Source organism: Hydra vulgaris, chromosome 01 (genome assembly GCF_038396675.1).
Source record: "Hydra vulgaris chromosome 01, alternate assembly HydraT2T_AEP".
In the NCBI taxonomy this organism is placed as follows: Eukaryota; Metazoa; Cnidaria; class Hydrozoa; order Anthoathecata; family Hydridae; genus Hydra; species Hydra vulgaris.
This window is the reverse complement of record NC_088920.1, coordinates 15,070,818-15,214,996: the sequence shown is the minus strand read 5'-3', so window position 1 is coordinate 15,214,996 and position 144,179 is coordinate 15,070,818.

Genomic DNA, 144,179 nt, shown 5'->3' with positions numbered 1-144,179 from the left:
TATACATGTTTTAAATATCCAGAGATTAAAATACAACAAATTAGGCCAATTAATTACAGTAGGCCAAAAAACATAAGGCAAACGAACTGTTTTTGAGTCAATCAAAGCCGCCGAGAGCTTTTATGACGCTTGGGACATGACGACAATTAGGCGCTCTTATAAATACGCATAATTTTAAACTAAAAGCATGTACAATTATACAAGTTAATTATGATTGAATGTTAATGATTGAGTTCTTATTTCTAATAATGTTACTTTACATCCGGGTTTTCAAGAAAAATGGCATGCCTGGTTCATTGCAACTTTTCTATCATCAGTCGCTTTGCAAAAAAGTCATCTGCTCATCATGAGTTGATATTTTGGTTGAAGCTAAAGCTATGGCTATAAAGCAGCAGTATATTTCTGTGGTTGTTTTGCAACTTGTTTTATAGCGGCAATATGAGCTGAACGTCTGGTGTCCAAAAACTTGTAAAATAAAATATTTCATCTAGCGGGACTGCAACTGAAAACAATAAGGTCTTCTTTTTTTATTTATTTACAACGATAATAAAACTTATACATAAAAAGTTTAATACTGATAAAGGAAAGCAACACCTGGCTTTCATAAACTGACAATTGAGATTACTGCAGCCAAATTAATAAAAATTCTTTTAAAAAGTTTACTGTAGGTACATCAGCTCTATTCTGTGCCTCCAAACCTTACACGGCTTGCAACACAGTTTTTAAAAAACGCGTTATTGGGTAAGAGTAGTTTCTGGTTTGAGAAATCAGGCTTGCGCACACAAATATAGGTGTGTACAACTGTACTGTTTTTTCCAAAACTGAAAAGCCTAAATTTAAAATGTCTTCTTGAGACAATCAAGCATTTATATGCCAACCCGGCCATTAATGTCAGTCATGGTTTTATTAATTAGTTTTTTCCGATAACCAACTTGCATAACTTTACACTTCTCAAAGTTGAAATTCACAAAACAGTTGTGTGACTAATTTACAGCGCTGTCGATGTCCGATTGCAGTTTTTTGTAATTCGAGGAAATTCGATTGACATTAATAACTCATATAATCTTTGCTATCATCGGCCTATAATTTGATACAGTTTTAAATGCAGTCTCGTTAGTCATAAGTTAGTAGATAGCCAGTGATCCCGTTAAGTTGTTGTGTGACAATGTGTTGAATGCTTTGGTAAAGTTAGTAAAAGAATTGTTAACTAGTTGTCCACTGTAAACTGCTTTAATTAGATTGTAACGGGTTGAATCCCGTAACAGATTTGTAAGGCAGCTTTTATTATGTACAAATCCATGTTGAGACTTTGATTTTAGATTATGCGCAATGTTTTATAATCCTATTTATAATAATTTTCTTTGTCACCATTGAAACTGTATATGTGAGACACATATGCTTAAAGTTATAAATCCTGACTTTGTTTCCTTTAAGGAAGGCGTGAAATTTAACTTGCGTTGAGACTTTAACACTCTATAGAGCGCTAAAGTCTCAACGCACTTCCTATATATAGGGAGTCGTTAAACAAATGAAGTTATTATTATTTTTATTATTTTGCAATATACTTTTAGAAGAATTATAAAAGTATTTATGGGATATGTTTATTTTTTTCCGAGTTAAATTTACAAAGTTTATCTTTAAAAATACAATTTTTTGTTTATATAAACATTTTTTGTTTATATAGACCTGCATCTGCATCAATATGCAAAAATATTTGGGTCAGACCCCTCAAAGCTCTAAATAGTAGTGGCACTCAAATAATCTAAATAATAGTGGCACTCAAATAATCCAAATAGATTTCAAGGCAAAATTTATTTCAAACCTCCTCGAACATTGACTTTAAAAGCTACTCAAAAGTATACAAGGTAATTTTTTCAGATTACATACAGCTTTGGTCAAAAGTTTGGAACACCCTTGCATTTTTGAAGGAAACGACACATTTTGTGTAATAACATTAGCAACATATATTTTATATAACTACCATAACAATATTAAATTAATCTACAGTCAGTAGGTCATTAAAAATCCACGCCTGGGCATCGAGGTCGCCAAATTCTAACAATACTGCTGACTCACTTCTGTCACCCATACACGCTTTATAACCTCTATTAGATCCTTTTCTGACGTCGGTGCTTGCTCAGCAACCTTTTGTTTAACTAAGGTTCACATACTTAATTGAGGTCTGGGCTTGATCCAGGCCATGGGCCTAAGACCTCAATCCCAAGCCAACTACTTACTGCCCTTGTTTGATGGCAGGGAGCACCATCATGTTGAAATGTGGTGCGATTGAGTATCCCCATATGATAGGGAAGTTTCTATTGTAGGATACTAAGGTAGAACTGACCGTTGATTGTTGTATTTCGTGGCATGAACCAGGTACCTCCCCTGCCCGCAGCGCTAAAGCTTGCCCAAACTACGACCGCAGGTGACTTCTTTACCGTTAATGTTACATATCTGGCATTGAAACGATGATTTGGTGGTCTCCTAACACGACATGACTTCAAATGAAACTGAGCGAAGGTAGCTTTGTCCGAAAACATCACTTTCCTCCAGTTTTCTGCCTCCCAGTCTTACTTCCGGTACTTCCTGCAGAAGGCCAATCGATCTTTGATGTTTTTAGCGGTCAACTTGGCTTTTTTGCAGCACGATAGCACCGGAGGTTGAAATCGTTTACTAATTGCCTCCTGATTGTTTGGGAACTTGGTGGGTCCGACATGGATGATAATATAGCTGAGAAGGATCACGTGGGATAAGCAATACAGGCCCTTCGGATGAGACGATCAGCTAATAATGAAGTTACACGTGGTCTTCCAAATCTTTTGCGTGAATCCAGTGTACCCAACTCTGTTGCTTTAGCTATCCTTTTGATGACTGCCGATCAGGACACCCCCAGAATGGCTGAAATTCTCTTTTCAGAGAAGTTTAGCTGGTGGAGCACCATAATTTGCGCACGTTTCGCGACTGATAACTATTTTCCACGTGCCATTAGAAGATTATGGGTCGGAATATCTGCAAACACACCCAGAACAAAATCGTGAATTGCTAATATTTTCTAATATTTAATTAACTACTGAGTAAAACAAGGTAAATTAAACATAAAAATCAACCTTTACTCCTTCTAAAATATAATTTATAATTTCTACCTGTTTGAAATGATGTATTTAGAGTCCAAAAATAGAAATTTCTAACTTGTAAAGCGTGTTAGCATACGTCTACACATGCACGTGAATCAATCTAAGAACGTAAACAAGTCAGACACTGCATTAGAAATTTAAAGCTTTGCACATGATTGGCTGTGTGTCTCTCATAATGAACAACGGCTGAAACTGAAATCAATGGTACATTGATTGTATAAGCTATAAATATCTTTGTATTCAAGCGTAAGATAGGAAACAACGCTCATTCTGTAGCATGTCTTCTATATTTCAACAACTGACACTAATTAGTGCAAATTAGTCATTGCGGCATAAACTATACCCTCCGAAAATGACTAAAACGCCCAAAATGCAAGGGTGTTCCAAACTTTTGGTCAAAGCTGTACTTCAGATCTGATACTAAGTTGATATTATATTATTATATTATTGTACAAAATTTGCGTTATATAAAGATATTTTATTGTGTAAAAGTTGCGTTATAAAAATGCTAACACAATTGCATTATCATTTTTATTTTCAATAATTATGCGGAGCATTTTAACAGTTTTTTACTCAGATGTTTTTTTGAAGTTGGTACATTTTCTCTCGCATAGTATAGCTATATTTGCTGTATTTAAATTTATCTAACTGCAATATTTAAAACCACTTCCATTTGTAAACAATATTTTGTTGATACAATAGTCTGTATCTTGCATGTAAGAAACCACGAATGAAATTACTGGTTTTTACATAAAGGATTATCAAAGATTTGTTGATTGTTCTAACTCAAAGAGAGACTTCAATTTAAAGAAGATCGAATTAATCCAAAATCTAGTAGCAAAACTGGAACCATACGTTCAATTATTATTTCATTAAAGTCATCTTAAACTGATGTGTTTGCAGAGGTTCGCTTATTTTGCTTGCGGTATATTTTGAAAAACATTGTGGCATTTGACAAGGAAAGTTTATTCTAATATATTTGAAAATTGATGAAGTACACTTAGCATAATCTTAATCATATGACATAAATAACCGGTAAATAAATAACCCCCAATTTTTGGAAATGCTGTTGCCCAAAAGGGGAAACATTACACAAACTTCGGAAGAAACACTTTATGAAGACAAACATAAATACTAAAACCAAAGATGCCACGTTTGCCCTTAGAAGTTCTATACTGGAAACGGAAAAGAGCATAATTACCAGAACATTTAACTATAGTCAATCATATAAGGAGAACTAAAAACTCCTGCTTTTTTTTTAAATTTTTTAAAAACCTGATTAATGAGCCATATTCAATAAACAGAAATTTGAAAGGAAAGATATAAGAAAAAAAACTCGGTACACGTGTCAAGTTTGATAATTTTGAACGGTTTGTCAAAATTTGTAGTGGAAAAGACATTCTGCATGATACATTAGGTATTGCATATTCTTATTGAAGAAAATGAAAGTAAAAAAATCCATCGTGTACAAAGAAATTAACAGAAGCTACACTGTTAACCAAGTCGAAGTAAAGAATAAGAGTATTCGATGCAACTTTCTTAGAAATTAAACCGTATCAAAAGAAACCCAAAATATTAACTTCAAAAATGATTCCAATAACAGATAAAATAAGATTTAAAATCCCAACATAGTATACTTTTGAAAAGAAGTAGACTACTTATGGATGATAGATTGTTATTTACCACCAGAATCCACACCAATATGGGTAGGTTGAAATTCAAAATATTCCTTAAAAAGGTTGGTATGCAAAAAGTTGATCTCTGTTAACTATGACTTAGGAATTGCGAAATTGCAATGCAGTTTCAGATTAGATGCTTCATGCTGTATTGTAATTTGAAATGCAACGTCAGAATAAAGAATTTCAACTCTTTGGCATTGAATTTATTACTTTAGGTGCTTTGTATAGCATATATTAATGAATCTCGTGGAGACTACTAGCCGAAAAAAAACTATTTCTGCACTAACAAATTTAATATCTACTAGGCTATTATGGGCACAAAAATATTTTTAATTTAACATACATTTGAAGATTCGGAAATGACAAAAATGGAAGATGTGTCGCAACATTTAAAATTAAGTTAAAGTGAAAAGTATTCTAAAGATCTATGTTAAGTTTTGGAAACGATTCCTTCTTTTTCTTATGAATCTTTTTTTAAGTGTCATAATCAAAGCTCGCTTGTTTAACATTGGATCTGGAAAAGCTGTATGCAAAAACACTACCCCTTTTTGCGTTAGGCCAGTTTTTACTTTATTTTTTTTATTTTTAATTTGGCATTTTTTCATTTTAATTTGCCATTTTTTTATTTTAAATTATTCACTTTAATTTGAAATTTTTTCAATTTAGTTTTCATTTAAATTTTGCCAGATTTCATTTTGATTCGGCTGATATGATTTTTGTGCTAAATTAAAATGAAAACTGAAAATGATAAAAGCTGAAGAACTGTTTTTGAATTTCACCTAAAAAAAGGTCAATTCCAAGTATGATCTTTCACTGATTACTGACCATCCAATGTTATTGTGAGGACATCTGATATAGATTTTTTAATAATGGCATTGTGGGTGCTTGGCTAATACCAACTACGATGTAAAGGTGTGGTTAAAAGTTAGTCGTACACAAACAATATTTTTAGGAATATAAATGTTTATCAGTTATACACAAATATAAGATAAAAAATATGCAAGTCGCTTCTGAAAAACGACGCATGTAACTTGCTTCAATTGTAAAGATAAGGTTTGACCCTTTAAAATTCTTTAATAAGATCTTATGTTACATGAAATTTTTTGTAGAATGGGTTCTAAGAAGCATTTTCCTTAGTTGAATTTTTAGGTTGTCAAGAAATATGTCTGTGGCATTTATAGAAGAAAACAAATAAACATCTGTTGATGAAATACATTTAAAGCTATCTTTAAAGAAATCGAAACCAAAAGGTAAGAATATTGTGGAGGCAATAACCGAAAGGTAATGACTCCGCAATATTAGGCACAAAGAAAATGAATTGAAATTCCCAACCATATTATTTTCGCGTATTAAGTGAAAAAACCCAGAGAACTAATTTCGTAGCAGGACTTTTACAATTACTTCTACTTACTAGAAAATTCAGGATGGACTTACAAAGACGGAAAATACGATATAAAATAATTTAATGGTGAAACGGTTCCTAATTGGTTTGATGTTGTTCACAATTAAGATGATGAAAATTCAAACAACTATAAAAAAGAAGAAGATTTATCATTCGATAAGCATCTTAGGTAAAATTTTCATTTTGGTTGACTTTATTGGTAGTAATAATAATTAATAAATACACTTATGACTTTATTTGATCTTGATGATTTGACTTTATTGTCAATCTTCTTTTAAAAGTAACTAGTTGGGGATTTTTTTATTAAATAAAATTTTTGAAAAAAGTTATGAGGATGAAGAAGACTCGTGATCATATTTCTCAAGTGATGAATAGAAATAGTCTGATATCTAATAATTTGTAAATAAAAGGATATGCAAATTAAATAATAAAAAGAAATATTTGTAATCAACTATTACAATGTTTTAGAACATAAGTAATAGAAGAACATTTAATTATTTTATATTCTTCGATCAAAATTTTATCATTATCTTTATTTTCAGATTGGCGATGTCACTTTTAATCAAAGGCTGTTTCGGCTGTGTTTCTATATATTTGAAGTAAAAAATATTTCCTTTAAACAGTAGAACAGGAAAAGTACTATATCGGAATAACTTTAAACAAACTTTTATCAAAAAACATGTTTTCGTTTGCGGCGCCATTTATGTTAGATTTAAACAGTTTTAATGAGTTAAGGTTTTTTATTTTAAAGATTATTAAAGTCATCGAGGCGGTCTGACCTCCATTTGCTCCCAGAAAACTATGATAAATTCAGGTTCTTTGAGTGCCACTATAATATAAGATATATACTATAATATCTTTTGCGAAATTTGAACACATATATTTTTTAGATAAATTAATGGCTTTATTTTCAGCTATGAGGGGTCCTATACAGATTTTGCCAAACCTTTAATTTTACATTTTTTAAAATCGCCATACATTATTTCTTAATTTGTTAATTTTTTGGAAAAATTATGGTCCTTTTGGGCCATACTCTAGAGTTACTGAGTACCAAACGCACCATATATGGATAAGAAGGCACACCATTGTATAAACAGTTCAACTTTATTGTTACATTTTAGGTGTCAAAACTTCTGATAAAAATGAGGTGAAAAAAACTTTGGCTGGGTCCTTGGCTGTTGCTCCAAATTTATTTGTCCTTTTCATAATAGTAAAGATTCATCACTTGCAATATTGCGCAATTATTTTTAATTCATCACTATCTTTTAACAATTTTTTCTAAAGTTCATGAGGCAAAAAAGATTTACAAAAAAGTGTAAATAGGCTGTCATGAATAGATCTTATTCTAGCGCACTTTTAGGCATTTTTTGCCTAATTAGAAAAATCGATAAAATGAATAAATTAATCTAATAAAGTGTATTATTGTAATTAACAACTTTACACACTACTCGTGAGGCGTGGTGTATTAACATACAACAACTGTAGCAAATGTTACTGTTGTTGTTTGATATAACTCATATGTTGATTTTCAAATAATTAAACAATACAAAATCAATTCAATGTATACCGCCAACGAGGGTGACTCATATTTTTAAAAACTTTTGCATCATAAAAGAAACAATGCAAGGGAGGGGGGGGGTAAATACAGTTCAAACGGACAACAGAATTTGTATATTTAGTAAAACCTTTTATTTCAATTCGTTTCATGTAAAAAAAATATGATAAAATTAAATGTAAAAGATTAATACATCTGTCCAACAACATCGGAAGAGTGGTCCAAGATCATCTGTATTTTTTTTTACTCTAACAGCATCTGTCCAATATTATTTAGAAATTTAATGACCTTTAAAAGCATCTTAAGAAAGATTTAAATACGTCTGGTAAATTTTCTCTAAGTTCAATTACATCTGGAAAAATTTCCTCGAGATGTAATCTGGGTAAAATAATGCATTATTATTTAATAATTTTTTCCTGACGGAGAATCACATGAAAAAATTCTGTAATTATTTTTAATATATGTGAAAAGAGGTAACTACATCTGTAGAATTCATAGAAGAAACAGCACAGATGAATTTTATCTTAATATGATTAAACAGTTGAAAAGGTGTTACAACATCTCTAGTATTCATATACTTTTTAAACATATATTATTAGATATCAGTGAAATTTCAGATGTTGTTGAACAGATGTTATTATACCTCATAGCATTTACAAATGTTCTTGGACAGATGTAGTTATATATCATAATATTTACAAATGATGTTGAACAGATGTTATTAGACATAGCAAAAACTGATATTGTAACCCTGAATTTATTCAACTCATAAACAAATGTCATAACATTTAAAACGCTACCATATATAAAACAAAACACCAACCATAACTATCCTCCAAGTCTTTAAATGCTTACACATGCTGCATATAAAGTCGATGATGCATGCAGTCGATGTTTTCAATTTTGAGCTCATAATAATCATTTTCTTTATAGATAAGACTGTAACACAGCAGATGATAAAGTTTGCTTCATTTGTCGCATAGAATCCACGCATCTTCGCTTAACTCCATCCAGTTTTTGTTATAGAAAGCACAATACGAATCAATATTTTTGTTATTGCTGAGAACAATGAATTATTTTTTTTGACTCCATCTTTAGACTTCGTGTTTTTTGTTTCGAAAGTGGATTTGAGCCTAAGTCTAGATTTGGGTTAAGAATGTCCAATACAGATTCGTTAAGAATTAGTATGGTGTATTCACTACCAGGTTGTTTTTTTTCCTGGAGACTTTTATCAACTCTTTTTTGTTTATAGCGTAAATTCCTGTCGCACTGAATCCGGAAATTGATTTTTTTGGCCTCACAAGATTATTTTACTTGTTTAAAAGCGCAGGTATATGCTCGTTTGGAATAGTACATTTCATACGACTTTGAAATAATACCGCGTGAAACCGAAAATGTCTAAATCTCTAAATTTCACTGCAATTTTAATTTTTAGACAATTAAATCATTTATTAATAAACTAAATAATTGTCTAAAAATTAAAATAAAGGGTAAAAATTTCTCAAAAAACAAGAGGTTGAACCCTACATCACCGAATTCGCTGAAATTTGGCAAAAAGGTTTAAAGATATAAGTTAGGAAAGAATGCAAATTTTTTTCAAAAAAATCTCATCCCTTTAAGAGTTACAGCAACTTGAAGTTAGTTAGTTTTTGATTGAAAAATGAGGGGGGGGGGGGAAGTGTTAGAAATAGGTCAATTTACTATTATCCTTTTAACAAGCTTGTGGTAATGTTGGGAACCTAAAATTTGGTACAAAAGGAGTTTAAAATCAGCTGAATCTGAAAATCATAGTCTCGTATCTGTCATATAATAGAATATAGTTTATTGTAAGATCCACAAAACCCACTTACTAACAACAATAAAAAAGGATATTGACAAGTATAGCTCTAGAAAAAATCTGACTGATGGAAAAAACTTTTGGTTATGATTTTCTTAAATATTCGACATATATCTACTTTACGAACCAAATTTTTATTCGCCTTATGTTTTGTCGAGATGTTATTAATGTTTTGGTTTTTCAATTTTTCTAATGAAATTTTGTGAAAAAAAAAGTTCGTAAATGTATTTTGATAATGAACTAAATACAATTATTTTATTTTTAAATTAAATAGGTCTAATTAATTATAATCTATAAATTAATTTTATAAATATGTTTTTTTAAATCATCTGACTATAATTTTTAATTGACTAAATAATAAAATTAGAGTTAGTTGATAAAAAAGAAACAGTATATATGATTAAAATATTTACAAAGTTATTACAAAACATAGTTCAACATTTTGTAAATTTATAAATTTGTTACTTGTTATTTTTATTACATAATAGTTATTTCATTTTTGTTACATAATAGTCATGTCATTAAATTAAACAATATTATATAACCTTTTATTCTTAATTGTTTTATTGTAATCAAATAGTGATTATCTCATCAATAAAAAAAAAGGTAATAAAATGACATACAAATGTCTAATAAATATTACCATGTTAAGTTATATAACTAAATAATATTATATTCAGTTATATTTTAATTTCACACAAAATTTTTGTAAATAGTTGGTAGAGAATTGACAATAATTAGTAGGTACTTAAAGGTAATAATTAGTTGGTACTTAATAAAATATGTCTATTAGAAATAATAGCTATTTCTTCAAGCAATATGTTCCTTATAAATACAATTTAAATTTTTAATGTGGACATATTGTTTGTGTTTAAGTGTGATTTACTTGGTAGCATTTAAGATTTCTTGTTCTTAAGTGTTTAGACTGTGATTACTTATTATATTTTATATGGATAACAAAATAAATTGCTGCTTTGTAAATAATTATGGAGCTTGTTATAAACAGTACCCAAACATATACCCAAGTAAGAAATCTGATTGAAGATATTGACAGCAGTGTTAAAAAACTACTTGTAAAACAAACAAATATGAAAAAAAAAAAAAATTACTAGCATACGCACACATCATCTTGATATGTTAGTTGTAAGACACGAGGGTAATCAGAAAAGTTGTTGTAATCCATTTCTGACTCACCAAAAGGTGTGTAGAGGTAAAAGTTTATAAATTTATATTTCATTAAGTAATATCATTCCTAATAAATTGTTTATAAGTTTTTTTAATAATTATCATAATTAATAATATAATTAATTTTAGAGTAATATAATTACATAATACAGTTAACGTTATTTAAGTAATGTAATTCCTCTTTTTTTTCAGCATCGCTACGTGTGATTGCAATGCATACTGTGTTAGAAGCAGAAACTATAGGTTTAAATCTTACACCTGGAAAGAAATTGTGTCCAACCTGTCAAAGTAAAATTATGAAACGTTTATTAGAAAGTACGAGTGAAAATAAAAATGATGAAGATTTTGATATTGTTAATGAAGAGTCCATTCAAAATAAAAAAGAAGGCATGGATACACACTTTAAAATTGATGGAGTATCTCCTATTAAGGTCAAAAGGTAAATGAAAATTGACAGCATTAATAACCTCCATTAAAAAAAAGGTAGCCACTTCCCTTAACATATCAGAACAAAGTTTTGAAGTTTTTTTATTTAGCGCTGGAGGTTTTTTTATTTTTGGAAAACAGTCAATTTAAATTTTCTATATTACATTCAAAACATGATTTGGAGAGAGTATGATATAGAGAAAGATTTTTTGTTCTAGTTCTTTCAAAATATTTATTTATATGCATTGGTACGCTTTGCATTAAGTGAAAAAATGTACAAATAAATGATTGCATTAATTATATATTTTAAATGGATCATTATCACATCACACTCAATCATATGAAAATAATGATATCTGAGGAGAATAAATAAAGTTTTAACAGTATATATAAAAATATAAAATTATGTTAAAGCAACATAGAATTTTAATAACAACTTATCATGTTTTAATTAAATTATTTATTAATAACCCATTTGGTAAATTTTTGTTTCGTTTTGAATTTTTAATGTTCAAATGAAATTATATCACAAATTGAATCAAGTAAAGTTTCATTATTCTAACCAACTGCAACATGTCTATATTTACATTTTATTTGTTGTAAATTAGTTTTTAAATTGTTTTTTTTTTCCTACAATAAATAGTACTTAGAAATTTTTAGAAAATAAAAAAACAAATAGTATTTAGAAAATTCAAGTAGTTCTGTGGAAAATGGCAGAAAGTTTAGACACAATATGTGCATGCTGCTTGGAGATATATGGTAAACGGACTGACAAAGTTTTAAAAATCACTCCTGGTATTGAAAAACATATTCAAAACCTAATATGGAGAGAGCATGATGTGGAGAAGGAATGTTGTCCAAAGGTTATATGCTCATCATGTGCAACAAACCTTTATGCTTTAAACAGGGGTGAAACACAAAAAAATGGGAAGTGGATAACTAAAATATCACAGGTATTAATTATAAAATTAAGGAATGTTTTAAAAATAGTGTAAAACATAAGTAATGCATAGTAGCTATGTTTTTGCTATTTATATTAAGAAGATGTAAAAGTAGAAAAGTATTTATTTTCCAAAAACTAAAATTTTATAGTTTTACATTCTGAATGTATGAAGTATATTTAATTTTGTAATAAATTTTATACTTTTATTACAGAATAATCAAAAATTTACCATTTTTGTGTTTTTATTAAGATTGATCGACAAAAATTAAAAAGAACGGCAAATATTGAACAAAAGGCAGCTGAGCTTGTTCCAATCAATGATAGAAACACAGAAAGTGATATCAAACTGCAGAAAATATGTTGTCAGTGTTTTTCAGTTATTGGTAAGTATATTTGTACATCAATAATTTATATATATATATATATATATATATATATATATATATATATATATATATATATATATATATATATATATATATATATATATATATATATATATACACACATGTGTGTATATATATATATGTACATGTGTATATATATATATATATGTGTGTGTGTGTGTGTGTGTATATATATACTACTATGAATTCTAACTGGCTAATAAATAATGGTACCTATTATGCATATTTTTTAATTTAAGGAAAGGGAATAACTCATTTATGCTGCAAAAGCCAAGCTGTTGACAATCTTATTAGCTATTTAGAAGCACTTAAACATGTATGTAGTGAACAAATAGCTTCAGGTGCCTTAATTTGTCCTTTAAATTTGAAGTTATTTAAAATATCCAACTTTCTAAAAACAAATATTTTTCTAGAAAACAATTTAATGATTTTTTATTTTTTCAGGTCTCCTCAAAAATAAAATGAAGAGAGAAAACATTAAACGTGGTGAAAATTTTCCACTTAAGACCTTCGGAAATACATTAAATGTTGTTGTTGGAAGACCAGATACAAAATCTAAAAGAATATCGCTTAAAAAGTTATCCATTGATGTTATAATGGAACTCACAAACTCCTTAAACTTATCCAAAAGAAAAACAAAGATTCTTTGCAGTAACTTGCGTGAAAACCTTGGTAAAAATATGGTTGATACCAATATAACGCTTCAAATGGAAGGGTTACACGATTCTTTGTCGGAAGTCTATGATTTCAAAACTGAAATATTTATATCAAGAGATGAAAAGTTAACTCGTAGTCTAGTGTTTGTTACGAATACATCAGATCTTATTCTTCATATGATAAAAGAGAGAGGTTTAGATCCTTACTCCAGTGTAGCTAGAATTTCAGTAGATTCAGGACAAGGATTTTAAAAATGTATTTTAAATGTTTTTGATCCTTTGGACAAATATTCAACCTCAACAAAGCTTGATGATGCTGGTGTAAAAAGATCTATAATTTTGTCTTTGGTGGAAGATGTTTCTGAACACAATGTAAACCTTAACATACTCCTAGCTCCACTGAGGTTAGAGGATGTTAAATACTCAGTGGCATTTGATCTTAAATGCGGTAATTCTTTATTTGGTCTTAGTAGCCACAGTGGTAAGTTTGCATGTCTTTGGTGTGAAGGTGAATGTTTACTTGAAAGTGGTGAAAAAAGAACGTTTGGATCCATAGACTCTAACTACAAAAAATTTGTTGCTGATGGTTGCAGATACAAGCAAATGAAGGAGTTCAAAAACTGTATCTCTCTAAGAATTCTTTACCTTGATGATCCACCAGAAACATTGGTTGAACATATCATCCCACCTCCAGAGCTTCACCTTTTTATTGGGATCATTTCAATGTTTGTAAAGATTTTACTTTCTCTGTGGCCTGGGTTTGAGTCATGGCTAAAGACTTATTACATCATGTTTCGAGGCTACCATGGTATTGGATTAGATGGTAAAAATGCACAAAGATTTTTAGACAATTTGGATAATCTAGAGATTAACCTAATTAGTGCAGCCTCAATTTATCCAAAAAAATTTTTTTGGACTAAACCAAAATTTATCCTGAGGGTCACAGGGGAGCACAGTGCAACAGGGGAGAGCAGTGCAACAGCTAGCTGTTGCATTGCTCAAAACTAAAATGTTACTTAGTTAATAACTATCCGGAGAAAAATTTTTTTTTCTCCATTCAGGAAAAAATTTAAGTCATATGTGACAATTTAATTATATTTTAAAAAACAATAATAATTACACTTAGTAAGGCTTAGTGGCGGATTGAGGTTTAGTGTCGCGGAGGAAGGTGAGTGGGGCAAGTCAATGAATAGGGGGCAACCGGGGTTGGGTGTGGCATTTTAAACTCCAGAAATTATTTTCATGACTAAAACACTTTATAAGCATTTTTATGTCACTTTTATAATATTACATACATATAAGACACTAAACAACCTAATTTTATTTTAAGTTTCCTTTGTTTATTTTAGTTAACAATTATCTTTTATAAAATAAGAAACATTTAATATTACTGAAATAGTTCGGTCATTTAAAAATGTATTTGACTAGACATACTACAAAAGTTACATACAAAATTAAACTTTTTTTCATTTTGAAAAAAAGTTTAATTTTGTATGTAACTTTTGCATAGTGAGATGATGCTAAATCTGGCCAGAATACATATGCACCATCTGAATGATACTTATTGATGAATGGAATAAGTCTTTTCTTAATACTTTGTTTAAATAGATTTTTTGATTTACAGATAGTCCACTTGGTACAAAATAAGGTTGAGAAATTCCATTTTCAGAAAAAGCAGTCCATAGAAGTAATTTCTTTTGAAACATTTGTTTTGTTTGTTATTTAACTGTAGATGGAGTAGATTTTACATCACTAGTATAAAACATATCATTTCTATTGATACTGGAGTGATTTAACGTGAAATAAGACTCATCGTCAATGATTGGTTTACAATTTTTGAATTTCTGACACAATCGACTGCACTTAGTTCTAGCTGCTGCTTTTTGCTTGTCAGAGCGATTTGGAATCGCCATTTTTTTCTTGATTTAATTTTTTTTTTTTTTTTTTTATGTTTTACTAATGTTTTGCTGAGTACATTTGAACTTTTTAGCTGCCTGACGTTGAGAAACTCCGCCTTTATGGGCAAACATGAGTTTGAGCCTTTCAATGTTTGTCCTGGTCATTTTTTGAGCTTTTACTCCACTTTCTTGAACTCTTTGGTACCCAGATTCACTTTCAGCACGTTTAATTATCTTGTAGATTTAGGTATAATATAGTACTTTTAGGTATATTCTCAACTTTAAAGTGGTCATTAGTGAACTTTTTACCAGCATTTTTGTAATTTAAATAAAATTTATACACACGTTTTCTAATCTCTTCTTGTTTTGAATTTACTTTTTTATTCATTTTTTAATAAAAAATAAAAACACATAAAATATTTAAAAACTAGAATAAAAATAACTTCTGAAACAGTTTTTCTATTTTAAAATCTTATTCCTTTAAGAAGGTATGTGTCTTTAAATCTAGTCTCATTTTTTAGTTGTCACCCGGTATACAAATTCTGCAAGATTTCATTGAATTAAAACGATTTATCGACAAGTCAAAGTCAATATTTTCAGCAACCTCACGTTCAGTAGAAATTAATGCTAATCCAGAAAGACGTTCGTTTGTCATTGTTGATCTTAGATAATTTTTTATAATCTTTAGTTTACTAAAGCTTCTTTGAGCATTAGCAGATGTAACAGGAAGAGTCAAGTAAATTTTGTATAGTATAGACAAGTTAGGGAGACTGAGTGCCATCTGTTTCTCAATCAAGGTTTGAAGTACATCTTCCAGTTGTATGTCAGTTGTCAGTGATGGGAATATCGATCCATACACATCATTGAAAGTCTCATACTCTACGACTGCTTCTTCAGTATTTACGTCGTTACAATAAATATGACATAAGCTTTTTAATGAATTTATATTTTCTTTAGATAATTTTGACGGATCAAGCCAATCAAAATATGTAACTGTATTACTAAAATTGTGAAATCGTTTATTTATTTGGGTTATAATTGTATCCAAAACATTAAAGTACGTTTCACATTTTAGGCGTGTAGTTAGATCATTAACTCTTTCATCTCTCCACAGATCTCCTGTCATGTGTTTCTTTTTGGCATGATGTTAGGTTAACTGAATTTAAAGAAAGACGAGTTTTCTTTAAATTCAGCTTCTACATCTAGTTCGGCTCATTTTTCACTGATAAATGATTTGACTGCTAAAGGTAGAATTTCAAAAGCTTCATCGTTTCTCATATTTACAAACTTTGCAAATAAAACATCTATATCTTCTCGTTGCAAATAGTTAGATAACACAAAAAGATTAATTAACAACTTTAGCAAAAATAACACTAGAAAAACAAATGAATGTTTTTTTATTAAAACTAATAGTCCAATAGCTTCTTTTCTAAAATTTCTTGTATGTTCTTTAGAATCTCCTAGATTTATATTTTCTAGAATGGCTAGAATGGCAGAAAAAGATTTAACATCAGCATCAACTGCATGCTTCCCACTTGCTTATCTTGTATCAGAAAGTCGTTTCAGAGCCTGTTGATTCATATAGACGTTTCTGGTGCTCTTGGAGAATATGAAGTCGTGGTAAACTAGACGTAAGGTACGTATGCAATTTTCAGCTGTACCTGAAAACATCTGGACATCGCTGCTTACAGACATTGCTTAGATAGTCATCAAATTTAAAACATGAACACAACAATGAACATATATGGCATTTGGTGAAAAGGCTTTTGAAATTTAAAAGACCACTTTTAATTTCAAACATTACATAAGCACCATCATATGCTTGTCCTCTGAAGCGTTTAATATCAATGTTTTTCTTTTCAGAGTTTAATATCAATGTTTTGAAAGGAAATATTTTAAAGCCTCTCTTTTAAAGTTATTCCTTTCTCACTCTTTCCATTTGTACTTATTTTTATTCTTTTCATTTTGTTTTTCATTGGTAATTTGAATATATAATTTTTTTTTTAATGTTTTAGGGGGCGCCGTTTGTTCATTCAAGGTGGCGTGGGGGGCAGCTTGCCTCTCTATGCCCTATATAAATCCGCCACTGGTAAGGCTGCCTATCATTTAATGCGCATTAAATTTGTTTCTTAGCTAGAACTGCTTTTTAACGGAAAAGTGTTTATAATAAAGAGAAATAAACTTCTAGCTAATGTTAATTCATTTTCTTACGACATATTAATTTTCTATATAAGGGGTTTCATATTTACCAAGGATTTCAACAAATCATTCAACCATTCTATCAATCAAATTCTATCAATTCTATCAAACCATTCTATCAATCAACCATTCTATCAATCAAATGGATAACATTTTGAATAAAAACAGCGTCATTTTGAAAACTTTTGAAAAATGGAATCTTTTTGAAGTTTTTTGTACAGAAACTGCTGTAGAGATTGGAATTATATATATTGTAATCTGCTCTTTATTAAGAGAATGTCTTGACCAATACCAAAGGATAAATAAGAACAGCCGCATTACGATACATAAATGGGACATCCTACATTAAAAAAGATGGTGTTTCTCGACATTTACAAAATGCTGTCCAGAGAAATGCAATTCGATATTTGAATAAAGACCTTAATGAAAACAAAGAAGCAAAAGCAAACGACAAAGAGCAACAGGTTAATAGTCAATCTTTATAATCATTTTATATTTTAAACTAAGATGTTAAAAATTTGAATTAGTTCACTTTCTATAACTAAAAATCATTTTCAATTTTAAATACGAAATAATTATTTACTAAGTCAATATAACCTCTATAAAAAAAGGTCACCAAACTGTCTACTTTCTATAGAATTCCCCATTATTTTCATATATTTAAAATAATTATGATAATTTTTTTTACGACTCATTTATGTCCTTTTAAGAAATTGTATCTACTATTTCTATAAGGTGGAAACCGACAAACTCAGCAATATGGACAGAAAAAAAAAATCTACTAATAACTCTTACAAAAACTTGGTAAAAATAGCTTATGAAATGGCTTGCCATCCAACTATGCCTCATGCGCATTTTTCTGTTCTCGTGAGTTTTAGTTTCTTGTTAAATTTTTTTTTAGCAGATAAATGGTAATTTTTTAAATATGATAAACCAAATTTAAATAAACCAAATTCAAATTAGTTTAGACTTTAATCGTAGTTCCTAATTTATCAAATGAAAGTATTATTTTTTTATAATAATATTTTATTATATCTTCAGGTTGATTGTGCACACATCACAGGTTCAAACTTCATAAAGCGTAAAGAAACAGGATTCACTGGCAGAGAACTTATCAAGTGTTGTGCCAATACTGTGCGTGAGAAACACTATACACTCTAAGATGAATTCAGGGAAATTATTACATGAATTATTCAGTTAATTTTTCCGCCCTTAAAATCAGGCGAAATTCCTCATTTTCAGTTGAACGATTCAGTTTATTTCGTGCTCTGATTTATTCAGGCATACAAATTAAGAAAAACGCGTTTACTCCATATTGAAATATTCAGTAGCGAAATTTCTAGCGTGGTATGTACACTCTACTTTTGTTCTAAGTTATTATTTATGATAAATAAAATTTAATTAACTGATTTCTTAAAATGAATTAGTTTTTAATTACTTGACAATTGAGAATGGCTCAATTACCCACTGAATTATTTCATGGGTTTGTCAATGAATTGTCTCTAAAGAAGTTAGAGAATAGTATGCAGGTTCTAGAAGGTATGTTAATTTTCTGTACATTAGACTTGATTAGTACTAGTTATTTTTCTCAATAATACTTTAAAGTTTTTTTTTCAATATTAATTTAGAAAAATGTTAAATTTCCTTGTAGTACTGTTATACCTTTAGTACTAAATGCAAATTTAACAGTACTAATTAAATTAAATTTACATTACTCTGAATTATATTCACCTTTATAAAAAAACTGAGTTTTGTTTCTATATATTTAAAATATAAACTTTGAATTAAATGCTATAATATCTACGTTGTCTATAAAATAAAATTAAAAAGTTATTTTGTTTTAAATTGATATTTTTTCAGAAAATGGTATTGATGCTGATGCGATGATGCTGGTTACCATCGAGGATTTAAAGTTGATGTTTCCGAAGCTTGGAGATTTTTTAAAGATTAAAAGTGTATTTTCAACTATATATTCTAAGGTATTTTTTAACTAAAAAAATTTTTGCTGTTTACAGGTTCACTAATATAAAAAAGTAAATCAATAAAAATCCAGTTAACATGCGTTAAATGTGCACGCAATTTCCCAACAATAAATTTTTTACTTTGCCATATGAAAGGTATACATGCGCTTGAGGAACCAAGTGAATTTATATATAACCAAAAAGGATGCAAAAGATTATTTACATCTTTTCATAGTTTTCAAAAACATGTGCGTTCTCATGTTAAAAGAGAAGTTTGGAAAGTGCCTTTGTTGCTAATTAAATACTTGATTTATCACAAGACAATTTTGATACCCAAGATAGCTTTGCGTCAGAAGATTTTGACGATGTTTATGATGCTCCTGATGCACAACCGATTCTAGATGTAGCTGAATGTTTTGACCGTAGAGGAATATTTTCACCAGCTGCCAAATTTCTTCTTAATCTAATATCTGCTGCTATACCATTAAGCAATATCAATGACATCCTTAATGGCTTGGATGAGATGTTTTCTGTTTTTGCTTGTGTTGTGCAACTTAAAGTCAGTGAAGTATTTACTATGAATTGTTCAGAGAATAAAAACACAGCAGAAACTTTTCTTGCTGCTCTTGAACACCCATTCCAGAATATTGATACTATGAAAAAGCTGAGTACATATCTAGAAAGGGTTGGTGCATTAATTATCCCTACTGAAATTGTATTGGGACATCGGTGGGAAACAAAGATGGGCAAGCAACTTCAAGTAGAAGACACTTTTATGTTTGTGCCCATCAGCAAAACCCTTAAGTATATTTTTAGACACTCTGATTGCTGGTCAGCCTGCACTTTTAGTGAAAATATAGCTGAAGGTGGAATCTTATGTGAATACCAAGATGCCATCCCTTGCCTTCAGTTAATTTTATCACCCACGAAATCATTGTTCAACTCTATTATGATGATGTAGAAACAGTAAATCCTATAGGATCAAAAGCGTCCATACAAAAGCTTGGAACATTTTACTTTATTCTGAAAAATTTTCCAGCTGTTTTTAATTCCAATTTAGCAAATGTACATTTAGTTGCATTGGCATATGTCAATGACCTAAAAAAATATGGCATTAATGCAGTTTTAAGAGCCATTGTTGATGATTTAAAGTGTATGGAGGATGGATTTTAAATTAAAGTTGATGGTGAAGCTACTTCAAGATATGTGCGATGAATTCTTGGTCAAATTACAGGGGACAATCTTGGACTGAATACTTGTTTTGGCTATGTAGGGTCTTTTAATAGTGACTTTTGTTGTGATCTTTGCATAGCTAACAAAAAAACAATGCAAAGCATTTTTACAGAAGTTCCAACGCTTCAATGAACTGTAGCACAATATGAGGAAATTGTTAACAAATTAGCTATGCAGCAAGTTTATAAAATTACGTGCAACATCTTTTTGATTTAAATTTGTTAAATAATCGTCTTAGACATTTTCCTTATGGATTAACATTACAAGACAAAAAACTCAATCTGATAACTGAAAATCGATTATAAGATAATAGTTCTCTTCTTGGACAGAGATCTAGTCAAACATTGACTTTACTAATTGTCCTGCCTTTGTTGATTGGTGATAAGGTACCAAGTAACTCTGAACACTGGAAACTTTTGCTGCTACTGTTAAAAATTTCAAATATTGTATTTTCACCTGCAGTCCACAAATTTGACATGACATATTTAGCGGCTTTGATTTCTGACCATAACACCCTATTCAAAAATCTTTTTCCAAATAAGAATTTAATGTACAAACACCACAGGTTTACAAATTATCTCTAATCTTAAAAAAAAAGTCTAATCTTAAAAAATGGGCCATTAGCCAGGATGTGGTGCATGCGTTTTGATGCCAAACACAATTTTTTTAAGAGATTAGCCCACATTGTGTGCAACTTTCGTAACATTGCCTACACTCTTGCATTTCGTCATCAACTTGCACAATGTAGTCAGTGGTGGAAAAAAACAGGTTTTAAACAAAGCCTTGTTTAGGGCACATTTACAGAAACACTTTTATATCTTGTGCCAAATGGAGAAACAATATCATCACATTTTGCAGATAAACATGCTGTTGTATATTTAGCAAATTTTATTGAAGCCTATGGTACTGTTTACAAACCTGGAATGTCACTAATAGCAGACATTAATGAACATGGAGAGCCAAACTTTATTTGTATAGACAAGATTGTGATCATGGACAAAAAAGCTCATTTGTTATGCCATAGTTTTAGGCTGATTCAGTTTGATGAGCACCTACACAGCTACACTGTAATTTGTGATGGCACCAAAACTGTCAGCTGTTACACACTTGATAGTTTGCTTGACTATCATCCTGTTTTTTCGGGTACTTGCTATAATCCGATCTGTCACTTTATGCACATTTCATTGCGTCACACACTATGTGCAGATAACATATAAATGTGATATAATTTGGTCAAATATTTTGATTTGTAAAACATACATTATGAGTTAAAACATAAATGAGTTGTTTTATTTAGATACCATGTGTATTTGTGTGCTTTTCTTTGACTTAGGATTTTTCGAAATTAAAAAATAATAAAATTTGAATATTAGTTATTCAATTTTGCTAATGTATATATATGTATAATTTTTATCATATATATATATATATATGTATAATACTTTTTGTATTTATATTCATATATATATTAATATAAATACAATATATATATATATATATATATATATATATACAAAGAAATAATGCAAGAGTACAATATTACATCACATATATATATATGTATATATATATATATATATACATATATATAAATGTGTATATATATATATATATATATACATATATATATACATATATATATATATATATATATATATATATATATATATATATATATATATATATATATATATATATATATATATATATATATTTATTTTTATATAGATTTTTGTTAAGTGATTTTCTACTACTAATATAATTGCTCTGTTCTTTTAAGAACATTGAGCACTCTATTGTGTAGAATACTTTTTAAAGTTGTTTAAATATATATATATATATATATATATATATATATCTATATATATATATACATATATAAGAATAACTAATCAGTAATATTATAAAGATTTAAAATAAAATGAGTGATGTAATATTGTACTCTTGCAATATTTCTTTGTATGATAGATTTATAGCTTTAACTTTAAGATTGTCTATAATACTTGTCTTAAAACCCTCTCTTTATTATCTCAATAACTTTGTGTAAATTATCAATAACTATGTATAAATCTCTCGCTTTCATCTCAATATTGGATGAAAACTTGAACTTAGGTATAAACTTACATTATTCTTAGCGTATTTTTTAATAATAGAATGTGCAGCCTCCTTGCCATATCAACTCCGACGAAGCATATATACAACTACAAAGCTCTGCATCTATATATACTGATATAAGACAGCATATTGTACCTACAACAACAATCATAATGGATCAAATAAATTCCGGTGTTGTTAGCAGTTCTGTTAGAACATCATATCAATGTCAATATAAGTTTGTGAGTGAAATTTGTTTAATAAATAATATTAAATGAAACTTTTAAGCTTTTTTAATAAAATTGTTATATTTATTAATAAGCATAGTAAATGATTATTAGCTTGCATTTGCTACAAAAGATTATTTTTTCTATAACTTTTATTAAATGTTGTATTGTGAGTTATGGTTGTTATTAAATTTATATCATTAATGCATATATATTTATAATTTTGTTAGAAGCTTAAACTTTTTTTGAAATTTATTATATAATTGTATATATTTCACTATTTGTAATATTGTAAAAGCGAATTTTAATTTTTAAGGACATTGATGGTATGTTAAAAGATCACCCTAAAGGTGCATCAATCTTGTCTGATTATGAAAGAACCGGGTAGTTAGTTTTGATGAAGGATCTTTTTGTGCGTATCATTGTTGGAAATTTTGTAAAAGATAATAACTGGTTAGGAAGTCTTTAATATGATATTTTATTCAGATTCTTATATTTGTTTGGTATTTGAATGTTTGAATATTGTGTTCGAATATTTAAATCAGTAAATAAAACAAATCTAAAATAAAATAAATTTAAAATCTAAAAAAAATCAAATCTAAAATAAAATAAATTTTATTTTAAATATAAGTTATTATTTATAAAAAATTTACTGCAAAAAATAAATGGAGCTACAGGAAGATTATTAAACACAACAGAACTGATTTTCTTTTTTTGCAGCTATCCCAATACAGAGAAAAAAAAGTCTTTGGCAATCGAGGTGATAAATCGCTTTCCAACCTTAAGAAGTGGTAATGGAGATGGTTATGTAAGTGTTGTTGTAAGTCTAATTGAAACTTTTATTTGCATATTTATGGAAATCGGAATATAGTTTAAATTTTACTTAGTTTAGCTTTACGAAACTTTTTTTTTTTACTTAAAGGATGCTTACTTCAGACAGTATGTTGAAGTAATACGAAACGGAAAATTAAGATAGTATTCCCCGTCAGGCTATATTGAAGAACGTTTAAAGACGCTGAGAAAACAACTTCCGGTTGTTGAAAAGGCACACAAGCCGCATCACAAGCGCCTTAGAGCAGATGCAGTTGATCTAGTCAATGGACCCATGACAGGTTTTTATTTTAACTGTTTGTTTATAGATTGAACATTTGCATTAAGTATATATTTAAAATATATTTATTTGGATAACTTTATAGTTGAAAAATTTGTATTTAATAATAGTATAACAATTATTGATTTACTTGTAAGTTTTATTTGTTTTTATATATATTATTTCTTGATTTTCATTCTGATTTATTCATAGTTTTATCTTATTTATATGTAATGGTGTATTTAAGTGCTGTATTAAAATATATTTAAAGATATAGTAAAAGATTATAGTTTCTTTAATTGCCTTTTTTTAATATTTTCAATTTTTTTCATCAGAGTATTTTACCGAAGATAAAAGGCTACTTACCCATGAACTTATAAACGAGACTCCCAACGAGGATCGCATAAATATTATTATGGGATCAACCTATTCAAGTCGCAGTCTCTGGGTTAGGGAAGGAAGACCTTGAATAAAAACAATTTTTTTTATCATTTCCCCCATTAAGAAATATTTACTCATCTGCGGTAAGCTATTAATTTGCTTTCAGTAATCATTGTGTAGTTAGTTGATGAAATTATGAGTTGCCACTAAAACTATTTATGCCACTGTTTGTTAGTTGTTTACATTAATGATTTATCTTATAAACTAATTAAATTATTTAGTTTGAGGAAGAATTCTGTAGAAGTGCACCCAACAGCAAACGGCTAGTGGAGGGACTGGGAGACTGTTTTTCCAGGATCCTTTTGTATGCCAAAGGAAAATGCAAAGGGTTGTCAACAGACCTTGCAATATTACTTGATGAAATAGCAGCTGACAACAACCTACTCGAAAGTACATGTTTGTTTAATTTTATCCAAATTTAAGTAGAGATCCTATCTACAAATAAGTTAAAATTAACTTATTATTAAGTTTATAAAAATTATATTATATTGTTTTAGTTACTTTTATTATGTGTATGTAATGTATGTACTTGACAACATTTTTACAGAAACCAAACAAGAATACGCTCTGTTACTACTTCCGCTTATGCTGAGTGGGCCTATGCGAAATCGGCAACGTGTCTTGGTTGCTGAAGTGTGCAAGCGATTTGTTCAGCTTCATCCAGTAAGCAATAGCTACGTTTATCTTATTTTATCAATATGTTAAATTTGTTCAAAATGTAAAAATGCATAAACTATATATTTATTAGGGTGCTCCAAAAAAGTCAAGTTTCATATATTGCAGAGGCATGTTGTTTGTTATGTTCATTTTGTTTAAAAAAGCTAATGTGCAAAATATTACATAGTTCGGACTGTATTTAGAGGTTGCTCAATTCTATAAAAGTTTCATAGTTGATGCCACAGTGTAAATACTATGTAATTTTCATTTATTTTTATTTTCTGGCTCAGCAGTGAAAAATTACAATATAACTATAGTGTAAATGAATCATATTATCAAAATAATGCAAATTGCAGAAACAAATAAATGAATTTAAGACAAATTTAAATTTAAAAATCACTGAAAAGTTATTGAAAATCAAAGTATGCAAAAAACGTGACAAAACTAGAACACAATCATTCACATTGGTAGTTAATGTCAGAAAAGTCATTTGAGGGGGTGGAGACAACATGGTGCTCCACAACTAGTAGTAGTGCTTGTTTTGTCTTTTCGTCCCTTGTCAAAGAATCATTGAAAGTGGAAATCATTGCAGCTCCTCTCTCTGCCCCATCATCTACAATTTTCAGTTTCTCAAGCTTTCTGCACCCTTCCTGAAACGATCCACCTTTAAGCCATCTCCATTTCCTGTACAGTCTGAGAGCAACTTGCCACCCCAGTGTAATACTAAAAAGGTATCCTTCTGTTGAACTTCATTGATGAACGAATCCCTCACGGTGGCTGCTGTGATAGCCCTGCTATATATACTAGCACGTCGAACTGAGCTACTGGAGATTGATCTGTTGCTGTTGTGGCATTCAAAATGTCAACAGTGCGCCAGTTTGAAATGTTAATACGGTCCAATGCAGAAACCAACTCTGGAGTCATTTTCAATTTCTTGGAAGGAGTTGATTGCTTTGGTCTTGATTACGTCTTTAAGGAGAGCCATGTTCTGATGACTCTGAGTCTGAAAAGGATAGTGTCAAGTCAACAAGTTGCACCTTTAAGCTTCCATTTTTTTCTTCTCTTTCTCTATTCGCTCTTTTTTTTTGGCAGTTTACAATGATTGCATGGGTCTCCATAACTGGAATATGTGCCTTTGTCCACAAGAACAGCACTTCGTCGACAACCTTTTTGTGATTCTCTTGACTGTTGGTTCCAAAGAAGAAACTACGCTTTAGAACATCTTTTTCTGTTGGAAGGAATCACTCACCAAAGTTCTCCAATGTTTGCCCAATCAAATATATTTCTGTTGCTTTTCTTGTTGGTATATTTATTGCAGCTTTAGCCATTGTTTATTTTAAATTATTTAACCTACAATAAATTATGCAAGCAAGTTCTATTAAAATGAGTGAAATGTTAATTCAAAAAGTTAATTCATTAATTAATAATTATAGTATTACCAAAAAAGGGTGTTTAAAATTGTATGTAATAATTATTCTAGAAGTATATTAAGTATAATGCTGACATCTACTGAATGAATAAGAAATTTCTACAATATTTCTACATTGATAATGAAACACAATGGTTAAACACAATAAAAAAATACAGTCTGCACAAAAACTCTAGTTTTGAAAACTTTTTTTGCAAAACCACAAAATATTCTAGACTTTGATATGCTTTAGCAACCCCTAAATATATTTTTTTTCAACCTGAAACTTTGCACAGTTGATTTTTTAGACCAAAAGGAAGAAATAAGGCAACATGCCTCATTAATTTAAACAAAAAAATTTTAACATGTTAAAATGGACCGCCCTAATATTTATATTACCTTTTTTTAGAATGGAACTTCAATGGATGAAATTTTTGAGAAAATTAAAAGTGAAGGAATTAAGCAACCAATAATTATTGCACTGGGTATAACTGGCAACATTAGCCAATCGTTTGTCGTTATAGAAAACGAAGTTATTGAGTCGCGCTGTATGGTCTCTGCTGTTGACAAATGTTTCAAGCTACACTACATCGGTCAGATTGAGTATGACCAAAGTGTAAGCCATGTTTGGCAGTTTTTGCAGGTGCATTTGTATGGGATCTTGGACAATGTTCCTATCTCAGAATGTGTACGGGATCTTGTTACTTTTTTAAAAACGCGTTAAATATATTTAACGCTCTTTAAATAAGCAACATCTATTTACATTCTGAGATAGGAACATTGTCAAAAATGTTGTACAAATGCATTCATCAACGAAATCTTTTTATTTTATTTGAGATGTATTTGTGTTTGAAATATAGTTTTTATTTTTTTCGACATGTATTTATCCACACAAGTGTACAATATAAATAGTGCTAAATGCATTGTAATGTTGGTAATTATATTAATAAATTTCTTTTAACTTTAATTATTGAAATTATCTCTACCTACAAGTAAGAACTAAATAACATGATTAATGAAATCATAATGAATTCTATCATAAATTTAAGTCATTAATAGTCGAACAATTATAAATGTGAAGTGCACGAACAACATAGTGTAATATAGTTTTTGAATCCCAGGTTAAATTAGGCGTGTGCAAATACTTTACTCAATTCAGCAATGGCGAAATTCTTTCAAAATTAATTTTATCCAAAAAAAAAATGCCGACAATATAATAAATATTATAAAAACGGTATAAAAACCCGAGATGGTGAAAGTTTTTTCCTGAATATACAGTAATACATTTCCTGAATTTCAGTGCAACAAAAATCCCTGATTTTCAGAAGGCTTGATTTTCCTGATTTTCAGAAAAATATAATTCCCTGAATTTCAGGCGATAACTAATTAAGATTAATATGTTAAACTAGTTATATTAAATAAGATAGTAAGTAAAAAATATACAACTAAGATTGTTTTAATTAGTAATTTGACTTTCTTATAGCATCATGTCTGAGAAAAAGAAACGAAAAACTCAATGGAGTGACAAATATGGAACTGAATTGGAATTTATTAAAAAAGTGGTCGGAAACGACAGTAAAGCGTATTGCAATTTATTTTCAGCTGAATTTTCAGTTGAATTTGGAGGTCGAAGTGATATTGTTCAACATATTGATACTAAAAAGCATAAGTCGTCAATTGCTGCGGGATCATCAAACAGGAAAGTATATAAATTCTTCAAAAAAATAGATCAATTAAAAAACGATCTTGAAATTGCTGCGAAGGAAGCAACATTTGCTTCTTTAGCAGCAATTTCACTGCTAAGCATTATTTGTCATTTCGTTCTAAAAATTGCACTTCAGAATTAGCACGAAATTTTTTTGAAAAAAAGTTCCCACTTGGAAAAACTAAAACAGCTGCTGTTATAACACAAGTATATTGCACTATTTATTGTGTGACAACAAAAAGTGAACTAGAAAAGGCTAATTTTATAGCTCTCGTAATAGATACTTTCAATCATAAGAGCATCAAAATGTTGCCTGTAATTGCAAGATTCGTTAATCCTGTTATTGGTGTTCTTAAACAAAAAAACTTCACTCCAAACAATTCTAAATGAACAGTCAACAACAATTTCTGATTTAATTTTAGAAATAATTGAAAAACAAAATTTAAAGAAAAAAGTAGTTGCATTTACAGCTGAAAATACAAATTTGAATTTTGGTGGAGTCAACCCTAATCGTGTCAATAATGTCTGGCGTAGGCTTCAAAACAATTTAAAAAGAGAAATTGTCGGAAATGGATGTTTGGCTCATATAGCACATAAAGCTTCAAATGCAGGATGTGATACTCTTGGTATTGATATTGAAGCAATTGTTGTTAAAATTTATAAACGTTTTAATATTTACCCAGTAAATATTGAACAGTTGGTAAGTAGTTGGCCCGACCCTAATAACAACTATTAGCAACAGTTGGGCCAACAGTCGGCTATTTAGTTGGTACCGTGAAAAAACGTAACACTTTTAACAACACTTAGCCAACTGTTTTATAAACTCTTGGTACCATTAACGGCCCAATAGTAATAAAACAGTTGGTACCATTACCGGCCATAGTTTATGATTTTTTTCGCGATTTTTTAAATTCGCTTTTGCACTTTAATTGAAAGTGTAAATGTTATAAATGTTTACAACTATCTTACAACTTGACGTGATGGTGAAAAAAGAGAAATGCTATACAAAAAACGAATTGTTTGTTCGGCACCAGAATTTTTTTTTTTTCTGTTGACCTGTGTAATAACACAGTAAAAATCATTGTAATAATAACAGTAGTAATAACAATAATACTTACAATTATAATAATAACAGTAGAAATTTACAACAGTAACAATATTAAAAAACTAGCAGTAAGCAAACACTAATTCTGGTTATGGGTAATTAAATCATTAATAACAAAAACTCCTTCATAGCTGATATATTATCTAAAAAATTTAATACAAATTTATCTATAACTAATGTTTTAACTTTGACTCTCTATCAGCATGTCATTGTTTATATTTAACGACATAAAGACCGCAGTAACATCAGTTAAGTTCTTTTTAAAATCTGTCAAAACACAAGTACCAGAAAAAGAAAGTTAAGTAAAGCCTGCAAATACCTAAAAAAACAAATGAAAAAAAAAAAATTTAAATTTTTAATTAAAAAAGTATTATTTGCATTTTATTATTAGTACAATTAGGGTAATAATATTAGAGAAAATATAAAGAATATAAAAATAGCTTTAACAGCCTAGGTCTATTAACACAAAACACAGTAACGATAGCGCATAGCATAAAATATTTGTAAGCACACATTACTGTATCTTCAGAGTAATTAAAAAAAAAAAGATTATAAAAAGGCTAGGCAACACAATGTAGTAACACTGGCATATAACACCACGGCTCATTAAGATATTTTATCAAATAAAATACTTGGACTAAAAAGATTTTACTTATTACAATAATTGAACAATTGAGGGACAATTATTGTTAAACAATTTGAACATTTATACCATAAAATAGCAAGCAACTCGTAAAATATTTCTTATAAATGGTCATTATCAATTGAGGTATTAAGAAATAAGTAAGAGCTCAGTAATTACAGTTTTATTAATTCTCCCTCTGATCTAAGAGAGAGAGTGGGAGAGAAAGAAAGTGTTTCCAAAGCAGCTTGTTAAAAAAAGTAAAAAAACACGCAATAAATAGTAGTAACTGGTTTTATTATGTTACCAGTAAAAAAAATTATATTTACCTTGATTTAATTAAGCTCCAGCTTCTCTCTAATTGTTGACTAATGATTAATAGAGTAAATTTTACATCATATTAAATTTACAAAATTAAAACCATGTTTCAACAGTAAGCAAACTAATCAAGTGATGACAAAGGCAACTAAAAAAAAGAAAAAAAGAACATCATTATGTTTGAAATTATAAAAAAAATTAAAACCATTTAAATTTAAAAATGTCATACTTTACTTTGCTCTAAATTGTCTAAAGTAAAATCAAATTAACAGACATTAACACTGCTTGACACTGAATTCTGGCATATAAGTTTTCTGCTCGCTGAGCAGCATTTCTTAGATTTCAACAACGATTAATTTTATCTTCACTTTCATTTCTCTTTCACTTGACAACAACTATTTTCAAGCTGCCTATTAGCATTTACATTATTAACTTCTTTGAGCCTAATATTATCCATTTCAATTTTACTATTATCATTAAACACATTACCAGAAATATTACTATTGTTACAACTGAATAATAAAAAAATGTAAAAGAATCTTACAAATTGTGATCTTTTCTAATCAAAGACTTTATTTAAACTTAAGATTTATTGAAATCCATTTCTTTTTATGTTTATATGCATAAGTTGTTTGGCTGTATGGTAGGATGGTGTTTTATAGCATATTTTTTTAGAATTTTACATTAACTCAGAAGTTTTTTTAAAAGTAGAATAGTTGAACTTTTTTAAAGAGTATTTTTTTATTATATTGACGAAAGTTAAAGTGTTATTTATTGATATCAAAAAGTGTGCTGTACTTCTTGTACTTAGTAAATATTGAAGATATTATCTTTTTTTTTTTCTATCCTATTCTTTTTTTTCAGTTTATACGTTTTCTTTGCACATGCCAAATTTCAATAACTTAATTTAACTAGCAGATAACACTATTTTTACCCTCACTTTTGGTACCTAAATTTTGTTTTTCCGACTTCTGTTTGGGGGCGAAGGAGGACGGGGGTACTGAAGGATATTAAATATTGGTTTTTATAAGCCGATAATAATTATTATTAAAAAACTTATGTGATTTTTCTATACAATGATTTTGTGACATAAATACTAATAGTACATTTATAAAGTATCAACGTAAAAATAACATTTATTATATATTAAATCAATAATACATTTGCTCAGTCCAATTATATTATTACATTTGTAAAAAGCTTTATATCATATATTAATTTAATATATTGCTTTTTTATGTATTTAGATTATATCATATATTAGTAATATACTAATATTTGTCTAAAAATATATAGACATATATAATATATTTATAGTACATTAAATTTAGTATACTATTTATAGTATATTATATTTATAGTATATTATATATTTAATATATACTATATTATAGTATATATTAAATATATACTATAATATAATATATATTTAATACATACTAAATCAATAATAATTATGAATAATATGATTCCGATACAGCAATGACAGTCTTGCACAATAAAAAAACTTAAAAAAAACGCAGAAAGGCTATTTCTTACTGGACTAGAAAAGAAAATGATTCTGAAGCAGTTGATTATTATATGAAAAAGTTCCTGCTAGTTGCTGACATTGTTGTTGATGTTTTCATTTTTATTGATGTTTCCAGTGATGTTTTCATTTTTATTGATGTTTTTCTAATGTGAATATGTTGCCATTATCTTTTGACACGATTTTACTATTTTACTATAAGTATATACAAGTATATATATATATATATATATATATATATATATATATATATATATATATATATATATATATATACAAGTATATATATATATCTATATATATATGTGTATATATATATATATATATATATATATATATATATATATATATATATATATATATATATATATATATATATATATATATATATATATATATATATATATGTATATATATATACAAGTAGTCGAACTTGCAAAAAAAATTTACAGCGAGTAGTGGAACTTGCAAAAAAAATTATAGCGAGTAGTGGAGCTTGCAAAAAAAATGTACAGTGAGTAGTGGAACTTGCAAAGATATGTACACCTAGTTGTGGAACTTGCAAAAAATATGTACAGCGAGTAGTGTAATTTGCACACAAAAATTTACAGCGAGTAGTGAAACTTGCAAAAATATAAAGCGAGTTGTGGAACTTGCTATTTTTTCAATAGACGGGTCTAGCTTACATTCACGTCGTGTCTTTGTTAACAATGATTATTATATAGTTTCATTAATAAAATTTAATATCTTAATCATTAACTAAAAGCCAAGATGTAAACTATTTACGCATCTTGGCTTTTAGTTAATGATTAAGATATTAAATTTTATTAATGAAACTATATAATAATCATTGTTAACAAAAGACACGACGTAAATGTAAGCTAGACCCGTCTATCAAAAAAATAGCAAGTTCCACAACTTGCTTTATATTTTTGCAAGTTTCACTACTCGCTGTTAATTTTTTTTATGCAAGTTAAGTTACATTTTTTTGTGCATCTTACGCATATGCATCTTATTGCTGTTCCGATGTATCAAGATAAATTCGCAAGTTCGAACTTTGCCCCTCGGTTAAAAAATTACCGGCTAATAATTTTTTTTGGGAAATGGCAGTAATTATTCAAAGAAGAAAGCAAAATGTAAACACAGTGAGCGCTTTTTAAATAAATTTAAAGATGCTTACATTTGCAAAAACTCATGAAGATTGCAGAAAATCTGTTTGTGTTATATGCATGAAAAAGGGTGATCAAAAGTTGACTGAAAACTATAAGTTGAAAATTCTTCAACTGATTCAAACAGACATAGATTTCAGTGATGAAAGAGTGCCTTTGGCTACTTGTGTTTCATGCAGATCTCAAATTGGAAAACTATGTGCTGGAAAAATCAATCATGTGCCTAAACTTTTTGACTTCAAGTCAATTTCTATCAAACCTACAACCAGAGTTTTGTCAGTTTGTGAGTGCCTTTTATGCCAAATTGCCAAGATGAAAGGAAAGGAGAAGCATCCGTCAAAGAATCCGAGGAAAAAATTCCAAGTAGCTGCAGCAGTCTTAACATTCAAAAGCGCATCTCCAAATGGCACTATTAGGCTCAGTCAGCCTTGTGGAAAACTTTAGCCATTGAGGAGAGGTAATTACTTTTATTGTCTATTTAAGTATCATAGTATCATTATGCTAAATTAAAGGCACTCAAAATGTTGATTCACAAACATTTAATTTATGACCTGTAATAATTAATTATGAGAAAAAGAAACAAGAATGCTTTTATATTAATTAAAATGCTAATTGCAACTGCTTTTATTGAAAATTCATCTCTTAATTAATTACCCTTTTTCAATTTTATTTCATCAACCTAATTTTACTTTAACTTAATCTCATTGCAAGAATAAATATTTTTTTTCCTAATGGATGTTATTTTATTGTTTTTAAAGGTCCGTCATCGGCTTAGCAGCTATTCAAAGAACCACTCACAACAGAAAATATGGTTCAAATTCAGCAAAATACAGGACTTTCAAACAATGGCATGCGAAAACTAGGTTCAGCACTAAATCAAAATCAGCCCAATTAGATTGGTGGAGCTAAGTTTTTCTTTGAAGTTTGCTCTAGCCGGCCAGAAACTTAATGATCAGTTCATGGTCAGCAACATCAGATTGGCAGAGAATGGTCAAACTTGTCAGGTTGTGCATTGCCAGTGCCTCAGCAATCTCAGTTATGTTATCAGAGCATCACGAAAACTATCAGAATCTTCCATTTTAAAACTCGGGATTGATGGTGGTGGATCATTTCTGAAAGTGAGCTTCACTCACATTGTGTTGGAAAAAGATAAGACTCCTCCACACAGCTCAGTACAGAAGACAATCAAGCTGATTGCACCAGCACCAACCAAAAAAACGAGTGTTAAGCAGCAGATGCTGATAGCACTGTCACAAAACACTCCTGAGAGTTACCAGAATGTGAAGGCCATTTTCGACCTCAATCAAGTGAAAGAAAAATGCCAAACAGGTTCTTTGGTTGACTCTTGTGACCTAAAGCTGGCCAACATTCTTTGTGGCATTCAGTCTCACAGCAGCAAACACCCTTGTTGTTGGTGTGATGCTGCATCTCCAGGTCTTGAAAATTGTGGACAACTTCGGACTTTTGGTCATATCAGAAGACAGCATTCTGAATACATCCAGGCAGGAGGAGATTCAAGAAAGTTGAAGGAATTCAAAAATGTCATTCATGTACCTTTGATTGAATTTCAAGATGACAAGTTGTCCTTGAGGCTATTCCACGAATGGAGCTCCAATTATTACTTGGAGTTGTGAACCATATCTTTAAAAATCTGTGCGACCTGTGGCCAAGGAATGGCCTCCATCACTTCATATCCCTATCCAGCCTTACCATGGGGGCATTTCAATGGGAACGATTGCATGAAGCTTCTAAGAGGTCTGGATAAGCTTCAACAGCTTTCAGAAAAAGAAGGTTTCAGTCCAGCTCTTGGCTTCATTCAAACACTCACACTATTCAAGACAGTGGTCACTTCGTGCTTAGGAAAAAGCCTGGACCCTGACTATGAATCCAAGATTGAACAGTTCAAACTTAGCTACACCAAACTTCCTATTTCTGTGACTCCCAAAGTGCATGCAGTGTTTTACCACGTGCCACAGTTCATCAAGATGAAACAAATTCGACTCGGCCTCTTTAGTGTGCAGGCAACAGAAGCTCTACATTCCAACTTCAAATTTCACTGGGAGAGATTTAAGAGAGATCCATTGCACCCAGATTATGCCAGTCACCTTTTAAAATGTGTCATTGACTACAACAGCAAGAGAATTTAATTTTTTTTAGAAAAGAAAATTTTCTTTAGAACATGCCTTTTCTCTGTAATCCATTAATGTAAATCCAAGGTTGTAACAAAACTTGAAAACAAACTCACTTAGAAAATAAATTAATTAAAGAATATTGGTTTGAATTTTACAGGCTAATATGTTGTGTTTTGTGAAAAAAAATGCAAAAAATTTTTTTTTAACTAACTTTTTTGGCTACTCATAGCCTAAATGTATAGGTATTTCGTAGAAAAACATTCAAAGCTAAATAAGTCTGTTGGATTTTAATTTCACTTAAATCACTTATTTTGTGTTCCATATGACATGCACTATCACTCTTTTTAAGAGTTTCCATAGGAAATTTCATTGATATTAGGACCCCAATTCTACAAACCGTGATTAAAATAATATTATAAAACATTTTTTATTTTTAAAATTTTTTTTAGTCAGAGGGGAAACCATCTATAGCTATCACTAAGCATTATGTGATGTATTTTGAATTTTGGTAAAAGATGTTTTTATATTAAAGTTTATTATTTTAGTTACATTTAAATATTTTTTCGAATCTCATTAAAAATTGAATTTTTTTTTAGGTTGTAAAAAAGAGGGGCAATAACACGCTCCCTTCCCCATCTACACCCCTTGAAACAAAGGGTGCGCTGCTAGTGATGTTGTAAGGTAGTAAAATATAATTTTTGATTTAATACTAGATTTGTTTTTATTTATAAAGATAAGTATTTATAAAAAAAAAGAGTCATTTTGGATAATAGGGTGTTTGAAACCATCACCCTTACATCCATCCAAAGACAATGATAAACTTCTATATTTGATTGTGGTCTGATAGCTAATTACAAAACATCTTGTATATAAAAATTTACATTTTCATTAAAAAAACAACACTTTTTCATAAATATTGTTATTCTTTATTACCGGTATGGAAAGTGGTTTTGTGCCCCCTCTTGTCCCCGTACTCTAGAAACTTTTATAAATTTGTAGATAACTCTTGTACCTATCTTTTGATACCAATATATAAACTTTTGGATAAGAATTAATTAAGTTATAATAGTTTTAGTTAATAAAAACTTTACTTTGACCACAGTTTCTTCCACAAATCCTTATATCAAAAAATCGGTACTTAAAACGTCATAACTTTTTGTAGGGTGGTTCGATTCTAAAAAAATTTTCACTTTTGGAATATTGAAATGAAGCTCTTTTTAATGGTATATAACAACCTAGAATTTGATGAATTTAAAAATTTCATGTAACATACCTATATATATACCAAAAACACACGGTATACAGTAGGTTAATGGTTGACATGGAATACCGATAGTTAGCCAACTATAGCCAATACTGTCCCGTCAGTTGTACCAACTAAATTGTGTTTACTGGGTACACTGTGAGAACAGAAAAATTCAAACAGTTTTGTGATGAAGTTGATTCATATTATATATATTCATAATAACCTTTGTTAAACCATTCAAGCACACGCTTTATAACACTTCAACCTGCAATTTTTCGTTTAATTAAGTTTTACAATCGTTTGAAGGATTACTTTGCATCGTTAACAAAGTGTCACCAGTTATCAAATATTTTTTTGACAACAGTGAAAATAAATATTGGATCTTATTTAATTTAAATCAGCTTAAAAATTTCAATGATTCAATAAAACCTATTGAATCATCATCTACAACAAGTTTTGAAGCAGCAAATCAAATGAAAATATTGAAAGGAAAAATAATAAATAGAAAAGCATTTAGATTTCTACCTACTGATTCCAAACCTGAATTTCAAAAGCTAAGTGAATCTACGAAAAATCAAGTAATGATCAAAGTGAATGATTTTCATGAAACTATAATCAGTTACATTCAGTTATGGGAAAAATCAATAGACGGTTCGCAAGTTTTTATATGGATGATTATGAATAAATATTCTGATTGGAATGATGTTGAGTTATCAACTCAATATATTAAGAAAAGATCTGGAGTGAAGTTCAATAATATTATTAATGTTGATTTACTATTTGATGAATATGGCTTAAAGCGTGATTATGTTATACAAAATTTATCAAACTTAAAACTTTCACCATGAAAATCTTAACCCAAAGCATTTGGGTTAAGATTTTCATAAATTTTAGAGAAAACTCAACACCTTTTAACAAATTTAGAAAAATTAGCAGAGTTTGCACTTTCGTCATTCATTAAGAAATAAATTATATCTGAAAATGTTGAGCAATTTTTTTTAAAATAACTATCAAGTTTAAAATATTTCTTAAAATAAATGAAAAACTATTTTTTGCTTCAATATATTTACAAAAAAATTTTTTTAGCAAATGTCCTGTATATATAGCAAAAATCACGTATTTTTTGAAAATTCTCCCGTTTTTTTAAAAAAAATCGATGGCCACCATAGTATTAACTGGTATCTTTGAGTTGGATAATTCATTTTTCAAAATATGTACTGGAGATTATAATAAAAAACTAGTTTCTGCCACAGCTGAGGGTGCAAACGTTAACTTTGGTATATAGAATGGTGCCCAAAAACAGCTAGAGAAATCTCACATAATGGTTATCGAGAGTACATTTTATCAAAGACAGAATCGATTTAGCAATAAGAGGCACTTTTAAAGATGTAACAGAATTTAATAAGATCGAAGAATTTTATTTATTAAATGACTACCTTCTTAGAATTTCCGGAAAATTAAAAAGTGAAGTCGGGGCTAAGGCAAAAGCTATAGGAATAACTTTTTACATTTTACCAATTATATCTGGTACAAGATTTGTCGGGCACAGGAGAAGAGCCCTATTTAGTCTTCCAGAGACATGGCCAGCTTTTCTTTCAGCGTATGAAAATTATGCAAGTTACCCAAAAAATGGTAACACTGTCGGAAAAGTAAAAGGTTTATTAAAATTATTTAAATGTTAATCAAGTTCAAGTAGGTTTATATTTAGACTGTTTGGAAGTTATTGTCCCAGCTTCAAAAAAATTTTTGAAGCTGGGACAATATGAGAAAAAAAGAGTTATTACCTCACGAAATATGACAATATTTTGTGAGGTAATGGAACAATATGCGTAAAAATGAGTTATTACCTCACGAAATTCCGACAACTATTCAACGAACTTTAATAGAAATAGACAATAAAATAAAATCAATTGGGGAAGAAGATTCTTGTGTACCTCGATATCAGGTATAAATATAAATGTTTCTTGGGTACCTCGATATCAGGTATTTTAGTACGAATGACAAAGAAGAGCTAATATTCACTTATTAACTTTTAAGAGCAAAGAGAAGAGACGGCAGAAGAAATTTGAAAATTATTCATATCATCAATATATAATGTTGGTTTATATACATTACCTCATTTTCTACAGATAATGCTCCGTTAAATTTTGTTTGTCAAGCTTCAATAAGCTTTGAGAATTAAACCCAAAGCTTTTGAAAACTATTTGTAACTGTCACGTTCTCCACAATATGATAAAATATGCCTTTAAAACAATGTCATTTGACGTAGAAAAATGAGAATTGAAAATTTTCTGAAAAATTTCATCACAAAGAATGTTAAAGAACTAAAAGATTACTTCAGTTTCATTAATTAAAATTATGAGACCTGTTATGAGACTTCGAAGATTGTTTTCACTCGATGGGTTATTCTTTACACAACCCCAGTGGGCATCGACGTCATTCTCACGTCGGTTCGATGTTAGTTTTAGGTTAGCGACGTCGCCAACGCAAGGTCAACATCGCACCAACGTGAGAATGACGTCGAAAATTAACATCGAGTTGCAATGTTGAATTAACATCATAGCGACGTAAAACTCGTGGTTTTATCCAACGTTGATTTTTAATTTGAAAATGACATCGCACAGACGTCGTTAGACGATGCTTGATCGAAAAATTTTTCTTTGTTTTTGATGTTTGATAGAAAATGTTTTTTAGCGATTAATCGCTAAAGAATTCTTCAGCGATTTTTCTATCAAACATCTTTCTATCAAACATTTAATGATTTAGCGATTTTTCTACCAAACATTTAGTGATATATCACTAAAATTGGCACGCGTTGGTATTTAAGTTAATTCAACTACAGGTAGGTACACCTTAAAAAAACAAACACCTCAAGGTGTTTGTTTTTATTTAAAAACTACAAAGTCATAATTTATGTTCTTGTCAAGCACTGCGTGAGCTTTAGCGCATAATATTATTTATTTTGAGACTCCATATAAATACTTTCTCCAAAAAAATACAAGTTCGACTATTTTCATATTTAAAAAATGCAATAAAAACAATTTAAAAATAAAAAACAAATTAATTTTAAAATAAAAAACACACTTTTTGTCATGGGCAAGCACCAATTTGAAAATAAGATTGCAATTCTTTATTTTTAGATAACTTTATTGTTGATACAAATAAAAATAAAAAAACTTATTACAATATCCTTCTCTGGTTGATAAAATGTGCTTTTTACTAGCAGTAGAGACGCTTGTAGTTTTTAAGAAGTACTAAGGTTAATACAAACATTTAGATACAAAATTTCTTTTCAGAATCAGTAAGCTGCATTTCAAAACAACATAAAACATTTCCCTAATTGGTGTTATCGTTTTCCACGTTATTCAAATTGCCTTTCTATTTAGCACTTGTTTCGGTTGATGTGGCTAGTTTTAACTCTACAAGAAATTTTGCTGCATACTAAGTTCTTTTTTTTTGTGGCAGACTGGGCACTCATTAAAACCCTTTACTGCACAAATGCCATTGCAAACACATTTTAATTTACATTTATAAAATTTTTCTTTTTTTTTCTTGGTTTTTTTACTCCTTTTGATCCCTTTTTTTCTTTTTTCCAATTTCAATCAACTCAACCTGTTCAATGATGTTTTGGGCTTCCATTGATCCATGTATATTGGTGAAACGTATAGTTTTCGTTTTATTCATGTCTTTTGGTTTTACCTTGTTTACTGTAAGCAAACCTGGTATATCTTCTAGATTTAAACTTTTTTCATAACTTTCTTTCATAATCATCTGCGATTGCTCGAAAATAAATTTCCAGTAATTAGCTGATCCATATCGACGACTTTTTTTTGCTAATTCTGGAAACGAATGTGGAGTAATTGGTGTTAAAAAAGCATTTGCTGATGAATGTGTGCATATTTTCTTTGATGTACTTAGATCAAGACTGCTAGAAGGCTCTTGATTTTGAGCCATACAGTTTGCCATACAGTTAGAAATGTAGAGCATTGTAGTCAAATCTTGAACTTTGTCCATCTGCTAGCATTACAACAGGTCATTGTATATCCTCTTCTGACATATATATATCAAACTTTTTGTTTAGGTCCAATAAAAACTGGTTATACTGGCTTCCTTTTTCATTAGATAATATAATTTAATTTTTATATTTTTGACAGTTGTTTCGGGGCCATGTGACTAGTGATACCTTTACCAGCAAAAATAACTTGTGAAACAACAATTTCACCTGAAATGTAAAATATAAAAATATTACCTATGATTAAACCTATACTTAACATCACCATGGTGATTAAAACATTCACTAACACTAAAATGATTAACTAACACTTCCACAGTGATGAAAACATGTTTTTTTTATTTTTTATAGATAAATGCAAATTATTGCAGAGGTACATTTACATAAATGGTTTGTGTTATTATTACCTGCTAATGAAACAACTGGGCATATTGTTATTGACTTACGATTCTCCCTAATCATTTCTTTGCAAGGTTCCCCACGTGCAACATACGCAAGACCGGTATTTGTTCCATCCACCCTATAATTTATGAACTGGGGTGTTTCGTCAAAATTAAAAATTCTTCTTGTATCAATATTACCCTTCCACACACCAGGTTCAAGTTTTTTTGAGTTTGTGAAAAACATATTAAATAATTTCTTCAGCCAACGAATCTAAAAGGTAGATTGAAAATGTTTTTGCTAGTACAATTTTTTTGCCTCAACCTTTGAATTTGGTTTTCCAACAACAAAAGGTTCTTTTCTCACTTTTATAATAAATTTTGGTTTCCCCATTTACAAAATTACTAATATTTTTATCTATAAAGTACATATGGTATAAAACAATTGTGTGCATAAATAAACATTAGTAATACTCCTACTAAATAAAAATATAATGCCTCATAATTAAAGTGCTTTACATGTTAAACTAACTACAGATTTTAATTAATAGTAGTCCCTCTAAATACATTATATTAGAATTTACCATAGAAGTTGTAATTTGAAAGCATTTATTTTGTAGTTTTTGAGGGTTTTTTGAAGTTGTTTATGCCTTTTTTTTAATAATAAGTTTACAATACTGTGTGTACCAATACTATAGCCCGAAAACAAAATGTTTACAAAATTTTGAGTGAACCTGATTAACGGCTCTAAAATTATAAGCAAAAAACCTAGTTGCTGTATTTAAGGGGTAACAACCAAAAAATGTGACTTTTCTTCAAATCACAAAACTTCACCAAAAACCATAGACTAAGAAATAATGCCAGGGAAGACATTTATATTAAGTAGTTTTTAAGTATAGAAAGTTTCAGTACTTCAGAAGTTTCCAATATTCAGTTATAGGACATCACTTTTTTTTGTCGTTTTTAAGGTGTACCTACATGTACTAAGAAATGAACTCTTATTTAAAACGTAGGAGAAATAAAAACAAAGATATTAATAAGTCGCTGATGAAAGAGCTCGATATTGTCGACACAGTTAGCTTTGTCGACAATATCGAGCTTTTTCATCAGCGAGTTGAATCTTATAGACGATGGTTATGATGGTAACATTAACTCTGACTATGCATCAGATTCATTTTCAATTTATCAAACTGCAAATAGAGACGTTTAATTGCTTAGTAATGCTCTATTAGGCAACAAATCATGTCAAATAACATCATCTTTACTTGTTAATAAATCTGATGTGCTAGTTAGCGGTCTAGCAGCATGGGCTACACGCAATAGATGTACAAGGAAGGCTGTCAATGAACTGTTAAGTATTTTGAATAAAAATGGTTTATCTTCTCTCCCAAAAGACTGTAAAACACTTCTAAAAACCCCTAAATATATAAATATAAAAAAACTGTGTGGTGGTGAATACTTTGGCATTAAAAAAGCAACAAGACAAGTTTTAAAGGATTCTCAAAAATTTGTTGAAAGAATTGATATGCTAGTAAATGTTGATGGATTGCCTTTATGTAAGAGTACCAGCACACAATTTTGGCCAATTTTAGCAAAGTTTTCAGATTTACAGCCATTTATTAAATGTCTATATTGTGGTAAAAAGAAACCAGATAATTTATTTGATTATTTGAATAAATTTTTAACTGAGTTTAGATTGCTTAAAATTAGTGGGATTAAACATAATAGAAAAGTTCTAACTGTTTAAATTAAGGCATTTGTTTGTAATGCGCCTGCACGTTTTTTTTTTAAAGAATATTAAAGGTCACGGAGGGTATCATTCTTGTTAACGATGTTTAGTTGAAGGAGAATATGATGGAAGGGTTGTTTTTACTGAACTTGATTCTCAAATGCAAAGTGATGAACAATTTAAAGAATATATTTATTTAAATCACTCATTAGGAACAAATAATGTTTGGTGTGAGGCTCATCAATTAGGAAGGACTCCCTTAGTAGATTATGGAATATTGTGTGTAAAGGAGTTTGTTATTGACTACATTCATTGTGTTTGTCTTGGTGTTATGAAGCGGCTAATAAAATATTGGTTTGAAGGCCCACGTATTCGTTGCCTTTTATGTCAGCAAAAAAAGAAAATGTCCGATAAAATGTCTTTTTATCATAGCAAAATGTCCAGTAAGTTCACTCGACAACCACGTTCACTGATGAAAAAGCTCGATATTGTCGACAAAGCTAACTGTGTCGACAATATCGAGCTCTTTCATCAGCGACTTATTAATATCTTTGTTTTTATTTCTCCTACGTTTTAAATAAGAGTTCATTTCTTAGTACATGTAGGTACACCTTAAAAGCAACTAAGTTTCGACAATTCTTTTTGAACACTGGACCAACAATTTAAAATATTTTATCAAAAGAGGCATACCAGAACTTCTTGTGTTTAAGCCTTGCAGTATCCTTAATGAGCCACTCAAATGTTTTGAAACAACCACATTACTTGGATAATGCAAAAAAGTTAATGACTTTTTTTGTATCAAATCTTCAAGGCCTTTATGGGCCACAGTTTTATTCTTATAACGTCCATACTTTGCTTTATTTACATGAAGATGTTTTGTATCATAACTGTAGCCTTCATGATCATTCAAGTTTTTCTTTTGAGAATTTTCTTCAAATTGTTAAAAAATTTGTAAAAAGTGCAAATAAACCTCTCATCCTATTAGCAAAATGCCTGAGTGAGTTAGAAAGTAGCAATGTTTGCTATGGCACTAAGACTAAGACAGAATAAATTGTACCAAATGATTGTGATGTATGGTTTATTTTAAAGTCACTTAAAACTGTTCGTATTATTAAAATAGTTTCAGAATCAGTTTGATTGCAATATTATTCCTTTTCGTGCCATTGATAACCTTTTTACCATCCCTTGTAACTCATCTGAATTTGGAATATACAAAATTTCTAAGTTCAATAAAATGAAAAGAAAATACATAACTTTATCAGATATTTGCAACAAATTAGTTTGTCTGGAACAAGATGATGATATATACTAATTGAAGTGAACCATGAAATATTATATTAATATTTTTCAATTAGAGTTATATTTTCCATTGCAAAATTTATTAACTTGTTGATTTCCTATTATTTTATTTAAACTTGTTGTTTCAATGTGATAATGAATTTTTGTATTGTTAACTTTAACGTTTATATCTCTAGACTTGAGTGATTTGGACAGGTTTCCATAATCCCATTTTATTGGCATTTAAATGAATGAATTCAATTATTGATCGACTATTGACTATTATTAAGGAATTAAAATATATTATTATTGACTATTTAAAAAAAATTATATAGTAAATATTAATTTTAAATAATTTGAAATAGTCAATAATAATAAAATAATTTTTTATAATTCATAAAAAATTACATACTATGACGCATGAGATCCTTGTTTTAGTAGCTACCATATCATAAACATGAATAAAATGTTAGAAGAGCCATTTTATTGGGCTATTTGGAATGAAGATAAAGATACCTCAGGTGTTATCCCATCAAATTGGGTAGTTACTGGAAGCCATGTTTTTCGGCCACCTAACAATTTTCTGCAAGTGAAACATGCGTTTTATGGACAAAGGGAGCCTGATCACTCATGCAATAAATTTCCACTAGTTAAAATTAGGGTTTTTGGTAAGCGTGTTAAACCTAAAACGTCAACTATTATATTTGCAAAACATTTTCTTTATGTTTTTAAATTTTAATTTAGGAACATATGAGTTTTGCAACGAATTATGCAATACGCAAGTCGACTGGTTCTCCGCAGATAATGAAAAAGTCTCACCAATAAAGAAAAAAATAATTAAAAAAACAAGTAATAATTGCTTTTATATACGTTACAATGTTTTAGATAATCAATAAAACAAAACAATAAGGAAATTAATTTGTATTTATCTAATATAGTTTTTATATTGTATTTATATATCCTTTTTTTCCTGGATTAACTTTAGTAAAGTTATTGCATTTTGAGAATCAGACATCAAGTGTGAAAAAGACTGAAATGTGATCAAATTTCAATAAAAAAGTATAGCTAGCTATAAGTTATTTTTCTATTTTATTTAAATACTTTTTGATCAAAGATTATGATAATCATCATGAAATAGTTATGGTTGATGAATATATAGATAAGTATATCATTGCCTTATTTTTCTAGTTAAAAAATTTAAAAAGAGTGTTTTTACCCAGCAATAAAACTGAAAAACAAGTAATGGTCTTTTAAAAATTATTAATTTTGTAAAGTTACAGTTATATAATTTTTATTTTTTGTTAGGTTATGTAATGATCTATTTTTTTTTTTCGTATAACTTTTAATAATAATAATTTTTATAAATTTAATAATAATAACTTTTACAAGGAATTATGTAAATTAAAGAAAACCAATGATGAAAAGGTATGTTTCATCGTCAGCTATCATCCAAACTACAAAAAATGATTAACAAATAATATTTATTTTACAAGAGAATATTTTTAGTTAAAGCATACTACTTTATTTTTTATTATTTTACTTTTGATTTTTTTCGCAGGTTGATTTTCAAGAGACCTCTGGTAACTCACAAGTTCAAAATAATTCTGAGGTACTGTACATAAACAATAATTATACTAAGTATTTTTTTTTTCTTTCTGTAAGTTTTAAATCCATGTTTCCACACTTGTGTAGTTTGGATGGTTCTCCATAGTGACATATCAATGCCATTATGAAAAAGTTGAAGCAATTTTTTACAACCGGATGCCTTTCCTGACGTTAACATGAAGCAGGTTGTGCTGGATACCAGTAGCAGGATAACCTGACCTGACGGAGTCTGTATGCAGTCTTCTCCGTTTGAAATTTACCGCCAGCGGACAAAAAAGCCCTGGCCGGACAGTCGTTAGTTTGGCGTGCGTGATTATAAAAAATATTTCCTTTTTATACTTCTTAATATAGAAAATAGAACTTCTTAATAAAGAAAAAAGATTTGTTACGGTTTAAAAACACACTTATAAATTTTTGGTGAGCGCTACAAAAAAAGCGCTGACAAAAGAAATGGCGGGCGTGTGGGCGAGCGCAAAACTGCATAAGCGCGAAAGCGCTCTACAAACGGAGATGACTGTTTGAATGGTATATTATTATGTTCTACTTTTCTATGTTTTTATATATATAAAATATAATTCACGGTATAATAGTGTTAGAATAAATCATTAATTAATTAACTAATTAAAAAAAAATCATTTAGGAAAAGTCAATGTAGTAGAAAAGATGCAGCTACATTGCCAGTTAAAGGGTTTCCGTTAACTGAGTAAGGTATTTTTGTTCAATTTAAATTTGTTTATTTATTGTACTTTTGAATAACATCGTGGTTTTGTGATAAGTTATTTGCTTATTTAAACTAGTTTGTTTTTTTTAACATTTTTTTACATAGTAATGGAACAATTATTAATAATATTAAAATTATGATTTTTTATGCAGAATTCTATGCTAAAGTAATGGATTACTTTGTAATCACTTAAGTAATCAAACAAGATCAGAGACTTGAAAATATTGAGAAAATTTTATTAAATTTAACATCTTCTTCAGTTGGAGTAGCTGGAGAAATATCCCCAATAAGCAATTTAGGAAATTAGGAGTTGCATAATTTAGAGGAAAAAACAGTAAATAAAGAAGAGTTTAACAAACGAGTCAGTAAGTTTTTATGTCTTTTTTCAATGTCAATTTAATTTATGTCATATTATTTATGTCGTATGTCAGTTTATGTCATTTACATATGTAGGTTTTTTTCATCAAAACAATTCAAGTGATTTTAAAAATATTAATGTGTCTATGAAATAGTCTGCTGACCAAGGCATAATTCCATTAAATGATATGGTCTTAGAATAATTTTGATTCACAGAATCAATTTTTTTTGTTTTGTTAATTATAAGCTCTTTTTTAATCGGCATCTATAAATGTTGTATAAATTTTGATTAAAAATTTTGGTTTGATAGATATATTAATTAATAAGCACTTGAGTAGATTAGAAATAGGATCTAATGTAGATTAAGACACTTTCTCAAAATATTTTGCTCAAGTTCTAATTTTCGTTCATGAGCAAAATCAATCTAAAAAAAATGGTGTCTTTTATATATTATGTAAAGGTGGCCTGATTCTATTAATTCAAAATAATATGTAGAAAATTTTCTGTTATTTTATTAGTGTTTTTTGAACTTTAATGTATATTAATGTTATGATATAAAAATATTTTATTCGATTTTCTAATTTTATCAGGTTTTATCTCTCGCTTCTGCTGGGGGTAAAGATGTTAAAGATGTTGTCGAGAAAATAAAGGAAAGATTCTCAATATATTGACGATATATTAGCTATAGCCCTTACCCAGTGGACACGTGTCCTTAAGAAGTTCTAAGAACAACACGTGCCCACTGGATGTAGTGAATATTGTGTACTTTATAGCAAACAATCTTCTTAGATAAAATAACTAAGTTTGAACATTTGTTCTTATCATATCATTCAACATATAAGTTTATATTAAGATTATTCACTTGGAGTTCAAACACTGCTTCGGAATCCTTCTCTTTAAATTAAATAATAATAAAATAAATATTTTGTTTTAGCGTCGCTACGGACGATGTGTTCGCCAAGTTCAACTTTAGAGGAACTAATCGCCTAGAAAATAATAAAGACTCAAGACCAAAGAAACAAGCCTTTAAAAGTCTTATTATATGCAAAAATGTGTGCTGTACGTTTTATAAATTACTCCAGTTTTTAATAGCTTTACTAAATTTTATTACTATGTACCTTATTACTATGCTTATTTTTCCACTTACTTTTTTATTTTATTTTTATTTCCATTTTTTAATATTATAATAATATGGAATATGAATTGGTTTAAAATAATAGCTTTTTTTTTGTTGTTGTTATAAAATAATTGTTAAAATTACTATGAAAGTTATTATTTGAACAGTTGATACGTTAAATTCTTAAGTCATTTTTCATATTTCAGGTGCAGCAATGAAGGATAGAAGATTTAACAAGACGTTTTAAATTGCGTCAAAGATATTTTGCGATACGCCCCAGACAAGGCCACAGGTGGAAGACGGTTATAAACATAAAAAAATATATATCATTTAAAAAATATATTAAGTAATAAACTTGTAAATTATGTTTTATATTTTAACACCGTAATCATATTATATTTTGAAAATCTTTTTAATACTTTGTTTTAGTTGGGTGTAATCTATATTCAAACATTAATAACCGACGATGTACATTGTCTTAGGTTCACACGTGTAAACCTAAGTTGGAGCTTGAGATGCAAGTTAAAGCTTAAATAAATTTTACTTCCATTCAAAACTCGAAACTTAAAATATAACATATATTATATTTTAAGTTTCGAGTTTAAAATGGAAGTAAAATTTATCTAAATTTTAAATTTATCTAAAACCGACGTAAATTAAGCAATGTTCAATAAAATATTTTATTGAACATTGCTTGATTTACGTCGGCTCAACATCTGATTCTAACGTTAATCCGATTTCCCATTTCCAACATACATGCGACATCGCTCACAACGTTGTTTACGTCGCGATGTAATAGCGATGTAAACAACGATAAATCGAATGTTTACATCGCTATTACATCGCGATTCGACGTCAGTATTACATCGGATATAAACATCGTCTTAACATCAAAAATTGACATCGCGATTACATCGCATATTAACGCCGATCCAACTTTCCATTTCCTACGTTAATGCGATGTCGCACTCAATATCGCCTAAACGTTAAACCAACATCGCCGTGCCCACTGGGACTGTTGATAGGCTTTTAAAAAACTGGTGAACTAATAAAGCTTATTTTATAAAAAAAATGGAAAAATGCAGCCACACAATTTGGAAATTTGTGCGAGAGGAAGAAGATAAATTAAGTGAAGCAATAACATCGTCAGAAATTATATTGTATTTATACATTCATTTTTATATATCTTCCAAAAGTATATATTTACTTTAGTGGATAAAAACACGGAAATAACAGAACTAGATGACATATTCCAGAAATCGAGAAGCATAAAACAGTAACAAAATCATTTATATCTTTAATTAGCGCATCTGTCCGATGCTAAATTACACGATTTAAAAATGATGCAAACACTGCATATACGAGAGCGTTGAAGTACTTATGATTGGTATAATTTTAAAAAATCGCTTATAAAAAACAGTGTGTTCCCAATAACAACGACTGTACTCCAGTGAGCGCGTATCTATACATGAATATCGAGTCACTAAGTGACAATCTGTTTTATGAGCTATGGTTACTAAATGACATAGGTAATTGTAAAACCAAGAACTAAAAACTGGAAATTAGCAATCGAAAATTCTGGGCGCTAATACTGAAGAAAAGAGAATATTTAGAGCTAATGACGTTTAATCAAGTATTTTCAAAGAATTCCCGCAATGAATCGCTTTGGTTAAAGAATATATTTCAAGATTGGGTTTCGTGTTGTTGTATAAAAAAACCCGTCTTATCCCTGATCATGTGAAAGCCGAATTATTAGTTTGTAACATCTTAAGAATTAAATGCGAAAAATTTCGGACACTAGCAGCATGAAAAAGAAACATTTTAAAAACAGCTAGAAGCAATAAAAACTACAGGTTAAAAGATATAATATAATACAAGTTATATAATTATATAATATAATTATATAACTTGCAACTGCTTTAAAAAGGTGGCAACACTGCTTGTTACTCAAGCCCACATTTTAAATCATTATATGTATAATATAGCTTCAACTATTGCTTTAACTACTTTTTGTTTAGAGTTTATAAGGCATATAAGTTCGTTTGTTCACCAATTCATAAACTTCTTTTTTAAAAGCTTAAAACTGGACACTAAATGTTGTTTTACTTACGCCTTTTTTTAGTTGAAATTTAGAATCTAATACTCGGCGACAAAAAAATAAGTTCAGTTATTTTTTTTTGAGATGCAAGATTTAAAAAACAAATCATAATCAGCGATCGCCATTTCAACAGATAAAGCAGTCAAACATTGCTTAAGGGTTAAGCCTAAAATAAAAACTACTAAAATAAAGACTACTGCTAAATAGATATTACATCTCCTTAATATTTTTTAATTGTATTTCAAGAGCCAACAACACCGGGGGAGAGGGGACACTAACCCTCATTCTTTTTCAAAAGGACCGTTTTTTTTTATCCAGAAATTTCTCGATATAGACTTTTTTCAGAAATTGATAATTATTTCCCCTCCCCCGATTTTATTTGTTAGTGACAATTTATAGTAATGGGTGCAACAATGCCGATTGGTACAGGCCGATACCGATGAATTAGCCGTAAATTTGAGTTTAAACTCTTTTTGTTTTACTATTGAGTTAATAAAAATTGTTTTCATATATATATTTATTTGAAATCAGTTCTACCTAAGTTTAACTATATTCTAGAATTAAACTTAAAAATAAAATTTAATAAAAAATAAATCAACAATGACCAAGGCAACTGAAAATCCAATCTGGGACTTTTTTGATAATATTATCGATGAAAATAATCGTTCAAAAGCAATTTGTAAGTTTTTCCAAATAAAATTATCAAGAGGAGAAAATGTGGCAGAAAAATTTTTTATAAACTCACATTTCCTAATATTAAACTTTTCTCTTTGATCAGGGCCGACGAAACAGGCCAATGCTGACGCATCGGCGCACCCCTAATTTTTTGAAATAGTTTTAAATAAATTAAAATTGTGAACTATTTTTTTAATTTAAACTGTAAATTTAAAAGTAAATGTAAAATAAAAGTAATTCTGCATACAAAGACTTAAATATGTTGGATTCATATTCAAGTCCTGCTGGCTTTATTTTCCAAAAATTTGAATCCCATGTTTATATTATCATATTTTTAATGTGGCATCTATTGACAGTGCTCCCTGTATTGAACCAATACAAGTTGATTCCACTTTGCATGTAAAGTTGCATCACGAAGTCAAACTCCTCTTCCAAAGTAGTTTATGCAAAACTAATATTTACTTAAAAATATACTACAAATCATATAGGCGTATTTTTGTTGCAGTAAAAACCAATACTATATCAGATGAAATTTATAGTATCCAATATTATAAACCGAAAGGCAGGAAACCATATTCATCTGAAGTTCGTCGTATTTCATTATTGCAACGCTATACTTCAAAGCAAGCATTCATTTAATTAAAAGAAAAAATACATCTACCATCATTGTCTGTTTTAAAAAAATTAGCAGTTGGAGGAATAGAACCCTTAAAAGCAATTAGATCCAGACTGTATTTTAATGTTGCATGAAATGTATTTACAGAAATATAGTAAGTATAGTAACGGTAGATATGTTGGTTTGGATAAATATCTTTGTTTTTATGATTGTAAGTATAAAAAAATTTATCCCTTTTGTTCACAAACAGAAATAAATGGAGATATAGTTTTTTTTTCTAAGCGATTTACATTCCCAGTTTTGATAAGAAAATTTACTTTTAAATAAATATTTTTAAATGCTGATAATATCAGATCTGCTGCAAGAAAGCTCCCAAATCTTGGAGAAGAGGCGATCTTCGTGTTACCAATTTCTAGTTACATTTCAAAATGACCATAACTATGCATTGCAAATATCACATAATAATCAATCTTTTCTGATACATTTAATGATAAGACGTCAACAGCTTGTTTATATAAAAATACGTAAAAAATGCGTAAATAGTTAAAAAAATTTGATCTTTAAAAATAGACTTACTAAATATCATTTTAAAAGATTTTTTATGCTCTACAACTCTTTAAATAACACTTAGGTCTTAAAATGAAGTGGTGAATTGTTATTTAACAAATATGTATAAATTTAAATTATAATTAATAATAAGTAATAAAAAATAGTAGCCTATAAAAAATAACGGAATGCTTGAAAACATTGAAAGTTGATTTGAAGAAGACGTTGCGTTTTAATTGATCTCTTGAAACTTTTCAATCTTAAACTTTTAATCGAGTGTCGAATCATAAACGACACACGATTAAAAGAGAATCGAGTCAAATTTGTTCAGCATAAAAGATACTTTAAAATGGTATATCATATTTAAATACATTGTTTTTTACTTTTTGCGCACACATCATTATGAAAAAGGGTCCGAAAAAGGGGGTTCTCCTGTACCAAATCAAAGGGCATATAAATAGCCTAAGAGTCGCTAAATACCCTAGAATCACTAAGCTAAGTTTTAGCTTTATAAATGCTTTTTTCCCGAAAATAATCTAATTTCTATTGTTAGAAAAATAGAAAATGTTATTATGTGTTACAAAAAAAACTGTCGCGCAACTGGAAAAAATCTTTGATTTACTACCTAGAAACGAAACTACTCTTTACTCTAATACAACATTCAATTCAGGAAATTGTTGTTTTTAATGCTTAGCTTATTGACACGTTACTTTGGAAAAAATGATTAAATGCTTATATTCTTTGCCGACTGATTGATTTGCATTTTTTGTACACGAGAAAAGATTGGCACAAAATCACATGTTCTATTTCCAAACATTATTACGTTTTAAGAAAAACTTTTAATAAATCCAGGAAGTTATTCATTTTTTGTAATCGATTGATTATAATTGTGAATGATTTCTGATCGTGAGTTTGAAAGCTCTCAGTGTTTTGATAACACAAAAGGTTTGATATGTTGAAACCATTTATTTTAAATTGTCAAGGAATGGATGAAAAAGAATCGTAAACTTGAAGCTGAAAAAGCCATAAATAACATTCCTTGATGAAAATCTACTTTAATATAAATCAAAACTTAAAAGTCTAACAAAAAGAAATTTATAGTCTTGGAATGATCAAAAATTTCAAAAAATCTAAATAAACATGCACTCTGATGTTATCTCCATGCTGTGTTTGTTTAAGCAGAAGAAGGGATAAAGTTGCCAAACTTTGAAGTTACCAATAATGCATTAAATAAAGTTATTAAGATTTTTAATAATAACAAAAATAGCAAAAATGGACTCATTTTGGCCATGAACTACCTCAGTGCTAATTTTCATAGAGAAGTGGTAAATGCTATAATATTGGTTTGTATTAGTTAAGTGATGAGTTTGCCTTTATGTTAAGATCAAGAGAGAGCGTTAATCAAGTTATTCTATCAGACGACATAGCAAACCATATAGAAGAAACTGAAATACATCACAAAGATCATAACAATATTTCTTTTCTTATGCTTCGATAATGTTAGTTGAAAAAAAAGTAAAAAGCGAACTTTTAAAACTTTTTTATTCAATACCCTCATTAGCATAGGGTATATTAAATAAAAACGAAGTTTCTTATGTTCCCTAAAATCAAAGTTGGTCAGTTAAAGAATCAGAAACAATTATTTATTTTGTCGATTTGAATTCACCTGCACATTGTACTTACGGTGCTTCAAATAATTGTGCTCACATTTTAACAGTTCAATATCTCTCTGGAAATGTAAATATTTTAGAGCACTTTGAAAGAAAATAAAGAAATTTAACTTCACTTACACAATAAAACAGGCCTAAAGTTGAGAGAAGATCAGGCAAAACCCAAAGGAAACGTGATATGGATTCAAATTTAAAAGCATTGAACTTTTTTAAACTTTTACGTTTCCAAACAACGAAAATTGTTTTACATGTTTACTCGTTGTTTTTCATCCTTTTTTACTTTTTAGAACTGTCTCTAAACCATGACCAACAGAAAAAAGACTGCATTAAAGTTTCAAAACTTTCGGGTGATTGTGATTTAGGGTGAAATTCATGAGATTTTAATTTCTTTACTAATAACTTACCAAAAACAAAACTGTTTTTGAAAAATGTTTCTTTTTCCTTGACATGCATAACTCTTGGACTTAATGCTCACTTAACATCTTTGTACTACATAAGTGTTCAAAGCTTTTCTTATAATGGCACGAAAAATAAAAGAAACCAATAGTATATCTTCTTAATGGCAAAATAAAGTTGCAAACCATATATCTTATTGATTAATGCTTTGTGAACAGATATAAATTGCACTATAAAGTTTCAAGCTTTTTAGATTTGATTTTTTACCGATTATAGCAATAATATTATAACTAACACGATATATTTATATCTTATATTAAGAAAGTTATGCTTTTTTGTTTAAAAACATTTTATTATTAATTCATGCTTTGACTATTTATAGTCATCATCAGTTAGTATATGTTTGTTAAAAACCTTATAAAGTATAGTATGTAATTGTAAAAATAAACATTTTAAAAGCCAATAAATTGATAACAAAGATGATTAACTTTTTTATTCGTATATCGTTTTTATTCTCATCCTATATGAATAGTTTATTTAATTTTTAATTCAATTTTGTTATTAGCACAGTCAAAACTTGAAAGGCATTCATCACTATAACAAGTAAAACATCTTCTCTTAAGTGAAGATGGTTATAAATAAGAGAGTTTTTATCCCTTTTATAGTGTTCAATCATTTGTGTTTTTAATTAGCGAGAAGTTTCGTCAATACACCAGGATGTAGGAGATGTAAATCTTGTTATATTGGCGAATTTTCTCGCTATAGAAGGGATAAAAACACTCTTGTTTATAAGCATCTTCACTCAAAAGAAAAACGTTTTACTAATTTTGGTGATGAATGCTTTTCGACTTTGGATCGTGCAAAATTGAATTAAAAATTAAAGAAACTAATCATATAGAATATGAAAAACAAATAAACTGTTTTTAAATGAAATAAATATTTATATATTCATATATATATATCTGGAAACTAGACCGAGTAAATTGAATATTTCAACACTTGATATTCGAATAATTTGCGTGTTTTTTGACTATTTGATATTAGAATATTTCTTTCAATATATTCGAATTATTTTTGAAATGAAAAGAAGAAAAGAAGATAGCTTTGTAGGGAAACATAATGTAAATATTAGAATTAAAGAGAATATATTATTTTTAAAAAACTGAAAATACAAAAATTTTAAAAAACTGAAAATACAAAAAAAAGTTCTGAATATTTTCACAAAGGTTTAATGTGGAGAAACGAAAATACGTTTTTGGTATAGTTTTTATTTTGGGTGGCTATATTTTAGTTGATTTTTAAAACATAGTCGGTAATTTAAGTTGTTTTTGTAAGCAACTTAAATTACATACTACTGCTATATTCGTAAATTTATTATTTTATTATAAAAATGTTACATAATCATAATCAATACTTAAAATTATCCCATAAATTTAATTTATTTTTTAAAAATAGTAAAAATATTTCCTGATAAAAATGAAATTTCTAGCTGCCAATTATATAGTGGAAACTAAAGTTTGTGGGATTTTCTCGCGTAATTACATCTTATTGGTATATTTAGTTTTAGCCATGTCATAAAAATCCGAAACAGAAAAGTTTTTTAGAAAAAAGTCAAAAATTGGTAAAGTCACATAGAGTTAGTGCATTACGAACTTAGGATGGAAAAGTTCAACTACTGCTATAATAAACCATTTGAGGCTACGACATAACATATTTATATCTAAATCAGGATCTAGTAAAAACTATGTAGTAAATAATGTTTCTAAGAAAAACAAAAGAAAAGAAACAATTACCTTTTAGTAACTTGTTAAAAAAGAATCTTTAAATGAAATATTGTCAAAAGATGCGGCTGTTTGGGTGGATTGTTTTTATATATTAAAAAAAGATATTTCTGTCGAAGCCTTTAACGAAATTGAAGATTTGGTTAATCAAATTGGAAAAAATAGAAGAAGGTTCCACAGGAGGTCAGTACTCGGATTTCAACTTATATTTTGGTGAAGAAAATTAGTATATCATAACATTGAATACTGACTTTTATTAAACTATCACTATTTTAAGAGATGCTATAAGAATGTTTAAAAAATCGGCTACAAAGCATTCTATCTTGCAACAAAGTATAATTAAAATAATAGTTAAATTAGTTATTAAAATTAGAGCTCGATGGAATTCATTTAGTGTTATGATTCAATAATTTTGAATTTTATCCGAATGTATCTACAAATCCTTGATCAAACTGAATTTTGATCCTATTTCAGAAAATGATATTTTTGCGCAAAAAACACTGTTGATGTTCTCACACAAGTTGAAAACGTAGTTGCTAAATTAGTAAAAATAACACAGATCTCGTAACAGTTGAAGGAGTTTACAAATTTTTGTTTGAAAAATTGCAACTAATACAAACTAGTATAGCCAAAAAACTGATACATGCTATCAAAAGAAGAATCGACAAGAGGAAAGATCCAGTTTCTCTGACTCTGATAATTTATCGACAGAGTAGAAATACGCTAAGTTCTAACAATCATTTTAAATATTCCTCCAAAAATGCAGTAATTTCGATCGCTGTTAAAACTATGGAACAGATAAATTTAGAGATGATTATAGATGAGCATGTCAATATTAATAATGATGCTAACTCTTCTTCATCTGATACAAATAACTAAATAGAAATAAAATTACAAGTTAAAAAACTAAACTTTCATGCGTTTTTAATTTTTTAAACGTAGATACATTGGAAATATACAGCAAATGCGGAGATTTGCCTTCTATAAAAAAACTATTTACTAAACTAAAACGTAAACTAATTGTTTTCAAACAAATATTTTAAAATATATTAACTGTAATCGAAGAATAATTTCTTGCTTTATTTTTTACTTACAGTGCTGGCAAAAAGTCTTGCAACAAGGCACAATTTTACACAAATCAATGTTTCCACGCCAGTAGGCTCTGTGTTATTATCTTATATTTTTATCTTAAGGTATAAATATATTTATAAAGACAATTTTGTAGCTTAAACAGTTAATCATGGCTAAGATTCGGCAGCTTAGTAAAGAAAAAAAAGCATGAATTCAACGTCTTGCTAAAAGTGGTATGTCTCATGCAGACGTTGCAACAATTTACATGGTTGAAGCACTACAATTTGGCGTCTTGTAAAGCAGGTTATCCCCCTGTCTCCTAAAAAGAGGTCTGGATGTCCTAGAGTCACTTCACAGCGTACTGACCTCAGGATGGTAACAATGGTCAAGATGAATCCTTCAATAACCTCTGGTGACCTACAGAACAGCATACAAACACTTTCTAATGTCTCAAAGTTTACAATCCGCCACAGACATTCTGCGGAATTAAACTTACCTGCACGAAGGCCATTTAAGAAGCCATTAGTAACTGAAAAGATGAGAAAAAAGCGCATTGAGTTCTGCAAGAAGCATCAAGATTGGACAGAAGAGCAGTGGACACAGGTGGTGTTCAGTGTCCATGTTTCGTCAGTTCTCTGATGTTAAGCTTTTTGTTCGTCGACCTACTGGTTCTAATCCTACCAATCCTAAATACACATGCAAAACTGTGAAGCATTCACCTTGTGTAATGGTGTGGGTGTGTTTTTCTGCTCATGGCCTTGATTTATTTTTTTTGCCCAAAAGGAGAAACTATGAATACAAAAAAGTACCTCAACGTTTTGAATGAATCTCTAATCAATTTCATGATTATTCCTCAGTGCACAATTTTTAAACTTAATTCAGCACCATGCCACACTGCGAAGTCTGCGAAGCAGTGGCTTGAATAAAAAAACATACAGTTGCTTGATTGGCCTGGAAATTCTCTAGATCTCAACCCACTTGAAAATCTTTGCATGTTAATCAAGAAGCGTGTATCTGCTAAGAACTGCAGTTCATTAGATGGTTTAGAAATGCTATTCGTCATGTATGGTGTACAGACATTACATCAGGACTATGTGAAAATCTTGCCAAATCCATGCCCAAACGAATTAGTAAAATGATTATTCAATGTAATAAAAATAATTGAACTTGTTTTTAGTGAAAATATAAAATTTTTTGGAAGTATTATTGTTTTTGGAAGTAAATATGAAAAGTAATTATGATGTTGCAAGACTTTTTGCATTTGTGTACACATTGCAAACATTGATTTGTGTAAAATTGTGCCTTGTTGCAAGACTTTTTGCCGGCACTGTATAATAAATTCATATTGTCGTATCAGCATGAGCTCAAAAAAACTTGGAAGACCTGCGAAGGTTTTAAACAAAACTCGTATTAATAGTGGAAGATTTGCTGGAAAAGCTTCTGATTTACCCGTGAGTGATCTACCAACTTACAAACAGCTCATTCAATACGGTTACAAGATTGAGAAAGAATTATTTAATGGACAGAAAATTGACTCTGTATCAATCGTGACAAAAGTCAATGGTGACTTGCAAAAACTTTGGTATAGAGTCAATCCAAATCTACCTCTGATAAAAGATAAACCATTAAAAAATAAAATATCCAGACTATTTAAAAAAGTATTATCTGCAGAACGAATTCAATCTAAAAACCATAAGTCCAGAATAAGCTGGCTAGAAAAGAAACTGGAAACGTTGTTTGATTTGTCTGCTTGCCGGTGCGATCTCCCAATTATTGATGACTGTAAAGAGAGGTAAATATATATTTGTAAACATTTTTTAGTACATTTGTTAATGTTAAGTGAAAAAGATTTTGTAAGGGTTGATAAAAAGTTACTATCCTATTCCCCTCGCCTTCTACTAAGGTATTAAGGTAAAGTCTTTTCTCCATAAACTAAAGAATGTAAGCCTATATAATAAATAATTTCTAAATTGTCTTGATTTTATAGTAAAGTAATATACATTTAGACAAACCGGCTGTCGGAAAAGCGACTGCACAATGAAACACATAGTTTGTCTCTGTGAGGAAAGCAGAAAGGTATATCATGCAATTTTTATCAACATTTACTATTATAATTGATAAATATGGAGGGTTGGATAAAAAAGAGCCGCAAGTCTTTAGCATTTACTGCTTATTTACGAAGTTATGGTCAAATGATTAGTGATCATGAAATTTGATTCATTTTATTCGCTTTAAATTTTAATACTTTTAAATTTTAAAATACTTGACCTATTTTAGGTCCCCGTTCTGGAAAGAGAATATTTAAAGGATCAAAGATGCAAGATAGGACCAAAAGGAAGTTGGCAGTTAGGCAACGTGGACCAAGTGGAGGCAACTAGGGTTGCCAAAATGTATATTAGACAGGAAAAAGAGGCCACTAGAGAGCTAATTAGACAGAGAAGTCTTCAGACAACATCAAAACTCGAGTCAGACGGTAATTTTAGTGCTGGATCTTTAAGTTTAGATACAGCTGAAAGTGAAGAATTTGAGGAGCAAATCATAAGTGAAAGAAATTACACAGACTTATCTAATTTAGCCAAGGCTGCAATAAGGTATGAAGTAAGTGATGCTGCTGCAGCTGCAATAGCAACAGCTGTGTTAATTGACTACGGAATAGTAACTGAGAGTAAAAAATCTCAGATAGTAACGTAATATAAGATTTTTTGTGAAAAGGTACGAGTGGCTAATTCAATTGACACAAAGCATCGTCAAGAAGTTTCACAAATAAAAGTAATTGGTGTGGATAGCAAGAAAGACAAAAATTCATTAGTTTATGTGATGAAATACAAGAGTAATGGGGACCCTTTCTTTTATCGAACTACCAAAGATGAACATCACCTCACTTTTACTTGTGAAAATGACCCTTTTTCTGGAAATTATCTAACTCATACTATAATAGAAAATGGTAAAGGTGGTACTATGGCTTCAGCAACGTGTTTTGTGAATATGATAGTATTAAAAGCTTGGAAGCGATTGTTCTTGACAATACAAGTTCTAACACTGGTGTAGGTAATGGTTTAGTTGTCAAATTAGAAAAGCTTTTGAATCGTAGCATTCATTTAGTTGGTTGTTTACTTCACCAGGGTGAGCTACCTCTTTGTCATGTTATATCTGAAATAGATGGAAAAACTAATGATCCTAAAAAGTATAAGGGCCCTATTGGTAAACAAGCGTCTGATACATTCATGCATGAAAAACCATTGGTTCAGTTTGTTCCTATTGATTCCGAGATAGAGTTATATGTAAAGCCCAAAATTGTTGGCGATCTGAGTGCGGACCAGCGTAAAGTTTATGGGTATTGCACTGGAATAGCTAAAGGTTCCATTTCTGTCAAGTATGCTAACAGGAAACCTGGTCCAGTCTGAAACGCACGCTGGTTAACTCTTGCTTTGAGAATTATGATAGTTTATACAAGAACGGAGATACCTACACATGATTTCAACTGCATAACAAAGTACATAATACAAGTTTACTGTCCTATGTGGTTTGCCGTTAAAAGTTCAGCGCATTACAAAGATGCACCAAGGCTTCTCCATAAAACAATTCAATTAGTCAAGAAACAGGATAGCAGAATTCAAATTATTGTATTGAAAAATCTTCAGGGTAACTCCTACTGCTTCTCTCAAGAAAACTTTCTTTATGCTATGCTGCTAGACGATGAAAAAGCTGTAAGAGACCGTGCTCTTAATCAAATCTTGAAGATTAGAATATCCAGGGAAACAAATCCAGATTTCAAACCTAAAATCAAAGCTAAGACAGTTATGACCTTGAACTTCAATGCTGATGTTTGGACCGACTTAATTGAGGTTTCTTCAATACAAATTGAACCTCCTACGTCAACTTTTGTATCAAATGAATTACTACAAGCTATTCAAACCGGCAATAATTTTTCTCTAACTGATTTGCCAAACAATTCTCAGTCGGTGGAAAGAGCTGTAAAACTCACATCTGAAGCTTTTAAAAAAGTTTATTGGCGGGTAAAGAGAAATAAATTCATTCTGGCGAAAAACCAAAGCAGAGCCGAAAACAAGAGAAACGTGAAAAAATCAGAATATCGTGTAATTATCTCAGAGTAATTTTACAAACTTGTTTTTACAACAATTTTACAAACTTGTTACAAATGTAATATATTGTATTTAATGTATATAAATGTGAGTTTAATGTTCTCTTTTATGAAAAGGCATTCCTAAAATGTATTATAACTTCAAGCTTGGTGTTACTGTTATTGCTAATGGTCTATAAAAACGTTGAAGCAAGGGTGTTATATATATAAATACCTATGTTAACTCAAAAGACCCAACCAGAGCTAGCGCAAACAGATAGTTAATAAGGGTGTGGGGTAGTGACTTTAGCTAACTTAAAAACAAAAAGAAATAGGTACTTGATCTCTGATCATTGCCGAATAATATTATAATTAAAAGCTCACTAGCTTTAATAAGCTCATTGTTCGGGGAGGAGTGTCATACACCCATTTTTTAGACTCTAGCCCCAATAATTTTCCAACATCGATAGTTTTAAAGAAACTTTAGTTTCAATCGACTTGAAAACTTGAAAATCGGTTCATAAAAAACGATATTATATTTCATAAATATCTGCGACGGAAACTTTTTACAAACCCTGCCTCGTTTTCACATGCTGTTAGCCAATGAGATTTTAAAAACGAAGCGTGACATGTAAAAAGATTCCGTCGCAGATATTTTTGAAAAATAAGGTTTTTCAAAATATTAAATTCTTTTAAATATTTGAAAAAAACACACCAATAGCTAAAAACTTTAAAATGATTTCCCAAAATGATTATAGCTCCAAATTGAATAATTTTTTCGGATTTATGTTTATATTTATGGCTTACATAAATCCCAAAGTGAGCCTATATGTTTTGGAAAAAAAAGTATATTTAGACAGTGGCTTAGTGTACAATGTATACTGTATTGTATTGTATATGCTTGTATGTACGTACCTATGTTTCTATGTGAACGCGTGTACGTATGTATATATGTATGCGTACCTATATCTTTGTATGTTTGAGTACGTATATGCACGTATATGTGAGCATATGCGAGTGTGTATGTATGTAAACTCATATCTAACCTATTTTGCTGTCTTCATAACCAACCTGTCCATATTACAAAGTTGAAAAAACGGAATGAAGTACAAGAAAGAACTTTTACGACAAACCAAATCAGTTCAAATAGACAAGTACTTTTATTTAAATGAGATTCAATTTGCTATATTGAACGTGTTTACCCACAAAATAGAACGACTGTATAGATAAGTGTGTAATATGCAAGAAGAGTGTACCAACAATAAAAAAAATGCTATTATTAACGGAAAAATGAAAATTCCGTAATACGGAATAAATGAATAAAAAGTAAAGAGGAAAAATCATTATTCTAAAAAACTATGAACGTGAATATATAGTCAAAGAAATAAACCTTTTCTAACTAAACAAGAAATTCAATAAATTTAACCCAAGCATTAGATTACTACAAGCACCTAAATCACTATAAACATCCAAATACAAAAAATTAAAAAAAATATTATAAATAGTTTCAAATCCATACGGTTCTCTGCGACAAGACATTACGGTCGAGTTTCTATATTCTGTAATCCTTATTTGTATTGATATTTTTATTTATATATATATATATTTACATTTTATATATTATTTAAATGTAAACAATAAATATAATATAGCTGAAGGGGAACAAATAATAAAATAAAAAATTAAAGATTTTATTTGGATCAAAATCAAAGTATGCTTGCTTTTACTCATGTTTTTTATATTGAAAACATAATGATTTATATTAAATAAACTGTTACTTTATTAGGTTACTGTTTATAAGAGTATCGGAAAGATGTGAGTACAAATTTCTTTTTCCAGAGGATAAATGCAAATCTTCTACAAACAAGATATCAGGGCATCTAAAAAAGAAGCATAAAATGAGTCTTAATGATGCTAATTGTATGCAATCTTTTTTATTCGCTACTTCAAGTTTAAAACAAGGCTGCTAAAGCATTTAAACCAACCATTTTTTTGTACTTTATGTAAGCAATTGTATGATCGGCTTGATAAGCATCTTATAACGCAATATAAGATTGAAAATGATAGGTAAAATATACATTTTTGACAAATAATTTTTTTTTAAACCCATTTTTTGAAAAAGTTCAGATTTTGTTTACAATAATATACAGTTTTGTAGCGAGTTGTTTCAAGAAAAAATAAGTATGATTAAACAAGTATGAAATGAATTTATGTTTGAGAAAATCTCAAATATTGTTGATTTGATTTTTAAAACTGTGTAAAATATTATTTTATATTCACTCTAATACGTATATACTTGTAAAATATGCATGTACTTTGTATAAAGACTTTGAAACCACAAATACATTTATAAAATTATTTTTTATTTTTACCAGGAAGTAAAAAATTAAAGAAAGTTACGTCGTCTCCTGAGTCTAGCAGGCCTAGACCTAGAAACAAAAGCGTTAGTTCTGATCAGAATTAGTAAAATATATGCGTATTTAAAAAAATAAAGTTTAAAACAAATAACATTAGTTGATGGGATATATTTACAATTCTTGAAACATGCCAGTTAAAATAAAAATTGTGTTCCTGGACCAAGTGGTTTAGTGAGGAACAAACCATCAACTATTGCTGTTAAAAAACAGTACTTGAAACTGCGGATAGTAAGATAAGGGCTAAATTTAGTTCAGACTTTTACTTGTTTTACTCACAAAGCACTTTTTTCAAAAATCAGCACATGTAAAACTTTATGAAAGTGATTCTAAAAGTAGTTTTTTAAGTTCAATAATCACAAAGCCATAAAAGTTTTGGTTTTTAAAACGAGGTTTAAAACTTTTATTTTAGTAACTACAAATGTCTGGTTTTACATATTTGTGTTTGGTATGGTAGTGTTTTTCATGTATATTCATTCTTTGGTTTTCATTACTTTTAGGTAAAGAAAACCAAAATGTTTCCGAATAAAGCGTTAAACAGAATATCCTGGTAAACCAAAAAGTTTTGTCTACAATTGATTAAAAATGTATAAATTTCAAAACCTGACTTTTTATACACCTGTTACTTATCAAATATGGTTTTGTCACATCTCAAAATATGGTTAATTAAAACCAAATACCAAACCTAAGGCAATGTTTATATATGTGCCAAGCTTGATAATACTATTTGTAAAGAGGTAAACCCTTTGCAAAGATGTCTACTGAATAATTTGCTCTAAATCTACATTTAGTATTTTGAATCAAATCTACTTTCATAGAATTTTGATCCAAATCTACTTTCAGATTTTTATGCAGGACCAATTATTAAAAACATTAAAAATCAACAAAAGCTTGCACCATCATAACGAACACTCTATTTGCAACCTAGAAAACTACTTTCTAAAATGGGGTCGTTAAACAAATTTGTTGAGTTTTTCATGGTTTGAAAAATATTTGTAGGCATAAAAACAAAATCATCTTGTCACTCTTTTGCTGTGCATCAAAGAATTACCGGTTCCCTAAAATTATTCCTCTTGCAATTGGTACTTGATCTGACTTTAAAAGGCTTCATACCATTACCCTAGAAGTGTTTTCTTTATATGAAAACAGCAACCATGTGTGTTCTTTAAAAAAGATGTTCAATTCAACTAACATTTAACCTAATTTGAATACAGCAATCGATGCTCAAGATTACCTCATGGTTCTGATATGTTTCTGGAACGTGAGCGGATCATGAAACATCAATATAACATTTCAAGACTATTTGGATGTCTATAAAGACGTTGAACTTATTGAGGCTTATATTATGAGATCTGATAGATCATCAACAAGGCGTTCATGATATATGGAACAAAAATTATCCTCATTGACAAAGAGTTAAAGGAGTTGAACAGATACGTAAATTTTTACTTGCCAATTTTTTACAATAATGATTTGATAAAATCCTAATAGTATGACCACCAACATTATTCCATGAGACCAAAGACCAAGACTCATGAACCCTAGTTTATGGTCCCCGGCCTATAGAGACCAAACAGCAATTGGGCGTGGCTAGCCATAGTTTATGACCAAAGCCACGCCCAGTTGCTGTTTCTCTATAAAACATTTAATTACATAATTACTCCATAACAGTTTGGAATTTATGAGGTTTATTCATGGCAAAGAAGAGAACTATAAAAAGATAAAAAAAAGGACGGCGCTAGTAAATTAGTTGTTAGTTGTAAGTGCCTTGAAAGTATAATTTTTTGAGTCTGTTATCAAACTTTTTATCATACCTTAAAGTTTGAAATCAGGCTTTTAAGTATGGAAAAAAAGTTTTATATTTATAAGATATAAAACTTTTATTCCAAACTTAAAATGGTTGATTATGAAAATTATTTAATATGGTAAGTAATGTTCGTTATAGTTTTAAGTTTATATTAAGTACAATGAAAAATAGAAAAATTACTATATCCATATTAAACAAATGCTTTTGTTTATCCAAAGAAAACTTTTTAATTGCGATACATATGCAATCATGCCTTACTATGCTTATAATTAAAATATATTATTCAAGCTTTATTTTGTTGTTTTAATTGATAAATCAGAGAGAAATAAACACTTATTACAAAGGATATTGTAAGAACCATAAGCAAGTCAATGCTAAAAGAAATGAAATTAAAAGAAATAGCGGAAGAAGTTGAAATATCAGTTTCTGCAATACGTTCTATTTCTGATAAAATCAGTAAAGGACTTAGTGATGATGAAATCACATCAGAGAAAAAAAGGAAGACGCAACTCTTATGAGGAGACACTTAAATCTGAAATTCGATTGTTAATTGAGCATGATCCATCTCATACTTTAGCATCATTAAGAAACATTCTCATTGAAAGGAATATTAATGCATCTTTACTAACAATATCCAAGTATTTGAAGTCGATGGAGTTCGCTAGAAAACGACTTACATTAGTACCAAAAGAAAGGAACTCGCCACACAACGTTGATTTAAGACAAAGTTTTTGCAGGACTATTAATTCGATTTCTGACAGTAACTTAGTATTTCTAGATGAAACAGGCTTTAACTTACATACTTTTAAGCAATATGACTATTCTATAAAGAATACAAAATGTTTTGTTACAGTGCCAGCAAATCGTGGAAAGAATGTCTAATGGTCTATAACAGTCTAATGGTCGCTATAACAGTTGATGGTATTAACTATTATAGTTAATACCATTAATACCAACTTTTATAGCGTTATCCACTATCTTACAGCTTATCATATGGTATATGCTAAGCTTTAAGATGGATATAAGGATGGTGCGTATAATGGCGATATTTTTTGTGATTTTATAACCGACAATTTAAGACCGTATTTCCAAACGAATCCTCATTCTGTATTAGTATTGGATAATTGTGCATTTCATCGTCGACGAGATGTAATCGATTTGCTCGGCCAATCCAATGTTTCAGTTTACTTTTTGCCACCTTATTCACAGCAATTGAACCCGATTTAGGAATACTTTAGTTGTCTTAAAGCTAATTATACTTCTATAAGGTCGTTTCCAAAAACTAGCAATGAAGTTAAGGCTACTTTAAATTCGCTAAAACCAACAATTGCCATTGGTTTTTGCGGTTGGTATTGTAATATAAGAAGATGACCTTTACAAGGCATAGCAAGGCAAGAATTTTATTAAAGTGGATACTTTGTTATTTATATTATACCTTCAAATAAAATGAGTTTAAGTAATATTAAAAAAATACACTTTATTCTTTAGAAATTTATGAATAACTTTATACATCATAAACGCACTCTAAAGTAACTGAAATGTTTTATATTTTCTTAAAATTTAATTTAATGTTTTATAATTTTATAAATTTGTTTATTATTTTCTCACAACTTGTTTTGTATTTTCTAAAAAAAGTTTTATAAATTATTAAAAATGTTTTATATTTTTTTAAAAAATGTTTTATATTTTCTTAAAAATTGTTTTAATTTTCTTAAAAAATGCTTTCTATTTTCTTAAAAAATGCGGATAGATAATCATACGCAAATGTAAAGAATCGATGGAAGAATTTCAAAAAAACCAAGTTCCGTTAAACGAATGGAACCAAAGCCTAGTAACATACTTTAGAAATATGGAAGCAATTTAGACCAGTTTATGGACCAGTATATGGACCAGTTTATATCAGGCTCTCTACTCTCGGTGCAAATATCAAGCGTTATAGGTAAAGTATCATTGCAGCGCGGCATTAAGGATTTTATAGAGGGCTGTATTATAACCTGCTTACACTTTTGCCATACGATAGGATCACAAATAGCTTCGTTATCTAATTTCAATGAAATTGAAGGAGGCTACTGTGAAGCCTGTAAAATTGGATTTAACTTATTCCACCTTACCTTACGTATTGAAAAACGAGGCCATAATCAAGTCTCTTAAGATGGATGCACTACTGCAAGGTGCTCCGCTAAGTTTTAAAAGTATAGGCGCAATAATCACTTGCCTTCAATCAAGTATATTGAATTCTCCCAGTATTTCTCTAACTGCCGAATATATATCTGAAACAAATGCAGTTTTTGTTTGGAAAGATGCAACATGGCTTGCGACAATTGCCCCCAATGTCTACAATACAGTGATGACGACAACCAAGAGCCAGTGTCATTCGGGGAAGCATATGCAGTTCGTCAATGAAACTATTGTAATACATGTTAGATTCGAAAAGAAAAGAAAACGAAGAAGCGAGTCCGCCAGCGAAGAAGATGCGTAATGAGGATCAGGTAAAGCATATTGTTGCAAAAACCAATTTTAAAGATCTATAATTTGATGAAGTTATGCCAACATCAGAAACTCGTATCTCTCCCACTAATTTTTAGGATTTTACTTACTTTTTTATAAAGTACAAAATTACTTCTTACGCTATGTTATTATATTATTTAAATATGGATATGGATTTTTGTTTAATGTACACTAGACTCCCTCCTAATAATACGCAAAACATTATTTATAAATTTTTTACAAGATGTATGAGTATGTTTGAGGTTATTCTTTTTCACGATATTATGAGTAGATATATGGTTGATGACAATACTATAGTTACACGGTTAACAGGTTTAATGTTGTCGTATTTTAAATTTATATCTATTTATAATAATTTTGACCAAATGTGTTTTTTTGATTCCGTTTTCGATGTATTAATTATAAAAGATCATAAAAAAGCCACTTTATTTTAAGTTGGTAGTTCTAACGAAAATAAATCTTTTATTAGCCACCTTAAAACTTCACTATTTAGAGATTATGAAATTGGAGTTATTTTAAGCCCTAGTATTGATAAGTTACCTGAATTTTGGCTATCGCTATGTATATATACGCATATTAAAAGGTGTGTGGAGTTGGTTACACCGAATGTTATGATGGCTCGAGAATTTAAAAAAGTTTTTGGTAAGTCTTAAAGGTAACACGTCGTTACTAGGGAATGTAAAATAAAAAGACAATTGTCTGTACCAAAAATTCTTATTAAAATTACTGCAAATGCAACTAGTATTTCCGATGTATGGATACATGCATCATCTAAATAGGAAGCAAATAGAAATAGGTGTATTTATTTGTATTGAAAATCAGGTTGACCGATCGAATACCAGAACACTTTAACCCGATGTTAATGGAAAAGAAAACTGCAGTTATGAGTTGAATGTATCAAATTTATCTGAAAAGAAAAAACCTTCTACAAAATGTTATACAAGAGGGCATTATAAAAGGACTGGAATGCTATTCCGACGAAAAAGGCACTGTAATTTACCCAGGGGCGTGATGGCTTAAAAAAGCCGACGCGGGATTTTTACTAAAAAGCCTGTATATGCGGGATTTTCCTCTGTATGTTTGATGTAAAGGCCCATACGAAAAAAAAAATGTTATTGTATGTATATATAAATATATATATATATATATATATATATATATATATATATATATATATATATATATTTATATATAAATGTATGTATATATAAATGTAAATGTATATGTGTGTATATATAAATAAATATATATATATATATAAATTTTGTTAGTGTAATCTGCAAACAGAGTGCTCAATGTTCTTAAAGAACAGAGCAAAAACAAATTAGTAAAAATCCTTTCTGATGAACCTACTGATGGTGAAACACAGTGTTGAAAAAAACAAATATTAGATAAGTGTTTTTACTAATTTATATATATATATATATATATATATATATATATATATATATATATATATATATATATATATATATATATATATATACATATAATTAATCATCACTACAAACCAACAACTTAAGATAATACTATTTGTAATTAATAATATTGTTCGCAATACTTCAAAATAAAAAATAGACAACACGATGCAGCGACAACGTTTTTGTTTTGATTTTTTAAAAAAAAACACAACTTTACTGCAAGCAAATACGATTAGTATTTTATTGTTTAAAGAACATAGCCTAACACAAACTTAAAAATCAAAGATCATAGTTTTTTTTTCCTATGTAATGATATATATTTTATTGTATAATAACAAAAAAATTTTAAATTATATATAAATTTTTTTATCAAAGAAATATTGTAAAATCTTGAAAAATAAGAAATTCTTTTTATAGATAGTTTATGCTTTTTTTCAATTCAATGTTTTAATTTTTTTTAACATTTTCGTATAAACTCACGACAGCAAAAATGGCGACACTAAAAATGGTGCCGTTATTGACATAATTTAAACATAAAAGTTTTTATCACGTAGTTTTATTTAGCAGTTACTTAATTGCTATTTTATAGTTTTTTCATTTTAAAAATAAAACAAAATTAAAATAATGAAAATAAATTAACTTAAAGCTACGGAATCTTTATAGTTTATTTTAAACCTATAATTAATAGTAAAAAAATGTGTCGTAAATAAGTCAATTGTATAGGTGCAATATCAAACTGTATTTGAAAATATTTGCCGTACTCCCACACCTCAATTAAAATAAGTTCGATAAACAATATGGCTTTACGCTGATTTTAAAAGGTTATTAATGTTATATATATATATATATATATATATATATATATATATATATATATATATATATATATATATATATATATATATATATATATAACATAGTTATATATATATATATATATATATATAATATATATATATATATATATATATATATGTATATAACATAGTTATATATATATATATATATATATATAACTATGTTATATACATATATATATATATATATATATATATATATATATATATGTATTTAACATAGTTATATATATATATATATATATATATATATAACATTAATAACCTATATATATAGTGCGCAAGTTATTTTTAATTGATAGCGTAATTTATTGTTATCTTAAAAGTTATTGACATGTATAAATACTAATGAAATTTGACCGAGTGAGTAAAATGATTCGAGTACTAGATTTACTAATAAGAAATTTTTTGTTATAATATTTTAATATAGATTCAAACAATGCACTTAAAAAGGTTGTTTTTTTTTGTTCATTTATAACTGCAATGTATAATTTTGTTCAATTTTAATTGCGTGTTTATTAGTGTGCGATTTATCATTTTGAATTTTTTTTCCCTAAAAAACATGAAAAAACAAAAATCCGTATGGGAAGAAAGAATTTCCAAGCTGAAATAAAGATATTGCAATCGGGAGAAAAAACTCTACAGACGAGGTTTCTAGTCACAATAATCCATTTGACTTTTCAATTTCAAAAACATCGGACCATATTATTATTTAATCCCTCTAAACATTGGATAATATAGATGATTCAATTAAACTTTGGCATAGGCCAACGGGACAAGAGGTAAGTTTTAAACTTGTACCCATCCAATTCAACCAAGCTCTGTAGAGAATACAGTATTCAGAGGTTATAAACGCAACATCGATTGCGAACAAGATGAAACTGTATGTAGATTGCTAAGCTTTAACAAGAAGAGAGAGAGATATTTTTGCAGAGTATGTATATGTTTTAAAGGTAATGCTAACAAAATTTTTGTGACTGAATGTCCGTTAGACCCAACCGGAAGATCACATAAGCTATTAGTTGCCCACTCTGCAGCATTTGACGCATTCTTCGTCTCATCTTCAGCAGGAAAATCCACTCACATTCTAGACCAAGGCATTAAAACAGTTATAGACCGAAAACGTTTTGTTCTTAAAATCATAATAAAAGCATTTTGCACTCTTGTTATGCAAGGCCTACCATAACGTGACACCGAAACGAAAATGCTACCGCATTTTGAACCTTATTAGCGGCATGGAAAGATTCGAGCCTCGTTAAAACTTTTAATAACAGTGGATCTAATGCTTAATGAACACTTGAGGCAGCTGTCAACCAAAGAAAAGACATCGCAAAAACATAAGTTCGGTATAAAATCTGGTGCAGTTGGCAGAGAATCAAAAATTACCTGGCTTAGTAACGACACCTTTAATGCACTACTGAAAGTTTTCACTAAAGTACAAAAGCGAATTATCAGTTTAATAAATAAAAATGGTGTTTTTAGTATACAAGCTGATTCAACAACAGCTATAGCTCTGCGCAACCAGATGTGTCTTGTAATTCGTACCATTCAGAAGCAACATCAAGAGGAAATCGATGAATACGTTTCTTACATTTCATTACACAATATCATTGAAGAGAGGTTGATTGATGTGCGTGAAATAACTCGTGGAAGAGCAATAAATTTGTTTACAGACATACCTAGTAATTTGGATAAAACAAACCTTGACTGGAAAGCGCATTGCATTGCGCACTGTTTCGACGGTACATCAGTGATGACAAAGCTTGCGGTCCATTTTCGTGAAGCTATTCAAAATGTGAATCAACACATTTTGTGTCATTCTTATCGTCTTAGCCTTGCTGTTGTTGACCATTGTAGCCTCATTGATCATCCTTCCGTTCAGCAGCTGTTCTCTATGCTTTAAAACCTATTTTACTTTGTACACGCAGGTTACAAGAGATGTGCAGTATTTGTATATACAGTCAACGGAACCAAGCATAATCAGGGTGGAAGTAGAAAGCTGGTTAAGATGCTCACGCATAAGTGGCAAGGAAAATGCAAAGCTGTAACTAGTTTAACAAGTAGATTTAACAGTGAGGATGCCGAGAAGCAAGTTGATGATGGAATAATTTTTCAATTAATCTCTACTCTGGATTTAATTGCCGCTGACTCTGATTTCGAAGTGGAAACGCAAAGAACTGCCTTTGCGTTTTTTCAACAAGTTCTACGAATAGAGAGTATAAATTTAGCTTAATTATAATCCCAGATGATGTCTCACGGGATGAGTTAATGCCAATAATGCAGTTTCGAGATATTCCAGCGTGAATCAATTAATCTCTGCAACCCTGTTGAAATTGGAAGAAACGGAAAAAAAATATGGCCAATTCTGGAGATATGGTGATTCATATTGCAAGGTAAAAATATCAATATTAAATTTTTTTGAATTATCTTGTTTGATTACTTCATAATTATTTAACCTTGCTAAATGTATGGTTAGGACTATTATAATTCAGTGGGATTTACAACTTGAATCAGGTAAATCCAGTTTGTTAGAGGGTTTTGTGGTTGCTGTAACAAATTTATCTTTTAAAAAATTTTTCTTTTTTTTTTAAAATAGTACGGTTAACATTTTGTTTAACTTTCAGGCCTTAAACGCATCAAGAAAAATCTCCTTTTGGCTTTTCGTTTCGTCATCCTTAATTTTTTTATGTTCCTTCTTCAACTTTCCAAGACATTAACATTTTTATTTAAGAAGAATTATTATGTTTAACTGTTCGAGTTATATTATGTTAATTTTCATATATATATTTTAAGTTCCTTTGCAGCATTAAAATCAAGAAGAAAAAATAAAAGGGCTGAATAAAAAAATTTATGAATGTTATTTTTCATAATAGTAAGGCTATCACCAGACAGGCAATAATTTGCGGCCATTTAGAGCTTAGAAATACATAACAAGATAGGTGATGCGAAATCTAAATATGTAAAATATAAAATTTGCAATGTATAGCAAATCCGTAAATAAAAAATAGCAAAAGTAATAGTAAGTTCGTCAGAGATGAATATAAATACGTTAAAATACGTTAGCTTTTCTACTTTAATGTAAAGTAATACACTACAATTGTTATTGTTATTGTTTTCATCAAAACAATGCAATAGTTATTGTAATTTTATTTCATTAAAATAATACAATAGTTCTCGAATTTTATTGGTTTGTTAAAAATAAAGCAACACAATACTTATTGTAATTGTTTTTTATCTCAGCAATACAATACTAAAATAAAATTTGTTTCTATAATATTACAATACAATATTAATGTATTGTATTTTAATTGTATTTAATTTTTACAATTACAATTACAATAGCCCTAACCCTAGTTAAAAGAATATTCTGGTTCATATACATTCTGATGTTAAAATATTTGTTAACCATTCTATTTATAGGTACTTAAAAAAAATATATATGGTCTCATGAAATTAGATCCGGAAATCTCAGAGATGAAAAATGATTTAGAACGTTTACGTATAGCATACGAGAACGGTGGTGGCAGTGTCCGTATGAAACAGCTATATGCATTTTAGTCAGCTAAATGCCGAGATCGGCATTTAAAGAAATCCCGATCTCGGAAAACGCATACAGGACGTTCTTTAATATTCGGTAATATATTGACACACCTCTGTCAATATATTACTGAATATTAAAGAACATCCTATATGTGTTTTCCTAGATCGGCATTTCTTGACGCCTTTGTTAGTCTTACAAATTGTAACATTTCTTTGTCTGTCTTACAAATTAGCATATTTGGACATACAATTGTTCAATTGTACGTCCAAATATGCTAATTTGTAAGACTGACAAAGAAGTTGATGCATACAATTTCAACACATATATTGCAAAATTTCCCTCATTGAACAACATTGATTGGGTTAGTCATGGACAAGAACTCAAAATACTTTGACTTTATTTGAAAACTCAAGGCTCACGTCGAATCGGAATACTGAATGACGACAATAAAATGTAAGATAGCGATACAGAAAATTCAGATAACGAAGAACGCGTATTGACAGAAAATGACTACAAAACAGGAGCTCATAAAGATAAGAATTATCTTGTGCACCGATGTATTGTATGCACTTACTAAATTTTGAAATTAATTATGGTTATTTTTCCATACTTTAGATATATTCTGCAACGGAGAGCATTAGGTTGATCTTTGGCAATGAAAAATATGTTTTATATATGTCACCATATATAGTGTTGATATTGATGAGTGCGAGTGTATTTGTCGCTCTTAAACATGTAAATAACAAGCTAAGAAACAAATTGACGGAGAAACATACGCTAGATATGTTAATATGTTACTACAATGCGGATATTTTAGAGGAAATTTCTTTAGATAAGATTGTTAATACATTTTCAGCAGGAAGCTTTGAACGACGCCACCCTCTACTCGGATATTTTATTAAATATAGATTATATATTTAAATTTGAATTTGTGTATTTATATAGTTCATAATATAAAGTATCCGTAAAACATATCTTCTTTAAATGTACTTTTTGCACAGCCATCATTCTTTTTTTAATCTGTCCGAGGACAGGATATTACGAAGTGACTTCTTTATTTACATACAATAACATAAATTGTATAAAAATAAAAACTTTATTTATTTTAAAACAAGTTTATATCTGTTTCGAAACGTTACAAAAAAAAAAAATATGAGTTCAATACTTATTTATATAAAACTTAATTTTAAATTTAACACTAAAACATTTTTCTTAAATGAATTAAAACGCAATACAATTACTATATAGTAATTGTATTGCGTTTTAATTCATTTAAAAAAAATGTTTTGGGGTTACACTTTAAATTAGGTTAACTTAGGTCCAACATTAAAAATAGCTATTATTATTGCTAGGTCTGCGGACTTTCTTCAATTTAATTTGTCAACATAACGATCGTTAAAAACCGTTTTTGGGTTCATAATTTTTCTTATAAAAAAATATCATAATATAGTAGAATCCCGTTAACTCGGACTCTAAAGGGGTACCGTAACACGGGGTTACCTTATGCCTTGCGTTCCTACTTGAATCCACTTACAGAAAATTTGAATTTCATGCCTCTCCTGTTTAAACGTTTAAAAAGTGGTGCGTTACTTAATTTTTTAATTTACAAATGACTAATTCTGTTATGAAACCATATTGCTTTTGCCGCTCACTAAATAATTTAACTTTAAGTTGGATGTCAAAAATGAACTGAATTTGCTAGTGAAATTCACTTGGCAGAACTTTTATGTGGTTTGTTTTTATCGCACACACTACAGAGATAAAAAATCTCTGAGTTTGCTAGATTAACACTTAGTTAAAAAAATTAGAATATTTTTTTAACTATTTTTTTATTTTGCTGTGAGAAAAAAATAACTAATCACATTTAAATTAGTTTTTATGTAAAAGTGGGGTTACGTTAATCCAGACTTAAAGTAACCCCATATCATTTAAAAAATCTCCAATTTTTTAATTATATTAAATAAATATACTTTTTATTTATTTATTTCGGTGGTATGATTTATTTCTTTATTATCATTATTAATATAACAAATTAAAATATATAAATATAATAATATATAAAAATAATATAATAAATACATAAAAATAATGAATATATAGTATATAAAAAATTATTATCATTATTATTATAACAAATATAATAAAGTTAAAGTCATTAACATTTAATATAATATATATTAAAAATATACATAATATTATATGTTAATGACTTTTTTGTTGTTGTTCTTTGTCTGTTTTTCAATTATGCTAAGTTTCTGCTTTGAATTAGTTTTTACTTACTATTTGCAATATTCGTTGCTTTTCACAAAAGTTTCTTTACATTTTTTATTCATAAAATAGCATTGGAATAATTTTACAAAAACTGTATTTTATACTTTAAACAGTATTTTTGTTGTTGGTAAAATATATTAATTGATTTATATTTCAGCTTATGAAAATGCCAAGAATGTATTCTTGGAGACCGGGCTCCAGAAAATATGTAGATTATTCTCAAGAAAAGCTCCAACAGTGCCTTAATGCTTTTAATGAAAGCAGAATGAGTCAAAGAGTAACATCTAAACATTTTGACATATCTAGAACTACCTTCCAAAGAAAACTAAAGCTTAAACACAATGGACAACCAAGACATCCTACAACATTTACTGCTTTGGAAGAATCTGCTTTTGTTTCGCATATCTTGGCAGTGTCTGAGTTTGGATTCCCTGATGATAAATTGGAGTTTAGATTTATTGTAAAGGATTATCTCTCTTCCCAAAACAAACTATTTCACAGTTTAGAAACAATTTTCCACGACCTAAATGGAGTAAATTATTTTTAAAAAGACATCTTAAGCTCATCACGTGGTTGGCAGCTAATATAAAACGTAATCGGGTTGCTGTTAACGAAAAAACCTTAGGCGAGTTTATTGAAAACCTCTCCCAAGTTGATACAAATGTGCTAGGAGTAAATATATAAAATTATGACGAAACAAACCTAAGTGATGACCCAGGCCGCAAAAAAAATATTTGTCGTAGAAGTTGTAAATACCCTGAAAGAGTAATGAACTCATCAAACTCCAACATTTCAGTCATGTTTTGCGGCAACGCTGCTGGATGTAAAATACCACCTTATGTTGTCTACAAATCAGAAAATCTGTGGTCAACGTGGACTGAAAACGGTCCCCATGGAACTAGGTACAAAACATGGATGGTTAGATAGTGTTACATTTGAGGAGTGATTTACTGCTCACCTGCTTCCTATTCTGAAAAAAACAACTTTTAAAAATCTTCTCATTGGGGATAATTTATCATCACACATTTGTCAGAATGTTTTAAAACTGTGCCAAGTAAATAACATAGTATTTGTGTGTTTACCTCCTAACTCGTCACATTGACACAGCCTCTAGATGTTGCCTATTTTAGGCCACTAAAAAGTAAATGGGAAACTGTTTTGAATTCATGGAAAGAATCACCTGCAGGTAAAAAATCAACAACTCTTCCAAAAGGATGCTTTCCATCTGCTAAAAAAAGTGCTGGAATTAATAAAAGACTTCTCAAGTGAAAATTTAATATCAGGTTTTGCTAAGTGTGGAATTTATCCTTGCAATAAAGAACCTCTTGATAATCGGTTGCCACTGCAGGATAAATCATCTGTTGATCTAAACCTTATTTTACAAGCATTTATCAGTCATTTAAAGGACAATCGTGCAGACCTTAGAACTTCTAATATTAAAGCGCAAAAAGAAACTGAATGTTCCACAGGAAAAGGATTCTGTCCTGACTCAGAAGAATCAGAAGTTATGCCAATCAAAAATGCCTTCGAAGCACCCCAGAAACGAAAAAAAGTTAAATGTGATATCTCTAGTGCAACATCTAATAGTAAATATAAGTCTAGGCTACGAGCCTATTAATCTGACTAAAACAATTATTTTTAAACATGAAATATTTATATAGAGTTCTTACCTACTTACCAATTTAGTTATTTTTTTATTATAAACATTATTTTTTTGTTACAGAACAGAAAAAAGTTCATACAATATACAAAGTTTTACTGTATAATTTCTAATTTTTTTTTGCTTCAAATTGATCTGAGGACAATTATTTAAACAAAACAGAAGTATTTCTTTATGTATATTTTAAGTAAGTATTCGCTCTAAAATTATGAAGGTATTTAACTAAGTAATTTGTAAGTAAATGAAACAAAACAGCGCAACAAGTATACATGGCTTATAGAAACACCAACCCAGGGTAACATTATGCCACATTTTGAAAAGCTAAAAAGTATATCTGTTAATGATTCATTTTATAAATATTTTGAATAAAAAAAAATTGAAAAAAAATATTGAATAGAGCAAAATTGATCGTTAAATCTAAAAATTGCAATAAAGTGGATTAAAGTAACCCCATGTTACGGTGTATATTTTTTGTCCGACTTAGCGAATGTCCGAATTAAGCAAAGCTCTCCTTAAGTCGGACTTTTTGAAAATGTCCGACTTATTGAGATTTCAAGACTTATTGAATGTTCCTTGATATTTAAATATCATGTACATATATATTGAACAATATATTCTTATATGAAATATATATTTTTGTATGAATAATATATGCTATAAACGAAAAAATACCAAAATTGATGTTTATTTCAGTGACTCGCACATTTCTTTTTCAAACAGCTTTGAAGCATTCAAAGCTACTCTTCCAATTTCACCACTTTGAGTAAACATCAAAAAATTACCAAGGGTATCAACTGCATTACGAACTTCTGCAGTCGTTGGCTTTGTCACCGTTTCATCCGACATTTCGTTTCCTTCTTAATAACCGAAACGCCATCATCAATTGTAAACATATCTTCGTAAGTAAAATCTTCCGGAACAAGATCCTTATCACGCTGACGTAACTGATCAATTGAATTTTTTAATGCAGGGAAGTATTCTTCATCTTTGTCTGATACTCCTACTCCTTCTTTTAATCTTGCTTTGCGGAAGCAGTTATTAATAGTGGTTTTTGAAACTTCATTCTAAGAATAAACAAGAATTTTCATAACTTCAAGTTCTATGGAGATAGAAGGCATTTGTTTTTCGTTATCAATTGCATTTATGACCTTGTTAATTAAACTAGTTTGGTACTTACACTTCAACGATCAAATGACTCCTTGATCCATCGGCTGCAAACATGAAGTTGTGTTTGGGGGAAAAAAATAGAGTGCGACCGATTTAAGACTCTCAATATTCGGATGGGCGGTGCAATTATCAATAACCAATTCTACCTTACGGCCTTCTAATGCAAACTTTCTGTCGTTTTCTCTAACCCACTCCGCAAATAGTTTAGAGGTCATCCAGCTCTATTTTTGCGCACGGTAACGACATGAAGTGCTTCTAATTCCTTTAAAGCCATCGGGGTTTGTTTATATAATATAACAATAAAAAAGATCGGAAGTTTTTCTGTACACATGTTAGCTGCAGCAAGCCCAGTTAGTCGTATCTTGCAATTCTTACCTCCACTACATTTCTCACCTTTCAAATGCATACTTTTTTTTCCAAGTGCTTTATAATACAAACCGAACTCATCTGCATTGAATATATCACGCGAGTTATAACGAGGCAATATTGTCGGCAAAGTTGTCCTCCCTCCAAGAAACGGTCATTTCATTAGTACCATCTTGACTTTCACCTATAAAATATAAGAAAAGCAACTTTAAAATCAGCATAATTTATATTAGCTAGGGTCTAGGACTTTATGCAGTTTTTTTGCACTTTCTCCACTTATTGCTTATTGCGTGGTAATAAGCTAAAACGTGATAATGACTTTAAACAAATTAAAACAACAGAATTGGTTTGATAATTATAATTGGGGATGGAATAGATATGAGAGTTCCATGCTTATTATTATTTTTAAGACAAATTACTAAAAATAATGTAAATATCAATAAAAAAATAAAATTATAAAATACCTGAGATTGTTTTAAACGATACATTGTTTCTTTTTTTCCATCTACCTAACCATTCATCGGATGCTTGAAAGTTGTCACAACCAAGTTCTTTGACAAAATGCACAGCTTTGACTTTGAAAATGGTTCCAGACAGAGGAATGTTTTGGTGGCAGGTGTTTAAAAGCCACATATAACATGCTTTATCCAAATTCTCATATAGGGAGACACGCATCCGCACTCTTTTCGCAGAAGTTTTATTTTTTTCCGACTTCTGAATATATTTTGTTTTTTTCTTTTGACCATCCAGACAATGTTTGCTTTGGAATCCCATATTTCTTTGATATAGATACAGATGGTTCTCCTTTGTTGCGTTCTTTTAGTATTTTGTATTTTTCTGTTAAAGTTCTACTTGATAGCATTCTTTTAGCAACCTTCGATATTTATAGATATAGACCAGTGTCAAATGTAACGGTTGCAGAAAAAGGACGCCATTTACTAACATTCCTAAATTATTTACATATTACCTCATAAAGGTGTATATCAAGACTTTACCAAAGTATATAATATGGTTCTTCAGTAGTATTATTACATTGCATTTGATAAATTGTTTTAAAGTTCTCCTATCATTAAAATGGTAGTCAGCAGCATGAATATTGTAGTTTTCTGCACGTACAGGAGTACCACTGTTATTTAATACTAATACCAAGGAATTATCTTGACTAAGTGGGGCAGAACTTGGTAACCGTATAGAATCCGGACTATTAAATAAAACTGGAGAACCAGCAGGTTTTGAACCGGTAGCAGGATAAATTTCTGAATTAATTCTCCTCTTCTTTCCATTGGGCTTTCATAAGCCTAATGGAAATAAGAGGATTTATATCAATTTATATATATATATATATATATATATATATATATATATATATATATATATATATATATATATATATATATATAAAGAATTATGTATATAATTAACGTATATATACAAAAAGAAAGAAATATATCTGTAGAACAAAGAAGACAGTAAAATCTTGTCAACAAGCACTGTTTTTGTATTTACAATAAAAAATAAATTCATCGTAATCTTTTCATAGAACCCCTTTATATATTATTAATAGAATATAGATATAAAAATCATTTTTAATAAATATCCTATATGTTTGGTTCTCGAATTGCACTGCTATATCCAGTGTATTGTTAAAGATTTTGAGGTTGTTGAAAAATATTCATCATTTTCATAATTTTTATTATAGAATTGGCGTGTTAACGCCTAATTTACAGTAAATGATTCTGCACGCATGTTTTTGTAAGCTGCAAATTTTTTAAGTTTTAATTGATAGCTGTTAAAGCCATGATTAGTCCAAAATATACAAGTTTAAAACTTTGTTTACTGATATACGAACAAACTCAATACATCATACCTTTTATATTGAAGGTCTTAAATTGAATATATGTTATTTAAGGTGGCCAGGATAAATTTTTATCAACAAAAAGTCCTCCAAATCTCATTCTGCCTTGTTTTTTTTACTAATTTATTATTTAAGATAAGGTCGGCAACCTTAGAGTTAAGTCTTCTTGTATTTTTTATGGAGTAATATTTAGTTTGTTTTCTCTGAGTTAAGCGAGGGTTTGTTAGACCTGAGCCAATTATTTACTTCATTTATATCAGTCTTGATATTTTCTTGTTATCATTGTTATTAAAAAAAAAATTTGTACCATCAACAAACATGACTGATTTCAGTTTTAAGACGCATTGCAAAAAACATTTATATAAATCAAAAACAGAAGTGGACCAAGAAAAAATCTTTGGGGGACTCCACATTAAACATTTAATGCTCCACATTGCATATTACATTCATATTGTTATCTATTGGTTTAATAACTTTTAATCTAATCGTAAGTTTTATTGGATGCAATAGTCAACTTTATCAAATGCTTTTGATAAGTCAATAAACACTCCTTAAGTAACAGGTGGGTCTTGTACGCTTTCCTTGTTGCGTTGGATGATTTCCTCGTTGCGTTAACAACTACTTGTGGATGTTTTCTTTAAATTGATAACCAATAAGTTTATTCTACACGACTTTATTATAATAGCCATGATGTTGTATATGGACCATTTTTGATGAATTTTTAAAATACTTCTTAAAAATAAGTAAATCTACGTTATTGAGACTGTAACACGTGGTAAATATAAAACTAAAAAATGAGGTATAAATACTTTTCTAAATACTTTTCTAAATACTTTTAAAAATAAGTACAAATTTCTAAATACTTTAAAAAATAAGTAAATCTATGTTATTGAGACTTTAACACGTGCTAAATTAAAAAAAGTGAGTTAAAAAGGTGGTGCGGCTTTTTAGAGATAAATAAAGAAACCCAAGTTTTTTTATCAAATGAAATATTTTATCATTATATATATTAATAAAATATCTTCTTTTTAACCAAAGTTATTTTAATTCGTTTCTTTCCATTTTTTTTCAAAAAAAGTATCAATTATATTGAGGATTTATAAAGTCATTTAGATTAAGTTTTTTAAACCAAATGTCGGCTTGGAAGGCCGACAGAACATAAAATTGAAATATTGACTTCCTCAGAGAATAAAAATTGATATTATGCCAGCTTAATGTTCGTTTCAAGATATTTGTTCTGCAAACATAAAATGTAGCAAGCTGTAACTTTCAATTTAAACTATTATTTGAATGATAACTCTTTTAAATAGCTGGTGATTGTTTTTCTGATGCTTGAAATTGCTGATGATTGAAAGGAAAGAAAAAACAAAAGAAAACGTTTTTTCTAAAAAAAAGTTTCCTTTTGTTCTTCTCTTTCCTTTCTTGTTGAAATTATAATTTCAAGACATTATCAAAAGTCGCTTGTTTTTGAGTTGGCGTTAATTCTTTCCAAGTGTCTATACTCCTTCAAATAAATAAGTATATTTAAATCATGAATAACCAATTAAGCGTATTTATGATTGAATTAAAATCAGTAAAAATAATGTATCAATTGGTAAAATAATAACGTTAAAAAAATAAAAAATTCAATAAATAGAAAAAAAAGCGGACAAAAAAATAAAAAAAATGAGTGAGCCTTGGGCTTCATCTAGTTTTTTAATGACGTTGATCGTTATGGTTACACTGTTGCCAATTAAAAAAGAAAAACAAATGGAGCGAGAGTTTTGGTAAAAAAAAAAAGAAATGTAATACAATCTATTGCAAAAGAAAAACAAATTCAAGATATAATAGGCAAAAAATAAGATATAGACGTGCTGGAAAAAGTATAAAAAAATGGGTGTTGACGAAAAAAACTTACGTTTATTGAAATAAATGATACATTAAAATTATTAAAACTTAAAAAAATATATTTTTTTTTTCCACATATCATAAAAATACTTTTTGTTTAAAGTTCATTCTCTTTTTCGTTCAGTTTGATAAATATTTTTGCAATTCGACATTCTATATTATATATTGTTTGAGGCTTTGCATCTCATACATCATCAAGTTCTTTTAATAATAAGATATTTGGATTATTATAATTTTCAAACCATGTATTTGCGAAGTTTAATTCGTTTCTATAGTAATCATCAAATTACTTAATTGCTCTTGTCAAGAGTAATTTTTTCAAATATCTAAATGTTGGACAAAAGTTAAAGTTAAAGAGCTTTTGAATAATTTATCCATAATACTTTGTGGGCTTTTTATAATTTCCATTCATAATTAATGTTGTAATCAAGGTAGTTTATTTCATCTTTCTCATTTGAATTGTTTAATGAATAGTTATGATTAAGGCTATATGTCATATGGTATTTTCGTTTACTTTGCTGATAAAAAAAAACAACAAAAAAACAATAAACAAAAAAAATAATCAATAATCAATAATCAAAAGGCTCAGTAAACACAGGTCCATAGTGATCATCTGTTATTTTATAATTTTGATTAAATTTTGTTTTTTATAATATTCATATATCTGGGTGCGGATTTACAACACTTTCGTAAGTCTAAAATTTGCGTAAAGTTTCCGTAAGTTTTGCTTAAGTTGAAGGTTATGCTAAGTGGTATTCACAAACTTTGCGTAAACAAAAATTTACGAAATTCCTAAGTTTTTATGTAGGTTACTACTTACGCAAAAAGTCTAAAAATCGGTATTCACAACATTTTCCTAATAAGTGCTCTGCAAACTTTATGCAAGAAAAGATACGCCTGCAATTTTCTGACTTCATCATCTGATGTTATTTAAAAATGGCGTTTTAATTATTATTAAAGATTTAAGATTTTTTTCATTATTGGCATACTACAAAGCTTTAAGAAGCTCTATGAATAATTTTAAATGATAGTTGTATTATTGAAGCAAATAAAAAAAAAAAAGCATAATAACATTAGAAAATATATACATATATATATATATATATATATATATATATATATATATATATATATATATATAATATATATATATATAAACATATACAAATACATGTAACATATCGGTTAGTAATATGAATACCTAGTTACCATCATTCTTATTGATTAGTTTGAAAATTTAATTTGGTTGAAATGGATTTTCAATTGATTCAAGAAATAGAATTACAAAATCAACATTGGAGAACAGCTCAGCGAATTGTCCTTAATAATTTGTCAGATGTTGAATATTGTCATAAATTTCGATTACCATAGCTTAAACTTTCAGAAATTATCATAACTCTAAATGACGATTTGTCTCCAATAATAGATAAAAACAATTCTAGTTGACCAGAAACAAAAGTGCTTATAGCTCTAAGATTTCTAGCAATAGGAAGCTTTCAAAACACTATTGGTAAGAACTTTTATTATGTATAAGTTTGTCTATGATATGTTAAACTGCAGTAATAATGCTAAAAAATATAAATAAGCTGATGTTTATTTAGAGATAGGAATAAGAATTGGCCCATTAGAGATAAAATGGAGCCAGGTAGTAAAAACGTCTTGCGTGTGCCATTAATTGAGCCTAAAAATGTTCTAATGCCTCTGCTTCATATAAAGCTGGGGCTCATGAAAAACTTCGTGAAGGCACTAGACAAAAACTCAGATGCTTTTCGGTCCCTATGCATTAAGTTTGACTTGACTTCTTTCCAAAAAACCTAGGTTCTGTTAGTGATGAACATGGTGAACGTTTCCATCAGGACAACTCGGTGATGGAGTCACGCTACCAAGGCCGATGGAGTGCAGCAATGTTCGCCGACTATTGCTGGATGCTTCAGCGCAACATGCCAAATTGTCAGCACAAACGCAAGTCTACAGCTAAGAAATTCAAACCAAACTAACTTTTAATTTAAGGAACTTTACGTTATACCCATGTATTTTACAAGTGTATTATATCTTAAACTATGTGTATTTATGTTAAGTAGTACTCTATTCAGCGATATATGCTCTACTGTAACTTGCCTGCGAGTTGTTTGCTTTAATACAATATTAAACATATATAAATGGTCAATGCCAAATATCTCAACAACGGTGGGTGATGGAGACAAACGGTTTCTATATTTGTAACCAGCATGTCTTACTTGTCTTAAAACAAGTGTTGGTTTCCAAGATGTTTTCCGAAAGTTTTTTTTTGTTGATCAGTGTAATTTTTACTTTAAATGTTTTTCCTATTCCTGCTGGTCCACTTAAAAAAACATGATTGTTGAGTGAAACATGTGTAACTTGCTGCTGCTTTGAGTGTAATTTTGTTAGTAATTTATTTTTTTCAAGAGAAAAAGTGGAAATATGTTTTTCAACATGAGCAAGGAGAGAATAAAATCAAATATGCATTCGTACTAGTCGTATGTCTTGTCGACAATTAATAGCTATTTTACACAAAAGAGACTGGAATTGACATGTCGATGCTCGTCGATGGCGGTAAAATATGTTGTATTATTGCAATATGTTGTATTATTGCAAGGTCGTATTAGTCCTGATTTTCATTCAAATATATGTTGTGAAGTCGAAAGAGGAATAGTCCCTAAGTTAGTAGAAATGAAGCGCTATATTGATCGAGGACACTCTATAATGGAGGTAATGAATAAAGAAAAGTTGATGTAGTCATAACCGATCTCTTACTATGTATGCTAATAGTAAACAAAAAGAGGAAGTGTTTGCATATATCTGTACGGTGAATAGATATATGCAAACACCTGGATATGGTAAGTCTCGTTTAGCTCTTGATATCACTCGTTGTTGTTTTCGCGAATGTCAACCTTTTTATAAAAAGAAAAGGCATGTGGTGGGATATGTATTCACAGGAAGATGAAGTAATTTGGGACGACTTTAGAGGCGATTTCTACGAGCCTCAAGAACTTCTTACATTTAGTGATCGCTGTGATTACAAAGTTCAAATAAAAGATGGTTTTTTAAATTTCATTTCTAAAATGATTATTTTCACATCCAACTATCCCATTGAATGATTGTATAAAGACAAACATGGTGCACCCTTTTAACGTTGTTTGGAATTTAAGATCAAGATATGATGGTAATAAGTTAGAATGTGCAAACGAAAGATTGGATTTTGAACAGTATAATGACAATGTTATTTATATCGTACAATAAAAGGAAAGATTCGGTCACAAATAACAAATGTTAATTAGTTGTGATTTTTCATGTTTTAATAAAATAATACATTAAATACCAACAATGACTAATTCTTCAAATTCTAAATATGTTTTTACTTGAAATTTAATTGTAAGCTCAGAACTATTTCCATTAGCTTAAAATATCGGCGGTGAAAATCTAATGAAATCATTATTTGCACATTCAACGCAAGAAAACCATTGGTAACGATCCACATCACTATTAAATAAATTTTCTTTAAGTTTCGGTGGGTTATCCCAGATATATCTTGTTAATTCGAGTAATGGCCATTATTGATATATGCTAACAGGTTTATCTCCGTAACATAATCTTGACAGTGTTTGATTGATCTCTAAATGCTAAATATTTTTTTACTGTATCTCTATGCGCTATCTGTATGTACTGCGCTAGTAATTATGTGTGTATTGATCTAAGTTTCTTGGTATGATGTAGGATTTTTCAAACGTTGCATTATTAACAAGGGAGGGCCATCTGATTTAATTCAATCAAGGTCCTTCTTCTTTAACTTAATTGATATACCGCATATCCTAAAATAACGAAATGTTGGCAATCTCTTGAAATGTGGTTCTTCTAATAAGCTTTTACAATTTATCATAAATTCAGTCATCTAATTATCTCCAATGATAGTTATTATAACCCCTTTATAAAATACTGTTGCATGTGTACATACTCTTTTTCTCTTTTTATCGTATTGGGGTGATCCGTATTGTCTACTTTTGCATTTACGTATCTTTTAGATTTTTTGGAGTATCTTTTAAAGATTTTTTAAGCAAACCTCCTTCATTTTTTAAATCTTTTAAATTTTCTTTTAAAACTATGAAATCTAGTAGCCTTAACTTACTTCTGGCGTGCCGTCTTGCTCTATATCTATCTTTATTTGAAATATAGTTCCAATAATTATTATAATAATTAATTCGGTTACCGTTACGCATCATTTTCATCTTCCAATGACAACTGCGCACATTTCACGCTTCATTAATTGTTTATACTAACATGTGTTTTAACAAAGAAATAAAAGCGCGCGTTTTTGCCTCTATTATTACAGGCATAAACAAAAACTCCTGACCATTTCATATGTCTTTTGTTAAAGAGCAAGAATTACTTGTTATTTACAACTCTCATTTTTTTAATAAATTATTATTATGGCTGCTAATACAAATTATCGCACTACTCATCAGTTATGTTCATATAATAATTCAGTTGACACTCATCGTGATTTTGAAACTTTTTTTTAAGAACAAGAATGGAAATGCGTTTTTTAAATGAAAGCAGGTTTTAATGGTACATTTTCGAATATATTTACGCACTGGTCGTTTATATTGTCGACAACTTATTACTCCATGAAAAGAATTGCGATTGGCATGATGAACTTGCGCGCCGTTGGAATTTTTAGTATGTATCAGCTTAACAAAAACAAAACGTATATTTAAGAGTATTTGTATTTACTTATGAGGAAAACCTGGTTGTGGTAAATCACGGATAGCCGTTCATAATGATCGTCATTCTTTTTCTGAAACATCTTCGTTTTACGAGACGGAGGGTTTGTAGTGGGACATGTATTCCCAAGAAAATGTTGAGATAAGGGACGACTTTAGAGGCGACTGTTAAGAGCCTCAGGAGCCTTTCAAACTTTGCGATAAGTACGATTATAAAGTACAAATCAATGGTGGTTTTTTAATTTTAATTTGCGACTTATGATATTTACATCAAATTATCATTCGGAGTGTTAGTACAAAGACAAGAGAGGAGAGCCACTTGAAAGACGTCTCGAGTACAAGTTGAAGATCAATGAATACGATGGTTTTTTTTAAATGAAAGGTTAGATTTTTAAAGTTACGACGTTGATGTTATTTTTAATTAATTGCTGTTAAACTCGCGCAACAAACAAATACGTTATTAAAACTGTGCATTTTAATCATATATATAAATACAATTATATTCCAATGTCTAATTCTTTGAATTCTAGATATACATTAACTTGATATTTAATCGGGTGTTCTCAGCTATATCTATTAGCCCAAAAGAATGGAGGCAAAAATCTAATCAAGTCATTATTAGCTGACTCTTTACAAGAAAAAACTCATTGATAACTATCTACATCACTATTGAAAAGATTTTCTTTAAGTTTGAGTGAATTATCCCCTACATATCTTGAATAATGGCCATTTTTGTTAAATTCTTATAGGTTTATCACCGTAAGAATTTATCACCGTATTATGTTGTTACAGTGTTAAACCTATAAGAATTTACAAAGACTTTAAAGACGTTTGTTGCGAGCCTTAGGAGCTTTTCAAACTTTGCGATAAAATATAACAAATATAAACAAGCAGAATGTATTTTAAGTAATATAACAACTCAAATTTTGTGAATATTTCATAATAAAAAAAGTTCTTTTAGAAAATATGAATTGTTAAAAAAATATTGAACATTATTTTCATTTTATGTTATGAAATTTTATTTTATTTGATGAAAGCCCTTTTTATATTTATTTAAAAAAATATTTTGACATGTATGTTGTTGCCTTTTTAATGTTGATACATTCAGTGTTAAAATGGCACTTCACACAGTTTGAATAAAAAAGATGACTTTTTCTTATTTTCAAATTTTTTTTTCGAATTAACGAAGAGGATATTATGACGATACGTTTGTTATTTGAATAAGGAACAGAGCCGTTAAAAAAAAGTGATATACTATGTTTCACCGTCAGTAGGTTCATCAGGAAGAATGTTAAAACATAAAAAAAATTTTAAAATTATAGAAAAAAATTATTTTACAGAAAGTTGGGAATTGTTATAATTAATTATGTAATATATGTAGTATTTTGCAACCAGGAAGTTGTAATAATTTCAAATTTTTCTTGTAAACAAGAAAAACTTGAAATTATTACTTATTTAGATTAAGAAAATTTACTGAATAAAAATTCAGAATTAATTTCTAAATGCAGACATTAAAATAAGTTCCTTTTAAAAAACAATAAAAACAAATGACCAGTCTAAATTTATCAAAACTCTAAAGAATTCTTTTCATAATTATCTAATTGTCTAATGTAGTTAATGCAACTTCCGGGTTAAAAAGTACTGCCGTTATTACATCATTAATTATAAAAATTCCCAACTCCCTGTGAAATAATTTTTTCTGAAAATTGAAATTTTTTATGCTTAGACATTCTTCCTGATGAATCTACTGATGGAGAAACACTGAGTAGAAGAAAGAAAAAATTAGATAAGTGTTTCTACTAATTTATATATTTATATATACATATATATATACACATGGGCGGATAATATATATATATATATATATATTCTTAAAGATATATATACATATATATATATATATATATATATATATATATATATATATATCAAGCAAAAGCAAACAGAAAGCTAAGTGCCAAGATGTTGCGTCTGGTTGCTGGTGGCCATTTGAAGCGAGTGTAATTCACGGACGAGAAGATTTTAACAATTCAATCTATCCACAACTCTCATAATCTTTTTCCTTCCTTCTCCCAGAATTGATGGTCAAAATTCATTACCTTAAGTCAGTGATGGTGTGGGGGCTTATGTGCTACCGGAAAGACCCCGCTCGTACTTATTGATTAAAATATGAAAGTTAATGCTCAAGTTCATCAACAAAGCATTCGGATAGATGTGGTGAAGCTGTGAGGCTCAAACCACTTCAAACAGTCTGGATTTACGCTAAAACAGGACTGGGCCCCAGCCAATGGAGCCGCGTCAACAATCGCTGTCTGTAATCAACTCTTTCTAGGATTCTGGTGTAAGGATGTTTGGACAAGTAATTCACCAGACTTGAACCCGCTCAACTTCTCAATCTGGTCGATCTTGGAACAAAAAATCTCAGGCAAAAGATACACAACAGTGGATGCCTTGAAGTTAGTTCTGAAGTAAGCTTAGGATAAAATTACCGCCTAAGAGCTTCAGACTATCATCGAGAGCTTCAGAAAGCGTTTGAAGAAGTGCATCGACGCTAATGGTGGAAACTTTGAATATTTATTATAGTTTTTTGGTTCTTTGAAATAAAATAAAATGTTGTTGCATTTTAATATTTCTTGCCAAAGATTTTATTATCAATTGGTTACATTAAAAAGTGGGACAAAACTCTTTCCGCACCCTATATATATATATAAATATATATATATATATATATATATATATATATATATATATATATATATATATATATATATATATATATATATATATCAATATATATGTGTGTGTATATATGTATTTATATATTTATATGTATATAAATATATATATATATATATATATATATATGCATAAATATATATATTTATATATATATATATATATATATATATATATATATATATATATATATATATATATATACATATATATATATATATATATATATATACATATATACATATATATATATATATATATATATATATATATATCTTTATATATATATAAATATATATGCATATACTTATATATATATATATATATATATATATATATATATATATATATATATATATATATATATATATATATATCTTTATATATATATAAATATATATGCATATACTTATATATATATATATATATATATATATATATATATATATATATATATATATATATGTATATTCATATAGTTTGTAACTTCTATGAGATAGGAATCTATCGAGACCCAGCTATAGTAGAATGACAATCAATTGAATGAATCGATGTTATTTTTGAACCGTCTTTAAAAAGCGACAAAATCTGGTAGACTATTCCAATAAAGTACTACACGATTGCATAAAAAGTTATGTCTGGCTGAATTCCTAGTAAACTCTCTGTGGATTTTGAATTCTGCACCGCGTAGACCACCAACAAGTCTTTAGTTCTGGTGGAAATTTTGTTGAAATATGACTATATATGTAATATTGTATTTTTGGCCTAGAAGAATTGTAAATTAATTACAACAAAAAACTGACGCTACTGTAGTATCTCCCTCCCCCTTTTTTATTGCTGATTATGAATCTTATAAAGACATAGGTCTGAAAATCTACAGAAAGTGCTCTAATTCGCTGTTGAAGTTTAAAAAAATACACTTAAAAACGCTAATATTCGCCATTTTTTTCATACTTGGTTATATATAAAATTCTTACAAAAGATGAATTTAAAAGAGCCTGGTTTCTATTAATAATGTAAATCAAAACTGTTAAAAAATGCTAAGCGCATCATTTTCTGATTTATCTCTGGCCCAAACCCTAACCCTGTCCTAATTTAAGTACGTTAAATCGAGCCAATCCCTATTTGTCAGTAGATGAACGTACATTCAATTAAGCCAATCCCTAGTTTTCAGTCGATGCATGTACATTTAATTGCTTTAATTCCTCTTTGTCAATCAATTTATGTACATTTAAAAAGCAAAATCTTAAACTAATTTTTAAGAAATTTATTAAAAATATATATAAAATACATTCATAAAAGCATTTAATTTAGTTAAAATTTAATTTTTGACGACAAAAATAACCGGTTTGCGTAAGTAAAAAAAAATTTTCTACACGATTGATTTCAAAATGTACACTTTGATGTGAAGCGTTTATAAAATGGCGAATATTAGAGTTTTTTAGTTTAATTTTTTTAACTTCAACAGCGAATTAGAGCACTTTCTGTTGATTTTCAAACCTATGCTTTTATAGGATTCTTAATCAGCAATAAAAAAAAGGAGGGAGTAGCGCCCAAAAAACTTTCATAAATCATTTTATATGCAATTTTGAAAGCACCTACTTTCTGAAAATTTAAAACTTTATACGTAAAAAATGTAAAAAGATACATTTTCCTTGTCAAATTACGTTGCAAACAAAATGCGTTAAATCACTTTAGAAGTTTTTGTTAAAAAATTTGTAAAAAGGAAGATAGATTTAACAGTGGTATGGACCATGTGGGTTCTATAACATTTGGTGTAGCAACCAATACGGATTGAGGAAAAATAAACAGAGTTTCTTAGTAAAGCGGTGCTGCAAAACACCCAAACACCCACAAGGAAACAAATAAAACTTGATAATTTTAAAAACTTGTTGTCTTCGTGATTGCCACACTAATCCAGCAATAAATCCAGCAAATAAACAAGCATTAATTATTCATTGATTTGAAACTATTTTATTTCTCTTAGATTAAATTTTAAATGTATGCAACAAATATGTTTTGACTTTTAGGGAAAAAAGAACATTTTAGAAAGCACATAATAGCGTCTTGGTGTTTTTAAATTAAACCTTTAAAGTTTCCGTGAAAGAACTGTTCGAGAATAGTCACCTTGTCACATAATGATTTTATCACTTATCCAATCAAACTCACTATGCACGTCTAGTAACATACGATGAAGTATAAAGAACATCAGGTAATTACTGATATGAAGTTTTGCAATTTTATGATTTTAACTATAATTTTAAATAAATACAAAAAGAAAGTTTTTTAATATAAAAATTTCATTTTTTACGCTGAATGGCAGTGGTTAAAGAATTATTAGGGGATATATATAACTTTAATGTTGGAGTTAATTGTCCTAATAAAGAGGCAGAAATTAAGCCTGAAACTGATGGTGTCATTTAGCAATTACTTGTGGCTTTGCAACATTTTTAATCAGAACCAATTTTTTCTTCACAATCACTTTTTAATAACTTCAGAAAGAAAGAAATTTTATTTTAAAATGGATAAACTAAGAATCAAAGGAAACTGGTTAAAAAGAAAAAATATGGAATTGAAGCTGTAAACTAAGTGTTAAAAAATCTTTTAGATTTTAATATAACACAGTCAAAATCCATTTGACTGTGGAAAACCAACAAAACATAATATACACGATCAGGTTATTATTACTATAATCAAGTTGAAGCAAAATTCGATTAATTACATTTCTAATGTTAGCAAAACTACTTACATTCTATTCAACTTTATAACTAAAATGTAAGATTGAGAAAACATGTACCATGTTGAATATTTTATTTTACAATATTCGATTTATATAGAGCAAATTTAATAGGCAAGTTTAGAGAGGCTATTTTCTGTACTTAATTAACATTAGGCGTTCCTCTGCACTCCTCACTCAAACCCAATATTTTAGATAGCATATTATTTTTAGGCATTGGCCAATACTTTCTTTAATAAATAGTTTATTACACTTAAGGTTTCCGTAATACAACTATTTCTTTAAAATCACTTAAATTTACTTTACTTGGAGACGCTTTGGAGCGAGTAATTTTTATAGTGTCGGAGCCAAATTTTAGACCTCGGCTCCAAATTATAGAGCCTAAAAATATGAGTTACATACTGCTTATAAGAAATTGCATCTTTTATTAAGTGGAAAGGACAGTTTATATATTTTATTTTAAAAGTTTTAAGTAGTTCTTATTTAAGAATTTCTATATAAAAATTTAATCAAAATATCAATGCATTTTTCCAGTCAACTTTGGGAAAATTTTTTCCTGCCTAACTTAAATGAAGTAGATTTATATTCAAGTCTTTTGGGAATTTAATTTTTTTTTCTTTCTAATTTTTAAAGTTAAGTAATTTACAAAATTTAAGGATTTTTGAAAGTAAACTTGCTTATTGTGTATTCTACTTGCTTAGAGTAAATTAATGTTTTAGTGTTAATGATTATTTGTAAATAGCGTCAGAATATTTGATGTCATAAAAGTAATGACCTACTTACTAGTTAAGAGTAATTTTAAGTCTACTCAAGACAAAAGGTTAAGCACAAAAACGGAAAGAAATTGCACAAACTGATGCCTGGATTAACAGTAATACTAGATTTATAAAACACAGACAACGCTAAGATTCGTATGTTATAAAACATATTCCTGTAGGCCACCGAAGCTTGAGATACTGATGCTGATATTCATTTGTTACCTCTGCCTCTTTAAAAGATGTGGAAAATTTATAATATCTTACAAACGTGGTCAGTTTGTTCAAAAATTTTATTGCAGAATGAATGCTAAGACGCAAGGACCTCAGAAAGTACATCTAATGACAAAAGGTTGCTCTGCTTCATCTTTTTATTTGTAAGTACTGACTAATATGTTGTATCCAGGCACAATGCTTTTAAAAACATACACAAACGGTATTATGAATGTTCAAATGGTATTATGAAACGGTATTAATAAACGGTATTATAAACGGTATTATGAAACGCTATGATGAATATAATATTGTTAATCAAACAATGATGAATTATAAAGTGTATCGATATCATTTTAATTTCTTTTCATTTTAACTCACAAAAAGTGTTGCCGTTAAGTCAGTAGGCTATAATGTTCTTTTTTTCTTTTTGAATTTTATAGAAAATTTGGCTTAGTTATAAAATTACACGACGTAACCAAACACCAACAGATAACTCCTTTTATTTTACTTTGCAGCGGGGTTTTTTTTTTATTATCATGGTTTGAATTTGAAGTCACTTACAACTTGCGTTTGAATTTTAAACAACGCTAAAGTTTAATAATTTGCATAGGCATTGCAGTTTTTTTTAATTTTTAAAATAATATGTGTAATATAGGATTACCATAGTACGGATTACGGATCTCGAGAAGTAATGATATGCAATGCTCTTTTTCTCGTTCACTCAATTCTGATGAATTCTGCAAAAATTATTGCGTTGTAAAGTAAAGAAATTTTTCGTAATCTAATAATAACAAGCTTATAATATCAGTAATTTTAAAAATACCCACTGATATTAATTATAAGTTTCTTTATTTACAACACATTCTATTATATTTCACACATTGATGCTAAAAATTTATGGACGGAGCTGTCTATTTTCATCTCAGCTTTTTCAATAATCTGCTCCTCGTAAACAATTTTTGTTTTCGAAGGAAGCACAATCTCTTATTGATTTGGTAATGGTTTTTTAAATGTCCTTGTAAATGATGCAGAGGCTTTACTGGTTAACATTCACATTACATTTGATTTTTCGAATTTTGTTAGAACCGATGTTGTTAACGAGTAAAGTAATCTTTGAATGTTACAAATTTCTTACTAAAGTTTTTCCTCTTTGACCTTTCTGTTTTGCAAAGTTGAAAATGGTATATTTCTACTGTGCAGTTTTGATTCAAGTTCATCAACTTTAAGATGTGAATAGATAATTGTTGTATTTTTACGTTTGTTTTTCTGCTAAGAGGACTTGACATAATCTAATTTGTTTTGTCTTTTAAAGTAATTGTTGGTAAACTGTAGTTTTCCTTTACTGGTATAGAAAGTCTCATAAATTCGAAAAAATTAGTTTCTTTTGACATAAATCATCTTTGACATTAATAAATCAATATCGTTATCACTTAAACCTCTAAAGTAAGCATTGTGACTCGTATTTAGTTTTTTACGTGTTAATCATAAAAAAATCTTTTGCCCTTGGATTTCAGTTTCAGTACGAACAAACTCTTGACATTAACAATCCCAGTTTAACTGACATGTGTTTCAATGGATATAACCAATCTCTACTGAAGGTAAAGAAGGGGGTGCTCTTAAACGATCATTTTAAGCATTTAAGAATGATAACGAGTTTATTCAGGATTTTTCTACTATGACTGGTGTATATCAAAAAATGGTGATGACGTCAATGAATCTATGAACTTTTTTTAAAAAACATTTAACGCAATTCTTGATCGTCATGCTTCGTACTAAAAACTGACCAAAAACCAATTTAAACTTAAATCTAAACCTAGGATCCTTAATGGAGTTGCAATTAAAAATAAACTAAAATTAGATCACTCATTTTTGTGCAGCTTGTTATTTGGTATGTCAGTTGGCACGCTTAATTGACGTCATCAATCTTAAGTTTGCTTCTTCCAATATAAGTTTGTATAAATGTAATATAAATCAACGTAACTTAAAACAATAACGAAATAACAGTATAAATGTTTATTACTACTTTCAGGGGCCATTCTAGGAATATAGGAGGGAGATTCTAGGAATAGGAGGATGGTGAACCCTTTGTGCCGATTGCCTTTTAAAACACTAACGGCAGTATTCCTGAAAGAAAGTTCATAAGTTGAAAATGACTTTTTTCGAGAGGGGTTGTGAGAGCCCGCCCCCTAACAACAGTGAAAACATTAAACTGCTTGTCTAGTTTAACATAGATGTTTCTCTATTACTTTTTAGATCATTTGCCATTTTTCTTATAGCGGCTTGTTTTTCTTCTACAATGCACATTGAAGAGTATACCGAGAAACTTTTATACTATATGCAGATACGACGATACTGAGTAAGAATTACTTGCAATGTTTTATTGACTGTCTGGAAAACGATTTGTTATTTATTAAATAAATAATAGCAATTTATCAGAAACTGTCTAAGTTTGTTAACATTTTTATTTATACTTCTTAATATTATATATGAATTGCTATTAAAATATTTTTCTTAGCTATAAATATAAAAAAATCATTCAAAAATAAACAATTAATTAGCAAAACATTAGTCGAACTCGTTCAAATTTTTTATTTTTTATTTAGTTAATGATTATGTTGAAGTTTTCGCTAGTGAATATGTTGAAATTTTTGATAATGAGTAAGTTAAAAACGTGAAATTGAAAAGCGTGCATAATAATAAAAAATATACTTTTTAAAAAGACATTAAAAATTATTTACATCAAGATTTTAAAACCAAAGTACAAACTTAGGCATGTTACAAATTAAAACTACATAGAATCATTTTAAAAAAAGTGATAAAGAAAAAAGTGCGAAGTGCATGTTAGATCAGAGTTGTTAGTGGGTTGGGTTGGGTTGGGTTGAGGAAGTATAACCCACTGATAACCCACGCCGTAGCTGCATTTCCATTGTATTTTCGCCGTTTCACCGTTATGTTTATTTCATTATTTGCGCTTAAGATTTAACGGATTTGCTATCGAATGACGCAGTTTTATTAAAGCCAACCGTCGAATTGACGTCAACACATCGATATCCAGGCCGCTGTATTAATGTAAAAAAAAATAATGTATAATAATTAGTGTAATAAAAAACTGCTCTTGCGTCATCGAAAGCATAATTACTTTCGATGACGCAAGAGCAGTTTTATACAGTTAGCGATTAGAGCGTTTTTTTCTGCGTGAATGACGTCATACAGCAAATTCATCGCTGAGTACGGCTATATAAACAGCATAAAATTAAATTAAAAGCATCATAATAATTCAAACTAAGCATGATGGCGAATGCCGATGAATTAGAAAATAAATTGAAACGTTACCCCAATAATTATTTATTCAAACCGTACGAGGCTGCAAAATCTGCGATTTGGGATAGGTTTACTTTAATATTTGAAAAGCGTGACGTTGCCGGCAATGGAGAGCCATCGAGTGTTGAATTGAAATATTTCTGTGCGTGTACCGTATGCAAAAAAGTGTATGCGTATAAGTCTGCTGATGGTCTAAGCTGCTTTGGCACAAAAAATCTCATAAACCATGCAAAATTATGCGGCACGAAGGACAGCAAACAACTGCAGATTCGTCAATGTTTCGCGTTAAAGTGTCAATTGACAAAAGATGACTGTGACCTTATGAAAAGAAAAGAAGTAGAATTCTGTGCTGATGGTTATCATTCTTTTCGATCTGTCGAACACGATGGTTTAAAGAGACTGCTTCAAACATGTGTTGACTTTGGCGCCAAGTATGGAAAATTTGACATCACTGACGCTCTAGTTAAACGTGAAACTGTAACGCAAGCTTCACGGCTACAAGCTGCAGAAATAAAGAAGAGAATAGACGCTATTAAGGAGCCTATTAATAGACGCTATTAAGGAGCCTATCGAAGATGGAACAATTTCACTGTGTCTCGACTTGTACACTGACGACTACAGGAAAAAAGCGAACCTTGATGTTCATGCTTCGTGGATTGACCGACAATTTTGCGTACAACATGCAGCGTTGGCCATTCGCCACTTTGGGACTGAAGCTCACACGGGTGTCAACATATCAACTGCGGTGAATACCATCTTCGCTGAATATGCTTTGCCAGAAAAGGATACGCCAGTGACAACTGACCACGGATCGAACGTCGTAGCAGCATTGAAGAACAATGTTCGACTTGACTGCATGTGCCACCGTTTACACACGGTCCTCACCAGTGCATGGAAAGACACAATGGCCGAAGAACCCGAGGCTGCTACCTATGAATCTGCCGTTTCTGACCTCTGTCGTTACGTCAAGCAAGCTACTGGCATACAGGTAAATGTTTACAACTCATGTTGCTTAAAAGTATTTTACCTCGTTCTGCGATGACAGTGTGTGTCTGTGTTAAACATGAACAATAATAATATGTTGTTACATTTTTATTGCAAAAACTACATTATTATATTTTTATTAGTTTGTTATTGTTGGTGCCGCTAATGCTATGTTGTTGTTGTGACTGTTGTTGTTGTTGTTACGTTGTAACTTATATATTGTTAATAATTATTATTGTAGGAACAACTACCAAAGTCACTAAAGCATGGAGGTGACACTAGACCGTGGATATCCATGTTTCGCCGAGCCGACTCTGTGGAAGACAGCTATGACGCACTCGTCGTTATTCTGACAAACAAGGACAAGCTATCGACAATCGCCAATGTCAGCAGAAAAGTTAACCGCGAAATTCGTGATGTGACTGACGGCATAAAAGATATATTTGAAGGTATGGAGAAGGTTACTGAACCAACTATGCAACAAGTAGTTCCGTCTTACTACCTACTGATTAAGCGGCTTCAACCTGCACCAGGATTGACAACAGCAGCAGCAACATTTCGGCAAAAACTCATTAAATACTTAGATTTAAAGTTTTGGACATCTATTAAAGCAATGCATCGTGTTTCCTAGATCCCTCTTTCAGAAATTTTGCATTTATACCTAATGTGACGGCGGCTGAAAAAAGATTTATGCGTGACTTGCTCAATGACGTCGATCAGTGGCTTCTGGCTGAAATGCAGCCCGCTGCTACACAAATTGCCAGGAAAGCAGCAGGAGAAGAATTGATGGAACAAGGTGTCCAACTCCAATTGGAAGCGCCAGCAAAGAAGAGAAGAACGGACCCGTTTGATGAGCTGCGAACAATGCAGTCAACGCGAGATCGGCCACAGACGCAAGACGCACAATTACATAATGAAGCAACAGTGCTACAGGAGACTTGCCAACATGAACTGTCCAGCTACAAGAGTCTTCGTGTTACTGCTGCGTGCAAGAATCCCTTAACCTTCTGGAAGGACAACGCAGCCGATTATCCCATTCTAGCAGCAACATCTCGCAGACTATACTGCATATCAGCAAGCTCTGTGCAGTCAGAAAGAGACTTTTCTTCTGTTGGGCACTCCATTACAGACACAAGGTCGCAACTATCACCGGCTAACGTAGAAGCTATCGAATTAGTACGCTGGGGAATGCGAAATGACATGTTTCACTAATATAGTGCTCATTTATGTTAAAGCTGTTCTTTGTTAGTTTGCTTACTAACACATATAGTGACAGTAACTGAGTAACAACATATTATTTGTATCTAATATGGTTGTATAGGCTAGAACGTATTAAAATGTCGCCAATTTAACGGTATAATTATACATGTTTGCATGCACTCCGTGGGTCAACCCATGGGTTGGGTTGGGTTCATGTGGCAGTGGGTTGGGTTGGGTTGGGTTCAATTTTCTTAGCCCACTAACAACTCTGTGTTAGATTCGGCAATTTTAAAAATTAGTCAAAGTTTAACTAAAGGGTTCTTAATCCATATAAAAACTAAATATGGAACCGATTTAAAATCAATTTTTACGGAGCATCAACTTTAAAACAGCATGAATCAGTTGAACTAGAGACTTAAATATACATCGATTGCGAAGACGAAGAAGTAATTCTATCAAAAAAGGTCAGAACAATTGACACGTTTTCGGTAAAAAAATTTCTATGGAAAAAATGGTATTGCGCATGGTTGCTTATGTTGGCTTTACATTGAAATAGTTTTTGCACATCTCAGATTTGCGGTATTTGTTTTTAAAGAGTGGTTTTCGGCTCCTTACTTCACCTGATACTATAAGATAGATGGTTATTAAATTCTGAGATTCTGAAAAAAGCCGATATAATGCAAAAATTCATATCACTAAAAAAGCAAAATCAAAAGTTAGACGATTGGACATTGCAAAATAGTCAGAGATACTTAAACTTAAATATACATATAGAGGCGAAACACTTTAATCTTGGTTACTGATTCGAATCCATGGATCGTGTAATGCATAATATTGGGTCAAGTTAGTTGCAGGAAGGTTAAATAGCTTCGATATTGACCTCCAAAAAAACATTTTCATGTCTTTTTGGAGGTCAATATCGAAGTGAAATCATGTTTAGCTATGAACAACTATGTTATGCTCATGGATTACAATATGCAGTTATTGTTATAATTTTCTTATACAAGAAAAACAACAGAAAAGTCGAAGAATCGTTAACTACATATGAAAATTGTGAATAAGATGAATATCGTAACACTGATGATGATGAAGTTATAAATAAAGAATATAGTTTGACAATAATTTTGGACCAACCACCTGCTGAATTGGTTAGCAATTACAAAGATCTCATGAAAAAAGTGAGAAAGGTTTTAAAAGTATTGAAAAACTCTCCTGTCAAAAATGATACATATTTACAGAAGAATATCCTACAAGAACATTGTAAAACTAGATCGAACAGTATGTTCGATATGTTAGAAAGATTTTAGAGACTAAAAGTGTGTTTTGAAATAGCCTTAATTAATGTTTGGTCAGAAATTCGTTTCACCCAAGAAGAATAGTTCTAAATCAATGACTTATTTCTTTGCCTGCCAACATTTAAGCTTGGTCTCAAACTATTATGCAGGAGAGAATCGAACCATGAACTTTGAGGAGTAGATTAAGTGATGATACTTTAATTAGGGTCTGTTTCCTAAGAGCGCATTTCCTACAATGATTTTGTCATACTTGATATTTTAAAAAGTAATTAACAATAATAGACGTTCTACGTAAAGTTAAAAGATGTTCTACGTATTTTAGATTATCTTTTTGTTCATTAAATGTTAATAACTATATTGATTTACAAATGAATTGTTTTTTGTCTTTATTAACCTAATCTAATCAATTTGATAACCTGAATATATTTTATCTGAAATACTTTAAAGAAAAAAATAATTTTAATTTTGCCTTTTATGTGCATAAGAAATCTACCAGTCCGCGCGGGATCCGCACAAATATTAAAAATTTCCGCGCGGATTTCGCGGGATTTATGTTCTTTAGAGCAATTCCTAAAATTATGTTTTATATGTAATTTTAGAAAATTTTAGCCAAGAGTCAGACGCGACAAACTTTGTAGTGCTCTTTTCTCCTTACAGTATCATTTGTTGAATAATTGGTTTTAATGTTTTATTTTTGTCAAAAATTTCTGCTATGAAATTAATTTCGAAAATATGTAGAAAACTTTTTCAATTATATTCCTCCACCTAAAATATATATTTAACTGTGCAACTGCAAAACTTCATTGAATACTTCTTAGTAGCAGGAACCCTATTTTTAGTAGCACTTATGGTGCATTATTTTATTTTCCAATGTCGATTTGCAAGGGTTCTTGATTATTTTACTTTATTTTAAAAACAATTACATTAACTTTAATAACAATTCAAAACTTAAAATGTTTTAAACTAAATTTTGCATTTAGGTGAATGCACTCTTTCTCTAAGTAAGTTTTGTAAACGGTTTTAATATCAATAAAATGTTTATGTTCCATTGACAAATAAAAGACTTCAGCTTGTCTAATTGCAGTGGAGGATGTTTTAAATTGACAGTTTAACAGATATTTCTTACTTTCTATAACAGAGTCATTGAAGTCAACAAGATCGACTGATTCATGATAAAATCGAGACTGAGATTTAAAAAAGACAGGCGTCCAAGCGCCAAAAAATAGATATAAAAAAAAATTATATAAAATAAAAGTATTACATTTCACAAACTTAAATAGAATAGTAACTTTTTTACATAAACGCTTTGATCTTCAAATCAAGTCATTTTTGATACTAGGGTGTATCTAGGATGTATCATTTTTGATATTAGGGTGTAGGGTGCTAACATACACCTCTCCTATGTTTTGATGGTTTAGTTCAAATTTATAGCATCTATTATTATCATTTCGCTAATGAATATAAAAAGACTTTTTTTCTGAAAAAAGTGTCCAGTTTCATACGGGTAAGGTAGTGGTTTGGTGCCCCTCCGTCTATCTGATACTCCTGGTGGCTACAATTGAACATAAATTTGCAGCCCACTCTTATGCCTTTTTTTCGACACCAAGATTTTTTTGTTTTGAAAAGAATTGGAAGAAAAACATTTTGACCAGCTTCTATATATCATATATATTTAATATATATATTCTGTATATATGAGTCTATATATCAAAAAATCGGTACTTAAACCGTCTTAACCTAAAAAGAAATTGTTAGATTTTGATAGTTTTAGCACCTTCATAATACTATTCTGATTTTCTTTTTAATAATATATAAATTTGTGATCCAATTATTTTATAACTGTTTTTGTTTCTTTACATCTTATAACCATCTTTCTTTAAATGTTGCCTAAATTTTACAGATAATTATATGCGTTACAATTGGGGCTCAGTGATATGGCTAACTTATGCCTTCTTTTTCCTCCAGCCGTTTGTACTTTTTTATATTGTTGTACATTGTAAACGTTTTCAACGGCGAAATAAACAAACTAAAAGAACTTACTTATTTGAAAAATTTTAAGGTATCTTAGTTCGACTTCAACAGAAAGACAAGTAAAATATTTGCTTTTGACTAAAGCCATGCACTTTCGCACCCACAACCCCCCTCTTTTTTTTTATTTATTACATATAATGAAAGATCGTTGTTTAAAATAAAGAAAGTTGGTATCCAGAATGTTTTTTCACCAACCCATGGTGCTCTAACTTTGACTTCCCTATTAAAACGCTAATATTCGCCATTTTCTTAACACGTTTTAACAAGTCTTAACACAAGTTTTAACAAGTCTTTACACGTCTTAACAAGTTTAAATTGAAAATAAAAAAAGTTTTAACAGGTCTTAACACGTCTTAACAAGTTTTAATTCCACACTTCCATGTTAACAGTAAATAGCCTAGTTTTGATTACTTAAAATTAAAACATTCCCGTAACAAATGCAGTTTTTAAACACAACTATTACAAATGTAGCCATTTTTTGTAAATAAAACGTTTTTATAATTTTGTAATTGCTAATCTCTCATTTTTATAAATCGATTAAAAATAGTATTCTAGCATGTTAAAATAAGGTTGACTAAGAAAATGTTTGCTAGCGGAGGTTAGACAGGATAGCTTGAAACAACTTCGCTCCAAAAATGAAATAAACGGTGCTCTCTAAAACGTTGCGCCCACATAAACTCTGACAAGTAGTATGGAATCATCTCACGGTTGATTGGTTTCATCATTGCTTTAATTTTCGCTTTTGCCCAACACCACATCGCTTTAATATGACTTGTTGTTACACTTGTTTCAGGGTCAACAAAATTTACACTGAGGTTAACTGTGCCATGTAAGTATGTGGGCGCTGGTAAGTTTATGTATGCAGTCCACAAGTCACTCCATACTAATGAACCTGGAAGGATCCATTGATGTATAATTGGCATTAAAGTTGCTGAGTCGCGATATGCTACGGGAATGAAAAATCCTTTCTTTGTTCCCGGCTCATAACCACTGAATATCCATTGTGTTTATGTTCTTTTGCAGCGTTTAACCGTACATCTCCAAATAATAAGGTCCGCAGCCCGTGAGTAATTTTACTGTATTCAAGGTTTGGCACATAAAGAAAAACGCATTGAATCTGCAATCAAACCAAACGCTCCGCACCAACGAATGGTTGCGTCCAAGTTGTTTGCAAATCTCAATCAAGTTTAGGTCAGAGAAATAGAATCAAAATCATTAAAATTAATCGAAGAGCCATGAAGTTTAGAAGGAGCTGATGTTAATTAAAGTACTTAAAGCGATTAAATACTGTTTTGTTTTGGGTTAAATTTTAAATCATGTTTTAAGCAGGAAGTTTTATAGGCAGTAATTTATCATTTAAGCTAGCAATGGTGTTTAGAATTTCATATTAAAAGTGTTCTAATATTGGCAACTATATTGCTAAGTGTTCGTTATCGTCATTTTTAGCATCCTATTTTAAAGTTAGGCCCTGCGACTGTGAAAACCATGTCGTTTTTAATACGACAAGAAAATCGCGAATGTAGCGTTTTGGTAGAAAAGTTTTTTTTCTTTAAGTAAAAGTTGGAGCTTTTTGAGTTAGTGAAAACACAAAATGGATACTGATTTTCTTCATTTTAAACAACGAACTTTCATAATTTGCAGTAAAAAGAAAGAGGGAGGGGGAGGGTGCGAAAGTGCGCCAGATATGAGTTTGTTTTACCTATTTGTTTGCGAACCAACATGACATCCGTAAATAGTTTTAGATATTTAAGGTAAGTTAATGATGTAACTCATTATGATAAAATTTATTTATTATAAGTTAATGATGTTAGTAAGTGAATAATTCATTATGATAAAATTTAATTATTATAAGTTAATGATGTTAGTAAGTGAATAGCAAGTAGTCATAGTGAGTAGAATGATGTTAGTTAGTGAGTAGCAAGACTCATTGTTTTTAATTTCATTAATGTCTTCTGTGAACTGCTCAGCAATATTGAAGCAGGTTATTTGACGAGGTGACAGTATGAGTATTACATTTTGAGAAGTAAACAATACGTAAGAAGATATTTTATGCTAATTTTTTAAATTATTAATAGATTTTGTTTTTTTCAAATATTAACTTCGCATTTATTGAAGCTATAGTAATTGGTATAATTCTACAATACATGTATAAACAATAGAAGGACTCAATGAAATTTTGCGAATGTCATAGTGCGAAAGTTGTCGGGTTTTGTCCTAGGCTCGGGTTTAATAAAAATTGAAAGTATAAAATTGAAAATGTGCAAGTCTAATTTCTACAACTTTTGGAAATGATTACTTATAACCTTTTGAAATCAGTATCAGTACTCCTGAAAATGATTGTGTTAAATACCTTACACAATCAGTTTAACTCCTAAAACGCACCGGAACTGAGTTTTCGTATTAGTTTTTCTTTTGTTAGCTATATGTTTATATTTTCCTTGTGTCATTATTTAATGAACTTAGTACATTTTTTTACAAAATTCACAATTGAATACTAAATTCATTTTCAAATATATTAAACTAAAGATAGGTACGTGGACTGATTTTTTTAAATTATTCAAATACTAGAATGTTATATATCATTAGAAAGCTCTCATATACAGTATTTCAAGGTGAAAAATTACGAAAATCGGACAATTCTATAAAAAGTTATGACGTTTTTAGTTGCAAATTTTCGATATGGATTTCTTGATAAAACTGTGGTCAAAAATATTTTTTTTTTTACTTAAGTTGTTATAACGTTGTCAATTCTTATTCAAAAATCTATAACTTGGTATCGAAAGATAGGTGTAAAAATGGGCTTTAATTTCAAACTTTTTCTAGGTAAATGGCGCATCAAGGGATCCAGAAGGGGTGCTAACCCACCACCGACACCTCTCAAAAAACACTTATTCTCCATAAAAGAGTGTCTTTTTTTTTAAGAAATTTATAATATTTATGAATAACATGATGGTATTATTTTATTCTACATTACTAGCGAGTGTTTCAGGTCTATCATAAATTTGGGTGTTAGGTTGCGGGTAAGGTTCAACACACCCTATCAAAATTTCATTCTTTTAAATATTGTAATATTTACTAAAATGAGTAAGTTATAAAAAAAAATATAACATTTTAATACTTTGAAAAATAGTAACTAGTGGTGTATAAAACTACCTTATTTGGAGGAGGCGTATGCCGCCCCTTCCCCTGCTGCCCTAAACCTGAAAAAAAATTAATAACAATTTTACAAAAAATGTTAAAACGCTTTCTTAAACAGAGAGACATTAGAATAAAAAACTAATGTCCCACATTTTAAGATGCGTTTGAATATCCGTTTTGTCCTTTAAAGAGACCGATTACCCACTCCAACTTTAACAAAAAATACTTAAAAACAATATGTATTTTGAACTAAAAAATGTTATCAAGTTTTGTGTTGTCTCTTAGTGAATGATTTATTTTTTCAATTCCATTGATGAATAAAATTAAATCATTTTTAACAATAGACACCACGTGAAGGTAAGCCAGAGCCGTCTATCAAAAAAAATTTGCTAGCCAAAAAACTTGCTGTACCATATTTGCAAGCTACAAAACTTGCTGTACCATATTTGCAAGCAACAAAACTTGCGGTACTCATTTTGCAAGCCATAAAACTTGCTGTATCACATTTGCAAGCTACAAAATTTGCGGCACTCATTTTGCAAGCCATAAAACTTGCTGTATCATATTTGCAAGCTACAAAACTTGCGGTACTCATTTTACAAGCCGTAAAACTTGCTGTACCATAATTGCAAACTACAAATCTTGCGGTACTCATTTTGCAAGCCAAAAAAATTTCTATACCATTTTTGCAAGCAACAAAACTTGCAGTACCTATTTCGCAAGCCATAAAACTTCCTGTACAAATGTAATGCATATAAGTTAAATTCTCCTGTTATAACATCAGCAACAAGATGGATTTTTTTCATCATATAATCAACAGCTTCAATATCAGTTTCATCTTGCTTCCAATAAGAAATAGTGTAAATTGTATCCTGTTGTCTCTGGTTTACTTTTTCTACTCTTCCATCATAAATAACTGTTTTTGAATCGTTAGCAACATACCATTCATGACAAAGTTTTCTTCCGACAATTCTTTCAGACATAACATCATCTAAATTTTCAAGTTGTTTGGCAGATAAGTGTTTATACAAATTTATAATTTCGCTGGTAGTTAATACACGCAGCTCATGCTCCAACTTTCTTTTTTGTTTTTCATCCATTTTTTGTCGTTTAGATGCTACTCTATCAGCAATCTTTGCTCGAATTTGACTGTGTAATAGTCGAGTTCTAATTCTATTTTGACGCGCCATGTAAATGGACCACTTAATTACTTTTTCTCTAGACAACTCCTCAAGATAATCTATAGTTCTATTCTTTTTGGATCTTAGTTTGCTAGATATGTAACAAATTGTTGCATTAGGGCATCGTCCTTTGAAATCGCTAAACATACCAATTAACTCTTCACTATCAACGTTGTGAAGCCTTGCACTAGCGGTCTCCTTAAGTTCCTCTGTAATATTAAGGGAGAAATATCTCTTATATTGACGTGTCAAAACATCCTTCACTGCTTGTCTTTTGACAAGCAGAAGTCATTTCAAGAAGTTGGTCATCAATGGGGAATAAGGCTGAAATAGGTTTCAATACATGTGCGTCAAGCATTGTCCCAAAAAAATCCTTCTTTCTACAAAATAACGCACCTGGATCTGATATGCAACAAGTAATATCTTCCAAAACATTTTATACAACCTGGATTCCAGTGACATGATCAAAACTTGCATTACCAGCTGATACATAAAACTTAGTCATCCATGGTCCACTGAGAAGTTTTCTAAACAGCGCAAGCACTCCCATTTGTTTTATAGCAGTTGCGTTACAAAATGCTTCTCGCAGAATCGGTTGTAAACTGAAACATTTTACTGTTCCAGTGGTCAGATAATGTAGAAAATCAGCATAGTGTTTCATTGAAATGAAACAAGTATGAAAAAGAATGTGCAAACGGTTTTCACGATACCGTGGAATAATACCTCGAGGTAGTTTTTTATTGTCTAAAAAATTTAAAAAACCTTGTGGATCACCTTTGCCATCTTTAAACCTCATTTTGTTCATTGCCAACACAATTTTGACAGCCATACAATCATATCCAAACAATTTGCAACGTTCAAGTTCTTGAGATTTCAAAACTTCGCGACATTTGCGACAATTGTGTCTAGAGGGTGCAAATGGCAATTAAGCTCATTTAAATTCTTCCCCCATGTATTACAAATTTTGGTAATAGTAAGATGGTTAACTGAGACTCTGTCAGACATTGTGTTGGAAATATTTAATATAATCGAACTACGACATTTATTAAAGGGAAGCGAGTGAAAATCTAAAAAAAATAAAGGCTAAATGATCAACTGCTCTACATATATGGCTTTTATAAGCCATATATGTAGAGCAGTTGATCATTTAGTTGACCTGACAGTTGTTTTCAGATGTGAGATAAACAGTGTTGGCATGGACACCCTCTTGTGCTGTTGCATCAAATCCTGCTTGCAGTTCTGCTATACTGCCAAGCTCACGAGTCATTTGGTCAATAGTTGAACGATGAGGAATATCAGTAAAGTTGATTCCAAAATATTGTCCAACTTTTGCAATTAGAAATGGAATATTACCTGTTGGAACATTTGCTAATAACATGCCATAAATTATCATTCTCATTTGTAATGGGTAACTTTTATCATCTTCTGACATAATAACATTTTGAATTTGGCCCTTTTTTATTTGGAACATATCGTTTTCAAATTGAGCGATAAACTTTTTGCATGCCTTATTATAAGTGTTATGTTTTAGTTTTATCTGCATTTTTACTTTTACTTTTGATGCCTTTGATTTTGCTTTAAGATTGCGAATTAACCTACTGTAATGATATGTTTTAATTTGTTTTTTTAGTTCTCTAACTTCCATCCTCAAAGCTTTAATAATATCTTCTTTTCTTTTGATGCTTTGCCTAAGTACTTTTAACTTATATGGCATGCTATTATATTTTGATATAATTTGTGTTATTTTTTTCCTGTGTTCTCTGGTCAAGCTCCTTAACTGAGAAGATAAATATGATAACCTTTTAAGGAGTTTTCTTTTCTTAGGGGTTACTTTTTCTCTAGATGTATGTTTCTTGTTTCATTTTCGAAGGATTTTACATGCAAGAAGGGTTCACTGTTGATTAGAAGTAAAATTGCAATATCTTCATAAAGTAACAGAACAGAAGACTCCGAAACAGTTGTCGATGAAGTACTCTGATTAGGATGAATTTCCTGGGTCATTGACACGCTTGGTGAATGGTATATAATAGTTTGATTACAGAAATCATCAAACTTTGAACAATCCCTTGCCTAATTGCTGGTAAATTTTTTGGCAACGCTAAGAACATTATAGAGTTAAAATTTACTAATATTTAAGCTAAATAACTCATTCACTTGTTTAAGAGTTTTTCCAACTGACTCACCTTTATTAGTAAGTGACAAGATTACATGTCCATTTTTACAGTGTGTAAATATTTTATTGCGCAAATTGAAGTTTCCAGCTAAATAGTGTTTCACTGCATCCGCAAACACACATCTACTATTTTTTGAACCCATAATTCCTTCTAAAGAATACAATTGAAGAGTTGATATGTTTTCATTTTAATTAAATTTCTTAAAAAGTATATAATATATTATAAATTGTTAACAATTGATAATACAACATGAAAATAAAATTTTTTAAAAGAATATACTTTTAAAATATCATACATACCTAATACAAACAAGTACTTGTTCAACTATGGTCCAACTAATATTTAAATCTGAATAATGCAAATCAATTTTTTAGAACTGTAAATATAGGCCCAGCTATGTTAAGATAAATTAATTTTTAAAAAAGTCAAATAAACATTTTACATCAACTAAAATAAGAAAACTAAAAAATACGCTAAAGACTCTACACATTTAATAACACTTCACATTTAAAATGATACTCATAAATTAAAACTTGCATTTAATATAGACTATAAAATTCTTATGACATTTTATTTGCATTTGAAAGTGGTAATTATCTATGGGTACCACTATTAAATTTATTTTATCACAAACAACATTGAAAACATGCAAAATATTTATTGCAACTACTACACTTGTTAATTATTAAAATTCTTTTTATAATTATTTTAGCAAAAAACTTAGGTAAAAATAAAAAAATACCAAGAATAATTTAATGTAAAAATTGGGACAATAAGGAAAACAAATTAACTAATATTGTATATTAATAAAGAAAAATAAAGGAATCGTGGCACCATGTTAACTTTTTAATTGTTTCTATTGAAGTTAACATAATTACTGCCACCATTCCGCCTAGGTCGACCTCTTCTCCCACAACCACTTGCAGTACCTCTGCTGCTATCCCCAGCACTCCTGTTGGGGGGATAATAGGGCCATCTAAAAAGAGGGTCATCTTTGCCCCCAAACCGGATCCAACGCAAATACGACCTGTTGCTGGTGGGTCCTGTAAACCCTGTAGGCTTCATATATAAGGTCTAAAAGCAAATAAATAATTATTATATTATTAACAAATGGTATTATATAACACTTAATAAAAATTTTTTACTTGTTAAAGTTTATCTAAATATATAAAATTATTGACTAATAAATCACTGATGCAGAGGACGATGAAACTAAGGTTAAAAAAGTTTTAAAAAAGGAAAATATAGCAGTTGATAAAAAAAAGGCATACACAAATAGAAAGTAAAATTTTTAAAACTTACCAATCGTACGAGATGAAGATGGTCCTAAGGTTAAAAAGTTGTAATAAAAAATTAATATAGCAAATGATGAAAAATGGATACAGATATGAAAAAGTAATATTATTTAGACATACCACTTGATGCAGACGACAATAAAACTAAGGTAAAAAAGTTGTAATAAAAAACAAATATCGCAATTGATGAAAAATACATACATATATTAGAAAGTAAAGTATTTAAAATATACCAATTGTAGCAGATGAGGATGTTCCTGAGGTTAAAAAGTTTTAATAGAAAATAAATATTGCATTTGTTGGGAAATGCATACACATATTAAAAAGTAATAGTTTTTAAACTTACCACTTGTTGCAGTTAAAGTTGGAACTAAGATCATAAAATTGATATAAAAAATAAATGTTGCATTTGATAAGGAATGCATAACAGGTTTTTAGAACTTACCAACTGTACCAGATGAAGATGCTTCTAAAGTTAAAAAAGGAGTAAGACACCGCAAAAAAAAAGAAGTTAAGCATTAAATATATTCACAGAATAAAAATTCCTGGTTTTCAAAATTACTAACTATAGCAAGTGATGGAAGGAGAGTTAAACAAAATATGAGTTAAACCTAGAAACACATGTTCAAACTTTTGTTACTATGATTCATAACAAAAGTTATAATATACAAACTTACCAATGGTAGACCTTGTGGATTCAACTAAAGGTAACAAAAAATAGTACGATAAAAAATAACACCTTGTAATTGCCAAAAGTAAGTTCAAAAAATAACAACTAAAAACTTAAAATATGAAGATTATATGTATATAAACAAGAAGCTAACATTACGAACGGGTATATACCTATGTAAACAATAAACATATATAAATTAGTATACATTAAGAAAAAGGTATTGACAATAATAATTATATCTTATATTTTAAAAAAACTTTAGAGACATTAAGTTAATGCAAAAATGTTATGGGAACTATACTTACAAAATTTTAAAAAATCTACAATAATAGTGCTAGGATCTAAACAAAAAGCAAATATTAGACATGTTTGTATAATTATTTAAATAATATTTAACGGATGAAGTAGTATACAACAGGAAAATAATAAAAGAAGATGAGTGTAATTTTTATATCATTTTTAAACTAAACACTAAAAAATATGTTTGTTAAGAATAAATCATTTTAAATTCGATTTGTAGACTTCTATAGAAATTAAAAGAAAAGAAGCAACTTATACAAATCATAAAATAATTTAATAATAACGAAGTATTTGTTAATATACAAATAAGTATTATTAATACTTATTTGTGTATTAACAAATTTTTATACTTATATGATGTTTTAATGAACCTGTAAAATGATACTTTTCTATTAATAAAATCAAAACAGTTTAAATCTAATAGTATTAGATTAAAACTGTATTATTAAAAAATGTATTAGTAATACATTAATCTTTTTATACTTAAGAATATCTTACCAAGATAAACAAAAAGAGTAAGGTTTTTACATTTATGTTTTTGTTTTAAAAATACTAAGCAATAATATAATTATGAAAAAAAAATTTTGCTTACTATCTGTTAGAGAGTCTATATATCTTTGTAAGTCTTTTTTTCCATTTTATCCGTTTTTCAGTTATCTGTTATCTAATAATATAAATAATAAAGAAAAAAAAATTGTTTTTCTAAGAACTGGCCCCCCTATCCGCCCCCGTATTTTTATAGTTCGCTGTTACCGAAAAAAAATTCATTAAAACAGAAATTAGGTACCAAAGGTTCTGCACTTAGTTATATATCTGCTCCCATTTTTTTTGGCTCATATTTAGCAGGTAAAAATAAAATACATGTAGAAAGTAGAATAAATAATTAAAAAAAGCGGGCTCAACATTTCTTTGATATGAAATTAATGTGAGAACATCGACTAAATTTTCATAGAAAATTGTCAGCAAAAAAATTTATAAAAAAGTTAGGCAACCATACCTAAAAATAATATAAAAATATTATTGGTATTTAAAGAATAACACATAGTAAACTATCTGTTCCCTTTTTTATTTCTTTGAGAATTGCCATGTGCTTAGAAAACGCATGTAGAAAGTTAAATTAATAATAAAAAAAGCGGGCTCAACATTTCATCTACCATAAATTAATGTGAGAACATATACTATATTTTCATGACCATAACAAACCATGAAAAATTAGTAACCATACATTAAAAGCCACATAAAAATCAAGATTAACTCTTCTTTTTTCAAAAAAATATCTAGGTTTATATATGTTTCCAAAAAGAAACACCACAAAAAAACGTTTGTCTGACGCTACCTAATAAAAAGTGAAAAAAACGTGGAACAAAATTTTAGCACAAAAATCGGCTCCGTAAAACGTGATTTCCGCGTACCTACTAAAGAATAGCGAATTTGATATAGCTTCCATTAAAACAAATGCTAATTTAAGTCCTTAAAGTCATTAAGGAAAGCAGTTATTGTAGATTCTCCCTCTCACTGAGTACTCTTCTTTACGTCTTCTTCGATTATCATTTACTACTGATCTTTCGCGGAAACCATATGTACCATCGATTGCTAATTTAGCATATGCTAAGGATGCTCTTTGTTGTGCTCGCCATTTTTTCTTTTCTGATTCCATTCTCAGCGCTACTGCAGAACCTCCCCTCATTTTTACTAATCGAATATGATAGTAAATTATATTCTGATTGAAAATCGTATAAAAACATAGACCTAAAAACCAACGGAATATCCTCTAATTCGACGTCGAAGTTTAAAAAAATGCCATTAAAAGCAGTAATAATCTTTTAATAATCTCATTCTTTATTTTTTGTAACTCAAGGGGCTAGATCCCTCTGTTTTTAAATTCTAAGTTATTTTCACACAAAAAAATGTGTTTCTAGGTTTTAGTTAAAACAAAAACTTTATTTTGAAAAAAAAAAAAGTGGTTTCCTTGGTAACCAAAAAATACCCCTTAAATGACCAAAAATGACTTCATGCCGTCTAAAAAACAAGAATTTGTGTACATATTTAGCATACAAAATTTTACCACAATATTCTCAAAAGGTAGGACTATGAAATGAGTTGATCAGATTTTTCATAACGTTTTGTCAAGATCACCTTAGCGTAATCAAAGATCATGGTCATAACTTAAATCGATTTAAGGTCTACTTTTTTTTAAATAAAAAATTTCCATTCCATTCATTTCGCAGAGTACAATATGGCAAACACTTCATGACAATTTCATATCAATATGTAATACGGTTCTCCAAATATATTAGACGGTGTGCTCAAATTTCTACTATGAGAAAAATACAATTTAAGTTAAATTTTTGAATACAATATAGTTTTTTTCATAAAAACAGTTAAAAATTAACTAAAGTTTTCAAAATCCACCAGGTACATACAAGTCACTTTCTTTTTCGATTATTTCTTCATTCTTTTTCAACTTCTTGGCACATAATATTTGCCTTCTTAACTTTTTAGCAGGGGTTATTCTAATTTCTGCTTTTTTTAATCTTTCGTTATTTAATGTTTTGCATCCTGCAAATAAATGAAAGCCTGGTTCCATATCCAGTTGCTTTAAAATATCAATAGATGCTTTTGTTCCAATATTAAAGTTAGTAACAGCATCATTTACACCAATTTCAAATTGTGTCAATGATGCAAATGTTTGTTTTGGTATGCAGTCCCAAATCATACCATTAAAAGATTCATTGTCATTTTGAGTCTTACCCTGCAAACATTTTTGTAACTCACTGTCTTTACTTAAATCCTCAAATATAGGTTTTACTTTCATGATGACGTTTGTTGGTAAACCAGGTCCTGGCTTCTATGTTGTTGTCTTATTTATTTTATCGGCATTTTTTGAGATAGCAACATGATGTAGTGATGCTAACACTCCAGCTTTCTTTTCTTTAAGTTTACCAATATTTTGCCTGATTGCAACTCCAACAAAGTTTTGTAAGCGATTGATTGTCGCATCTGTTAGACGCCCTCTACCACCAAGGCCTTTTTCTATTTTCTTTAAAGTTTACAGTCACGTTTCAATTCTTTTTTTGATAATGACCAACACATTCCAGCTTATCAATTTCTATATCAGAGTATGTATTTTTAACACTCATGTAACTTTTACTATCTCCATTACTTAAATATTGAACATAACGTAACTAGCGATTGTCAATAGAACGTTGAAAGACACGTTTTGCTCCTTCTGTCTCCATACCCCCAACAGAACCTTGGTAATTATACTAGCAAACATGAAAATTTGTCCATTTTATTTAAAAACATATGATCATAGAATTATAAAAAGATTTAATTGTTTATTTACATTAATTGCACTCTAACTTATAAAGTTACAAGCACAAAATATTACAATATCTACATTGTCAAAAAATATTTAAATAAAAAACTCGTTTGTTCGTAAAAAAGCATATCGTCAGTTAACTCAGATGTAAATCGACTACGATGATCTGGTGTCGTGTGCTTTATAACTGAAAACAGTTGCTCAACACTGACTTGGGATATGGGTAGCGACAAAGCGACTCGGCAAGCTTCCTGTAAAACCACAGGGAAATGTTTAATTGCTTTAAATGGGTTTAGTTTTAAAAATTCGTCTAAGATGGAGGAGGTATCTTTAAACATTGATCAAATTTCCGGAAATAATTTTAGAGCTTGTCGAAACTCCGTTTCAATTACGTCTAGTTGAACCTAATTTGTTCCTTTTCAATCTCCAGTTCACATAGCATAAATAAATTTGGTCGTCGTTTTGCGACTGATAGAGCATCCTCTTCGTTTTCTGAACCAAATTCGGCAACATGAACTGAAAAAGAGTTGCGCGCTACTGCGTTTTTAAGTTTGTCGAGCTCATTATTCCTATTTTTATTAGCCAGTTGAATCAGTTTGTAATTAATTTTCCAAAGTTTCCAAAATAGTATAAAATGAATCTATTGTGTATATAAACATTATATGAGGTGTTTATATATGTTATATAAAGTTAAATAAATGTATTTTGTTTTATAGTTATTATATATGTTTATACTATGTTGTTTCCATGTTTTCAAAGTGTGTGACTTGGCAAACGTGTTTGCCAAGATTTTGCGTAAAGTTGTTATTTATGTTACTAATGTTGTTACATTTGGCTTACCTTTATGTTGGTGTCTATTTTTAAAAATTATAAGTGGTTTTATTATTAAAACTTACTGCTTTTAATCATTCACTAAAAGCCACTCAAGAAAAATCATTTTGCCGTATATGCAATTTGTTTATATCTTAATTTGAATTTTTAGAACCATGAAGTACCAACATGATTTGTTTTCTAAAAACTAAACAAACAAAGCATGGAACAATTTTGAAACCAAACGTACAACATGCGGAAATATCATAAATACCAGATTGGCTGAACATGCTTTCGCGGTGAGTTTAGAATTAAGAAAATGCATGAATTAGAAGGGTTAAATGTGTGAAATATATGTGAATAATGTATATATATGTAATAAATAAGTGAAATACATTTATTAAAATTTGTGTTACATTAAAGTTTTAATATATATATATATATATATATATATATATATATATATATATATATATATATATATATATATATATATATATATATATATATATATATATATATATATATATATATATATATATATATATATATATATTTATGTATTATATATAACATTCTCTATGGACCAACACATAAAATTTTTTGTTTAATTATAAAACACTTACTAAATACTTCACTATATTGGTACATATCTTACCAAAGATGCTGCAAAAGTATTTGCCTGTGGCATTGTAAACTCTCAACTTTATTACTGCAACAGTCTATCTGAAACTTCTCAAAAAAAATTTAAACAAACTATAACGTATGCAAAATAATTTAGCTTTATATTTTATGTCTCTTTCCCTTCTATTTTCAATCACTCTCTGTATATATATACATACATATATATATATATATATATATATATATATATATATATATATATATATATATATATATATATATATATATATATATGTATGTATATATATACAGAGAGTGAGAGAGAGAGAGAGAAATAAATTTTATTCACGCTTATTGATGATAACTGATTCACTTTTTTTGTTTTTTTAAAGTTTAATGTTAATAAAAAAAAATTTTCAAACTATTAAGCTCTTCCTCAAGCTTTTACTTTCCCCATGTAACTAACAACTTTATTTAAAATGGCTCAAAATTTACTGGTAAAAAAAGAAGTTTTTTTTTTCTTTAAATTTCAATCATCACTTTTTCAGTGTACCACACGCGTAGGAAAAGAATTGCCAGCCTCCTTCATATTTAGTCAAAGTCAGTTACATCTACCCCTCCCCCTCAAATCCTGAACTCTAGCAGTTTAATACGTTTGTTTTATCCAACATATCAAACTGCTATTACATTCCAATGCCACTGAGTAAAATTACACTGTATATTTTATTAAAAAGTGTTCTATATATGTTCAGTTAAATATTTACAGTGTACTAATACATTATATTACTAATATTTCAGTTAATTATTTACACAGTAAAAAATGTTGTTGAAGTTAAAGGTATCACCTTTGGATTTTAAACCAGTAATTATTTTTAAAAATAAGATTGCAATGTTATTGTGTTTATTAGAAAAATAACTCAAAAAACAGTTTTAAGTTAGGATATTATGGCTAGAAAGTCTCACTGCACCTCAGCTGATGCTCTTAAAACACTAAAATGCTCTTAAAACACTAAAGTGTGTTGAATCTAGAGGATGCAAAAGAATAATCAATTATTCTTGAAGCTAAAACGGATCCGCTTATCTCCAGCAACGTCATTAAAAACATTTCAGTGTTGAATGTAACATTTATATTTAAATGCGTACAATTAGAGGGCGTTTAGTTAAAGCAAATTTATTTTCAATATCATTTAGAAGTGTGCCTTTATTGAAAAAAGACATATAAAAGCTAGAAAACAGGTTTTCCGTAAATATTCTGCAGACCACTAAATAAAGAGTTTGACCTACATTACACTAAGAAAATAGTGAAGTTTGGTGGTGGAACTATTATGGTGTATGGATGTTACTCATCATTTGGTATTAGTCTTTTTTTTAAACAGACATGACAGCTGATATTTATACTAATATACTCCAAGAAATAATACTTCCTTATGCTGATGACAACATGCCAATACTCAAAAATGTTAATTTTCCAAAGCATACGGCTTCCATCACTAAGAGATGGTTCCAAAATAATGGAATAAAACAATTAGAGTGGCCAGCACAATTGCTAGATTTATAAAGTTGTAAAAGACAAGGAAAAGCCTATGAACAAAAAGAATCTGTGGGAGGCTGTACAAGTATCATGGAACTCTATTTCTCCATTAACATGCAATAAATTGGCTAACAGCATGCCCAAAAGATTAATTGATGTTAAAAATAATAAAGAACACGCAACAAAATATTAACTAATTATCTTAGATGTTGTATGAAATAATCGAAACTTTTGCAAAAAAGTTGTTCGTTACATGGGAAAAGTGAAAGGGAACTGGATAATTTTTAAAAAAATACAAGAATTAACATTAAACTTTATAAAAACAAAAAAAGTAATATTATGTGTGCGTGTGTGTGTGTTTGTGTGTGTGTGTGTGTGTGTGTGTGTGTGTGTGTGTGTGTGTATATATATTTATTTATTTATTTATATATATAAGTAATAAATAAATTTCTTATTATTGAGGAGATTTGTTTTCTTTTGTTAGTAGGGCTGAAGAAACTTCAGGATGAAAACAAAAATTATGACGATGGCGAAGTTATTTGACGACTAGATTATCATTTTTCATTTTCTTTGCGAAATTCTGTTTTATTTTTAATAGTTATGGGTCTGATGCCACAGCCTAAAAATGCAATTATTAGGCTGATTGTTGGCCATCTATTCACCTTATTTTAGAGCAACTGAGAAAGCATACATAAATCGAAGAAAATTTAATTTAATTTAAATAAATTTTTTGTAGAAATTGTCGATCATCTTAAATTGTTTATAACTTAAATAAGTAAATATTTCTGAATAGGATATTTATTAATGAAAAAAATGTGAACAATTAATCTCAATATCTTAATAAAACTCAATATCGCGCAAATTTATTTTTTGATGAGTAAATATTTGTAACTTTAAATAAATGACTTTTTTGGTTTGTTTTAAAATTGTTTATGATATTGTTCGGTAAGTGGTAAATGTTGTTGTGTTATATATGTTTGTGTTAGGGTTGCGGGACTTTTGGCTCAAACGATTAGACCTTGAATAGAACGTAATAAATAATTTAACTTTGTCGTCTTTTGCAATGGAATGTAACAACTATATAGAAATAAAAGATTTATTCAACTTTTGTTTTGATAGTTTTTATTTGGTCAATGAAAACAGATATGCTATTCATTCAGTGTTGAATGTGTAGTGTAGTTGTGCAACACATTCAGGGATGAATGTTTAGTGTTGCACACTGTAGCTGTGATATTAATTTTAGAGGGGGGGGGTTCTTTTATAATTGCCCCGGTGCAAAAATGTAATGACCCGTACCCCTGAGGGTACGGGTTCCTGTGCTATGTTCTATGATTCAGCACTTTGTTTATTGAGCAGAAGCTAATTTTATCTTTATTGATTTTTTAATAGTGATATTATTTTCAGTAGTGATTTTAATAGTGCGATAACTATGAGTACCATAAAAAATATATTCGACAACGCAGAAGAAGGAGATAAATTTATTCAAGTAGAAGAAGGGTTAGCAAATACTAGCGAAAAAGTTGACATAAGTGAACCACTTTTAATTGCATCGCTTGTATCAGACTTGAAATTTAATGGTCTAAAAAACACAAGTGAACTTTTCGAAACTGCGTTAGAGTTGTTTGCATTTGCTAATATTAAAATCAATGCTGTTGAGGGAACAACTCAATGTTTCAAGGCAGACATTTCTGCATTACTTACAAATGAAAAAGAAGCTGAAACATTTTTAAATAATTACTGCGAAAGAAATCAAGAAGTATTAAAGGTTGCAGCATCTAGATAATGAGATACGACAACAACAAATTTGTAATATAACTGTTTGAAGTAATATCAATAGGGTAAAGTGACAAAACTCTGACCTTATCTTAACAATTTTATTTCTAAAAAGATGTTTATAAATAAACCTATTAGACAATCATACATTGTTAGAAAGATAAGCCTTTCAGCATTCGGGGTATAATTTTATTTATTTTTTAAAATGAAAATTGCGCAGACGAACACTACAGCCGTTTTTCAAAACGCCTTTACTTCAAAAAAAAATCGACTTTTTTACAAAAAAAGCTAATATAAATGATAACAAACGTTATAAAATAATTATTTTCAAAAAATTATTAAAAAATTCATAAAAATCACTATTATCTAAAACTGTCTTAAAAATAATATCTGCTTTTATTTATTTCTTTACTTTTTTTCAAAACGCCTTACGCATTGCTTCGGGAAAAATGATTCGACTACACTATGTTTTGAAATTCCTAGTATTTAATTATTGTTTTTATTATAACAATTATAGTTATTGTTATATTGTATTATAGTAATAACTATAATTATTATGATAAACCAATAATAATTATAATATAATTATAATAAAGCAATAATTAACTATTAAGAATTTCAAAATATAGTGTAACTTATAATATAACTGTTATTAATATAATAAATTATAATAACTGTTAATAAATTAATAATTGTTAGTAAATTAATAACATAGTCTATACACAGGGCCGTGCCGACGGAGATGTATGTGTTGAGGGTTGGAGATATTACCCACCCCCCACCCCCACCCTAGATTTTACCGACATAAACCATAAGGTTTATGTAGGTAAAATCTGGGACTTTCGGACTCTGTTGGTTTTCACCGACAGAGCCTCAGAGTTGGGACTCTGTCGATGAAAACCGAAATTTGGCTTCAAAAATAACCCTCCATTGGTAAAACTAGCTTTTTTTAGTTTTATCCCCACACTTCGTTGTTCGGTACGACCCTGTCCATACCTTTAAACTGAATGTTAACACGATGTTTGTAGTAGAAAATGCTATAATATAACATGAATATTTGTTACTATATTGCTTGTTTTGTTTATTTCATTGCGTTCATACTTATCTGAAAAAAAAATTTATTCATTAGCAGAATACAGAAACTAAAAAGGAAACAGGCTGAAATTTGGTCACTGATTGGAGTCACTTTACCCTAACTAACTATATTGACCCATATAAACATAGTGATAAGTTATCATAAATCGTTTATGCAATAATTTAATGATTACTCTCATAGGCATCTTGGAATTAAAAGCTCATTCAGTTTTTATAAAAGCTATCTCTGTCATCATAAAACTAGATATAATCCAACGACTAATGCTTCATCTATTTTGAAAAATAATCCTTCACGAAGAATCAAAAACACAGATTGTCCATATTCTATGACAATAAAAATTAAAAAGAATAAGGATGCATATCCCTGTCATATTATTCTAGAACATTGTCACAATCACCCTTTAAACTCATTACAAGTGAATAGTTTTAAAGATATATTACCTGAAACTGCAGATAAAGTTGTAACTCTTTTTGATAAAGGTTTCACACCAGGTAGTTTTTAATTACTTCATGAAATTTATATATATTTTTTTATGCATGTTATATTTTTATTGAATTTTATAAGCAAAAAAAAATAGCCCTACCCCAGGTATTCTGAAAAAAAGCATAATGTATTTAATTTTATTTTAAAAGGATTTGCTTGTAAAGAATACAATCAAAATCTACTATTTGAATGCAAAGATGAGCTTGAATATCATCGTTTAAGATCTGATCGTTCAATTTGTCTAAGACGACACGACTTTAACAGGTTATATAACTCTTACTGTAGAGAAAAAATGGATCTAAAAATGGGAAAGAAATGTTTGAGCATTTAGAAGAAAAAATAAAATTTTATATTGATAAGTTTCCGGATAGCGCTGTGCATTTCCAACGATACGAAGAAAATGATTTGACAACTACACCGCTAATCTTAGTTATAGTAACGCCATTAATAAAAAGAGTTCATACTATGGTGAGTATTTTTTTAGTTGTTATTATTTCGTTAAGTTTTGAAATTTTGATATTACTTAAAACTCTAATTATAGGAAACTCATTCTTCAGAAATAGTCTTTGTTGACTCTTCTTCAAATATGGACGCAAATAATCTTAGGGTTTTTATCCTTTGTACTCATAGTGTTGCTGGTGCTCTTCCTTTGGGTTTAATAATTTGTAGTGACGAAAAAACTGACACCTTGATAAAGGCCTTTGAAGCTTACAAAATCTTATTACCCGAAAATGCTTTTTTTAATAACGGTAATCAAACTGGTTCGGATGTTATGCTCACAGACAACAGTTCGGAGTTAAGAGATGCATTATATAACGTTTGGCCTTCTTCATTATTATTATTATGTACTTTTCATCTTTTGCAACAAGTTTGGAGATGGCTGTTCGATATCAAACACCAAATTCAAAAAGAGGATCGACCGGTTATTATGTCAAATTTTAAAAACACTGTTTACTCTGAAGCAATAGAGATGTTTGAGGTTGCTTTTTCGCAACTGCTTTGCGACAATATCATTAAAAAATACCCTAATCTAATATTTTATTTAAAAAATATATATGAAATGAAAAAATGTTGGGCATTGGCATTTCGTTTGACTTTACGAACACGTGGTAACAACACTAACAATTACTACGCGGCGCAATTTTTAGTTATGAAAGACTTAATTTTGCAAAGAGTAAGAGCATATAATGTTAACGCACTATTTGACAGTTTTACTGACGAATTAGACCAACATTATAAAAATAAACTGTTATCTGCCGCTAGTGGATCTTTTGATAGCTATAATACTTTGGTAAACCAAAAAAAAAGAAAGGAGTAATCGGATTTGTAAAGCCATCCACCGAGCATATTAGTACAATGTTACGTAATACTCAAAATATCGGTAGCAACATATTTGTTGATCCTAGTGCGTCTGGAAAAAAAAACTATACGTTATATGTGAATATTGGAATATGCGAATGTCGAGTCGGGGGAAATGGCGCTCCTTGTAATCATCAATATGTGCTATGGTCTAATGACATTTCAAACAGTTTGAACTTTATGCCAATATTCAACATTGAACAAAGAAAATATCTTGCTGAAATTGCGCTAGGGAAGAGTTTACCAAGAGAGTTTTATGAAGGACTCCGCACCGATAACAATATATGCAAAAATAATTTTGAAATAAATTTATGTATAGAGTTAAATGAAAGCACCAGTAATGTTGCTAACAATGTTGAAGCTTCGAACATTTGTGAAAAAGATGATACATTGAGGGACAAAGCTTTTGAAGCACTATCAAGTTCATTTGAAACTATACGTTCTAAAATCGCTGTTGGAGATAAATCACTTTTACTTGGCATAATAAAATTTAAAGAAAGAGTAGAAAAAATGAGTTCAAGTTTACTTACAACAAATTTACATACATTCGGTATGCAGCAAATTAGCCGAAAGAATAACTATGTATGCACGTTTTTGAAAAAATACCAAAAAAATAAAATTAATGTCCAGCCGGAGGCAGTGAAACGTCGTAAAACAAATAACGGGGGAAAAAGGGCTTTACAAAAAGGAATTAGTTTATTTACTATGTCCTTGAAGACACCATCAAAAAAAAGAAATCATAAGTTTGCTGAGAACGTTAAGAATAACGAACCCGTTGCTAAAAAAGCAGGACGCAGCTTAATGACTTGAATTAATTAATATATTAAAGTTCACTAAACAAGTTAGTAGTTTCACTGTTAACTGTTTTAATAATTATGCTTATCTGAGATAAATTTATTTATGAATATATCTTATACTTTTATTTATGAAAATGACGAGTAGAAAGTCATTATTTGTTGAAATCGATTTGTTGTTGTTAGACTCATAATATAATTTAAATAAAATAGTGAACCAAAAATAAAAATTTTGATGATGAAGTTTGATATTCCATAAAGTACAACAAGATTTAAATTTAAAATAGAAGTATGAGATTATTTGCTCTCTTGCGCACAAATAAGTATTACATAGTTTTATTACTTAATTTATTTAAGTTTTATATATTTAATTAATTTATTTAAATTTAATTAATTTATTTCATGATTTTCGTAAATTATTTAAAATGGGGATGCAGGCGAAAAAAAAAAGAAAATTCAGACATTTATTAAAAAGTCTTCCGTTAATAAAATAGAAAATTTCAAATGTTCATTTACAAATTTTCAAATAAATTTCTTTCTATATAAAAAAACCAACTAAAATTAACACATACACACACAAAAAAAAACGTATCTGTTTCAAAAATATAAAAACAGAAAAAAGCCCTATAAAGTATTTCATTTACCTCTTCATCAAGATAGGTCTAGTAGTTGGTTTATGTGTATTTCTTGTTTTGAATTTCGAAAATCAATATCAATAAAATTAATTCTAAAAAAAAATAATTAAAAAATATTAGAGTTTAACTCCAAGTTATAAATAAATAAATGTGTGATGTAATCCCAAAAAGAAACATTTTTAAACATACTACTATATTATATATTTACATAAAAGCACAATAATGTATACAAGGACCAATATGAGATTTATAGAAGTAAAGTATGTGACCAGGTAGTTAGCAAGATAAAGTGTGGGCAACTTTACCAGAGCCTTACTTTGCAATCAATTGTATTTCATAGGGGAAACCATATTACTTCATGTGAAAAAAGTTTATACTTTTTCATTACCTTATTGTTGCTAACTTTTTAAGCAACACTAAAAGCATATAGTCTTATGTCGATATAGAAATAAAGTAGAACAATCAAATCATTAAAGTTACCAAAAGCAACAATATTGACTGATGGACAATCAATTTTAAGTTCCAAAGAGAATGTCCGATAGACAAAGAAAAAAGCTGACAGACAAAGAGGAAAACTGATGGATAGAGAGATAGGCTGATGACAAAAGAGAAAGGCTGATGTACAAATATAAAAGCCGGTGGACAAATTGAAAGGCTGATGGATAAAGAAAGTGTTTAGTCAAATTGATCTTTAATAACATAAACTAAAGTGCTTGAGTAAGAAAAAGAACCATCATTTCCTTTTTTAGAAGAGGAACAAGAACGAACAAAGATAAAGATGATTAGGTAAAAAGTGGTTGTAACAAAATCACATAAAAGTAGGAGGATTCCAACCAGATTTTAAATGAAATATATGAATTTATATCTGACCCAAAAAAGTTACTATTGGCATCATTGCAAATCAAAAGGATAATAGCCATTAATATTTTAAAGATAAATTAGAAAACATTAAAAGAAATAAACATAATTAACAAAATAATTTCAATTAACAATAGATTTAAGAAGCTTTAATATTTACATAAAAATATTTTCAATCTATTCCACTTAACTGTTGAATTTAAACTAGGAATCAGGAAAACTATAAAACATTGTTTCTTTTTCGTGCCTCTCCGTTATGCTGTTCTTTAACATGTCTTTTTAAATTTTTGTTAGCACCGAAAGACTTGCTACAAGAATGGCATTCAAAAACTTTTCCGCATGACTTCTGATGCCGGTTAAATTATTTTTTTTTTTTAAATAATTTGCCACATTGACAAGAAATCCTTGCTTTTTTGTGTTGACTAGCAAGTTTCTTGTAATGCTAAAAGTAATATCATTACTATAAAAAATGGGTTGTATGGCCTGGTTGTTTTGAAATGGAATTACTCTTAAGAAAAGAAATAAAAATTGCACGTTTAATTCAGGAGCGGATCCACGATTTTTTAGTGTTTGAGTTAAATAACTTCCAGGTAAGTTCTATATTCCAAACCTTTGAATGTTCATACTTATGTCATTTAAAGATGTTTTGCAAAAATTTGCGCTGCAAAGAACTTGGGAACAAAAATACCCTAAAAATTAGAAATCTAAAACGTGGGAAAAATTAATTTTTTGAAATATGAATTCTAATATCCTAAACTAGGTAGAAATTTCTTTAAGGTAATAAAATTTCATTGAAAAAAAATGATTTGTTTAGAATTCATACCTAATTAAACAACCCCCCTCGTTTTGAGGGGGTTGTAAACTTTACATGGTTATACCTTCTGAATGCCATATGATTTTTAAACAAAAATTTTAAAATATGAACAACTTTTAGTCTTATTTAAGTAAGTAATTTTTCTGTTTGGAAAAATCAATTCCCTTCACGTTTGGGCGAATGATTTCTACTTTTTAGGGTATTTTTGTTCCCAGGCTCTTCGCAGCGCAATTTTTTGCAAACATCCTTAAATGACATAAGTATGAACAATCAAAGGTTTGGAGTATAGAACTTAGCTGGAAGTTATTTAACTCAAACACCAAAAAATCGTGGTCTGCCCCTGCAATTATATATATACATTTTTAGTACAAAAGTAAAATATTTACAAAACTATGTATTTGGCATAAATGATTTTTTCACACAATGTTCTTCAAACATTCAATTACCTAATTTGAAATTTTAGGGTTAAAAAATTTACCGCACACCTAAAAATTTTACAGTGCCAGGTGTCCATTATTTTAACATTTTTAATTGATATTTCGGTACTTTTTAATTATAAAATGATTTTTTTATTTATATATTTAAATTTCTCACCTTGAGATTAACTAAGTCACTTATTTTTAGAATTCACACGTTTAAAGGCATGGTTTTATAAACAGAAATGTAAAATTAAAAATGGCGGAAAATGACCAAATCAATAATAGTAGCTAAAATTAAAACATTCATTACTCACGAACCGTTAGGAGTTAGACGGCGTTCCAGGCCTCGCTTGCCTCAGTCTTTTATTCAGCATAAAAGCCTTTTTTAAAACCGCATGTTATTCTGTTTGAACTCTGATACAGAGCGGTGAGTTTAAAATTACTTCAATTTATTTATATTCTTTGGATATTTAGGCGGATTAAGATTCCTATCAATCTTTATATATTTAAACATTCCCTGTATACCACTGTTTATTGATAATTCTAAATTTAACTTTTATAACAACGACAAGCGGATATTTATCATCAAGAACACATTTTACATCCTCGTCACGATTTAAACCAAAGATAATATTTACTTTCAAAATGGTAAGCACACATGTTTTTATTACTATTCTCTCTTTTATTCTATTTGCAATTATATTTGTAGACAATTTATATGTAATAATATTTATATGTAAGGGGACTTATGTCTTTGTTTTTTCTCATTTTACTAAGGTTTTAAATATACAGTTATAATTTATAAATATGTACCAAAATGACTATCAATTTGTGTTGCGTGTCTGTGGTACATAATAAATGTCATATGTTATCTATGTGAATGCCTACATTGACATTCACAAGTAGATACACAAAGGCCCTGGTCAGAGTTGACCAAGAAAAGAGCAAACTAAGTCTAAGATAAACCATCCCATCACAAAGTACTGGTGTTTTACAAATTTTGAGCACGTGCTCGTTTTTAGCAAAGTAGTGTCCACAGGGTGTCGACCATTGGTCAGGCGCCAGACCTTCGAAACTCCTTGATGACAATTAATGGTCCTGATGAATGTCATCTTGACACTTCATGGGTAATTGGATAATAAAACACCTATATTTTAATCATATACCACTCAATACACCGATGATTGTCATTCTAAGATTTGCACTAATATTTCTAGAATTTACATTTGCTAATTTATGCCTATAGAGTTATACTTAACCCAAACAGAGTCATTATAACATTACTCTAACACCTATTTAACACAATAAATGTGTGAAATAGCCAGTGTAGTGTACATATAAATAATTTATGGATGCCTTGGAATATATATGTCCAGAGGGTATATGTGTGTGCATAAACATGCGTGAGCACATATATACTCAGGTGTTTGTATGAATATATACGTAACTATTTTTTATCAGTGAGTGTTTGTGCATATGTATGTATTTATGTATATATTTGTAGACAGATACATACCTATTTTTATGTATATGTATGTATGTATGTTTGGTATATATATATAGAAGGGTATGTATATATATACATTTAGTAGTTGTATGTGTACAGCCAAAATGCATAACCACTGCCCAGTACTACCTAGTTTCACATTAGGTGTCCAGTACTACATAATGTGCTTGTGCATATCAGGCTATACATAATATATGTAATGTTACTATAAATATACATGAGATTTAATACATAATTACTGTCAAATACACTAAAGGTACTACATCTAATATTGTTTTTATAGTCACTGCATCTTTTTACTATATATATTTATCATACCTATAACTCAAGCCACACCACACTAACTATATATAAAATGAATCAATCCACTTCAAATATTCTACTAGAGCTCTGTTACATACACCATCTGATAACTACTTAAAAAACGAATAATTCTACTCCAACTCTGTGACATACACCCATACACATCCCTCTATAAAAAATAAGTAATAACACTTAAATTATATCTAAATGTACACACATGTTATTGTTAATGTATCATTCTCACACTGTTAAAATACTATAATAATGCTAATAAAGAGTTATTAAGCTAATGAGAAATAAAAAAACACAAATTCACATTATTACTAGATACCAAATAACTTAATTTTGATAACCAGCTTCTAACTACTAATATTGTTTTGAAACTAAAAACTCATACTAAAGACACCGTGAATATAAGTAAACACTATCTCAACCATACTATACATACAGTTTGTTTAATTGACAAGAGGCTACCTGCTACCTATTTTATAAAACGAATAATTCTTCTCCACTTCAGATACTCCTGTTAACATAGCAGTCACATGACATTTTCACAGCTACTCTTATAACTTTTACATAATTCCATATAATCTTAGATTATTAGTTGTAAAATATATATATATATATATATATATATATATATATATATATATATATATATATATATATATTATTATTTTTAGTATATATATATAAGAGTTTGTGTTACTATATTAGTGGAATTGCGTTTAAATTTTCCAGATTATCTAGTTGCAATAGACTGTTATTTTAAAATACATGTTATTGGACTTCTAGTATTCACGTCTAACTTACGTTACTACAGTTTTAATGACTTTCAACCAATTTTATACTTACAACTCATACCATCAAGACATTTTATTACAGTAGAGACACACAAGTACACAGCATTGACTGTCTACATCACATACACATCTACTAGACTCAAAACAGTTCACAACTCTTACTGACCCTCGTTATACTGCAACAAAGCACTGCACTTATCGACACTCATTTCAACAAAAGTGACTTACAATTGTATGCAAGTTATACTGAGCCCCACTAAGTGTCCTCTGGCCCCAATGTCAATTCAGAAGTCTGTGGTAATCGTCCTGACAGGATACTCTGAGAATAGTCCTTTTGGGATAACACAATGGGATACCTTGACGAGATACCCTGGTGTATACCCAGAGTGGAACTTCTTTTGGGATGCCTGTCTCGGGCGAAAGTTGGAGGTCTTCTTGTGTTCATACTGTACCATAGGGCATGAATCCATACTGTACTCGAGACGTCCATGACACACTTAAATCGATAATGTATGTTTACCACCCTAATAATGCAGACCACATGATAACTACTTATAAAACGAATAATTCTGCTCCATCACAGATACTGTCTACACATTACACTTACGCTTGACACTAACAACGATCTAGTAAAACAACAGTAAATGACTCTTATGTATCTCGACTATTGTTTATTGTTATTGTTTATTTTTACAACATTATACTTATCATTTGTTTTAGTAATTTTCTACTTTGAGGCTCTTTGTTTTCCACTGGACATCTGTCCTTTTGTACTTTTATCTCACTCTGCTCAACTCTTTTTAATTTATTATTCATCCCTAAGGCGTTCACTGCTCGGTGCAGCTCCACTAAAATGCTTTGCATTTACAACAAAAATTCATAATACCACAAAAGGTTGTTAAAGCAGCATGCCCCTTTCCTATTTTTCTCATAGCAATAATGGATCTCATATTTACATCCGATTGATATTGCCCACGAGATTCATCATCAATTTCTTGGCTAGTGTAAACCCTTTTACTCCATGAGCAGACTGAGGCTGTACATGTAAACTCTAATAAAACAGACAGTCCTTTCTTTCTTGATAAATCTGTAGAAAGTTCAATACTCCTCGATCGACATTCAGGGCACATAGCAATTTCATCTATGATACTTTTTAAAACAAAGCTATCCAACATGATGTAACAGTGTGGAAAATTCGATTTGTTATTAGGTAATGAAGTTCGTTTTGTTGATACAGTTGTTGCTTTATGATTTAATAATGTAAGTTTCTTTGATGGAGTTGAAGCATTTAAATTACTTGTTAAAGGTATGTTATTAACAAGACTATTTTCCGAGTCAATGTTGGGTTCAGGAGCTTTAAAAAAACTTTTGCCATGAAAACGTCGTTTTTTGAAAATTCTAAATCCTCCTGCCTTTCGTCTTTTTCCAGCATCAAGTTTTTTATTTTCCATTGTTATTATTTTTTTCTAAGTTTGAATAATAATCATAATCATCTAACTGAATACACAAGTAGGACTTCAAGCACGAATCAAATAAATTATAGTAAATTAAGAACTATAATAATATATAAATACAAAATATATCTGCCAGCAGCAAAAGCATGCTTCTATTAAATCTTTTCGAATATATTTCGGGTTATACTTTTGGTTATACTTTAAAACTACATGTGGATGTCCTGGATTACTTTTAGATGCTTACGAATGATTAAAACAAGTTCAGGTAGGCTTCGTTTTTTAAATTTTTTTAAAGATCCGATTTTAATTTTTTTTTTTTTTTTGAAATTGCAAAGTTTATGCGATTTTTATAGAAAAAAAAATTATACCACCTATATCTTATGATAAATCATATATGTTGTAAATATTTTTTTGAAAAACAAATATCACCATCATTTTCTACGTATATGATATTGGGTAAAACAGTACAATTTGAAATTTTGAAAATTTTCATATTTTAAGGTAGACTACCTTAATGTCCTGAGATTGAAAAAAATTCTTTTTTCTTTTTTAATCGTAAGATTTTTTAACACGTCTGAATTAAGGTCAAATTTCTGACATAATTGACCAAAAATTCAGTTTTTCAAAAATTAACGTTTTTAATTTTTTTATCTCAGGACATAAAGCTGATTTTAGTGAAAATTAGTACAAAATTTCAATTCAATAGGACAAACGAAACTCCTGCCAGTAAATGCAAAACTATAAATCAGAGAAAAATGCAAATAAAACTTTAAATATTAAATATACAAAGTTATTGACATATAAAAACAGGTTTAAATCTCCATCTTTCATAAACTGTTCCCTTTTTATCGTTGTATTTATCATCAAAGCCTTTCCTAGTTGCTGTAAGCTTTTTTCTTTGATTTTTAAATTTTTCAATTGATTTTTTGTCCATTAACTTTACACGCAGACGATCGGTCTTTTGAAATCCATACTTGGTAAAATGTCCTGGATCAATTCCTAAACTGCGCAGAATATTCATCAAACCAGTTTCCCCATCATTAAACTGTATGACAGCAGATGCAACACTACTCTCTTGCGGGAAGTGTGGAGTTTTACTCAACACTTTCGTCCACATCAGTGTGTAGTCTTCACTCCTTTTTTTAGTATTACAGACTTTAAAAGACGGGTTAACATTTTAATGTCATAAGATTAAATTACTGTCAATTGAACTGAAACAATTAATACATACCGCAAATCAAAAAGGCAAACAGTTGTAATTAATTATTAAATTAAAAAATAAATATAAATAGTTATCTCCAAATACAAAATATACCAATAAAAGATCTCATAAATTAAAAAATAAAACAAGTAATTTGTCTTTAAATCCATCTGGGATTTAAATTCATCATACATTTTGAAAAAAAGTTATTTTGGTAAACAAATCAGCAACTATTGCACTTTTATAGTAATATTAAGCCCCATTTCGCTTTGATATAATATTCAATAGATATGCGCAACAGCATCGGTGGTGGGGTTGGGAGAAGCCGAACAAGACATTCAACCGTAAGCTCACTTTTCCTGTCTAAAATTATATAAGAAAAAAGTGAAAAAAAGTTAGACTGATATTTATTTGCAAGATTTGCAACAGTCCAAATAAAAAATATGACCACAAAAAGGTTTTTATAATTTTTTTTCAGGTAGAATATAATTTAAAATAATGTTAAAAATAGTAAAAACTTGATTATATTAGTAAAGCATAATTTAATTTAAAAGTTAAATTACAAGTTAAAAGTTGTAATAAATTACAATTTTTAACTGATTTTGAACTGATTATACGATAAAAATAATATATTTAAACTATAACCTTTAACTCTGCTACTAAGTTTTCTTAATTTATTACAAGTTTTAACTGGTAAAAGTTCATAATTTACCTTTACTAATTCATTTATTAAGGAAAACATTAGAGTATTCAATGACGGCTTTGATTTGGCATATTCCAAAATTTTTGGTTTGTATTTCTGCCACTCAGCAATCGCGTTTCTAAACAATTTCTACTTTGGAATTCTTTAAAAATCTAATAAGAATATATATTTACACACACATATACACAGATTAATTTTAATTATAATTTCATTATTTAATAAATAGTTTATAATTTCATTTTAATTTAACTGTTATTATATACAAAATGTACTTTAAATATCAATAGTTTTATTAAATAAATTTAAATATACTGATTCTGGCAAGTCTAGAAGTCGCGGGTACTGGTTAACAATTTTTGTGATCGATGGGAACGATGTGTTAATCCATGATCGTCGATGATTTCTCGTCATCTTCATAAGTTTATTTAGCTTTCTTTGTCTAGAGCATTTGGTCGTTGTTCGCGCAGTAATCGAATGGCACTTTAAATACATTACTTGTTGTGAGACCTATTCTATTAGTAGCATGACTACCCATAAAAAAAATAATTAAAATTGGAAACAAAGGGATAACAACTATTATAATGGCTTATCATCATCATTATCATTTATTAAATGAATGAACAGATCTAGTATTTTAATAGTAATTTATTTGACGGTGAATGTTTCCGCAGTGTAGTTATATCTCTACAATCAGAACGCCTGTTACGAATAAAGTATTCCATCTTTCCACTAAACAATTTTTTATCAAAGAAGTATCCCTAAAGATAACACAAAAAATAAAACACAAAGTTTAAAATAGCAGTTAATTAATAAATATATTACTCACATAGCCACTCACTGTTTCATCGTGTAAGATAGGAAAACAGTCAATAATTGACTTTGATAAGTCCTGCTTCTCAGTAACATTTGGCCTATCTTTTCTGAAATAAGGAAATAGAAACATTCTAGTTAAAATCCTATCAATTTTTTTCATTATATTTATACTTACAGTTATTCATCAGATATCGCCCACAAACTTTTGTTAGAAATAACATTTCTGATTTTTCAATCGGTACACCTGACTTTAACTTTTGTGTTAATCGCTGACCATAAATAGGTCCATGCTACTGCCTCTGCTCTGATATAATATTATCAATTCGCAGATTCTGATAAATTAATGGAATCAGCATGTAAGAAACATAATTTCATATTTTTTCATTTTAGAATATAAGTACAATAAAAAATATACCATGTCATCATTATTACTATATTGTGGTAACACTAGTTGTGGTGCAGCTATTGACACGGCAAACACTGTGGGGTGGCATTAACAACCGGAACATTAACAAGCGTTTGACCCCTAATCCGTTCCTGCAGTAACCTTCTTTCTGCCATCCGAAATCCTAATTGAATAAGGTCCGCTTCTGTGGCTAATAAAAATCACCATATCGTATAACCAGATTCTAAAATAAAACAAAATAATCAAAAAAAAAATATCTTTATATGTGTCTTGATTAATTAAAATTTGAATAATTTTCAAAATTTTTCTTTACAAAATAGTTTTTGTTTAGAGTTTAATTAGACTAAATCATTTATATTAAGTGTGTGTATTTCAAGAGGAACTCAACATCTTTTAAAAAAACACCTATTAAAAGAGAGAAACTCATACCCATTAAAGCATGTTGAATTTCATCAGGAAGAATGGACAACTCCAATACAGTGGCGAGTGTGTTGCTTAGACTCATGGTTTAAAAATATATAAACTAAATATAATGAAATTAATAATTCCAAATCAAAAATCAAAAATTCCAAATAAAAAAACTATTAAGTAAAAGCGTTTTAAAAAACGCTTTTGCTTAATTATTTAAACAAATGTAAAATATTGTAGAAATATATTTTCTACAATTTTTTTTCTATTTGTTATAACGAAAACATTAAAGAAACTTTAACCTTTATATTATTAAAAAAAACTAAAACCCAAATAATAAAGCCTTGCTTTTGAATGATCTATATAAAGCAACTTAAGTTTATACTACTTACACAAGATATTACAAATTAAAAAACATGATAGGGCAATCCAGTAAAGTGCTTCTTTTCAGTAATTGCGAGCAAACTATGACAATAAAGTGGATGATAATCGACAAAAATAGAAAGCTTGAAAATCTGATACTCTGATTGACAAAGAAATATTACTACATAAGAATGAAGGTGATAAGTAAAATTGTTTGTCGTGATAAGTAAAATTGTTTGAAGGTGATAAGTAAAATTGTCAATTTCTAAGACAAAATACCACTCCTCTCCTCTGTTCATATTAATTTGATTATTATTTGCGGTTGAAATAAAACATACAATTTTTCCAAAATTTGACAAGCCAGTCTCCTTATCTATATTAATTGCAATGAAATGTTCTTAATTGTATTCAACACTTCCTGCATGTAATCTTTTTGCAATAGCAGTTTCTTCACATGACTTGAAAAACAGTGTATTATGTATAGCATTATAAAAAGGAAGCAAATTAGTAGATTTAGTACTATATTTTACCACTGTAATAATTTTGCGAATGTGTTTGTTAAAGAGTTGTGACTCTAAAGCATGCTGCTGATGTCTATGTGCTAGAGTGTGACCAATATTGGTAAAATTGAATTTTTTAATTCGTATGAATGAATTTGAATTTTTTAATTCGTATGGCATACAACTCATATTAACAAGTGGACCGGACTTTGTTATAATGTTGGACAAATGGACAAGAAAATGATGCATTAGACGTAACCTTACTTCATTGTTGCAGTATAATTTGCTAAACATAGATAAATGATAGCTAATAACATTCTTCATATAAACAATCATTTTATGTGTAAAACACGGTGCAAAAATCAAATCAACTAAATGAGACTAGTGAAGCAGAAATTTCCAGTTTTTATTCTTTAGAGGGACAATTTTTCCAACAGCCATTGGTAAATACTTGAGCAGAGCCCACCATTGTACTGCTTTCATAGAGGGTGCAAGTACATGCCCTGGTTCTTGTATTTTGAAAATTTCTGCAGGTTTGAGTCTTTTCAATAGTTATTTTTCCCCAATGTAAACAAATAGCTTTATTAATATCTGGTAGAGTAAGGCACTTATCTAATATGACGAAACCATGAAGTATACAACCTAATTCTGCTAGCTCCTTCCAAGAGAGTGTGCATAATATCTATACACTAATTGTCTGTCACATGATAACCTTTTATTTTATTAAGTGGGCATTTAGTCTTTACACCCCTGTAGTGATTTTTCAGTTTAGAATTGTTCTTATTGCTTGCCCTACTTGCTACTAAATTGATCAGATCTGTTTGGTAGCTATGCACAGTACGCATCTGAAACAGTTTATCTTTGAATTTTTTTTGAACATCAGTTTTTGTTGCATAGCAGATTGTACAAAAGTGACTGCCATAGACTCAAGAAGTTCAAGCAAGCCATTAAGAGTCAAGTTATCACAAGTAACTTGGCAAAGACTCGCATAAATTGTACAACTACCTAAAACTGGAAATACTCCTTGCAATCCAAGAGTGCTTAACTCCTGTCTCTCATCAACAAATTTGCTTAAAATTGGTCCATGACCATAAATTGCAATATATCATGAGTGTAACCCATTGCTAACAAGTGCACATTGCCAAAACAAGAGTTAAAAACAGTAAAAAACACCAACGCTATCAACAGAGTCTTGACTTCTCAACAGATTGGTTACACCTACACCATCATAAAATAATTGGATCATTTGAGAAATTTTGGAGACATCACTAAAGAGGTAATGTTCTCTAACAAATTGAATAAAGTTTTTTTGATAGAAAAATATTGGAACTGATCATATACAAATTTGCTATGCCTACAATGAGACTCTAATTGTGGCATATAACAAATACCTTCAAGTTGAACCATAAAAGGATCCTTCAAAATAATCAATCAATTCAATTCAATGCAATAATCCTGGTAAATTTTCATTTCTCTTCCGATACTGGCAACCTTTACAAACTTCTATGAGAGTTTGAGTGTCAACACATTTACCACCACTTACAGCTGTAACAACGTCTTTGAGAGAAGAAAAACCACGTCGCTGCCAAGTTCCATCAACGCTTACTGTAGCATTTTTTATATCAGAGTGACCAATAGAAGACTTAATTGCATGTTGTGCATGTTCAGCAGCTCTTTTTATTGAATCTTGGACAACTTAAGTATAACACAAATGTATTTTATAGACAATGTCATTGTATTCATTTTTTTTTGTATTGGTGGTGGACTGTTTATTATGTTGCAAACTGTTAACAACATGTCCTTTTCCAATTTCTCGAAAGGCTATACACATTCTGATATTAATATCAAATGATTTCATACCTTGTTTTTTTTTTCTTCATTATGATTTTTGATTTGTTTCGATGTAAAAAACTCATTCTCCCATATTCAATTTTTTTCAGTACAAAACAAAACAAGTCGATGTGACAAACCTTTCCACCTCACCAGATTGTTATTTAATTTTAATAATGATTTGCACTTTGAAAATGAACCAACGATATTTTAAAATGTTACAAATAAACATAATGTAACATTCTGGATTTTCCATATTTTTATTTTGAAGAATATTTGAAGCACAAGTAGTAGGGAGATTTAGCTTTTTAGCAGAAGCTGATGGTTTGTTCGACAATACTTTCGTTGAGGTGAAATATTATTTGAAATATTATTTGAAATTGAAGAAGGCAACCCAATAGTATTTTTAAGTAATCTGTAACATTTACGTTTTTTGCATTCTAGATTTATTATGTAAAAAATATAACAAATCTAGATTTATTATGTAAAAGATTATTTCTATCTGCAGAACCCATTTTGATAGCAATTACTTTACATTTATGTTAGTAATAAAACTAATCAACAACTTCGTTCTTCCAGACTATGTCATTTACAACATAGAAAAACTAATAACAAAGGAGCAGCTACTGGTTTGAGTGTTAAGAATTTGTAAGATGTGGTAAACAATCCATGTTTTCTAACTTAAAATAACCGTTGCTATGAGGGTTGCTAGGGGAAGCAACCCTGCCCTGCTAAAATAAATATGTTTTCAGGCCTAAAAAATTATGAAGATCACATATGAAGATCTATATATTTTTATCCTATACTAATAAAATCAAAATTTTCAAAATACACTAATTTTTTATGATTTTCATATAATAAATAATAAAGAACAGTAGAGGAAAAATATTTTATGATTTTCATATAATAATTAATTAAAGAACAGTAAAGGAAAAAAATTTATATATTTTTTTTTTTTTCGGTCAAAACTTTGGGTCCATGGACCCTAAAACTGGAAAACGCGCTGCGATCAATTTTGCATAAACTATCGAGCACGGTATTTATGGAACAAAATTGTTGTTCCCAATTTTGATTTGTCAATTTCGTTTTCTGTTTTTAAAACTAAATTAAAAAACTTTATTCTTTCTACTGGCAATATATATAAATATTTTTGAAATGTAAAATTATTTTCTGTTTTTGTTTATTCTACATTGCTAATAGTTATTAAATCAATTGTATTTTTATTATTTTATATATACACGTTTGATATATTTTATATGGTTCTGGCGACAAGATCTTTTGGATGTTATTTCAGATACCAAGTTTATGTATTGTTATATTGTTATATTACGATTAATAATTGTAAACTTGAAAACAAAAAAAAACAAAAATATTTTTACAGCTTTTTAATATCAGATTTTTTAGAACTAGTTAACAAACATAAGTTCTTTTGGTAAGGTGAATGTGCATACATATAATAAGCAACTTCTGAAAATTTCAACACAATCAGACAAACCAATCTCAAGATATTTTTTGCGGTGTGCAAAAAAACTCATATACTGAGAAAAATAATAGTAAATATTTTTAATGAAAAAAAAAAAAATTTAATATATAAAAAGATCAAAAAATTACTAAATAACAAAACGACTTGAGCATTATTAAAAACACAGAAAAAAGAAAAATGTGAAAACTCTAATATTTGGAAAACATTTAACCAAAATAGAATATTTCAATCAATAAAAAAAGCTTGAATATAAAAAGGTAGTATACAATATATATAAGGCTGTATTTTTTAACGTAGTTAAAAAATACAGCCTTACATATATTGTATAACGTAGTTAAAAAATACAGCCTTAACATAAATTTAATTTTAAAAATAACAAAAAACTAATACCTAAAAAACTCCTGCTTTATAAGATGCACCTTGACTTTCATTTACTATATCTGTAAAACCTTTTCGCTGTGCACGAAGCAGCTTTCTTCTTTGTTTTATTGAGTCAAGCGACTTTTTTCTATCATCTTTATTCTTTCTTGGTCTATTTTGGTACAGTACTGATCAGCAAATGTACCTGGTGTAACATTTAAATATTCAAATATGTTCAATATACCAGAAATACCATCATTAAATGAAATTACTGCTAATGCAAAACTTATTTCTAAAGGGGTACGGCAAACAAAAATCTCATTAAGACAACGCTTCCAAATGATAGCATTAATGGACTCATTTGAGTTTTGAGTTTAGCCATATAAACATCTACTAAGAAGCTTGTCATCACTAAGATCAAGAAAAATAGGTTTAATTTATCCCTAATAATAATTGGTTTTTCCTCCTAAGCTTTTGTGTTATTAATTTTATCACACAGATATTTATACCAAGAGTCATTAGTTTGAGGACACATATAGTGTCGTAATTCCAAACTCAAAGCATCTGAGCAGTGAAACAAAACAGCACCAATTGCTTTTTTCATTTGGTAAACTGTTGAACCATTACTTTTCCGCACTGCAATACCATAATAATTTGAAGTTTATTAATCAACTTATCAGTTAATCAACCTTTACCTCTTCATGATTTGCCATCTGCCAACTTGGTTTTGTCGGTGGATTTGAGTTTACGTAGTCTATTACCAACTCGTTTTGCACATGTCCTACACATTCTAGTTTTTCAACAATTAAACCTCAGCATGTGCTTTGGAATCCCCGTCTCCAATGTTATGAGTAAATCGAAGTCTATAGATTTCATAAAACAAAACATAAAACATTGTTGTTAAGATATCGAAATTCATTTGCTGCATTTTTTATTTTCAAATCAGCTACACTTTGGTATATGATATCAATTTTATCTTGAATGTCATTAAATGCTTTTTATGCTCATTGGATGAGGTAAGTTCATTAGACCACAAAATTTTTCCAAACCAGAATGACCTTTTCCTATCTCTCTCATGGCAACAACAGATCTATAATTTATTTCAAATGGTGACATTCCTGGACCTTGCTTTTCAATCTCTTTGCTAGAATAAAAAGACTGTGTTTTTAAACATTTGTTGTACAACATCTTTGTGCGATTGTTTCCAATTGCACAAAGATGTTGTACAACAAATGTTTAAAAACACAGCTAAGCCTCTTTTTTTTTTCTGATAAGCCAGTTGAGATTTCAATTGAATTATTATGGCATTGAGGACAATGTCCAATTAAAGTAACAATTGATTTTAAAATGTCTGTGTCAATAAATATGAAGCATGAATGCAATTTAATTGAACCATAAGTTTTTGCATTACTATTTTTACTGCTAACACATGGGCTGTATAGTCCCGGGCCTAACAAAGAAAACACGGGTTTTTTTGTTCAAAATAAGCTTTATTTATCAAAGTAATCTTCATCGAGAGCAACGCAATCATTCCAGCATCGCTCCAACATTTCAATACCACTTTCGTAGAACAATTTATCTTTTGCTTCAAAATAGGCCTCAGTTTCAGCGATAACCTCTTCGTTCGTGTAAAATTTCTTACCGCCGAGCATTTTTTTCAGGTCTGCGAACAGCCAGTAGTCTGATTTGATTTATTAGTGTTTTGATTGAGTTGTGACTCGGTGCGTTTTGATGAAACAAAATCTTTGCCATATACGGTCGTTTTTTTGCAATTTCGACCATTAAACGCTCCAATAACGCTATATAATATTCGATGTTGATGGTATTTCCTTTTTCAAGATAATCGATGAATAATACACCACGCACATCCCAAAATACCGAAGCCAAACCTTTTCCAGCCGATTGTTGTGCTTTCGGGCGCTTTGGACGAGGTTCACAAGTTCACTCAGATGATGATTGTTTTGATTCCGGAGTGAAGTGATGGATCCATGTTTTATCCATTGTCACATATCGACGCAAAAATTCCGGTTTTTTACGTTTTAACATGGCCAAACACTGCTCAGAATCATCAACACGTTCTTGTTTTTGGTCAACAGTGAGCAAACGCGGCACCCATTTTGAACAGAGCTTTCTCATAGTCAAATGCTCATGCAATATAAAGCCAAAACGTTCTTTTAATATATTTACGATGTCAGCTAACTCACGCAACTTCACTTTTTGATCATTCAAAACGGTTTTGTGGATTTTTTTGATGTTTTCTGGTGTTACCGCCTCATTTGTTCAGCTGTGTTCTGCATCATCGGTGTCTCTACGACCACGTTTGAAGTCAGCAAACCAACGTTTTATTGTTGTTTTTGATGGAGCGGAGTCACCATAACACTTTTCAAGCCATTGCTTCGCTTAAACGGTATTTTTTTCCCATCAAGAAGCAGTGTAAAATTAAAACACAAAATTGTTTTTGATCCATTGTTCTAAAAATAAAAAAAGTAAAGTTACTATTACCAAAATAACTCACAAACTAATGAATAGAATATAATGAAATTTTAACAGCTGTCTTTTGAAGGTTAGTATTAACTGAAAAAATTGTGACTGCAATAAATCTTGCACTATCTATGTGTTAGGTCCGGGACTTTTCAGCCCATGTGTTATGTGATAACTTTTTCGAAGATGTTGATGTCAAGGGTTTTGATTGAGCTGAGTTAGTGATTTCCGATTTAAAATTTAAATTGATGCTGATTGTTAATGCTGTAAATAAAGTAACGCAAGGCTGATTTTTCTTTAAGTAATATATGTAAACATAGTAATCGTACTTAAAATGTATGGCTTAAAATGTAAAGGATAATAAACATGAAACAGTTACTGGCACTAGTGTCAAAAACTAAAAGTAAATGGCGCAATACTCTAAAACACCTATTTTCTATTATAAAGAACCCGTTGCTAAGGCCGTTGCTAAGAAAATTATTTAACGACACTTTGAAACTTGTTATTTTAGAGCATTTTAAAATTCACTCCCTAATGATCTATATATGTTTGGAATGTAGAATGTTTGGGCTTCCAGAATATGCAATTTTTGAGAAAAATTTTGAATATACCACCTTAAATAATGAAGAGCTAGATTTTATTAAAAAAATTTTGAAAATTTAAAATTTTTACTGTAAGAATCGAGTTTAAATATTTTTTCTTTTTGACGTAACGCATAATTTTTCGCTATTCTCGTCAAATATTTTTGTTAATTATTTACTTTTGGTTGAAAATCTTTTTTTCTATAAAATAGTGCATCTACCTTCTGCCTTTAAGTATCAAAAACTTTTGAAAAATTGCAATCACATATACTTAAAGTATAACATTATTAGATGTACTTTATTGATTTTAAAAAATGAGAAAGTTTCCGAGTTTTGGCAGCGTAAAGGTGTTTTGTAGCTAAATTTTAAATTTATATTTACATCAACTTTAGAACATATAAAGTATAGGGGAAACCGGGGCTAATTGGTCGCAGGGGTAAGTTGACGAATTGCGTTTATCTTTAAAGTCTTTCATCAGAAAGTGACAAAAATGACACAGAACCTTCCTAATTGATCATTTCATCATTCGCTATAGTATTGTCAGGATTCGCGCATGCGCATGGGAGATATTAAAACTTATGTATTTTTTGGACAAAAACGTAACTTTCGGAACACCGCTTCCTTTTTACTTTACAAAGAAAATAGTTGGTCGTGGGGTGGGCCCACCACGGGGTAAGTTGGCGCAAAATTTTTGTAAATAAATGAAAGCTTTATCAGTTACCCAAATTCATACTCTTTAAGACTACACTTTAACATTTTCAAAAAAAAATGCTGTTTGGGCTTCAGAGCTCATTGAGTAAAAACCGAGCCAACTAGCCCCGGTCTACCCTATAATAGTCCATAGGCATAAACAGTCAAAGAAAGATTTTTTAAAAGTTTCTATGGAATGCATCATATTGTTTTGTTATTCAAGTTTTTTTTTAATAATTTGAAATAACAAGTATATACATATATATATATATATATATATATATATATATATATATATATATATATATATATATATATATATATATATATATATATATATATATATATATATATATAGGGTAAATTAATGTTATTTCGCCCATCATTCAATCTCGCCCACCATCTTTGATTGCTTATATGTCCGTTAACACGCACGCTGCATCATCACAAAGACATTTATTTAGAGCAGCAAGCCAACATTTATCAGCATCATAACAACCAACCTCAGAGCAACCGTAAATAAATAATTACACAGGTCAACAGCATTTTTGGGGCCAAAGATATTTCAACGAATTTAGGGTAACTTTGGGGTGCTGATTCTGAATATGTCATCAGTTTTGCCAGATTGGCTCAAGTTTTTGAGATTTTTTGTGAAATGTGTAAAAAAAAAGACGTAATTTGCTACACGCGCATTAACTTTATTGATATTGTCATGAATACAATAAATTAAACAAAGTAAATGTTGATTATAGTTGCTTTTAACTAGTTTTAGAAAGTAATCTTCAAAAATGAACAAGACATGAAAGATAGGAGACATTTAATCGCTGGAAAAGTGCTTTTTATATGATTTTCTTCTATGTGAGCTATTCGGGCAGTCACGCTGTAGATTCCAGCAGTAATCAGCCATCATATGTCTGTCCCATCTGCCTTGGTACCTTTCCTCCATCACCATAATATCCTGATGAAATCTCTCCCCTTGTTCTTCGCTAAAATCTCCAAGGTTTTTTGGAAATCTGTCCAAGTGACTGTGAAGATAATGCAATTTAATGCTCATGTGTACACCCAGATTTCTAAATCTCAACAGCATGTTTTGTACCAGTTCTTCATAATTGTCTGCCTTTTTATTTCCCAAGAAGTTCTTCACTACCAACACAAAACTACACCATGCAGCAGCTTCAATGTCATTCATTTCCTTAGGAAAATTTAAATCTTTAATGAGTTTCTGAGTTTGAGGACCATCAAAGATTCCTGCCTTCAATTTTTCGCTACTAAGACGAGGGAAAGATCTGCAGATGTACATGAAGCAATTACCATCTTTGTCTAATGCCTTTACGAACTGCTTCATTAATCCTAACTTTATGTGAAGTGGTGGTAGAATGATTTTTTTCCTGTCCTCCAAAGGTTCGTTCACTATGTTTGATGCTCCTACTGTCAAGGTGTCCCTTGGAGGCCAATTCAGTTTCTCCCAGTGCTGATGTTTTGCTCTACTATCCCACATGCAGATGAAGCAAGGAAGGATACTTTGTGTATCCACTTTGCTGTCCAAGTAAAAAGTTGATCATTTTTAAATCAACACATATCAGCCACGAATGTTCATGGTAGCACAGTTACTCCAAGACCATTTTGACATTTTTGTATTGTTCTGCAAGTTTAGTTGAGTAAGCTACTGGAAGAGATGCACACTGATTGCCATTGTTCAACAAAACACATTTCAAACTCCTTTTAGAACTATCTATGAAAAGCCCCCAGTCTTCAGGACGATATACTTGTAAACCCATTTGCAGCATCAGGCCAGGAATATCCTTACAATATACAAGTAGGTCATCTTCGCAGAAAAATTGAAGAAGTGCTTCTTCTCTGGTCCTGTAAGATGTAATTTTAGTTCCAGGCGTCAGACAATTTTTTTCACTTGCACTTTTCAGATGCACTTTTTGAGAGGTTGAGGTCTCTTATTAGATCGTTGAGCTCCCCTTGGGTAAACTGTGTAGGTGTTCTGAAACTTCCTTCATATTCTGGTTCACTTCCAGAACTAATGCTTAGCTCCATACCCTGCATTTCATCATCATCAGGTGGGGAATGGTCAGGTAACGTGGCAAACACAGGTACAGGCACATCTTCACAATGAGGAACAGGCCTTCTTGCAGATTCCATGTTAGGATACTCCCATTTTTGTTTCTTATGCTTATTGAATCCTTGCACTTGCACTGCACAGAAATAACAGTCATCATGATGATTTTTTTGCTCTCTCAACACCATTGGAACACCAAATTTGAAGCTTTTTCTTTGTCCTTTGCTCCATTTTAGAAATAATTAGATACATGCTTTGCACACTATGTGTGGTGCCCAAGACTTGTCTTGGTCCCCAAGCATAACCCCAAAATAGGCCAAATACACTTTTTTTATGAAGTCTGTTATGTTTCTTCTATGTTTTTGCAGTGTATATTCACCACAAATGTACAGAATGAGTCTGGATCGTTAAGACAACTTCTTCTTGATAAGTTCATGCTTTTCACTGGAAAACAGACAACAACTTAAAGTTAGTGCAAAAATCAAGCTATGAACAAACTTTTAGAACACTAATCAACAAAAAACTATATTGAGAACTGCTCAGTTCAAGTACTAATCCCAAGAAATTAATGAGATGATGCGTCACATTTACCAACAACTGCTATAAATAAGATACCAAAAATATCAAAAACTTGAGCCAATCTGGCAAAACTGATAGCATATTCAGAATCAGCACCCAAAAATACCCTAAATTCATTAAAATATTTTGGACACCAGTAATTTTTTTTTTTGTTGTTGACCTGTGTTATCACTAAAATAAAATTTTTTGATTTTTGCTAAGTTTTTTGC